Consider the following 116352-nt stretch of genomic DNA (forward strand, 5'->3'; position numbering starts at 1 on the left):
TCCGTAACCTGCAATATGGGTGGTCCAGTGTTTTAATACACCCTATGCGATCATTCATACAAAGTTTCATCCCCACAGGCCGTGTGGTTATGGAGGGGTGTATCTGGTTTCGTAACCCAAATGAATTCGTAACAGAGAAATGAGTAATGTAAATAATCGAGTCTGGACCAAACAATCCAGTGAGTGACAACATGAGCATCGATCCATGCAATTGGGATCATTACATGCATCAACCAAGTCAGCGAGACTGACCTCCCGATCCCGTTAGTCGCCTTTTACGACAAGCATAGTTGCCTTTTACAGCAAGCATGGGTTGCTAAAGATCTATTCTACCCCGGATCTTCACGGGTCCGTAGTAATGGTCAAACGTGGAATGTTTAATATGGCCGCCAAGTTCAAAGTCCGATCGGAATTCAGTTTGGAGTTTGTTTGTTGTTTATCACCGCACTCAGCAATATTCCAGCTATATGACGTTGGTCCAGTGTTTTGAGACACCATACAGTCATTCATACAAAGTTTTATCCCCACAGGCCTTGTGGTTGTGGAGGGGTGTATCTAATTTCGTAACCCAAATGAATTCGTACCCCTATGCAATAAGCAATAAATTACTTTATATAAAATAACCCTTGGCAATAAACAACAAATTATGTCATTTATTTATCTTGAAATTAAATGTAAAAATAAAACTCCTAACATGTTGATTGGTTGTTTAAGTAAAAATAATAATAGTTCACAAATTGTTTGTGATGTTTTGGGTAGGCTTTGGGATGGATTCACCCACCTTATAAAATTCTGGATCGTTCCATGCATGGACAACAGGATGGTTGTATGATATTTCTCAGTGTGGCTTGTGCAGCCTATGTATCTGTATGAGGGGTTTGTATGGCATAATGTATTGTAATACATTTTTATAACCCACCCCAAAATAAGAACAGAAACAAGAAAATATTTCTAAATAAATATATCTTTATTGCATAATTGAAAACAGTAACTGTAAAGTTTGTTACTACATGTGTCATGTAACATCATATTTGTTACCCTTCTCAGTGTTGTCTTCAGAATATGTTTAAAGACAATATTTACTGTCACTATGCCCTCACTTGTTTTAAAGACAAAACCTCTAAACCCATCTGTCATTGAATACTTAGGGTGTTCTGGTGCTTCTTCTGGTTGAAGATGAACACCACACACTTTAAATTTTAAAGTTTATCAAATTAAAATTTGTACAAATTCCAAATGCAATGCACTTTGAAATCTGTGTCTTTACACCCATTATGGTAAAACGTTAGTTTCATCTCCTTTAAAAAATGTGTGATTTTCTTTTTAACCTCAACAGGCAAACAAATCGTACCACACTGGTCTGTTTGGACAAGTGATTCGTTTTGTGCACAGTTAGAAGATTGATAAATCTGCAAAGCCATACAGTTAATGTCATCGTTACCAGTATACTTATCAATAAAATATTTATTTTTAATTTTTTAACATCGCATTCAAGATTATTGCACCGATACAGCGACATGCCTGTGACTATCCGGACTAATGCTGTTTTTATAGCGCAGGTCCATTGAGATACATTGCAAAAGTATAACATGGATACCCAACTTAGATAGATACAATATATATCTGAGCCAATCAGTCCTTGTTATATCCCCTTAATGCCAAGCTCCAGTCAGGGAAAAAACAAGTACCATATGTCTTTTGGTATGACAAGGATACAGATCGAACCCCGGACCTTCCGCTCTCCGGGCAGATGCTCTATCCACTACACCAGGAAAACAGTTTATTAATATTTAGGTATGTGATAGTTACTGTTGCCTTTGAGTATATAAGCTTTTATATTAAATAGACACGATCATCTAGAGTCAGGTAACGGTGCAATAGCTCTGCAATGAACTGATACAAGAAAAGCAAATAGCATAAATACATCAATATCAATTAAAAAATGCCCAATAAATTGTGATTTCTACAAATATAAAACTTGGCAAAAGGATAAAAAAACAAAGGTTACCACCTGAGGGTAACAATGGCAACAGAAGGGGTAACCATGGCAATAAAGAGACTTCAGGAGGTTACTATGGTGACAAATAACATCAGCATGTAACCATGGTAATACATGCACACAAGGGTTAACATCAGCCCTGAAAATAATGTGTGATTGTGCTTGAGAGACCTAGTCTTGCGCTGCTGGCCGTTATTATAAACTAATATTTTGGAACATGAAACAAAACAATTATGACTAAGGCTAAAAAAAATAATAGTCTTGGTTCTCAGGCACCACTCGTATCATAAAGTCTGCCGCACATTTCGTTTTTATTTCCATTTAATTTTTTTTATAAATCTTTAATTATTCTGCGTCTTGAACACACGACTCTGGCAGTGAGATGCTACATTACTTAAGTACAACATGGGTTCGCCAAAATTATTGTAAACAAAATTTGGTTACATACTGGCTTGAAGAACAAACAAAAACAACACAAAAAACACACCGCCCGTCCCCACTATATTTTCAAAAGTCATTGCCTGAGAACCAATTCTTATTTTTTAAAGCCTAAATTTACCCTTTTTCTCATGCGAAAGCTTTCTCATGTTAGGTCTTCTGAAAGACAGTTTTGTTTTGATTTGGACCCATGTATTTCAAAACATTGTACACAATCAAAAATGTTTTCTCAACACTTTCTCTGTATTGTTTCAGGAATGAAACAATTATTTCTTTAGCCAAATGACAAACCTGACACCAGAAGGCAAGGAGTTGCATCAAATGGTTATTATTGTTTTAACATAACAACACAGTAACAGAAAGTTACCATGGTAACAATATCAGGAGGTTCCTATAGTTGTACAGCTAACATCAGAAGTTAACCATGACAACACAGTAAAATCAGAAGGTTACTTATAGTGTACAGTTAACGTCAAATGGTAACCATGGTAACATCAGTAGGTTACTTTGACAATGCAGCTAACATCTGAGGTGTATCCATGGTAACTCAAAGAAGTGGGACTTCGACTGAATAGGTTGTTAAAACAAGCAGATGGGACTTCAACACTAAATGTGCATTTTCTCTGTTTACTCTGATAATTTTAAAGTAACCATGGTAACCCTGTACAGAAAGACATGAGATCAATACTGAAGAGTCATGACAAGACTTCATCTCCTCAATCTTAGCGCTAAGAATTCCTTAATCACTATTATTGCACACATACTCCACTGTTCAGTAGTACTAAGAGAGAATATAATTACTGGTAAATCGTGTTCCTTAACGAGCACTGGGCCCCGTTCCACAAAACGATCTGAGTGCTAAGACTGCCCTAAGTCTATATTAAAGTATGGGAGTTACGATCGTCTTAGCGCTACGAGGGGTCCTGGATTCTTTTTCAGAAGGTTTTTTATTGGTTTTTGATACACTGTCTGCATTAGTAAAACATTAATTGTTACAAACAATCTGTTAAAAACAATCTACCAAACACAATCTCCTAAACCAACTGTAGAACACAATCTGCTAACACAATCTACTAAACACAATCTGCTAACACAATCTACTAAACACAATCTGCTAAACCAACTGTAGAGTGAGAGAGGGAGGGAGAATGGTTTTACGCCGCTTTTAGAAATATTCCAGCATTTACGGCGGGGGACACCAGAAATGGGCTTCACACACTGTACCCATGTCGGGAATCGAACCTAGGTCTTCAGCATGACGAGCAAACACTTTAACCACTTGGCTACCCGACCGCCCCACCAACTGTAGAACACAATCTGCTAAACACAATGTGAAAAACACAATCAAAATACCATTGCAACACTTCTACCTGTATTTGCAACAGAACCACAATACACTGTACCAATGCGTTTGTAACACTGCCCTCAATAGCAGAGACCTTGGCCTCTGTCAGTAGTCATTCTGACAATTAAGCTGAAATCACTGTCTGAGAGGGGGGTCGGGTAGCCTAGTGGTTAAAGCATTCGCTCGTCACGCCGAAGACCCGGGTTCGATTCCTGACATGGGTACAATGTGTGAAGCCCATTTCTGGTGTCCCCCGCCGTGATATTGCTGGAATATTGCTAAAAGCGGCGTAAAACCATACTCACTCACTGTCTGAGAACCAGCCTTTTCATCTCAATATTACTTGGTCCAGCATCCAGGCAAGGGAGTTAATCTCGCAAAAACAGAATACCATTAGAAATAGTGAAATACACACAACAATGAGCATCCTCTATCATCCAGGGTATTATATCTCCATCATGTTAAGATTAACACCCTGGACCTAATTGCCACCATAACTTCGTTAAGAGTCTGGACCCCGTTCCACAAAGTGATCGTAGCACTACGTCTGTCGTAAGCCTGTGTTAAGGATAGGAGTTACGAATATCTTAGCACTATGATCGCTTTCTGGAACGGGACCCTGGTTCAAATGACATGATGCAAGAAATAGCTGTCCAATAAAAATACACAATTCTTTCAAGACTGAGACAAGCAGCTATGTAACCAGTACTCTTGTTGTTGTGCGCCTCTCAAATACAGGAATGTGAGCAGGTTTTCTAAAAAAAAAGAGGAAAACTCTAGGGGGGTCTTGGGGCATGGACCCCTCCCCGAATTTTTTTAAACATTTGATTGATAAACAATTTTGTGCATGTTGGATAACATTCACACCAAGAAATGGCAAAAGTCAAGTAAACAAAGATGATGGATGCAAATTTCAAAGTTAAATTATTACTTTTAAAAAATCGGGCATAGCGTCTTTGCACCCGGCTACCTGTGCAATGTCTAACCCTTTCCCTATGTTGAAGCATATTGAAAAAAAATTACCTTGTACTAATCACATGAACAACTATAAAACATCTAATTCACTTATAGGCTAAAAGAAAACTTTATCTTAAAAACAAGCCATCATATGAGTACTTACAATTTCTATGTGACGCCACACCCAACATTATAGTGCAAGAATTCATTATAGAAAACGTATGGTGTCCGAAAACCTATGATCCGACGATAATAGTCTTGTGTCATGAATAATAATAAAGGCATAAATGAGGCTAAAAGCTCTGATTGAAAAGAGGACAATCCGCGACTGTTATCCGGAATCACGACAATATTTTTTGGAGTAATTTAAAAAATATTTAATTATGTTTTTACGCGGAAGATGAGGACTACTGTTTTAAAAAACGTGATTTTCCGCATTTCCGCAGAGATTTCACATCCCCACAAATACTAAATAAAACATCTTCTCGCCTAAGAATCCCCTCTTCCTGTGTTAGTACTTGGGAAAATATCTTGTCTAGCTAATATACTACCGGTAATCAAAACTAGTTAAAGATCACCCACAATTGGAAGAGTCCGTGTTGCAATACCCACCAGACATGACAGATTAACTACAGTCATATGAACAAAATCAGATGTTCTTTAACTTCTTTTGAGTAGTATAGTTCATTTATAAGAGTCTTTGATCAAAATTGACCATACTACATCACTAATCCCTGTGTTATGTGTAATTCATGACAAATGACAGTCATCAGAGATCAGAGATTTTACTTATTTAGACTAGTTTATGCATCTATGTTTCAATTTTGGTAAATTTCTGGGACCAGGGTGCAGCCTGGTTTTGTCAGGTGCAACTAGATTTTCATGTCAACATGCACATGGTGCAAGCTAAATCATGTTCCTTAACGAGCACTGGGCCCCGTTCCACAAAATGATCTTAGTGCTAAGACTGCCGTAAGTCTATGTTAAAGTGTGGGAGTTACGATCGTCTTAGCGCTACGAGGGGTCCTGGATTCTTTTTCAGAAGGTTTTTTATTGGTTTTTGATACCCACACCAAGAGAGAAAGAAATCCTGTGCTAAGTGATAGAAAGAAGAAGATGGTGATGTCACTTCCAAAATGAGGCTTGATGGCGAATGCTTCCAGGTGTTTCTGCTCTAGTTCACAGCAGATGTAATTCAAAACAAGAGTTTGCCACTAACGTGGTTGCAGAATTTATGACATAATTATATCTAAACAAACCCTAACCTTTTTTAACCGAGGTGGAACTTGTCATGGAAATTGTAAAAAAAAGGAGAGTTTGGAACCTAAGTCCATCTTGTTGCCATGGAAACGTAAAAAATAAAAATGTCTAAATAGCAAAAGGCACCAGTTTAGCATGTACATGACAAACCTGCAAAGTTTCATGAAAAAATATTGAACGGTTTCTGAGTTATGCTCCGGAAACGAAACGTGACGGACGGACGGACAGAGTCCGTTTCTATATCCACCTCCAACTTTGTTGGGCGGGGGATAATAAACATATCGTTTTTAGTATCAACAAAAAGTACACCATGCCATAGTGTGACTGGATTTCTGGTCCTTCAACTGATTGTCTGGTTTATTTACAGGTCACCGTCAGGCAAAAACACTTACTATTTTATACAGATTGTGTGAGTGGCTACTGGTAGGGCAGGACATGCTTACTCTCTTCGTGAACACCTGGTGTCATCACTGATTTTCAGTGATTCATTCCTATAATTTTCACCTCTGTTTTGACTTTTCATCTTCCCGGGGCAAGAGAGTTAACTGACTATAAAAGTAAAGTTTCCACCCTTGCCGAACTTGGCTGGTATTATGGAGTTATATTTTGGCTGGACTAACGAGTCTTGGTGTAGTCCAATCAAAATTGCACACCAAAATCGAAATCCGGTTCGTAAACTGTCATGCAGATTTCGGTCGACTGCAGGATTTGCAAAGCATGTGCATCGCTAACTCGTTGTCAACAGATATTTTCTAAATCTTTTCATGTTTTTAATCAAGGTGCTCACATGATTTGATGCACTTCGCAATGTAAGACTCGTTTTATCTCAATATAGATCTTGATTATCAATCAGATCGTCTTGACTGGGCGCCACGGTTTTGTTTGAAGCAAATGCAAGTGATACGAGAGATGGAATCTGATTGGTCAATAGGAGAGGCATAGAAGGGACATAACTCGTAATAGCCACAGGTGGCGCTACCATCGAGCCCAGGAATTCTAGCCTAGTTCGGCAAGGGTGGAAACTGGACTTTTAAAGTCAGTTAACTCTCTTGCCTCAGGAAGATGTGACTTTTATGCCCAATTGAATCTGTTTCACTGGATAATCAAGACTGGTTATTCTTTGGTGTTGATGTTTTATACATATCCGTTGATGTTTTATACATATTCGTTAATGTTTTATACATATCCATTGATGTTTTATACATATCCGTTGATGTTTTATACATATCCGTTGATGTTTTATACATATTCGTTAATGTTTTATACATGATGTTTTATACATATCCGTTGAAGTTTTATACATATCCGTTGATGTTTTATACATATCCTAACAGAACATAGATAAATTACCCTGGATAATCGAGGATGAACAAATGGTGAGAAGAAAATAAATACCCATGTTCGCCATAAGCCCCATGATTTATGATAGACACAAAAATTGTGAACTATCTAAACAAAAAGTGAATAAATTGGGAAAGGGTGTGAGTGATACATATTCGTCATGAAATGTGTGGTGAAATGAAATATACTGTTGGCAATAAATAAAGGAACATAAGACTGAGATCACTTGTTTAACATGACATCCTGGAAGAGATTGTGGTTTTCAATATAGTGATACACTAGACCATGCTAGACTGTTCACCAAGTTTGAAAAGAATCAGTGTAGTAGTTTTGAAGTTATAGGTCACAAATGTTTAAGTAAAACAATTCTAAGTCAAAAAATGAAAAATAGCTGTATTTTTTTAGAAAATCCAAATATTGAAATCAAATTTCACACTGCACCCTTCCTATACTAGTATTGAAAGTGTGACCAAGTTTGCAAGGAATCTATGCAGTAGTTTTTAAGCTTACAGGTTGCACAAATAATGTCCTCTGGAAGGGCGGACAGGCAAACTTCATTTAATTATCAAGATAATAATAATCATAATAACAAAAATCTGTTTGTAACACGCTTTTCAATGCTTGATATCCTGCTCAAGGAGCATAGAGATATACCACAAAATAGCAAAATGCAATTTAAAGGTTGCAACTTAGCCTGAAAATTTTTCTAGCCCATCTTCCCAAGGCAAGGACCTTAACTGACATTGAAATCTGCACGTTGATATCCATGTTGTTTACAAACGGAATATCAAGTTCGTTGCACGATTTTGATTGGACTATGCATGAACTTGTTAGTCCAGCCAATTCAGCAAGGGTGGAAACTGGACTTTTATAGTCCATTAACGCCCTTGCCTTGGGAAGATGTTACTTGCCTGAATAGCAATAGCGTATAAGGACACCCCCTTAAATGCCTGAAATTCTACTAGCCCTTTGAATACCTTAAACTTGACACTTTTAACATTAGAAGAACTGGCTCGGGTCAGCAGGCTGGTGCCTCATTGAGATCCGAGTGCAACCAACAGAATAGTTTTAAAAATTGCTTCTTGTGATTCTGATGTATTTGGAACACACCAGTTATAAAAAAATTTAAAAAAATTTTAGTTAGAAAATTCAGTTTGGAAGCAGGCACTGGCTGTAGCCAAGCTGTCATTTATTTACAGACATGAGGAATTAATACTAAAGTACTCACGGATATGAAAAAAAAGAAGTTTTTTCGACCTCAGATCTTAAATAAATGCAGTTAATATACAAAATATGTAAATATTCAAACAACTAAATTAGTACTAATTGGTCCGTGGCACAAATACAGCGTATCAAATGTTTTTATGCCTTTTTACACGTTAAAGTGTGTAAAAATGCGAATAAAACAGACTATTGTGAAACAGGGCATAACCATGTGTAAGTAGATCAAGGTGACCTATGACACCTTGACAACAGGTGAGAACAGGTGCATAATGCCTAGAGTCTGTTTCTGCTATGTCAGTTTGGACTTAGTTTTATTTTTGAATGTTGAAAGTGCCAACAAATTACCTCCTGTAAAGTACATTTTGTATTGTTCACTGAGATCAAACTAGCAAATCCAGACTAGTACTTTTCGAGTTGTTTTGTTATTTCGTATTTACAGCTACGTAACACTTTGTGTCGATTTTTAAATTGAGAAAAACAGTTTTTTTTCATTTCCGTGAGTACTTTAGTCACGGCAGTAACCTTTAAGTTAAGTGTTCCTTTATTTTCTTCCATGAGTATGCATGTATAACAATAAAATCAACAACTGAAAAGTTCAGACCTTTCTCCCATAGTGATAGTTGTGCCACTCAAATCTACATAATCAATACATGAAAAAGTCATGAACAAAGTGAGTGAGTGAGTGAGTGAGTGAGTGAGTGAGTGAAAGACAGTGAGAGAGCGGAGTTTTACGCTGCTTTTAGAGTGAGTGAGTGAGTTGGGTTTAACGCCACTTTGAACAGTATTCCAGTTATATCATTAAAGAGTGCCCTCCACACTGCCTTAAATGATATGAACACCTTGTGCATGTTGTGGTTGGTTATATATATTTTCCTGACTCATCATACTTTCAGTGTCAGCGGAGTTCTTAAACTGATTTTGATAAAAGATGTCATGCCTATATTTTGGTGCATAAAAACCATAAATTGAATAACAAAAATGAATTACTACAGTGGAAATTCCCCAAAACACATGCTAAATGGAGAAATATTTGAAAAAAGAAAATTCTTCAATTGCTTTTGTTTACAGCTTCAGCAAATAATCAATATAACGTGCTTCTCACTTATACCATATCACATGGCACATTTCCATATAAGGGCATGCATCAGACAAATGTATCTACTTAAGTCTTTGGACCTTATAATTGATATCAAAAGAAAATTCTTCCAAATTTAAGATATTTTTACTTTTAGAACTAGGGCCGATGCCAGATAATGAAGTTTGACAATGGCTTTTCTGTAACTCGGAAATACTGATGTAAACAATAGTAATGATAATGATAATAATTAAAAGTACAAACATTCAATTTGAAATAACCAATCATTCACAATTCATTTTTTTTCTAAAAATATTGACAAAACACCCAACGCATTTTATAAAAATATTTTCATGTTTCCGTTATTATGCCTCCAAGATCTTCATTCCAATCAAGCTACAACTCATCTTTGGACTTGGGATTTCTGCCATGTTTTTCTTTGTGTGCTGTGATGTAGGTAGGGTGCGACTTCACATGCTGTGCTCCTTGAAATACTAGACGTAGAAACTCATTGACGTCAAAACCATAGTTCGTGAATTTAGCGTGCGCTCCTAGAGTTGGATGGTGGCCCTGGAAAAGAATAACACTATTTTAACATCATGTAAAACATCACTTGCATGCACTCAGCTTTAAACATCAGACCTTACATTGCTTGTGTTTGTTTATGGATCCGTCGACCTTAAAAATTGAAAATTCAGAAACTTCAAAGATAGTGAGTGAGTGAGTTGAGTTTAATGCCGCTTTTAACAGTATTCCAGTTATCTTGCGGCATGTCAGCTTAATGTGGGAGGACAGCCCAAAGTAATTGAGGTCTCAGACATTTACGGCTTTGGTTAAACCCACAAGCACAGGCATGGTCCTGGCAAACCTAGAAACATAATCCAGGCAAACCATAATTTGACCCACAATCATAGGTTTTTGGCGTGCCCAAGGGACGCAACCCTGCATAGCAAATCCAGCGCCTTAGACAACTGGGCCACCCGTGACCCCATCTTAAGATACAAAATAGTTTTTTTTAATACTGGTGACAGTAAAAATAATTTTGGCTATAAAAATAATGCATGGGATTTCTATATGACCAAAACAGTATTTTAACGATACTGATGGAATATTGCTGTGTGCGGTGTTACACAAACAAACAAACGAACAGACAAATAACCCCACTCAATTATCCACTAATTATTGTTGGATTTCTTCATTAAGTGGCACGTATCGTCACCTACTTGATAAAGGTGTTAGTATCTACACCGAAACACCGCATTTATTGTAATAAAGAAGTTGTATATCCATAGAACTTTCTCCTTTGGTCATTGTTCATTTCGAAGTAAGTTTAATTCCTACTACCGTTTTAGTCGTAGTACACTTGTTTGTTTCAATTTGGCTAAACTTCATGATAATCGCCAGCGGCTAAGGGATGGCGTAAATCCTGCTGGGGAACCGTGCAGGTAGCAGAAGTAAGTAAGTCCCCACTGTTCCTAGTATGGTGGCCTACCTTCAGTTGCTGGCGATCCCTAACCCCGTTTTTATAATGTATTTATCGTGATATCTTTTTATGGTTCCATACTAGTCTTAAAATATACATCTGTGATAATCTAGTTATTTTACTGTCCTTTGACGACAGGTTTTATAATCAAATTGTATGTATTATTACTGTCTAGCTTGATTTAGTCACGATATGGCTGAAATATTGCTGATGTGACGATAAATATTCACTCACTCACTCACTCACTGTTCATTTCATGATTAATGCCCTTCAAAATTTCAGTAGTTCAAATCCTGCTGATATTGTTCGACTTTGGGTTCTCTTGCCAAGTCAAGCTGACCCGCTATGTTATAAGTGACATACAGTTCCAGAGATGGCCGTGTGGATGACCAAGACTGACCACTGATCACTGACCACTGACCACTGACCTCATCCTCCTGGTCCAGCTTGTCTTGTCTCTCCCAGGTGATGTAGCTGATCCCGCGGAGGCGGGCTAGGTCGTAGTAGCAGCGGGGGTCCTCGCAGTTGTAGCTAAATGAAAAATAGCAGTATTCTTTCAGGAAATCCAAACATTGAAATAAACTTTCGCATTGCAACTCTCCTATTTGTACAGAAAGTGTTCACCAAGTTTGAAAAGAATCTATGTAGTAGTTATGAAGTAATAGGTCACACAAATGTTTAAGTCAAACAATTCTTAGTCAAAAAATGACAAATAGCTGTATTTTTTCAGAAAATCCAAATACTGAAATGAAATAAAATTTCACACTGCACCTCTCCTATTGGTATGAAAAGTGTTCAGCAAAGTTGGAAAGTTATCTACACAGTAGTTTTTAGGTTATAGGTTGCACAAAAAACTGTCCTTGGAAGGAAGGAAGGATGTGAGTACAGACGGAATTCCTTGGTATAACTATATACCCCTGCCTGTTTAGTCTGGGGGTATAACAATGGGATATACTCTATCCTGACTATACCAGCACTGATCTGACATACGCACATCTCAAAAACCACGGCCCAGTCAGGTTGAAACAGCAGGTGCGTGAGGCCAGCGCCGTGCATGCCGATGAAGATGTCACTGTTATGGGAGATCTGCATATATATAACAATACAATGATAAAGAACACGAAGATGATGATGATGATGATGATGATGATGATGACAACAACGATGATGTCTTATTCACAATGTTAAAATACAGCTGTGTACGTCAATCTAATTGATGACGAACTGACAGTTTACTGTCGTACTTTCTGTAATGTGATTTTTTAGCTTATGCATTAATTCTAAGCACGAGCATTACAAATGAACTGGCTGCAGCGGTCAAATTGCACAAAATGCAACGGCAGTAGTAATATATAGGCTAGTTCAAATTCAGCATGGATATCGAAGAACAAAGTTAAAGATACGCATGTATTTCCACTGAACTGTATACAAATTCCCAAGCAGCATATTTGTGTTGAATTTATTTTCATGTATTTATTGAATTCATACATTTAACTTTCAGGCCTACTTTAAATCTGATCACACAGTATTTTGATACTTTGATGCTATATTTAAGTCAGATAATGCACACATAACTGTACATTTGTTAAATATCAGGACTCTCGCCGGCTTCATTGGCTCGTACATTATTTGTACCGAAGGTCCAGCTACCTGACGTAATCCTCAACATGATACACACTTACATCCTTCTACACCTTATATTCATCACTGTAACCAAGGTAACACTCACCTTGAGTTGGTCTAAAAATGGCATGTCCCTGAAACAGATAGAGAAAATATATATTGATTGTTCTTGCCTGTAATCACAAAATCAGTAGTGAAGATCCGGGGTAGAATAGGTAGAATACGTCTTCAGCAACCCATGCTTGCTGTAAAAGGCGACTAACGGGATCGGGTGGTCAGGCTTGCTGACTTGGTTGATGCAGGTCATTGATCCCAATTGCGTGGACCGATGCTCATGATATCAATCACTGGATTGTTTGGTCCAGACTCGATTATTTACAGACCAACGTCATGTAGCTGGAATATGGCTGAGTGCGGCGTAAAACAACAAACAAACCAACCAACCCAACCTGAAAAAAACCTATTACTATTATGTATTAAGTGATTGGCAAAAGCAAAATAAATGTCTTAAAATTTGTAAATCAGTGTTTAACTGGAAGGAGCTTAACACATAATCTACTAAGTGATTTTCTTTTAAAGAAATTAAAGTGAAAAATTAAGCATAAATGGCATTCCAAAGAAAAAAACAACAAAAACTAGTTATTAAACTGTTTTCTCCTAACTCTATGTTCTAGAATTGAATACACTCAAGACACAGATTGGTAACCATAGGCAACAGACGATCAGTGTCACCAGCTGTTAGTATAGAACATGACAACAATGTGGGGCATGTCGCCAGCAACATGGTGTAGAGGTGAGCACTCACTTGTTAAACACAACCAGCTTCACTTCAAATTCTCCAACTGTTTTGAGAGCAGAAACCAGCTGAAACAGAAGATGGCAAAGTAATGGCGGCAAACATCAACATGTTCATGAAGTAGGTGAGTGAGTGAGTGAGTGAGTGGTTTTAAGCCGCTTTTAGCAATATTCCAGCAATATCACGGTGGGGGACACCAGAAATGGGCTTCACACATTGTACCCAAGTCGGGAATCGAGCCCGGGTCTTCGGCGTGAAGAGCGAACGCTTTAACCACTAGGCTACCCAACCACCCCCCATGAAGTAGGTAATCATTTCAGTGGCAACAAGAAGAACATCCGATTCTCTTAAAACAAAAACAAAATCTGTGTTCTCATCAATTAATTCCTTAAACCTGTTAAAGCACATGTTTGAGATGTTGGTCCTTGTTTTTCAGAAATTGGGAGAATCTTTCATCATATTTTATCAGGAAAAAAGTTTCAAAGACAATTTATCATCCTGATAACCTAGATGCTCGGGTGACCCTAACATCAATCAATGCATCCAGTGGCATGATAAACAATCTGACAAATTTCTTGTTTATTTTTTCAATCAAATTTAACCTTCGGTGGTACAATATTGATCTCAATAAATAAACCATTATGATGACGTCATGCTATTGTTATTGCTGTTGATTCTGAGAGAAGAATTCACTGGCCATTCTGAACATGCAACGTAACACGTAAAACTGACACTATGGGTCATTGTGCAAAATTATAGAGACATTATATATTAAAAATAACATGGTTTAAGTCAGAGAAATCCCTCAATCTGTTGATTTCTCCACGATTATGACAGCAGCTAAAAAAATATATGTTGCCATGAATGCAGGATCTAGGTGCACATGGACCAGGATTTTACCTCGTCTTGGTTCAAGATGTTCCGGTACTTTGTGTTCCGTGCCAGCACAGTCACTCGTACCTTGTTCCTCTGCAACACAACCAGACCACCATGGTCACAGAACACCTCAGTCCGAGATACACATGGAAGTTATATATAACATTTTATATTGTATAAGTGGGTTAATATTACGATGATAAAAATAAATATTTTTATGTTTAATTCATTTCTCAGACTGGCTGCTTTTCAGTAGGGGCCAGGCCCATTAAACCAAAAATAAAAAATGTGCGGCCTTAGATTTCAACATACCGTATTCGACGTAATAAGCGCCCCTCTCTAATAAGCGCCCAAAGCGATACTTTCTAATATATTGGCAAGTGAACAATCCCAATTAGCACCCCTTCCGATTGATCAATGTACACAAGACTTATTTATTCATGTATAATACACACTCGTGTGTTATATGCACCCTTAATTATGGGCAATTAAATTCTGGAAAAATATATCTGTCGTATATAAACAGTTCAGGCCATCAGCATAAACCACTAAATTTATCTTTCAACTCTGTTTTTTCCACCAAAATAATATTCTAATAAGAGCCCCCTATTTCTAATTTTGAGAGCGCCCTGGGCGCTTATTACATCGAATACGGTAATATATGTTGGGAGGCCTGTCTAATGTCTTCTATGACTACACTTAGTAACCATGCTGATATTGACTGACATGTATGCCCACTTGAACCGAAATAAAACAGTTCGAAAAAAATATCCTCACCACCCAATTCAATTTAGCTGTATTTTATAAAAGCAACATATTTTATATGAAGAACTTATATCATTATGAAGAGATTATTGTTTGATCAGCAATGTAGTACATAAAAGCCTTTCAATAGGTTGGGTAATCCATATGTGAAGATTTCATACTCACCAGTGGGCCCTCCTGAGGAATGTCCAGTCTGTGGATCGTGTGTTGTGAGAACGCTCGGATCAGTCCACTGCCTTCGCAGCCATTAACCTGCATCACAACACTGAGTGTTCAGATGTGCTGAATACGGCATACTTAGATTTTATTGAAAAATATATTGAAATTGGTAATCATTTCTAGATATTGTTTCATCCAAATGTCAGGTTTAACACTGACAGTACCTGTGCCCCTAAAATCTTCAAGGGCGCTACATTTATTTAAATAGGCTCTGAGAATTCATTTTATCGTGCAATCTCATTAAAATCAGATCTAAGTTCTCGCTGCTGCTAAACAAAGATCTGAGGACATCCCATTACGGGTCATGTCAGAACAACCTTGCGTGAACTTTGACCGACCAATCAGAATGACCAATCAGAAGGCAGCTTTCTCGTGCTTTACGGCACTAATTTCAAATTGGCAACTACGCTTCGAAACATATTTTGACAAATTCTCGATTAAAAATTTGAAACCTGAACAAAAGAACATTCTGGAATTGCTAATAGATGGTTTAGATTGTATGGATTCAGTCGTTAAATCTACGCAATTGGGATACGATGACATGCATCAACCAAGTCAGTGAAACTGTCCACCCGAACCCATTAGTCGCCACTTACGACAAGCATAGTCGCCTTTTAAGGCAAGCATGGGTTGCTGAAGGCCAATTCGTCACGAATCAGTTGACTCCCTTACCTCGGGAAGATGTGGACATGACAGACCTCGCAATTTCAAGAATGCTTAACAGCAAACGGTGGCATCAACTCACCAGTGGCATATTGTAATACAACCCCAGCCTTGTCCGAGCCAGAAAGGAGAATACCGCTTCCTTGAAACATACCTTTTAAAAGAGAATAAATATGTTCTAGAGTGAGTGAGTTGGGTTTCAGCATTATTCCAGCAATATTACAGCAGGGGACACCAGAAATGAGCTTCACACATTGTATCCATATGGGGAATTGAACCCGGGGCTTTGGTGTTACAAGCGAACACTTTTAACTACTGGCTACCCTGTGATAAAATATCAAACAAACTGAAAGTGATAGTCACTGCACACTATCCAACTACTCTCATTAGAACCGCTACAACAGATCCGAGAATTTACTGTCTCACACTCACAAATAGCCCCGACACGATTACTTGGATAACCGATTACTGCTTGATTTGAATTCCCAACCAGTTGACATGGTAAAAAAATGTGCAAACTGGAATTTGTTATCCTTGTTGAATATTATAAATAATCATTTCAGTTGTTCAGGAAACTATCAATTATAATATTCTGTAATAATATATTAAAATATTCCGATTGTGAATTGTACTATGAATAACATGTTTCTGAATATTCAATAACAATATCATATTAAAATATATAATAATATTCTAATTGTGATTTGTACTGTGAATAATATGTTTTTGAATATTCAATAACAATATCATATTAAAATATATAATAATATTCTAATTGTGATTTGTACTGTGAATAACATGTTTTTGAATGTTCACTAACAATATTATATTATAATATCTTATAATATTCTAATTGTGATTTGTACTGTGAATAATATGTTTTTGAATATTCAATAACAATATTATATTTAAACATATAATAATATTCTAATTGTGATTAGTACTGGGAATAACATGTTTTTGAATGTTCACTAACAATATTATATTATAATATCTTATAATATTCTAATTGTGATTTGTACTGTGAATAATATGTTTTTGAATATTCAATAACAATATTATATTTAAACATATAATAATATTCTAATTGTGATTAGTACTGGGAATAACATGTTTAGGAATGTTCAATAACACTTTTATATTAAAATTTATTATAATATTCCAATTGGGATTAGTACCGAGAATAACAAGTTTCGGAATGTTCTTCACCTACCCTTTTGCCATCATACTGCTGCAGGGGAATAATTGGATGATCTGAAAATACTTTCCAGGTGGCACTGAAGAAGTCCCCATAATGGAAGCCGCTCTGAAACACAGGAACATGTGAAATGAACAAATAATTGAAATACTGGACAATGATACAATGAACTTTATCACACCCACAGACTCAAACTTGCGGGAATTGACAGCAGGACTGCACTATAATACTGGTAATACTGTAAATTGTAATATGCTTTTCAAATGATATGTTTTGCAATATTTTTTCTGTGTTCTGGATTATCATGATTATTGGGTTAAAAATGAATAAGAAGTTTCGCTACTATTTGTATCGTTTACCCTAAAATCTACACAGAAATTCAATCATAAATGATGTCTCCCTTTGAAATTGATTGACAAAATGGTGGAAACGCGGAAGTGATTTGTCTTCCACATTGTTATCTCCCCTGTATCCATGACTACAAATGGCCCTCTGCTACTTGGTCGTGTATCTTTCTTTGTGTATACATGTATTTTTTAAATCAAAAACTTCTTTGAAAATATCAGTAAAGTATCGTATTGAATACATGTTTCATTTTTTTTCAAAATATCTCGAATCAATCACATATTTCCACAAGAATGGATAAGATGTCTTTCCTGTAACCATGGTAAATTGTCTTCAAACGTTAAAATGTAAAAGAAACAATGCATGTATTTTTCAGAAACTATGTCCGTTTGAAAACCATTCATTGAGGACAATTGATTTATTTCAAAGTCATTCAGATTTAACAAACAAGATAAAAATAAGCCATACATGTCTTTCCCGTAACAAAATATTGTCCATCCCATAACAAAATATCCATCCTGTAACAATTACCTTTTCGGTCACAAATATAATTCCCACTGAATATAGTTCAAATATTTAACATAGACATTTAATCATTGGAGATTCAAAATTATAATGATGGATATATACACAATGAGGGAATTGAGACAACAATTATGTTGGTTGAAACCCTTGTCATTTTGATGGTGTTACAATAACACATACACCTTATAATACAGGACTTGTATACAAGAAAAATGCTTATTGTACTGCTATAAATCATGTCAAATTGTAGTTATCATAAAACAACCTTCTAATGTATCAACGATCTGCATTCAAAGTTTGAATATTTAATAATTTCACACAAAATATGTTTGTGACAGAAAGGACATGTAACCATGGTAACCCCAGTGCAGACAGAAAAACTTATAAAAAATATTGTGGATGTTAATTATTTTTGTAGTATGTATTAAATCATCTTTCCAAACCAAGGAATTCATTGGCTCTACTCATTCATTTGTTTTGTCACACTTCACAATTTTAAACTTTGACCTATTTGATACTGACATGACGAACACTGCATAACTTGGCCTGACCTTTGACCTGTGACCTGTGGGCTGACACAGGACCACAGGCAGCCATGTTGTTTTTACTAACTTACTGCCGACATGACTACCCACCGTGTCCCACATGACGATGTTGACGTCGGTGGAGAAGGAGTTGTTGAAGTGTTGGCTGAGGTAAAGGTTGACATAGTCGCAGAAATGGTGGAACATGTTCACACCTGTAAACAATCAACTATCGTCAACAGCTGTTTGATTGGCATTCTGGAAGTTGGTGAGTAAGAAAACGTACAACTTTATGGATAACAACTTCTTGTTTATTGCATATAGCGATATTTTGATGTAGAATATCACACCGTTATCAAGCTAGAGTGACAACAACCAAGAGGTATATATACATGATATGTTGTGATAAACAGCAGATCAACGTTGACAACAACATGTACCGTATTCGATGTAATAAGCACCCTGCTCTAATAAGAACCCATGGCCTTATTTGCTAATAAATTGGCTAGTGAACAATGCCAATTTGCACCCCTTACGATTGATCAATGTAAACATGACCTATTTATTCTTCTATAATATGCACTCGTGTGTTATATGCACCCTTAATAATGGGCAATTAAAATTCTGGAAAAATATTTCTGTCGTATATAAACATTTCAGGCTGTCATCATAAACCACAAAATTTACGATCTTTCAACTCTGTTTTTTTCACCAAAACAATATTCTAATAAGCATGATAAGAGCCCCCTATTTCTAATTTTGAGAGCGACCTGGGCGCTTATTACGTTGAATATGCTAATCAGGGCTCCAGATAAAGGCCTTATCGGTGTATGTAGGATAAAAATATGCACGATACGGTAGGGGATAATTTAGAAAGCGTATCAGATACGTATCACAGCAAACATGTCCGGTCTAACGATCATTTCTAGACGTATTTCCCCAAAATAATATTCTGATTTCAAGCAGCGTAATTTATTAAGTAAAGTGCACACTTTTTCCCAAAAAAACACAGCTGTGTATAGGGGATGTGCATTATTCACGCCATAATGAGTTTTGATGTTTATTCCCCCCCAAAGCAAAAACATTACCATGACCACATAACATCGGAAATACCATGTCAACAAATCCATACTGAATCCCCTGAGATTAAGTATATGCTGGTATTACAGTGAGTGAGTGAGTTGGGTTTTAACGCCGCTTTTAACAGTATTACAGTTATATCGGAACGTGTCAGCTGAATGTGGTAGGAAAGCTCAAAGTGATGCAGATCTCAGACGTTTACCACTTCGGTGAAACCCACGAGCACGGGTATGGTGCTGACAAACCTAGAAACATAATCGGGGCGAACCAGAATTCGAACCCACAATCATAGGTTTCTGGCGTGCCCAAGGGACACAACTCTGCACAGCGAATCGCGGCGCCTTAGACTGCTTGTATTACAAGTCAATCTGACTGCTGATAGGTCATAATGACATTGAAAATAGTGTGACCCTCTGACATACTTTCAATTCATACAGTAGGAATGGCAGTTTAGAACCTTTCTTGAACAATCAAACACTTGACTATAGACCCACTGTCATTCTCAATGGCATAACAACATTATATTTATATGAAAAAAGAAACAGCTGGCCTTAGACAAACACTCCCCTCCTCCCTTCAATTTTTTTCAGGGCGGTCAGGTAGCCTAGTGGTTAAAGCATTTGCTCGTCACGCCAAAGACCCGGCTTCAATTTCCCACATGGTTACAAGGTGTGAAGCCCATTTCTTGTGTCCACCACCTTGATATTGGTGGAATATTGCTTAAGGCGCGTAAAACCAGACTCACTCACTCATTCAAAGTTTTACCATGACCCAGGAGGAAATTAGGAGTGCCATGTTTAATGGGCTGTTCAATCTGTGCAAAATGTTTTGGAGTGATAACTTTAAAAACATTATTGTTTTGCGTAAAAAAAATTATCCACAATCTGTATATTGATCCTAGCTTCCCATGATTTGACCCCAAGTTCAAGGCCGATGTGTGTTTGAGCCAAATTCTTCCGGTGATCATTGTTGACAGTGGTTAATGTGAAAGGTGGATCCGTGCTGATATTTTGCGTTTTAAGTGACAAGCGGCAGGTTGGTCAGCATGCAACAGGAGAACAGCCTGTGACTGATATTTATTATGTGGGCAGTCAGGTAAAGTAGGCTAGCTTTTCTGAACCAAGGGAGATAACTCACCAGCATCAAGCTTGATGAGGTAGGTTGGCTTCTCAATGATGATGTCACAAACACCAGAGGTCAGAGGTGGGGACTCTAACGATGTGAAGTGTTCAACTTCTGCATACCTGGAAGAAATAATTCAGCAAATGTCTCTTGTATCTATTCGGGTTTCTAAAAACCTGTTTCTCATTTGTTTAGCATGTTCAGGAGGCGGTGGAGTAGCCTAGTGGACAAAACATTTGCTCGTCACGTAAAGGTCCTGGTTCGATTCCCCACATTGGTACAATGTCTGAATCCCCTTTCTGGTGTCCCCAACCGTAATATTAATGGAATATTGTAATATTAATGGAATATTGTAATATTAATGGAATATTGCTACAACCAGTGTAATAGCATCATCTGGATGAACAAAAAACTGTACAAGCCTGTATTTGGTATTAACAAAACATTACATGTTCCATGTCATACTATGTTTACGACACACTATGTTTTTGACAAAGTTTTTGACAGACTTTAATGGAATAGAATCCTATCCTATTTCTTGTCAATTTTGATCAAATTTTGATGACGTTGATTTAATTTAGCCAATCAGAATGCAAGGAACATTTAGCCCTTTTCAACCAGAAGTGCATAGATTCAAGTCAAAATGAGCAAACTACTTTAGACTGACGAGATGTTGGAAGAATTAATTGCCTCCTTCTCAACATGGCAATACACAGAATACATATGACAACAGCAAAACATTCTTCATCAGTAGCATCCATCTTGGCAAGATAATTCCCACCAAAACTTTGATGAGCGTAAACAGCCCAATTTTGACTGAGAAAACTTGGTCAAAGACTTTGTATTCTGTGTATCGCCATGTTGAGAAAGTGGCATCAGTGTAGGCAAAGGCATAAATTTGGTCCCAAGAATGGCTGCTCGTTGTTGAACCAAATTGATTAATTCTTCCAACATCTCTTCAGTCCAAAATAGTGTGCTTGACTTGACTCTATGCACTTCCCATTGATAAGGGGTAAATGTCCCCTGCATTCTGATTGGCTAAATTAAATCAACGCATCAAACTTTAAACAAAGTTTGACAAGAAATAGGATTGGTTTCTTTTCTATAAAAGTTAGTCAAAAACTTGGTCAAAATGGACTTTGATCAAGTTTCTTATCAAAGGTTTTGATAGTGTAACAGGGGCTTAGAGTCAAATAACTTCCTATGAAGACATAGTAGAGTATGAAAATTTGGTTTGAAAATACAAGCAAAAATGAGGCAAATGTTTTGTTAATTTCAATCTGTTAAGGTACAGTAAAGATCTAACTTGGGTTAGGAATTGAAGTAAGCAAAAATGAACAAATGTTTTGTAAAAGGCATTTGAACCATGTTAATGGAATATTCATTTTGAATCAAGTCACATCAATTCAAACATTGCCCTGACTCACCAAGACTGCAGTGGGCTCTTGTGGTCACCCTGTCTGGCCAGCGAGGCTTTGTCCAGTTGACAGTGACCTCCAATCTTCCCATTGTCCAGGAGATCCTCACGGTATCTGAAAACACACGACAGTGTCATCACCTGCTACCAGGAACTCAAGGGCTGGGACCAGTCCAAATTTACCACCCAGGTAACCCGACCCCCTATCACCCGGCCCTATCACGGTACCTGCTGAAAGTCTCGACAGTTGGGTACACCATTTTTGAATGCAAACTGTTTAACCGGAACCCTTGCAAAAAAATAGCGGGTGGTCCTGCGGGTACCCGGGTCCTTTACAGGACCCACTCGACCCAGGTCTCAGGACTGGGCGCCCACTATAACTATGAAAAAAAAAACAACACACAACGGGAGGGGGGAAATTGTGATCAGCCAGATTGGCCATCTGCGTTACTTTGCAGCAAGACTTTCAAAATTCTAACTGGCCACGGGCCAAAAGGCCAGCAGATAAATCGACCCCTGCTGGGTGTAACAACATCTGTGACATGTTACAAATCTGGGGCACGTCAGGACCCTTAAACATGCATCAAAATAAAACATTCTCTTTGTCCAGCAACACAACACTTATTAACCCCTTGATGATGTTAAGTGTCATCTTGTCGCCTCCCAATACATCAAAATATGTTTCGAAGCGTAGTTTGAAACTAGTATCGTAAAGCTCGAGAAAGCTGCCTTCTGATTGGCTAATGTCCATTTCTTGTCAGTCATTTCATTGATCGGTCAAAGTTCATGAGGGGTCGTTCTGACGTGACCCGTAATGGGATGTCCTCAGATCTTTGTTTAGTGGCAGCGAAAACTAAGGTCTGATTTTAATGAGATTGGTCACCTCCTGATGGCTATTTGGTATAGCTGTTCTCAGTCCTTAGTTTACACAACTGCTGTCAAAACATAACACTGTTAACCTACCATTAACTAGTACCACCATGCCCATCAAAAGTGGGGCATGGGTGGCCCAGTCCTCTTAGGCGCCGTGATTCGCTGGGCAGAGTTGCGTCCCTTGGCCACGACAGAAACCTATGATTTTCGATTTGAATCCCGGTTTGCCCCGATTATGTTTCTAGGTTTGTCAGCACCATAACCGCGCTCGTGGGTTTCACCAAAGTAGTAAACGTCTGAGACCTGCATCACTTCGGGCTTTCCTCCCACATTAAGCTGACACGCCGTGATATAACTGGAAAACTGTTAAAAGCGGCGTTAAACCCAATTCAGTCACTCACTCACATCAAAATATAAAATAAGAGCATAAAAGTAAAGCAATTTTAATGGCCTAAAAAGTTAAAATATCATAAAATTGTGGGAGTTCAGGGGAGTTCAATGGTATGGAATTCCATTAAAACTCACTTAAACAGTACATAATTAATGGCCATGAAGTGAATTTAACCACTAAAAATTACAATTCACAGGGTTTTCCTGAGACATTTGTGTTGGAAAGACTAAACATGCTAAAGTGAAACCCCATTAAAGTGTCATTAAAAATAAAATATGTCAAGCTTTTCATAAAAAACTATTGCCTTGGATCAACCTCACTCATTATAATGTTATATTTAAGGTTTTGTCCCATGTCATCCTTGATTACCACTGGTTAATTCAGTTAAAACAAATGATGTGAATCAAATTAAACCTGGTCGTCAGAAATGTGGTAACCTCAGCTGCCTTAAGTTCATTCAAGTTTTCATAATCAAACACGTCTCACAACCATTAGTGAGTGAGTGAGGTTTTACGCCGCCTTTAGCAATATTCCAGCAATATCACGGCGGGGGACATCAGAAATGGGCTTCACACATTGTACCCATGTCGGGAATCGAAACGGGTCTAAGCTGAACATGCTGAAGGTCCAAAGGAGCCAGCAATCCAATCGATTTCCATAAACAAACACCTCTCCAAATTATTATCACACATTTATAAACCGCAGGTATCAATGTACTAGTATCTGCTCAAATGCAGTTTATTATTCCGCGACATTAGATCTGGTTGCATTCCGGTTATTATTCTCAACTCCCTGGGGAGTATACCATGTATACAACCAAAGCTGCCTATGGGTTCCAGAAGGGTATTACATCCACCTCACATAAAGTTCACAACAGTTTTAATAATTAAAACAAAGAATATAACAAAACCATGAGATACTTTTGTTTCCTGATATGGTGTATTCACCATTTACTACTTAGTGGTTGTATTAAAATGTGAGAAAGGCTGACCTTGAGGCGAGTGTCAATTTTAAAAAATAAACTGCTGAAGTAAGTATTTGTTTGTATTTGTTAGGTGTAGTTTTACATAATGATCTATCATTTAAGAATTGACTTTCACTTTGTGTGAGTTCATTGGAGTACGAACCTTCATAGAGTGAGGGCCAAACTGTATGAACGTCAGAGCTTGCAACCTCAAAGTGAGGCCCAGTCGTCTAAGGAGCCGCGATTCGCTGTTCAGAGTTGCGTCCCTTAGGCACGCCAGAAACCTATGATTGTGGGTTAAAAACCTGGTTCGCCCCGATTATGTTTCTAGGTTTGTCAGCACCATACCCGTGCTCATGGGTTTCACTGAAGTGGTAAACGTCTGAGACCTGCATCACTTCTGGCTTTCCTCCCACATTAAGCTGACACGCCGTGATATAACTGGAAGACTGTTAAAAGCGGCGTTAAACCAAACTCACTCACTCACTGCGACCTCAAAGGATATAGGCCAAGATTTATACACAATTTTATTTAGTATGTGTGTCTTCATGTTTAGCGAGGATATTCGTGACTTTTCTCAATGTATACTAAAATGCTGAGCTCAAGATTAAAGTGTCTGAATAATCAGAAAGAACGCTTCTGTAAGTATTCGTGCGGAAGTAGTCCGTTAGTGTTAACGTCATTTCAAGAACAAGGTCTCGTGAAAAACATACGAACGTCAAATTGCGGCGATCATATGCTTATGAACGTCAATTTCATGGTCAGATGACCGACCTCTCGTCCAATTGAAAAGCTGAATATCGCTTAAACTTCAAATTAAAAAATCATTTCCAAACCAATTCCCTCCCCTGAAACCAGCCTGATAGTGTAACGTGTTAGTCCCGAGAGTCTGTGATTAATGTCCTACCTGTTGTTGCTCTGCTTCATGTCGGCGCCGCGGAAGTCCAGGTAGAGGTTGGTGGCGTGGCAGTACCGTGTGTGGTCCACGCAGCGCAGCGAGGAGTCATCCTGTACAACATGGACAGTCATTACATCTCCGGGAGAGAAGCGTCATCTACGTCACCAACACTTAAATAACATGGTTGGAACCCTTTTATGTTCAAACGAGGTGCCCCAATTGGGATTCCGGGTTAGAATTGGTCCCCAGCATCTATGCCGGCTCTAAGAGGTGACCAAATGGATCGGGTGGTCAGGCTCCGTGACTTGGTTGATTGTGTGTTAACTGCCCTAAGGTGTCGATAATTGCTCACAACATCGATCACAGGATTGTCTGGTTAAGATTCAATTGTTTTAAGAATACCATCATTTGGTTGAAATATTGAGTGAGCCATTAAACAACAAACAAATCAATCTAGAGCAGTAGCTTAGCCTAATGATCAAAACGTTTGCATGTCATGTCGAAAGTCTGAGTTTTATATCCCCACATGGGTAAGTGTGAAACCCATTTCTGGTGTACCCAATCATATTACTGGCATAATGCTAAAAGCATTGTAAAACCATACACACTTACTCCTTATGTTCAACCAGACAAGAATGTTCACGGTGAGTGAGTATGGTCTTACACCGCTTTTAGCAATATTCCAGCAATCGGCTGAAATGGGCTTCACACATTGTACCCATGTGGAGAATCGAACCTGGGTCATGACGAGTGAACACTTTAACCACTAGGCCACCCTAACACCCCTGTTCAGGTTGAAGTGACTGCAGTAAGGTTCAGTACAGAGTTGTTCTAGGTTAGCTTCCCATAGGAAAGCAACAGTACAAAACACATGGAACATATTATTCACACCATGCAGAGAGCAATGGAGAGGGCAGGGATTACAGTATCTAGGCTAGCTCACAGGCCAATCTGCCGCAAATAACCGTAAAAATTCCAAAATTGGATTTACAAATTAACTAATTCATGTTATTAAAAAATTCAAAAAGTGCCTGCAAAGGGTGATTTGTTTAGAATTCTGGATAAATTCCTGTTGGGTTCAGAACAAGAAAGAGCCGTGAAGATCCGGGGTAGAATAGATCTTCAGCAACCCATGCTTGCCGTAAAAGGCGACTATGCTTGTCGTAAAAGGCGACTAACGGGATCGGGTGGTCGGGCTCGCTGACTTGGTTGATGCATGTCATCAATCCCAATTGCGTGGATCGATGCTCATGATATCAGTCACTGGATTGTCTGGTCCAAACTTGGTTATTTACAGACCGCTTTCGTAAAGCTGGAATATTGCTGAGTGTGGTGTTATACAACAATCCAACCAATCAAATCAGAACAAGAAAGGTTGAGAAAATTGTATATTAGCTTGATCATGCCTTACTTGGTGAGCAGGCTTGCAGTAGTACTTGTACTCCGCCTTCCTCTCCTTCACCAACCCGAAATCAGCCTGCTTCCAGAATATCTCCAGGTTACTCTCCTCCCTGCTCACCCGCCTGGAGTAGATCATGTATATCATAGAGACTTGAGAGGGGGCAGTATATACATGTATATCATTGAGACTTGAGACAGGGCAGTATATCATATAGAGACTTGAGCCAGGGCAGTATATCATGTATATCATGTAGAGACTTGAGCCAGGGCAGTATATCATGTATATCATATGGAGACTGGAGATTTTGTAGGAGACCAGATATTATTTCAGCTACAGCTGCAAAAAGCAGAACTTGTATTTTTATTTTAAAAAAAGAACCTAATTATTACTATTTTTTTAAACCTATGCAACAATATATTTTTGTGGCAGACAATTTCTTTGTTTTTCAACAATCTGAAGCATAATTATTATGTTCAAGTATTTTCTGCGGCCAGTATGTTTTGATAAACGTAAGGTATCTTGACACTCACCTCTCCTTGCTGCTGCAACGAGGGGTGCTCATCCTCTGGTTCTCCGGACATGACTTCTCATAACCCCAGCAACGCTTTGACTGTGTTGCAGCCTGAAATATAGTCAGCCTGCATGGAGAATGTCTTAAGTTTAAAGTTGCAGAGAGTATAGAAAGTTATCTCAAATGCTGACACTTCTGAACACCGTTAACGCCGAGTAGCAATGGATGCAGTGACTGGATGACTGACTGGCTATATAATTATCACATGAAGCATGTTAAGTTCAACCATCTTCCCGAGGCAAAGGTGTTAACTGACTATGTAAGTCTAGCTCCCACGCTTTCCGAAATCGGCTGGAATTTTCAGACTCGATCGTAGCGCCACCAGTGGCTATTATTAGTTATGTCCCTTCCATGTACCTCCTATTGACCAATCAGATTCCACCTATCATATTACTTGCATTTGCTTCAAACAAGGCGATCTGATCAATAATCAAGATCTACATTGCAATAAAAAGGGTCTTACACTGCGAAGTGCATCAGACCACTTGCAATTTATCTACATCTACTCAGAGGCAGGAATTCGGCCCCAAGCCCGCAGCAAATGTCAATAAAATTCCCAAATAGCAGGAGCAATATAGAGGTAGAGGCTTTGATGCTTCCATAGTTTGGAATCGTAGACAAATCCCTGCATGGTTGTGTGTCATATATATATACATATTATCATTGCATTTATTCCCCATACCTTATAAGGACAAGCATCATCATCCTGGCAGCGTTGTTTGATGTGAGGATTATTCCTGAAGAAGTAGGGCACATGTTCCGGGGGGAGTCTCAGATCCCCCCAGTCAGCGGCGCCCCCTACTGTCACCAACACCGATGAGAACACCACCAGGGGAAGTAACTGAGTATGCATGCATTTACCCAGCATTCTGTGGACAAGATAGACACAATATTTTTATGGATAACAACTTCTTTAATACTGTGAAAAGCGACGTTTCGGTATAGATCCTTATTGTGTCTATCTTGTCATCCGTCAACTTCTAAGTAATGCCTATCAAACAAGTTTTCTGTGGACAAGGTAGAAATAATCAAGTCACACTGCATGTTAATAACAACTTCAAAAAATTATTTTACAGATATTTTATCATGATGATGTTTATCAGAATGTAGTACACTGTAATACCATGTACAGTCAGGTCTCGTTAATCCGACACTCGATAATCCGACAATCGGCTTTATCTGACACAAATGATGGAAGCCAATTAAATCAGTGCTATTTAGACCTGTTAATCCGACAGCCTCGCTCTCTGATTCTAAGGCATCTAATTTGCAACGAATTACCGAAATCACTCATTAATCAGTCTCGTTAATCCGACAGTGATCAGCATACTCCGTAGTCATCTGCCCGCATGTTTTGATGCAAGACGAGTCAGCTGGTAGCTGCATATTACAACTGCTGCAGTGATAAACAATTAATGAACACTTAGTGTTTGTATCGTTATCTATCGTGTAGTTGTCCGATTTTTTATCACGAAAGCTGATACAACTTAATTTCGTTTATCCGACATACTCGTTAATCCGACATAATCATATGCAACCAACCATGTCGGATTAACAGGACTTGACTGTTTTCTGGTTGTGAGGTCACCCTCAGGTTCATTGAGCATGTTAAGTGAGTGAGTGTCGTTTAATGGCACAGTGAGCATATGCTGAGGCAATATTTCAACCATATTACGGCAGCCATTAATAATGCACAAGCCAGGGTCATGTAAGCCATCGGTTGGCTGCATTAGCATGACTGCATCTGAAACAATCACTAGTGTAATATGTAATTGTCACTATGCTGCTGATATATGGATGAAACTTTCAACTTGGAAACTATACAGAAAGGAGAGTTCATTTTAGTAATGAACACATATTGTTTAGATTAGAAAAGAAGAATAACAATTCACTCAATGCAGTAATTAGGGCAACAAAATCTATGCTTTAAAAATTTAATATAAAAAAGTAAAACCAATTATTTTACTAATTCAAACAGAAATACTTTGATAATATGAAATTACAAAATTAATTGCATATTCAAATTGTAATTATGCAAGTTTCCATGTCTTCTTTGCATTTATTATTAAGAAATCCTGTATAAAATAAGATATATGATCTGTCCATGCTACAAATATGCACATAATGTTTTTTAGTTGTTATTTTTTTAATTTAGTCCTTGGCCTATATGAAATAAACTATATCTTACTATAGTTATTATGCTAAGTGTAACAACTAATCCATGCACATTATGTATGACAATGAAATGTAAAACAAGATGGGCAATGTATATCAGCATGGTAAGGTCAGACATAATAACCAACCAATCCTCATTACCGTATTCAATGTAATTAACGCCTAGGGCGCTCTCAAAATTAGAAATAGGGGGCTCTTATTAGAATATAATTTTTGTGAAAGAGTTGAAAGATCATAAATTTTGTGGTTAATGCTGACAGCCTGAAATGATACAAAAGAAAAGTCTGTGTATTATACACGACAGATATATTTTTCCTGAATTTAATTGCCTGTAATTAAGAGTACATATAACAAACGGGTGCGTATTATACACGAATAAATAAGTTATGTGTACATTTATCAATCGGAAGGCTGCTAAATGGGATTGTTCACTAGCCAATATATTAGCAAATATCAAAATGGGTGCTTATTAGAGCGGGGCGCTTATTACGTCGACTACGGTACTTGCCTCTTACAACAGGTCTGCCCTACACACACATTGATTGGCCATCCTATATGAGATAATATTTACATTGTACATGTTGTATGACCCTCATATAAATCCTTAAGCTTCACAAGCTAGCAATGTTTGAAAAGACTTGTGATATTTTACTAAAACCATGCACTATCCATTGGCAAAAGATATTTTTTTGACATACAGTATGATTTTTAGCTGGTTTACACATAGCATCATCTTTTATTGTTTTCTACATTCAACACCATCATCATTACAGATCAATAACGTTTTTGCAAAAATTAATAATACATTTCACTTTGTAACATATTGTCAGTTTTTGGGGTAGCATATTGTAATCATATTGTAATGGTTTCACTAAGTCATGAGGCTCATGATCATAATGATGCTTGGCATATCTGCCAGCACAGATTTTGGATTTATTGTTAACTTTATACACTAAACAAAGTTTTACTGTATTCTTTCACTAACGTCTCATCTAAGGTTGAAAATTAAGTTTTAATATCACTATTATCACATCTATTCAGAACAATAAAGACATTATTAAAAGCAAGATGCCTGAATCATGTGCATTAGGAACATGCATTAATTATGTCACCTGTTCATGCACTCAAACTGTTAATATGCTCAATCATGTTCAGTAGAGGACGTAACATGTACGCGATGTTAATGACAATGCAGAAAAATAAATTATTTATTTTTATTACTTGTTCTAACGTTTGATGTTTAAACCACAAATCAACAAAAAATTATACCTTATCATTGTAATCACCTGTAATTTTCATGTTTATCATACAGAATTTAAAGCACTTATAGAACCAAGGTTTTTGCAGTTTGTTAAATTTAGTTAATTTAATACGGTTCAGTGCCTTCCATTTAGTGTAGAACATTTTTAAAGTGTGTTTGTAATTTCTTTTTCAAAATGATATTATACCAAACGATCAAGTCAATTTCACTCTGCAAGAGAGTTACGTACATGTACCAAAAACATCAGTAAAAAACTAAATTGGAGGTGCCTTAGAGCCAGACAACAAACACACTCAACGTGTTACAAGTAGCATTTAAGTGTTATCCGCAAGTGACATTTAAACAACTTAAAGAACAAATAAAACCGATTTCTAAGTGTGGACAGGAGAAGTGACGTGCGATAGCTACGTTGTGACACGGATCTATATAAGTCTGTGGTCGTGGCTTCGTTGATTTGACTTTGATTTGAGTATCGATCACGGATCACTACAAGAACAGATCACTTGCACAAAACAACGTGACAACATGAACAAAATACGTATAAGTGCATAAAAAACAAATGCAAAGAGACCGAGTAGGGATATAGCGCAGAGATCATGAACACTGTGACATGTAAACACCTTTGTTGTCAGGCCCCTCATGCCTCGTCGTCTATCCACGTTACTTCCTGATATGCGCAGATACTTATGCGCAGTAAACGCCCAAGCTCGTCACAACAGATTTTAGTATTAATAAAGTGTGGGTTCGATCCCGTGTCTCACTAAACTTTATTAAACAATTTCTTTCTTTCCACTCTTACTTATTGTAGTTGGAAGGGAAAGCCATAATATGACGTGTGTGTTTTCTGACTGACGTTAATATATATCATGTCCAGATATCACAACTGATATATATATTAGTTCCTGATGTCAAACTCAAATCCAATCTTAACAAATCGACCCGTTAAGATCCGGGGTAGACTAGGTCTTCAGCAACCCATTCTTGCCTAAACGGGCGACTATGCTTGTCGTAAGAGGCGACTAACGGGATCAGGTGGTCAGGCTCGCTGACTTGGTTTGATGCATGTCATCGTATCCCAATTGCATGGATCGATGCTCATGATGTCAATCACTGGATTTTCTGGTCCAGAATCGATAATTTGCAGACCGCTGTCATATGAGTGCGGCTTTAAACAACAAACAAACTTAACAAATCCCACCCTATACATCCCTCTAGCATCCTCGATTATCCAGGGGATTACATATACAAGCCATTATGGCTGGAGATATAATACACTGGATAACCAGAAAAGACTTTGTTTGTTTAAATACAGATTAGACTGTGTTCGTTATAGCTAGCAGAGTCCATAACATATTTATTGCCTGTGCATTGTTATAGAGAGTAGAGCGTGTTCGTTATAACCGGAGTTGACTGTGTTCGCTATAGCTAGCAGAGTCCATAACATATCTATTGCCTGTGCATTGTTATAGAGAGTAGACTGTGTTCGTTATATATAGAGAAGATCTCGACCGTGTTCGTTATTTAGAGATTAGACTTTGTTCTTTATATACACAGTAGACCGTGTTCGTTATTTAGAGATTAGACTGTATCCGTTATATACAGAGTAGACTGCGTTAGTTATATAGGCCGTGTTCGTTATAACCGGAGTGGACTGTCTTCGTTATATACAGGGTAGACTGTGCTAGTCATATTGCAACTAGACTGTGTTCGTGATAACTACAGTAGACTGTGTTAGTTATATATAGAGAGGAGACCGTGTTCGTTATAACCGGAGTTGACTGTGTTCGTTATATACGAAGTAGTCTGTCTTCGTTATATACAGGGTAGACTGTGCTAGTCATATTGCAACTAGACTGTGTTCGTGATAACTAGAGTAGACTGTGTTAGTTATATATAGAGAGGAGACCGTGTTCGTTATAACCGGAGTTGACTGTGTTCGTTATATACGAAGTAGTCTGTCTTCGTTATATACAGGGTAGATTGCGTTAGTCATATAGCGACTAGGCTGTGTTCTTAATAACTAGAGTAGACTGTGTTAGTTATATATAGAGAGGAGACCGTGTTCGTTATAACCGAAGTGGACTGTGTTCGTTACATACAGAGTAGACTTTTCGTTATATACTTAGTAGAATGAGTTCGTTATATAGAGAGTAGATCTCGTCGACAGTGTTCGCTGTACACAGAGTAGACTGCATTCGTTATATACAGAGTAGGCTGTGTTCGTTATATCCAGAGAAGGCTGTGTTCGTTATATCCAGAGTAGGCTGTGTGTAGACCTCAGTGAAACAGGTGTGCTTAACACCAACAATTAACTGCCCCGCGGATTCCCAGTTAGAAATGTTCGCTTCAGCAATATATGTCGTGTAGGCTATCTGAAAGGGCACTACAATCAAACAAGGTAAAATGAATACCCCGGTACAGTCTCTACGTGTTTAAACATGTGGGATGTTGACAGACCGACTGCTCCCCGGGAACTTCCTCAGGGGGCCCACGTGGCACAGCAGGGGTAGCACAGCCGTCGACATCAGCTGGGTAGGGACGGAGGGGTCTGAGATGGGAGTGGGGGAGTGGGCATGCCGGCTGTGTCATTTGATTGAATTTAATTTACATGAGATCCAAAACGACAGTTGGGTGAGTCAGTTCGTGAAATGTATTTTATGCCGCTTTTAGCAATATTCTAGCTATATCACGTCGGGGAACATGAGAAATGGGCTTCACACAGTGTACCTTTTTGGGAATCGAACCCGGTTCTTCAGCGTGACGAGCAAACGCTTAATGCTTGCCAACCGCTCCTCAAAACCGGCATATGAGTGAGTATGGTTTTACGCCACTTTTGGCAATATTCCAGCAATATCACGGCAAGGGACATCAGAAATGGGCTTCACACGACGTACCGTTTTTAGAATCAAACCCGGGTCTTCAGCGTGACGAGCTAACGCTTAAACTACCCACCTATCCCTCTAAACCGGCATGTGCCAACATAGCATTAAGTGAGTCGGTCAAAAGTTAGGGGGGCACGGGTGGCCCAGTCGTCTAAGGCGCCGCGATTCGCTGTGCAGAATTTGCGTCCCTTGGACACGGCAGAAACCTATGATTGTGGGTTCGAATCCCGGTTCGCCCCGATTATGTTTCTAGGTTTGTCAGCACCATACCCGTGCTCGTGGGTTTCACATCACTTCGGGCTTTCCTCCCACATTAAGCTGACACGCCGTGATATAACTGGAATACTGTTAAAAGCGGCGTTAAACCCAGCTCACTCACTCACTCAAAAGTTAGACTATGTACAAGGACAGGTCCAATAAGTTTGAGCGGAGTCATGACACCTAAAAAACAGTAAAACATACGCATTGAGTTGGGGCACATTAATGCTCCTCGTGGGGAACAGAGGCGTGTGTGAAGAGAATGTGTTTGGCACATATGACAGTTGGGCACATTTGACAAAGGAATACAACAGGTTATCTCACCTCTGGCAATAAACATAACGGTATACACAAGAAGACGGTCGCTAGGGTAGCCCAGCAGTCCATGCCTTTGTTTGGCAAGACTTCCTGGGTTCTATTCTCTCGAAGGACATGCCATATAAACCATCACTGCAATACTATGCAGCGTTATCTATATCCAATCAAAAACAACATGCACCGCGTGTCGATATAAATATATAAGCATATATATTTACTTACGTAGTTGTTATAGTTTATTAATGCATTCATTGTTTTTTTAAGCTGTTTGTACTGTTTACATTATATTGATAAGTAGCGGACAACAACAAGAGACCCTTACTCGATACAGCTAAACCTCTTTATACCAAACTGTGGCGTTAAACAGTTCCGACATGCGCCAGTGTTTTTTTCACGCGTACTGAAAAAGCCGGGTTATCAAAACAATGCATCAAACACAGGTAAAAAACCTGTTACACGTAACCTCAATATCTACCTGTGTCCAAATAGTTCGCCACGCGACAATGAAATGCATCTTCTAAGAAGAACAGGTGAACGACAAACTTACCTGGTGTACATTTCAACATGCAGCTCTCTCACGCATCGGATTTACCGGAGTATGTTACCTGCGCGTTTGCGGTGCTTCTGGCATTTCAACAAACCGGCCCGGGAGCCGTCACTCTCACTTTACTCAAGCCTATTATGCCCTCTGTTTGCCAACAGTAACGGTATGGTATGGACCCGCTTCTTTCAACAAGTCGAGTCCCAATTATACGATGATGTTGAGGCCCTGATGCACACGTTAAATGTTAGAACTGCCCTGGGCGAGCTTCAGTGTGTTGACACATTAGACCAAGTCAAAGGGTCTAATTTGTCCATTTGAACACGCCTGTTTCCCGACCCGAATATGCCTGTCGTTGCTGTACGCTAGCCACCCTTGACAGATAACGGGATATTGGCAGCCCTTAGACTATGCTAGGCATTGTTTGGAAACTATGATACACGAAGGTGATAAATCATTTATGGTTAGTTTATTCTCCTTATTTGGTAAGGTGGCTTTGTATTTTGAAGCTGATCGATCAGTATTGCTCATAGTATATTGATTAGTATTGGGAAAAGCGGCGCGTTTATTTTAACGTGTGTATGCTTTATATAGTAACTTACCTAAACCGGCCCTATGTTCATTCATATCACATAAATCCCGGCTGTCTTTCCACAAGGCGGGGCGGTCGGGTAGCCTAGTGGTTAAAGCGTTCGCTCGTCACGCAGAAGACCCGGGTTCGATTCCCGACATGGGTACAATGTGTGAAGCCCATTTCTGGTGTCCCCCGCCGTGATATTGCTGGAATATTGCTAAAAGCGGCGTAAAACCATACCCAGTCAGTCATTCCACAAGGCAGGGTTTTATCGTCACCGGCAATAGTTCATCGAGTGCAGTGCGTAATATATGATGACAGATTTGAAACCCCCCACAAATGATTGTCAACACCTAGTACATAAACTCCATTCGATAAACGTTCCGAAAAAAACCACGAGAATGCGTGACAAAAGAAGCCACTAAAGTCAGGTATTCAACATTTTCAGAATTTGGGGATTGGGGGTTTGTCTCAAAACTTAAGGAATTAAGTTTTTATCCAGTATCGACATTTTGAACCGGTCCCTCAGTATAGTGTTCCACAGCTCTTAGCACTATGCTAGCAACATGACGACGGAGACACCAACACTGGTCTTTACATATTGTCCCCTCGTGATCTAACTATAACAATTCGGGGTCTAACTATCATCTAATGCAGCCCTGGCGATCTAACTATAACAATTCGGGATCTAACTATCATTTAATACAGCACTCGCGATCTAACTATAACGATTCGGGGTCTAACTATCATCTAATACAACACTCGCGATCTAACTGTAACAATTCGGGGTCTAACTATCACCTAATACAGCACTCGCGATCTAACTACAACAATTCGGGGTCTAACTATCACCTATTACAGCCCTGGCGATCTAACTATAACAATTCGGGGTCTAACTATCATCTAATACAGCCCTGGCGATCTAACTACAACAATTCGGGGTCTAACTATCACCTAATACAGCCCTGGCGATCTAACTACAACAATTCGGGGTCTAACTATCACCTAATACAGCCCTGGCGATCTAACTATAACAATTCGGGGTCTTACTATCATCTAATACAGCCCTGGCGATCTAACGACAAAAATTCGGGGTCTAACTATCACCTAATACAGCCCTGGCGATCTAACTATAACAATTCGGGGTCTAACTATCATCTAATACAGCACTCGCGATCTAACTGTAACAATTCGGGGTCTAACTACCATCTAATACAGCACTCGCGATCTAACTACAACAATTTGTGGTCTAACTATCATTTAATACAGCACTCGCGATCTAACTACAACAATTCGGGGTCTAACTATCATCTAATACAGCACTCGCGATCTAACTATAACATTTGGGGGTCTAACTATCATCTAATACAGCACTCGCGATCTAACTATAACAATTCGGGGTCTAACTATCATCTAATACAGCACTCGCGATCTAACTATAACATTTGGGGGTCTAACTATCATCTAATACAGCACTCGCGATCTAACTATAACATTTGGGGGTCTAACTATCATCTAATACAGCACTCGCGATCTAACTATAACAACGGGGGTCTAACTATCACCGTATACAGTACTCGCGATCTAACTATAACAGTTCGGGGTCTTACTATCATCTAATACAGCACTCGCGATCTAACTATAACAATTGTGGGTCTAACTATCATCTAATACAGCACTCGCGATCTAACTATAACAACTGGGGGTCTAACTATCACCGTATACAGTACTCGCGATCTAACTATAACAGTTCGGGGTCTTACTATCATCTAATACAGCACTCGCGATCTAACTATAACAATTGTGGGTCTAACTATCATCTAATACAGCACTCGCGATCTAACTATAACAACTGGGGGTCTAACTATCACCGTATACAGTACTCGCGATCTAACTATAACAATTCGGGGTCTAACTATCATCTAATACAGCACTCGCGATCTAACTACAACAACTGGGGGTCTAACTATCATCTAATACAGCACTCGCGATCTAACTATAACAATTCGGGGTCTAACTATCATCTAATACAGCCCTGGCGATCTAACTATAACAATTTGAAGCCTAGCTGCGGTAACCGTACCTCTCTACTGCTCCTACAAACGATTTTGATATTGACGTGTCGCTACACACAGCTGCAAGCTGTCACTTTGTGCCTTCCAAATAGATCTCCGATCCAAATCCGCAGCACAGTTTATATGCTTCATCAAAGTACATGCGCCACGATCTAACGACAAAATGCAACCTTCACTTCCTAAGACACTTGCCTTCAAATACGGTACCTATATTTCAGATCGTGCAGCTATGTATATTGTATATTTACTTATCGAATTGGAAACCGGACCGGTAAAAACATTTTATCTGTCATCGCGCACAGCTATGGCGACCCAAACCAGTACGCGCTTGATGATGCCAACACGATAAGTACACAGATAGTTGCATGATCGAAAATATAAGTACATATATATTTGAAGGCAGGTGTTTTAGGAAGTGCATCGCGTTGAAGTTTTTGTGGGATAACGTTCATGTACATTTTATGACAGGGTTAGTGCGGTAGGTTTTGAATCGAGAATATATTCGGAAACACTATGAAACAGCCCCTTAGCTCTGTGTAGCGACAAGTCAACATCTAGCATTGTTTAAATAGAGAGCAGCAAAGAGATACGGTTACCGGAGTCGAGCCACCATCTAACAGCGACCTCGCGATCTCACTAGAGCTCTTCTGGTGAAACGATCATCTGATAGAGGCCTCGTGATCTAATTATGACAGATGATACCTGTAAATATAATATTTCTTGCGGCAGTGTAATGTGCCGTAGACAGTATTTACTCACCTTTAATTTGAAATGGCACCACCACCACGTCTGATGCTGATGGCGAATGTGTAGGTGCTATCTTCAATTTATTGTATTAAACTGATCAATGGCTTCACCTAGACTCGCCGCGTTTAGAGGATATTGAGAATATGATACACCATACACTATTTCCACACCAACATGCTGTTGCATTGATAGACATAAACAATCAAAGAGTCATCAGGAGATGACATATCCCCTGATCTGGTGCAATTCGTAACTGGCCTTCAGTGAAAAAAATAAAATAATGCTGTTCAGTATTTTTAAAAATCCCGATTCATCAAAAGTGTCAGTGGACCACTAGACGGATCTTTATAGCAAGTTTCATCACGAAATGTTCAGCGGTTTTGGAGTTCTGTTCCGGAAACGAGCACTAGCCTCGTTTTCAGGATAAATCCAACTTGTCATGAAAACATAAAAAATTAAAGACAAATAAATAACAAATTCATCAAAAGCGTCAAGTCACCACTAGACGGATCTGTATAGCAAGACTTAGTTTCATCACGAAATGTTCAGCTGTTTTGGAGTTCTGTTCCGGAAACGAGCACTGGCCTCGTTTTCAGGATAAATCCAACTTGTCCTAAAAACATTAAAAAGATAAAAGACAAATGAATATAAAAAATCATAAAAAGTGTCAGTTCACTACTAGACGGATCTGTATAGCAAACTTTAACAAAAAGGTATTCGACGGTCTGGAGTTCTGCTCCGGAAACGGAAAACGGTGGGAGGACAGACGAACAGACAGACACACATGCTGATCTCTATATCCCCCGTTTTCAAAAAGTTGGTTAGTTGGCTTGTTGTTTTACGCCGCACTCTGCAATATTCCAGCTATATGACGGCGGTCTGTAAATAATCGAACCTGGACGAGACAATCCAGTGATTGATGTCATGGGCATCGATCCACGCATTTGGGATCGATGACATGATTAAACCAAGTCAGCGAGCCTGAAAACCCGATCCCGTTAGTCGCCTCTTACAACAAGCATAGTCGCCTTTTACGGCAAACATGGGTTGCTGAGGACCTATTCCACATCGAATCTTCATGGGCCCGGTTTTCAAAAAGAGGGGATAAAAAGGGCATTGGTGGCACAATAATCCAAGGGGCAGCGATTGTTTCCATTTCAAACCGTATTGTCCGGATTATAAAGTTACTGTGTTTGAAATGGGTAAGGCAAATATGAATGAATTAACTACAGTGTCTCACCAAGCAATTTAAATTAATCAACTCACTACGATTACATGGTAAACATGAAGCTCACCTTCAGAGAATAGTCAGTGTCGACCATCTGCCGAATCAGATTCCAATTGGAGTAATTGGCAAAATAGTGGAGAAAATCATATCAATGGATCACTGAAAATGCAAGCCTTTTTAAAAGTATCAAAGTTATATCAGTTAATGCTGTCAACAGATGTATACTTATCAACAACAGTTACTGTGATCATATCAATTTACACTCTCCTACCCAGAACTCCATGCGTCAGCCCAGTATCTCTGCGACAGGCCAGCAGCATGTGACGATTCGTCACATCTTACACTGTCCATTCATGATATTGTATATGTTTTTCATTTCTTTGGACGGGTCTACATATTGAGATAAACATGTGCCATAAAATGGTTTTACTTTCATTGAGAAAATATCCTAAATAGTCAAAAACTATTTTCATGTGCGTATTTATCCTTTGTTTACACTTGTACGGCTTCACGTGCGGTCACCAAAGTCCTGTTTAGAGCTTGCGTTACGGTCACTTTGATGTATACAGATATATTGTCATGCTCCTAACTGTTGCTTAACACATCCTTATAATTCAAATTTAAACAAACCTTAAAGCGCACTGAAAGTTTTCATTGGGCTGAACTACACTGATTTCAGAATTAGTGCTTTGTTTATATACAAAAAAAAGTCCGATCACGTGATATGCAAATTAGCTTGTGGCAGGGGTATATTGTTGCGCCGGAGTGTGATTAATTTATCGATAGCTGAATCATGATGTGGATATTTATTCTGACTGATCCATCTTCCATCTGTGTACAGTAGACACGTCAGACCAGGGTAGGGTTATTCCGTTTCATAGTATTTTGGTTCAACAATATACTCCTTACTTTACACTGTCCCGCCTTTTCAAACAGCGGAAATCTCTAATGAATCTGAAGATATTTGCACTCTACCTTTTGTAAAGAACACTCACATTGCTACAGGGATGGACTGTGTTGAGGGAGTGGGTTGTTCATTGTGTTTCAGCCTCATCCGGTCCTCTCCGGGGTTCACACACCTCAGGGCGGTCGGGTAGCCTAGTGGTTAAAGTGTTTGCTCGTCACGCCGAAGGGCCGGATTCGATTCCCGATATTGGTACAATGTGTGAAGCCCATTTTTGGTATCCACCGTCGTGATATTGCTGGATTATTGCTAAAGGCGGCGTAAAACCATGCTCACTCACCACTCAAGATCTATATTGTAATAGAAATGGTCTCCCCCCCCCCCCACACACACACACACACACACACCCACCCCCACACACACACCCCGAAGTGCATCAAATCACGTGAGTGCCTTGCTTGAACCCATGAAAAGAATATCTGTCAATGCCCCGTTGACAGTATTAATCCTTTGCAAAATCCTGCAGTTGACCGAAATCGGCACGTTAACATCCATGTTGTTTACGAACCGGATGTCGATTTCGTAACGCGATTTTGATTGGACTATGCATAGACTCCTCAGTCCAGCCAAAATATAACTCCACAACTCCAGCCTAGTTCGACTTTCACTGTCAGTTAACTCATTTGCCTCGGGAAGATGGGAGGTAGTCCACAGTAGGATCCCTATGGTTTCCAGAAAACTGAAGCCATAACTTTGCCAGCTGATGGAACAAACTTTGGTTTCTTCGGAGGAGGAGACGTTAGATGTTTGCGCTGCATTTGCACCAAATATGCTGCCTGGTTGTGTACTAGTATTTGGTTGAAATGCAGTCTGTAAATGTGGAAATTATAATACATGAAAACTGTTAAGCGTGTACTACACATCCCTCTCAGTTTGACTCACAGAATGGTGAATTATAACATGATTCAGTTGATTGTGTCTATGAGAACTAAATATCGACCAAAGACACGTATCACAAATGTACATGTGCAAACATGTTAAAAGATATTTGCCACAAACGGAACTGAATCTAATACAATCATTTTGGTTGATTTTTTATCAAGCTTTAGATGGATGGATGGATGGATAGGTAGATAGAATGCCGAGCACCAGACAGGGTAACAACAAGTATCATCTTTTGACGTCTCTTGTAATGACGCGGCCGGGGATCAAACCCCGGACCTTCCGCTCTCCGGGCGGAAGCCTCGCCACTAGACCACGGAGGCGGTCTCGGCATTAAGGGGCTAAAACAATGTGTCGGCTCGGAGTCAGTATACTGTGCCCGAGTGGCGTAACGTTAAACGTTAAACCCCTTTTCACCTATCCTAATTATTAATCTTCATATTTGTATTCGTAAAGTTTTACAGGGAGCGGCAAGGTATATCTTTTATACAGATAGTACGACAATCAAATACGTTTCAGCTCGGTCAAGAAATGCGCAATCATGTCTATCCCGTTTTCGCATAGAGTTAAAAAACAAACAAGGACTACGCGCTGTTTGCTTATGACTTAAACTGGTGTTATCTCCGGAGAGCGCAGATGAAATGTTCTATACGCCGGAGTCGTATAACGACAAGAGAGTGCACACCTTCACTCAACTGCTACATACCTGTGCACCTGGAGTACACCTGCCCCCCTCCCGGAGGTCACTGCCGCGATCTGACGCCCCACACACAGGCTTGTATGCCTATTTCAAAATTAATTCGAAGATCTCACTGCAGATGATAATATGAGTCCAATTGTATGGCACCCAGTTGCAGCTATGCTGCTCGCAGGAGTGAGGGAGTATGGATTCCCGCCACTTTTAGCAATATTCCAGCAATATAACGGCGGGGGACACCAGAAACGGGCTTCAGTCATTGTTCCCACGTGGGAACCGAAACCGGGTCTTCGGCGTGACTACCCAACCGCCCCTCACGACAAAAGAACAACATTTACAGATACAGTTAACTACGGTTAAAACGAACACGCTTATAACGAACTGACGGATATAACGAACTTTATATTTTGCCCCCCCCCCCCCCCCCCCTCATTTGTGGAATATCCGCTGTATATATGCTTATAACGAACTTCGGTTATTACGAACTAAAATAGGTGGTCCCTTTGAGTTCGTTATAACCGTAGTTTACTGTACGTAAAACTACTAGTGACGTTCCACAGTGACCCAGAACAGTGTCTCCACAAACGGATCTGCCCCATGCTGTCGCTACATTTTCGTGTAATAATAATAGGCCATTTATAGTGCGCATATTTCCACACCACACAAAGAGCTTTTATTACCCAGGTCACTGGATCAGTGTGCACTCAACGATCATTCTCAGCTTCCTGGGGAGCATACAACCCAAGCTGCCTCTTAACAACCACATTGCCATCCATCCTACCGGGTACCCATTCACTACTGGGTGAATCATGAAAATACAAGTTGGGGACAAGTGATACGTGTACAAATATTTGCCCCCGACGTCAACTACGGCCTTGGTAGTTGTCTATTCACATGGGTATATGTGTATTTTCTGTCTGTGAACGGCCTTAAGAGTTGGTGCTTACTTCATTGAGATGGGGAGTTTGTTCCAGGGTACAGACATTGCACATTGAAAGGAACGGGCACCGTGTTTTGTTCCCGCTCTGATGTTAACTAACAGGTCCTTGTTTTGTGATCTCAGAGATCGTGATGGAACGTGGCGGCTGAAGAGCGTTGAGAGATATTCTGGTGCAATTTGAGTCAGCAGTTTGAATGTGATTCAGTTTGCAACATCCAGCCAGCCAGCGAAGCTCTCTGAGGCCTGGCGTTATGTGCTGTCGTCATGGACACCTAGTTTAGATTCAGGCTGCTGGATTCTGAACTTCTGATGACGATGCTGCAGTGATGACGGGATGCCACACAGTAGGGCCTTGGCATAACCCAGACTCTACGTATTGTCCCTGAAATAAAATTACGTATAAGGTTATGTTAAAATAATTCCATGAAGGAACCTTCGCTTATAAAGCAATCCACGGCTTTGAACTCTACCACAACCACTTTATTCTCCTGATCAGGCTTAGGCTTCCATCTGTTACCAAACATGAATAAAACTCCAGCCGGAACCCTTTTCCGCTCGAATAATGAAGTCATAACAGCTGTCGAGAACGTTTTGGACAGCCAAAAGAAGGCCTATACGAAAATGGGAGAACATCCCTTCAACATCGTTGACAAAAGTGTATCAGTGTAGAAGGGGATTATATTGAATTACCATATGAAATGAAATCGGGGTGAAATGAAATATGTCGCACAAGTACAACCAGATGTATTCGTCAGAGAGAGAGAGAGAGAGAGAGAGAGAGAGAGAGAGAGAGAGAGAGAGAGAGAGAGAGAGAGAGAGAGAGAGAGAGAGAGAGAGAGAGAGAGAGAGAGAGAGAACATCTCCGAAACAGTTTCATCCCGGCGACAGCAACGGCATCGACGGCACTCGGACATCGTGTCAGTCAACAGACAGTGTTACGGCGATAGAGAGGACATGGTATCCGAGTATGTCGACCCTGCTGTGGAATGACGTTGACGCCACAACATCGACATACAGGTTGCTATGGGCCAGGCGGGTTCGGCGTTGGCAGGTTCGGGACAGGGAAAATGTTCTGTTCTCTGATATCGCCTCTCGCCAAACTGTCAAGGAAGTTCAGCCTTTCGTAGGTGGTAGTGTCATGGCCTTGGGAGGAATCTGTGGAGACTTGAAGACGAGGCTGGTTATTATTCAAGGCAACATTACTGTACAGTGGAATCGGGATGAAGTTTCACGACCCGTGCTGCCATGTATCCAACAACAGCCACCCGGTATAGTCTTCCAGCATGATAACGCTAGTGCCCGTACTACAAGACTGACACGGGACATGAACGGTAATGTTTTGCCATGGTCTGCATGTCCTCCTGGCCCTTTCCAACATTTGTGGGATCAACTTGATTATAGGCGACCAGTACCGCCAGCAGGACCTAGAACAATGTCTCACCGACATGGCATCGGATTCCTGCTTATATTACGTCATCAGACGGTGACGTCATCGTTGCGGCGACGTGTTGTGGCCTGCATGGATGCACGAGGCGATTTATAAATGTGCAGTGGGTTCCAAGGCTGTTGTTACACGTATGTTTCGACAATGATAATGTCTCATTTTGACCCCCTGTATCTTTGTATGATTGGTACTGGTAAAGTTTCTGTTTTTATGGAGAGAAATTTTGTTCACATGCCACTAAAACGCCACTCTCGTTATATTAAATGCACATGTATATGTTTTAACTTCCAACATGCTTTAGCTTTTCTTCAATCGTCTCTCAAAGTCCTGGTGCATCTTCTTAGGCCATCTATGATTTTTTATGTTTCTCATCTCCAACCTCAACCAGCGGGTGAAATTTAAATTCTTTTTTAAAAACAACCTGTTTTTATCACAACTTGTGTTACTTATTGTATGACAATTTAAAGAAAAGAACACCTCGTAACAACCCTTAATTATTCTCTTATCAAGTCGCTTTTCTTTGGAAGCGAATTTCTAATAAATATAGCTAGCTTAAGAACTGACCTGTTTTTTTAGTGTGTATTTGTAGGAGTATTTTCTTATCACCTTGGGTTAGAAATTTCAACAGCGGAGGGGTTAATTGAAAGAGGATTTTTTTATTATTTCACGCCGGAACGAAGATTTAGGGCGGGCGGGAGAGGGGAAACACAGAAAAAAATAACAACAGGCCTATGAACGTCTAATTTGGCTTTCAAGTTAAAAAGCTTCATTATTCTCATCGTATTGTACCCCGTATTTGTCCCAAGCGGGCTTTAAAGTATATGTACACACAGAGGGAAGGTGTTCCTTTACATGTTTGTATGTCGTTGGCAATGTCTATGTCTGTACCCTCTTCGCGGATACTCCACATCCATGTGATGGAGATGTTTTCAAACCCATTTACCCCGTGTCAACACCCACCACGGCTGTGATAATAACACGTTACGAGGACAAATATATGTTTGTTTGTTGTTTAACGCCGCACTCGGCATTATTCTTGCTATATGCAGCGATCTCTATATAGTCGAGTCTGGACCAGACAATTCGGTGATTGACATCATGAGCATCAATCCAAGCAATTGGGTTACGATGACATGCATCAACTTGGTTCACGAGTCTGACCACCCGATCCCGTTAGTCGCCTCTAACGACAAGCATAGTCGCCTTTTACAGCAAGCATGGGTTACTGAAGACCTATTCCAACTGGGATCTTCAGGACAAATATTGCAACTGTAGACACTTGAGCGTGCCGTTTATCCAAAAAGTATTCAGGTCACTTTGTTCATAAAGTATTTATTCAAGCATTTTTAACATACATATTCAAAAAATAAGCACACATATTTATCCTTATTTTTAATTGTCCCTTGTGTCAAAGAAACTGTAAACGGTTTTTGAACGCATTGCTTTAAACTTGAAATGAAAGTAGATTCTGTTAACGCTATGAACGGCGGGGCAAATTACATTATGCACCCATGTTTGATGCAGGCTAAAAATAAAATAAACAAGTGAGTGAGTATGGTTTTACGCCGCTTTTAGCAATATTCCAGCAATATCACGGCGGGGGACACCAGAAATGGGCTTCACACATTGTACCCATGTCGGGAATCGAACCCGGGTGTTCTGCGTGACGAGCGAACGCTTTAACCACTAGGCTACCCGACCGCCCCTAAATAAACAAGAGATGGTTATTCGATGGTGATGTATTTGATAGGGGTATATCATAGGCGATATTACATGTTTCATATAAATGAGTGTCTCACAGCAGGAGGGGCGGTGGTGTAGCCTAGTCTAGTGGTTAAAGCGTTCGCTCGTCACGCTGAAGACCCGGGTTTGATTCCCAACATGGGCACAATGTGTGAAGCCAATTTCTGGTGTCCCCCGTCGTGATATTGCTGGAATATTGCTAAAAGCGGCGTAAAACTCACTCACTTACAGCAGGTGACGTGCGCGTGGCGTCTTAAGGAGCATGGGGGTCGTAATTTCACCGTACACCTTGATGAGCAGAGTGAGGTTAGTGTATACTCTCTTTTGTCCGGCAGTTTGTGTTTTGGATCCAATTTTTTCAGTGTTTTGGCGACTAGTTTCAGCCTAATAACGTTTGTTATGTCTTGGTCAAGCGTATACTAGTACTTTCGTTAACCCGGCAGTGTATCAATAAAAGAGACATTGGTAGGCTCCCTTCATCTTTCAACGATGAGTGTGTGAATTCTGTTTTTCTCGGCTGTCGGTTATATTCCACCTTCATCGAAAGCCTGTTAGTAATCGAATCTGGGCCAGGCAAACCAGTGGTTGATAGCATGAGCACGGATCCATGCAGTCCGGGGATACTAAAGCACTATTAGCCAAGTCACATATTGTGGTCACCTGGTCCATTGGATTCGAAACAGGGGCATACAATGTATCTCAATGACGGTAATCGAACTAAATGGACTCTCAAGAAGCTATTGATGCAGAATATCAAAATCTAGCGGATCTTGGCATCAGTATAATGATGATCTTAAAAACAGTTTGGAACAACGTAGGAACAATACCTCAATCTGGAATACAAAGTAGATTAGTTCTTCAGTAGATTAGGGGCACGGTTGGCCAAAGGTCTCAGGCGCCGCATTTAGATGTGCAGAGCTGCCTCCCTTGGTCGTGCCAAAATCTATGATCTTGGGTTCGAATCCTGGTTCGCCCCGATTATGTTTCTAGGTTTATCAGCACCATACCCGTGCTCGTGGGTTTCACCGAAGTGGTAAACGTCTGAGACCTGCATCACTTCGGGCTGACACGCCGTGATATAACTGGAGACTTTTCAACCCGGCTTTAAACCCGACTCACTCACTCACTCTCATTTAAAGTTCGCCCTTCTCCCTATATTTATGATGTCTTGCTTTGATGAGGTCAGGGTGCGAAGTCACTTGATCTGCTGCAACACGAACCAGTCTCACAAACTCTTCTACGTCGAAGCTGTAGTTAGTGTAGTTAGGCAACACAGTCTGCAATGTACAGAGTTGACACACGATGGTGATTTGAGACATAGGAAATAACAAAGGACTTGGTATCTCGATTCGATAAATATGCAAAGGAGGCCATCTTGCAGGAACTGATTAAGTAATTTCTATACATCGCCTCAATGCCCACTTGCCCTTTAAATGTTCCCAAAATGTTCAGACCCTCCCTAACATGTAAGGTACATTTCCAACGCCCTCCGCTCGAATTGCCGAACTGTTAATTGGTATTGCATTTGCAACATACCGACCGCAATTTCGTATCTCGAATTTATCATGTAAGACCATTCGTCACCACTCGCCCCTTTCCGTAACCTGCAAGAAGACTCGTCCCCCTATTGATGAATGTTATGTGCGAAAATATTTCAAGTTCTTCGTTAAAGAATCCCTCAGAAATAATTTTTGATTTTACATATGTCTTGCATCTAAAAATATACCCAAGACACAGTTAAATGTGTTCAATCATACTGTATAATTCCGCATGTCCAGCACTGCTTTAAATTGCATCTGAAATATGTATAATATATGGGGAAATATATGTGAACCATTACGCAACGAGTCGACAATTGTTTTAGCTACGCCCGTTTGCGCTAAGACGGAACCCGGTCGCAAAAATTGCCATGAGAGGGGCACGAGTTGCTATTCGGCTTGTACCGGAATAACACGAGTTGGTCACAAATGATGTAAGACGCCATTCTCCGAATGTTTCCGATATTTTCCGAATCAAATAGATCTAGGGGGAATAACTCTAAGTTTGTTTTCTGTCGTCTGCTAAGTAGATAAATGCCTCACTGTGGTATTCATTCTGCAATATAATTAAGTGTCCGGTAGGATGAATATGTTGTCCACTGGTCTCACGGATGACGTTATATGTTGTCGACCGATTTCAAGTGGGATGAGCCTATTGGCTCACACACAGGGTACATCACGCCATGTGTCCCGGTGGATCTGTTGACAACAAATGTATCTCACCGACATTCATTCATATAGACCCGAAATATATGTCCGAAGTTTCACTGAGTAAAACGCTTAGATTCAGCCATTTTTGACAGTCGGCAGACGACGCAAACGAACCGAGTTACTTCCCTTTACGCAAAGCATTCAGATAACCATCGGCACATTTAAGCTCAGCGATAATCACGCAAGATAAGCAAGTTACCTGAGGTAACCAACCAGAAGCTTGTATTTGAATGTAAGGTGATATTAGGGTAGATGTACCCATTATGTTAGTTATTTCAAACCCTAAAACACACATATCCAATACAGCCCATGAAAGTCTAAAATATTTGGCAAGTCTAGAATACTGCATTGTTTTTTATATACAAATGCTTGTTTTATCTGATTGTTTTTTATATGTGATTCTTCGTTTTATCTGATTGTTTTTTATATGTGATTCTTCGTTTTATCTGATTGTCCGTTACATACGTTTGTTCGTTTTATCTTGTTGTTCGTTACAACCGATATTGACCCCATTCAGCATAAATTCAATAACGATAGATGTTGACAATAGATTACAAAGGTAGGTGACTTTCGGATGGTATTCGCGCGTGTCTTTTTTTATGACAAGAATCCATTTCTGAATCGTGCTACTATTTCCTTACCCAAGAGACAAAATGGAGAGAGACATGTTACCTTATTTTCTGGGATGAGGGTCTCAATGTTCTCCCAGGTGATGTAGTTGATGCCTCTCATCCTGGCCAGGTCAGGGTACATGTCGTCGATGCCGCACCTGTAACTGAACACGACACACAGTCATGCTTGTCCCACCACTGTGACAACAGGGCCCACTTGCACAAAGCGATCTTAGCGCTAAGATGATCGTAACTCCCATACTTTAACATAGGCTTACGATAGTCTTAGCGCTAACGTTTTTTAACGTTTTTTACATTGTTTTCAAAATGGGTGCTTTTTTTAACATTGTTGTAAATTCATTATTCCCCTGTTGCTGGAAAGTAGTATTTTCAGTAATTCTATGTCCAAAAACTCATAAACTCATAAGTTCCTTAAAACCAGAATGTTCTATGTCCATGTCAATGCCCATGTCCAATCAAAATCTTGACACAGATCATGTGACAAGGAGGCAGGAGCGCTTGGTTCCAAATCATTTGGAGATAGAACCATTTAGTTATCTTATCAACTGTACAATGTGAACATTAAAAACATATAAACTAATTTGTATTTGTTTGTTTCATGTAAAATAAATGCATATTGTTTTTAAGTTAATATTATACATCAAATATCATTTACCCAAAACTTGTAAAAGTGGAGACAGGACATCACGGTTTTTAGGCGACCCGGCGGGCGGATACAGGCCCGTTTGTCAGTGTGTGTCTGTGTGTGTTTGGGGGTCGGGGAGGACCCATTGTCTCACGTCATCAAAGGTACTGATTCAGGATGTTGTTCCATCACGTGTCTCAAAATAGCCTATTGTTGAGTTCCAAATCATTTGGAGATAGAACCATTTAGTTATCTTATCAACTGTACAATGTGAACATTAAAAACATATAAACTAATTTGTATTTGTTTGTTTCATGTAAAATAAATGCATATTATTTTTAAGTTAATATTATACATCAAATATCATTTACTCAAAACTTGTAAAAGTGGAGACAGGACATCACGGTTTTTAGGCGACCCGGCGGGCGGATACAGGCCCGTTTGTCAGTGTGTGTCTGTGTGTGTTTGGGGGTCGGGGAGGACCCATTGTCTCACGTCATCAAAGGTACTGATTCAGGATGTTGTTCCATCACGTGTCTCAAAATAGCCTATTGTTGAGTCTAAACATATCCATATACAATAATGCGGATTCTAAAGTCGATTTCCCAGCAAATACTGCTACGTATGTATGTATGTAGATCTTGACTTTTGGGTGAACGGGTTGAACAAAATTCTGTGTGAAACTTTGTTGATGAAAAGAAAAACATTGCTTTCAGTAGTAAGTTTGCATGGGTACTTTCTGACCAGGAGATGGTTGCCAGTTACAGTCCTTTGTTATTAATAATGGTGAAACTGTTACTGTTGTATAGCTTTAGGTAGAAAACAGAATAATAATATTCGTTGACCCAAGTACTTATATTCTTACGCGCATTCTGACTGGTTGTCGTTTTTGCGCACGTAACATTGGCCGATAGGAGGACGAGTATTCCTGCAGATTACAGAAAAGGGCGACTGGTGAGGAATGAGTTGCAAGCATTGGGTGTTGGCGGTGGTTTTGAACTTCAAATTCTGCCCTCGAGTACCAGAATCGTGCTTGTTGGTTTGACGAAGGTGTGTTGCGTATATAAGGTGAGGTGAGGTGAGGTGAGGTGAGGTGAGGTGAGGCGAGTTTAGGCGAGGTGAGTGGAGTTTAACGTCGCATTCAAGATTATTGCATTTATGTAGAAAGGTGAGGTGAAATGGGGTTTAACGTCGCGTTCAAGATTATTGCACTTATATAGCGACGTGCATGCACGCGTATGTGTGTGTTTGTGTGGCTGCTTGTACTAGTCCGGACTGATGCCGATTTACAGTGCTAGCACACTGAGATACCCTGCCGCAGTTTTAACATGAATACCCCACTCAGACACAGTATACTGACTCCGAGCCGACCAGTCCTTGTTTTAGCCCCATAATGCCGAGCGCCAGACAGGGTAACAACAAGTACCATCTTTTAACGTCTTTTGGTATGACGCGGCTGGGGATCGAACCCCGGACCTTCCGCTCTCCGGGCGGACGCTCTACCATTAGACCACGGAGGCGGTCTTATGTAGAAACGAGCATGAACGTGTTTGTATGGCTGCTTGTATTAGTCCAGACTAAGCCGATTTTAGCCCATTTAGATACCACGCCACAGTGTAACACGAATACCCCATTCAGACACAGTACTCCAGTCCGTGTTTTATCCCTTAATGCAGAGCGCCAGACAGGATAACAACAAGTGCCGCCCTTTAACGTCTTTTAGTATGAATCGACCGGATCACGAACCCCCGACTTTCCGCTATCCAGGTAGACGCTCTATCCACTAGACCACGGAGGCGGTCCTTTGCGTATATGAATTGAGGCTCTTCGAGCTTTCATCCCATGTTAAGTTGATTGACCTTGGAATAACTGTAATGCCATTTAAATCATTTCCACAATCATTAGAAATGTAAAACTAGAGTCACTTGAACGATTCCGACTATAGTATAAGCATGTGTCTATGAATCATTCCTACATAGCGATGACACGAAACGTGAGCGTATCCTGCCCCAAAGGTGGCACCGTCACAAACAGATGCAACTTATCAGCCTCAGTGAGTGAGTGAGTGAGTGAGTATGGTTTTACGCCGCTTTTAGCAATATTCCAGCAATATCACGGCGGGGGACACCAGAAATAGGCTTCACACAATGTACCCATGTCGGGAATCGAACCCGGGTCTTCGGCGTGATGAGCGAACGCTTTAACCACTAGGCTACCCGACTCAACATGCTTACATTTCAAAGACGGTCGCCCAGTCTGGTAGGTAGAGCATGTACGTCAGCCCTGCGCCGTGGAGGCCGATGAACAGGTCAGTGTTGTGGATAATCTGTGAGAAATAAGGCAATAATGACGCTCGAGTACTATTACTCGTATATGACCTTGACCTTTATAGGGTGACCTATAAGTCACGTTAAGTATGGGTTGCTGAAGACCTATTCTACCCCGGATCTTCACGGGTCAACTGCAATAACAAGCCAAATTACTCTAAATACATTGTTTATTGCTTCTCCATGCTTCTTTATGGTATGACAAATATGGCGTCAACCATCACCAAGGGACACAACTCAGTCACACAATTGCGTGAAAACATATTTCATGAGCCCAGGGCAAATAGTAACACAGAAACGAGTTCCTTGAATGACCTTCAAGTGACCTTGACCTTTATGATTAGCACTCCTAACCTTATTAGATTCAACCCCGAGGGTGACATTTACCCACTTACATCTAAATACAGAAACTATTTCAGGATGTACATGAAGACTCAAGGAACATGGGGTCGCAATTTCAAAGTACACAGCAATGAGCAGAGTGAAGCTGGTGTATACTCTCTTTTACCCGGCAGTTTATAATCCGCATCAATATAATCAGCATCCTTAGTGACCATCCGATCAGCATCCCCACCCCTCCTATGCCCACCCGATCCAAATAAGCCGGCTTGTCTGTGGCTGACCTACCTGTAGCTGGTCTATGAACGGTATTGACCTGCAACACACAACATTCAACACTTCAATACGTTCGTCTCGTACATCGTCAAAATTTAATGATGTTATTGAATACATTGTAATTTCACGGTCTGATTCACTTCAGTTATATGCCCTCACTCTGAATATTTTATACAAAACACTCTCTGTGTGTCATGTACCAATGTGTCGAGGGAATTCGTTGTTAAACTGGTCTTTTTTCTAAACGGTGTGTAAATTCTAAATCTATGAATTATCGTTTTAATTCCGGAGTGTTCAAATGTTAAACATTGAAGACTTGCAACACAAGTTATCAACCTAACAACAACGATTCTGTGCATACTTATTGAAATCCACCATCTGTACCTCCAAGTCAGAGAGTCGTTGTAAGCCAGCAAGCATCTAAACGAATGGAAATCAACTAATTTGAAATATAATATCATATGAAACTAAACGCCATCAAAATGCTATCAACTACACAAATGGTGATGTAATATTTCTAATGAGATCAACATTTTCATATACGTTTAGTCCAGTCTATTGTATTTTTAAACCAAAGAGTAGATTCTTTTAAGAAATAATTCTGCGCAAAATACTGCTTCATGTGACCTTTGGTTTGTATCTGTGCGTGTTGCCCCAGTTGTGTCACGTGTCATAAACTCACAACAGCGATACATGTATAAGTTAACACAAGCATGACGTAGCGCCTTATTAACACTGCTGTAGAGTTCATGTACGAACGATGCCTGCATTTGATCAGTAAGTAAAGCTCTGTAAAAACATATAGGTACGAAGCTGAAAGGGCTACATTGGGTAATTGTGAACGGTGTTGGTATACCATTTGGGATTGTGCTAATTTTCATGTGTATTTGTAAGCAACTAAAAATATATCGGGTTATGGTGAACCGTATTTCACACAAATACGAAGCTTATCTAGAGCTCTGCACAGTGTGATGGAAGTAGTTTTAAGGAGATGAACATACTTCCTCCTGGTTTAGGATTCGCCGGATTTTGGTACTTCTGACGAGAAATGTCACCCTGAGCTTGTCCACCTGAACAGGTAAAAGATGAATTGTAAGATAAACATGAGGATAAAAGCGAGAATACCGTATTGCCTATTGTAAATAGGGAGGTGAACTTGGGTTATTATTATTTTACTCTTAAGGCGACGTTCATGCACGTGTGTGTGGCTGCTTGGACTCGTCCGGATTAACACCGGGTCTATAGTGCTAGCCAACTGAGATACCATGCCGCAGTTTATCACGATTACCTCACTCAGACACAGTTTGTGAGGGATCGGTCCTTGTTTTATCCCCTGGAACACCAGATTCTTTGATATTACTACAGGTAATCAGCCATGTCGACGTTCATGCACGTGTGTGTGGCTGCTTGGACTCGTCCGGATTAATACCGGTTTTATAGTGCTAGCCCACTGAGATACCATGCCGCAGTTTATCACGATTACCTCACTCAGACACAGTTTGTGAGGGATCGGTCCTTGTTTTATTCCCTGGAACACCAGATTCTTTGAAATTTCTACAGGTAATCGGCCATGTCGTGTATTATTAACTATCGTCATATAAGTGAGTGAGTATTGTTTTACGCCGCTTTTCGCTACATTCCAGCAATATCACTGCAGGGGACACCAGAAATGGGCTTCACACATTGTACCCATGTGGGATTCGAACCCTGTACTTCGCTTTAACCACTTGGCTACCCCACCGCCCCCTATAGTAATATGAAAGAATCGGGTGTTCTTCAACTTCTTTGGAGTACTATACTAAGCATCAATGGACACACACACGCACGCACGCACGCACGCAGGCACGCACACAAACACACACAGACGCACATACACACACACGCACGCACGCACGCACACGCACACAAACACACGCAAACACATACACGCACGCACGCACACAAACACACGCACGCAGGCACGCACACAAACACACACAGACGCACATACACACGCACGCACGCACACAAACGCACATACACACACGCACGCACACAAACGCACGCACGCACGCACGCACGCACGCACACATCGTCTGTACTGTTGTTTAACGACTCACCAAGGGGCCTGTTTGTTGAATATTTAGATTGTGCAGTACATGCTCCGAGAACGCATTCACCAAGCCGCTTGTCTTGCACCCCTTGACCTGAAATATAAATCGTTATCGTTTACCCTGAGCGTCGATACTTAATCATATTAACAGGGCTCCAGATAATGTATTGAGCCATTGCCTTACTCACAAGTTATCACTCACAATGGGTAATCATAGCGCTCTTTGGGAAGTCAATATATTTCCCTTGGGTCCAGTCTAATGGCTACTTTTACACCGACGAGTAGAAATTTGATTAAAGATAATTTTGCTTAAAATGCTGTGACTTGTATCAGTTCGATGGCTACCCCAAGCGTGTAACATGTCACATAAACTCACAACAGCGATATAAATGTCTAAATAACAATAAGAGAGACATGGCGCCATTTATGCATTATTTACTGCAGTCGAGTTCATGAATGTGTGATGTTAGTAAAATCAGATAAAGAAATACTTGTATACACGTTGAAAAGGATACATTGGGTAATTATGCACAGTATTTTTTTATTTAAAAAAAATACTGCGTATTTGTACCCAATTAACTTAAAAGTAATTGGGTAATGGTAGTTATTCTTGTAGTTTACCATATACGCAGCCCATCTTGAGGTCAGGTTATATTAACTGACTCGTATACGACAAGGAATAAGTATCTCACAACAGGTGACGTCTCCAGGATCAGAGGGGTCGCAATTTCACAGTACAGAATAATGAGCAGGTATTTTCAAGTGTATACTATCTTTTGCCGAGCAGTGAACAAATCCACATCTAAACAAAAACACGTAGTCTATTTGGAGTTTAGAATTATATTAATTGACTCGTAATTTGACAAGCAAACAAAAGGAAACAATGAACGGGGGGGCCTAGTCGTCTAAGACGCCGCGATTCGCTGTGCAGAGTTGCGTCCCTTGGGCACGCCAGAAACCTATATTTGTGGGTTCGAGTCCCGGTTTGCCCCGATTATGTTTCTAGGTTTGTCAGCACCATACCCGTGCTCGTGGGTTTCACCGAAGTGGTAAACGTCTGAGACCTGCATCACTTCGGGCTTTCCTCCCACATTAAGCTGACACGCTGTAACTGGAAGACTGTTAAAAGCGGCGTTACACTCACTAATTCAGAATGATGCCTGTTTTGCTACTGATGCAGCTGTTACTGAATGTCTTACCGGTGCTAAGTTATAATAAATTCCGAGCATCATCCGAGCAGGAAGCGAGAAGATGGCGTCCTGAAAACAAACCTAAAACAGAATACACTGAAATATAATATATATAGTCTTAAAGTGTAAAAAAACACTATTTGAGTAGCACAAATGTTGGTAGTCCGGTTTATAAGCTTCTGAAAGGGGTGGCCTAGTGGTTACAGTGTTCGCTCGTGACACCGAAGACTTGTGTTCGATTCCCATTACGCACGCCCACACACCAATCCACGCACTCACTCACCAACCCACCTACCCATTCACTCTCCCAAACACGCCCATCGACACACCCACTCATACCCAACAGCCACACTCACTCACTCACTCACCCACCTACCCATCAACTCACTCACTCACTAACTCATACCCAACAGCCGCACTCACTCACTCACTCACTCACTCACCAACCCACCCACCTACCCATCCACTCTCTCACACACGCCCATCGACATACTCACTCATACCCAACAGCCACACTCACTTACTCACTCACTCACTCACTCACCAACTCACTCACCCACTCACTCACTCACCCACCCACTCACTCACTCACTCACTCACTCACTCTCTCACTAACTCACTCACTCACTCACTCAATCTCACTCACTTAACCCACCCACTCACTCACTCACTCACTCACTCACCCACCCACACGCCCGCCCGCCCACCCACTCACTTACTTACTCACTCACCCACCCACTCACTCACTCACTCACTCACTGAAATATCAAAACAACGTCACCCTCTTCCCGTCCAAGTGTTTCAGCAGCATGACGTCATGTCGGGTGAACGCGTCACGTATCTCCGTCATGTACCCCCGGAGCTCAAAAAGACTCTGAAAACACAAAAACGTATTTTTACAGTGCAATGCCCGGTGAAAACATCGCGTCGAGTGAGTGAGTGAATGTTGTTTTAATACCCAGTCAGCAATATCACTGCTGTCACAGCGGTATGCTGATAATCGATTCCGGGACAAATAAATGAGTAACTGATAACATCAGAAACGAGCTACGAGATCTGGTACGAAAACACACGGTCGAACATGCAAAATACCGTTTTCTGATGAGGTCAATGGCGAGAGCACCAACGAAGGTAAAAGGTTCATTCAGAAACGCTTGTGAGCAACAGTTCCATAATTTTGAAAAGTTTGTAGAACAGTGCCCCATTCCACAAATTTTAGCGCTGAGACGATCCTAACTCCTGTACTTTAAGACAGACAGAAGACAATCGTAGCGCTAAGATCGCTTTGTGGAACGGGGCCATCTTAGCGCTAAGGTAATTGTAACCCCCATACTTTAACACTGGCTTACGATAGTTGTAGTGCTAAGATTGCTTTGTGGAACGGTGTCCAGGGGTCTAGGTTTTCGAAACCATCTTATCCCTATGAGTATCTTAAAGCTATCTTAAGGAAATCGTACACTGTTCACTAGGTGGCCTAGTGCTACGGAAAGTTGCGTCCCTTGGTCGAGTCTTGATCCGCTGGTCGTGGCTTCGAAACCAGATAATGATCCTTGGTCTGTCAGCTCCGCATTCGGGTTCATGGATTTCAAAATATTACAATGGTTTTAGACCTTGACCTTATCTTAGGCTAACACCCAATTCTGCTGCTGAAACGCGTAAAACCAAACACACTATACAAGAAGACGTACATATTAATGACGGCTGGAACTGTGTATTACCGTGTCCCACACAAGGATGTTGACGTCGTTGGAGAAGGAGTTGTTGACGTGTAGGCTGATGTAGAGGTTCATGAAAACGCAGGTATGATGAAATATGTTGTATTCTGAAATTTCGTAATTGGTAAAATCATGAACATCTGGGGGAGATAAGCCTACTTCCGGAATCTACAGATTCTAGTAATTTCTCTAACTTAAACCACGTTATGGTTGATATATTATTTCTCTTCTATACTTTTGAATAATGACAAATAGTTCTGTCAGTTTTATTTGTTTACGATGCACGTTCAGAATATTGCCAGTGCATTCCCGGCTCAGAGTGAGTGAGTTGGGTTTAACGCCGCTTTTAACAGTATTCCTGTTATATCACGGCGTGTCAGCTTAATGTGGGAGGAAAGCCCGAAGTGATGCAGGTCTTAGACGGTTACCAATTCGGTGAAACCAACGAGCACGGGTATGGTGCTGACAAACCTAGAAACATAATCGGGTCGAACAGGGATTCGAACCCACAATCATAGGTTTCTGGCGTGCCCAAGGGACGCAACTCTGCACATTAAGTTGACATGCTGTGATATAACTGGAATAATGTTAAAAGCGGCGTTAAACCCAACTCACCCACTCTTTCAAGGTACACAATCAAGGAAGCCAAGGGGCATACTACGCCATACGTACCTTCGTCCATTTTGATAATGATGGTTGGTCGTTCGATGATGACGTCACATTCACCAGTAGCCAATGGCTGCGTGGGAAGAGATGTGAAATGTTCCATCTCTCTCATCCTGGGGATCACGTGGAAGAGTTAAAGGATAGCAATGACGGAATCAACAGTTTAACACCACTCATCCGTTTGGGTTATGTCAGTGATCTTACCGACGACATGCGAATCATCAAGTCAACATGGGCATGAAGCATGGACATAACTATTGTAGCCGAGAGGGGACATCGCTTTATCGGACGCGAGATTGCGACAAAGCGATAATACGAGACGAGAAAGAAATAGTTTCTCGCGCAAAATTTTTTTTCTCGTCGCGTGTTATTGCCCTTTTGTCTCGCTTATCGCAATCTCGCGACCATAATTGAAGTCGATAAAGCGATGTCCACTCTCGGCCTCCATACAAACCATGAAACAAACTGGGACTGTCAACTAAGAAGATATTTCCTTTAAAAAACATAGCGAGTTTGTTTTAACGCCGCTTGAGCAGTACTTGAGATACATCAGGGCGTGTCAGCTTGATGGGGTGGAGGTGGGGGCTGCTCTGGTGAAACCCAAGAACACCGATATGTAGCTGATAAACCATGAACCATTACCATGAGGCCAGTGGCCGCTTGTTTATTTGTGGTGACGTCATTGCTGCGTCCAGTCCAACCTTGTCCAGATCACAGTGACCCCCAAAAGTGTTATTAAGTAGAATATCGTTCCTGTACCTGCAACAGATGGGACGAGAATCAAGGTCATAGATCAGGGTCATGGTGTAACGTTCTTCAACCAGTTCTTAAGCCTGACTCTAATAAAATGTAGACTTTAAAAGGTAATGCCATAGTATTTTCGTTAAAGATATTGATGCGTTGCACCAACAAAAACATACCATATATGAAGGTTAATATATGAATAATTACATATATTCAAGGTATATTTGATTGGTTTGATGCACAAACGATCATACTGGTGTGTTGCGTGAACCGACGCTCTTGAACGCGTCACATGTGACGTCATAGATCCAAGATCAAGATGCATCACTTTTCTCGTGTAGGATTAGCGTGTAAAGTTTGGAAATTACGTGTAGCATATCATGATGGAAGTAAATACACTCCGTGATATCGCTTGACTGTTTGTTATTTTTGTCATTAGGTGGTGCACATAAGAAACATCTTATTAACGTACATACTTCTCTATATGTTTCTATGATGTGTGTTTCTTTTGGCGGTGAGTATATACAGTAAGCTACGGTTATAACGAACTCAAAGGGACCACTGATTCTAGTTCGTAATAACCGTAATTCGTTATAAGCATATATACAGCATATATACAACAAATGGCCGGGACTAAACAATAAGTTCGTTATATCAGTCAGTTCGTTATAAGCGTGTTCGTTATAAACGTAGTTTACTGTATTGATTACCGTGTTCAGGTCGAAACAAGGCCATGCTTTAGGCTTTTTATGAAAGGGGTGAGTGGGTTGGGCCTTATGACGCTTTAAACACTATTTATTATGTTCTGTCACAGATTTATGTGGGAGTGAAACGGAGGCTCGTAGTTTGTGTTTGTTTGTTGTTTAACGCCGCACTCAGCAATAGTCCAGCTATATGACGGCGGTCTGTAAATAATCGAGTCACGACTCCGGTGATTGACATCATGAGCATCAATCCACGCAATTGGGACATGACATGACATGCATCAATCAAGTCAGCGAGTCTGACCACCCGATCCCGTTAGTAGCCTCTTACGACAAGCATAGTCGCCTTCTACGGCAAGCATGGGTTGCTGAAGACCTATTCTATACCGAATCTCCATTCATAGCGGAACATAATCACGTTCAGCGAAATCCTACAGGTCCAATAAAGACAAAGTACATCTCACAGCTAGGGTTTTATAACTGCGTAACGAAGATCCGTAACGTTCAACGCATAGAATATTAAGAGATATTGAAATGAAATTGGTATTAATCATTTGATGTATACAAACAAATAAGTTATGCTGATATTATCTGTAGATGTAATTCGTGTTAAAACATACCAAATGAAAGAACCGCCGATACAGCGTCTGCCCGGAGACCTGAAGGTCGGTGATTTGATCCCCGGCCGCATCATACCAAAAAGACGTTAAAAGATGGTACTTTTTGTTACCCTGCCTGGCGCTCGGCATTAAGGGGCTCAAACAAGGACTGGTCGGCTAGGAGTCAGTTAAATGTGTCTGAGTGGGGTGTCCTTGTTAAACTGCGGCATTGTATCTCAGTGTGCTAGCACTGTAAATCGGCATCAGTCCGGACTAGTACAAGCAGCCACACAAACACACACATACACATGCATGCACGTCGCTATATAAGTGCAATAATCTTGGACGCGACGTTAAACCCCATTTCACCTCACCTTTCTACATAAATGCAATAATCTTGAATGCGACGTTAAACCCAATCTCACTTAATGATGACCTAAAGTAACTAGTCCGACATTAGTCCGGACTGGTCACAAGCAGCAACACACACACCGTTATGGACGTCGCTATAAGAGTACAATCATCCTGAAAGCGACGTTAAACCCCATCTCACCTCATGATGACCTAAAGTAACACGTAATACAGGGGTGATATCTACAATTACAAACATCTTGAAGAACGTATCTCGCAGAACAAGGACCTCTGAGTAGAAAACACCCATGCCGCTAAAAATTGTTCAATAATTTAGGCCTCGTTTGGGAATGGGTGATCGATGACTACCTTCAAAATATTCACAAACAGAATATACTTCATGCGTTTTCAGTTACAATTGCAAGGATCAAAGCTGCTACCTCAATCTTGCCCGACTCCGGGGGATTAAATACATGACATGGGAAAACGCGGACAACTCAAGACCTATTCTACCCCGGATCTTCACGGGTCTCTAGCCTACTGAATACCCTCAGTCCGACACAGTATACTGACTCCCAGTCGACCAGTCCTAGTTTAATTCCCTCCAGGCAGGGTAACTATACGAGTGTCACATTTTAACGTCTTTCGGTATGACGTGGGGATCGAACTACCGACCTCCCGCCCGTGACGAAACCGTGCTGCCCTTCGAGATTGTTAGTCTGCCGACTACGAAACATTGTAAAAAATATCTTAGCTGTCTCACTCTTTAAAGGATCGTACGTGAATTGCGTCAAAGAACCGCACCTGTCTCTTGTTGCCATTTTGGCGTTACGTAGATCCAGGTACACGTTTTTCCCCCGGCAGAACCTGAGTGCATCCGTACATTCCAGGGACGAGTCAGACTGCGGAAAAATGAGTGAGTGAGGGATGGAGTGAATGAGTGAGTTGGATTAAACGCCGTTTTGAGCAATTTTTTGTTTGTTTGTTAGTTGTTTAACGCCGTACTCGGCAATAGTCCATCTATATGACGGCGGTCTGTACATAATCGAATCTGGACCAGACAATCCAGTGATTGATATCATGAACATCGGTCCACGAAATTGACATGCATCAAATAGGTCAGGTCAAATAGGTCGTATTTGCAGGAAGCCGAGGTGACATATCCACTCTTGTGAAACCCATGAGCATGGGAACGGTGATAACAAACAAAGGACTAAAACCAGGGCGAATCAGGGATTCAAACCACTAGACTATCCTGTTACAACAAAGGGACATAACTGTATACAGATAATAACGGCGGTATAGTTCATTGGGCCTACTTGGTTTAATGAGATAACCATTATCAGTTGTCCCAATTCATTACACATTAACATTAAAATATAATGAATTTAGGAATTCGACCCAGATATCATTATTTTATCGTTTTAAGTTTCCAACGCCCAACTTATATATGTGTGAGATTGTGTGGTTTGAAGTGTGGTATTTCAAGACATCTTAGACCGCCTTTAGAATAGGATGCGACATATAGGGCCATCGCGAACCAACGACGCGCACATGATACCATTCACTGGTTTGTCTGGTCCAAACTCGATTATTGACAGACCACCGCCATAAAGACGGAATCATCCCGAGTAAGGAGTTAACCAACGAAAGGTAGTTCTGGGAGCTTTTCCCATAGCTCTGGTGCGACGGTTAAACATTTCGGTCAGTGCTTCAAGACAAATAATTATTGTTTTAGTCGTATATTTTTTCAGGATGTGCAGAGAATAAATGTCTTTGTGACATCTTTTGTAAAGCGTTGAATCAATCATACTTTGTCGTTGGAATATTTCTTTTTGTGAATATGCAAAATTGATATTTTAAAGAAAAGGATTCTCAGTTTGCACCTTTATAATCTCAGGCCAACGTAGAGCATGCTCATAACATATAGCAATTGTCTCAGAAGAATGTACAGTTAACAAAGAGCGGTAGTTTATGTTTACTTGATCAAATATGCATTATATTCCAGTATGTGTATGGTACGTTGATAGAAAAATACAATTTTCCAGCAATATATTCACACTTTCTATATTGTGTTGAAATGGATATCCTTAATAGCGATTGAATGGCATGGTGTCTGGTACTAACCTTGCGAGAACCTCTACAGAATGTCCTCATGTTGTCCATCCTATCTTTCACATACCCAAAGTCGGCCTGACGCCAGAACAGATTTCTCCTACGATCAGTAACTGATTGTCTGTAAAGAGAATGGCCACATGCTATTTCCTACATGTACATGTTCTTGACTCTACACGTATATGTTCATGGGCACTGCATGTATATGTTCCTGAGTATACATGTACTTCTTCCTGAATATACATGTATATGTTCCTGAGTATATAGGTATATGTTCCCGAGTATACATGTATATGTTCCTGAATATACATGTATATCTTCCTGAGTATATGTGTATATGTTCCTGAGTATACATGTATAAGTTCCTGAATATACATGTATATGTTCCTGAGTAGACATGTATATGTTCCTGAGTAGACATGTATATGTCTCTGAGTATATATGTATATGTTCCTGAGTATATGTGTATATGTTCCTGAGTATACATGTATATGTTCCTGAGTAGACATGTATATGTTCCTGAGTATACATGTATATGTTCCTGAGTATATATATATATATGTTCCTGAATATACATGTATATGTTCCTGAGTAGACATGTATATGTTCCTGAGTAGACATGTACATGTTCCTGAGTATATATGTATATGTTCCTGAGTATTCATCTATATGTTCGTGAGTATATATGTATATGTTCCTGAGTATATATGTATATGTTCCTGAGTATATATGTATAAGTTCCTGAATATACATGTATATGTTCCTGAGTAGACATGTATATGTCCATGGGTATACATCTACATGTTCCTGAGTATTCATCTATATGTTCGTGAGTATACATGTTCCTGAGTATACATGTCTGTCTCTGAATATACATGTATATGTTCCTGAGTCTACATGTATATGTTCCTGAGTCTTAATGTATATGTTCCTGAGTCTACATGTATATGTTCCTGAGTATACATATACATGTTCCTGAGTATACATATACATGTTCCTGAGTATACATATACATGTTCCTGGGCACAGCAAGTACATGATCGTGTTAACTGAACTCTGTCTCTTTTCTGGACTATGCTACACGTAAGTGAGTAAGGATTTGTTCGTTGTTGAACGTCGTAAGAAGTAATACCCCAGCTTTTGCCCAGATGTAAATGAACATCCACAAACTCAATTAGGACACGTTGACATTCAGTCAACCAAGCCACCGAGCCTGACCATCCGATTTATTTGGTCACCTTTCACGACAAGCCTGGGTTGCTGGGACCCAATACTCTTACCCGAAATCCCGACGGTTGTCAAGTGAGTGAGTAGGTTGGTCTTAACCCAGCCATGAACAGTGTTGCATAACTCTGTTTCTTTGAACTACGACCATTGGATCCCGTACGACTAAAGGGCCGTAACTCCGCACAGTAGTATGGCGTGATGCCATTTGACATGGAAGCCTTACGCACAATGTCATTCTTGGACAAGGGCGTGTTATTAAATATTCAAACTTATTCCTACCTCCTTGTCGGTTCGACATCATCCGGGCACAGAGGCAGGCTCTTTCTCTGCGACTCCGGGCATTCCTCCTCGTATCCCCAGCACCTCGTCTCTCTCAACAAGGCCTTGGATGACACACAAAATCTGTCATTAGTTTGACGTGAGCCGTACAACAATACTGGTATTACTCTGTTGTTACTCTGGCGGTCGGGTAGCCTAGTGGTTGAAGCGTTCGCTTGTCACGCCGAAGACCCGGGTTCGACTCCCGACATGGGTACAATGTGTGAAGCCCATTTATGGTGTTCCCCGCCGTGATATTGCTGGAATATTGCTAAAAGCGGCGCGAGTGAGTATTGTTTTACGCCGCTTTTAGCAATAATTCAGCAATATCACGGCGGATGGCAACAGAAATGGACTTCACACATTGTACCCATATAGAGAATCGAACCCGGGTCTTCGGTGTAACGAACGAACGCTTTAACCACTTTGCTATATGCTAGAGAAGTCTGTTCGGCAGAATGTTCACATGTTATAAAATCGAGGTACTATTAAAGACAGTCTAGTCAGCTGTAATTATCAAATTTTAAACATATGAAAAGTGGTGTGACAATAATCAGACATGTCAACTATACCTTCTTCGTGTTTGCTCTTCTGGTTAACTATATAAAAATGACTAAATGTTCTTTATAATGTTCATCAAACTTCAAGGTAAATTTACGAGCAAAAGAAACGATACAAAAACTTAGCATATCCAAACTTTCAATACAACTGCATAATATAAAACTACGGTTTAATGTTTCAACCAAAGGCATCAAACATGACCTTTCGTAAAAAAAGGTCATGCGCAGAATGATCTCCAATTGGTATACGGATAAAAAAGCTTTGTCATACGACATCGGAATTTACCCCCCAAATGACCACAACAATCATTCCAAGAGTGAGTGAGTGAGTTTGGTTTAACGCTCCAGTTATATCACGGCCTGTCAGCTTGATGAGGGAGGAAAGCCCGAAGTGATGCAGGTCTCAGACGTTTACCACTTCGGTGAAACCCACGAGCTGACAATGGTGCTGTCAAACCTAGACACATAATCGGGGCGAACCGGGATTCGAACCCACGAGCATAGGTTTCTGTTCTGTATTAAATCACAAGATTATTAACCTTCTCACCTTATAAGGGCAGGTATCTTCATCCTGACAACGTTGTTTCATGTGAGGATTATTCCTGAAGAAGTAGGGCACGTGCTTCGGGGGGAGTCTCAGGTCCCCCCAGTCAGTGGCGCCCCCTACCGTCATAAACATCGCTGACGTCACAATCAGGGGGAGTAACCGAAACCACGTGCATATGGTCCGCATTCTGTGAATTGAATATTTGTTTGTAATTCATGAAAAGAAAAAATCCTTCCCGAATCATCCCGTATATCGATGCTCATGGTGTCAATCACTGGATTTACTCATTTATTTACAGAGCGCTTTTATATAGCCGGACTATTGCAGAGTGCTGATAATTATACCATTCACAGAATACCACACAATCAAACCTCGTTTGTCACACGAGTTTCATTTCACCAATGTGAGTGAGTGAGTGAGCGAGTATGGTTTTATGCCGCTTTTAGCAATAGTCCAACGATGTCACGGCGGGGGACACCAGAAATGGGCTTTTCACATTGTCCCCATGTCGGGAATCGAACCCGGGTCTTCGGCGTGACGAGCAAACGCTTGAACCACTAGGCTACCCCACCCCCCTTCAACGCAGTGAGTAACTGAGACTATACACACTTTCCTAGCATCCTGCAAGAGAAACTACAATGAGACGTCTCGTTCTGGCGTTACCATACAGTTTAAAGGATATGAATGATTGAGTATGGTTTTACGCCGCTTTTAGCAATATTCCAACGATATCACGACGAGGGACACCAGAAATGGGCTTCACGCATTGTCCCCATGTCGGGAATCGAACCCGGGTCTTCGGCGTGACGAGCGAAGACTTGGCTAACCGACCGCGCCTTGAAGGATATGATGGTTAAGTAAAATCTAAAAGGATATGTCAATGAATTTTCATTGTACTTGTTTAGTCAAATCAAGCCTCTCAGCCAAAAGACCGTATCAGAATTGGCAAATTACCTGCAGTGTGTTCAACAGATGTGTCGTTTTTGGAAAGACTGACCATTAGTATGTCTTGGTCATTTCCAAATTTGACGCATCAGTGATAAATTGATGTGAGATGTATTTTGACTTGGACTATATGTTCATGTCAAAACAATTGCCGTGCCTTTGCATGCGTTAGAGACGGGTGCAACCTGAATAGCAGGATACGCTCACCTTTTCGAAAACACCTGGTGTCATCACTATTTGATATAGTTGGACTCGTTGGGTGGTGGCTTGCAACGCATAAACGCAAATCGTAAACATTCATAATTACTAATTATTTAACACGAGCCCTTAATAATTTGCGCTTGACTGTTTTTTCACGGTGTCATTGTCCTATGAACAACATCAATATAATCAATACCATCCTGGATGACACAGGACACGCCTATTGTTGTCGTGAACGAACCGAGACGAGAAACAGACACAAATAGGCCGTGCCACCGTCCTGTTTCCGTACTCTCGGTCAGTGACCTTTCACTGCCTATCCAGATCAATGACCGAGTTCACGGTCAACATGGAGTCTGTCGCCGAAGTAGTAGTAGTAGTTGTAGTAGTAGAGGTAGTAGTAGTAGTAGTAGTAGCAGCAGCAGCAGCAGCAGCAGTAGTAGTTGGTTGGTTTGTTGTTCAACGCCGCACTCTGCAATATTCCAGCTATGTGACGGCGGTCTGTAAATACTCGAGTCTGGACCAGACAATCCAGTGATTAATATCATGAGCATCGATCCACGCAATTGGGATTGATGACATGCATCAACCAAGTCAGCGAGCCTGACCACCCGATCCCGTTAGTCGCCTTTTACGACAAGCATAGTCACCTTTTACGGCAAGCATGGGTTGCTGAAGACCTATTCTACCCCGGAATCTTCACGGGTCTAGTAGTAGTAGTAGTAGTAGTAGTAGTAGTAGTAGTAGTAAATAATAACAGTAGTAATACATTTATTTGTCTGATGATCGATCCTCTTGTGAACTAGGTTAACACTCATGATGAAAACAAGGCATTCCACTGTTGGACCAAGCGAAGTGTCATATGAAATCGGCCCAGGTTCAATGTCTCAAAGAGGGGCTATCTGAACGACCGCTGCATCGATTAGCATCCCTACAGAGTCCTTCGCTTGAGTGAAGTCGGCTGGCCTGAAAAGTGAAACAGAAGGCTTTCTGTTTGCTGCTCAGGACCAGTCACTTCCCACTGGAAACCTTCAATGTGTGATTTTGCATCAAAATGTAAATACGAAATGAAGATCATGCAATGAATTTAATGAGACTATCCAACACATTGTCATTGGATGCCTAGCTTTGGCTCAAACACAGTATCTTAAGCGAGATGATGGCGTCGCTCGATAATTTTATTCCCGTCCTCGCCATGCTTGTGGTTTTGACACAGAGGTCCATCCATGGTACCAAGAGGAAAATGATTAGAACAAAAGTCTTTGGAATCCAGGCCAACAAACCTGATCTTGTCCTTTTTGATAAATCCAAAATTATCATTTACATCATTGAACTTTCTGTACCTTCTGACACTAATGTGATTGACAAGGTTCAGGGAAAACATGGCAAATATGCGGACCTCGCTTTCGAAATGTCACCCTTGCATCCCAAGTACCAACTTTTCTGACTGCCCATTGTTCTCGGTGCCTTAGGTTTGGTACCTCCCAATCCGTTGACTGACATGGGAAGAGTACCCGTGTTTGCTGTCAGGGAAAGCCCGAAGTGATGCAGGTCTAACAAGAGCACTGTTGGCTTGGTTGATGTATGTAACCGTGTCCCATTTGCGTAGATCGATGCTCACAATGGACAAGACTCGATTATTTACATAAGCTGGAATACTGCTGAGAGCGGCGTTAAACAAACAAAACGTGTGTATATTTGTAGTGTTTTATGTCGTCGGCACCATACATCAATGAGAAGTACAGTGTTCTTCTCGTCATATACATATGCCAGGACTTCTTGGACGGACATCGAACCCTGGAACCATTACCCTTGGACTTCTAGAACCCGGAGCCAGCAGTGTACAAAATAAGACTAGGCTATAAAATCCGGACAGGGTTATCAAACACTGGTTTCACTGTCGGTATGCGCCTGTGCCTATATATGTAGACAGGTGTCCAGTTTTACGTCATATTATTTAACGCCAGAAATGTGACTTCGAAGATGTTGTGCAGTCTCAACTTATAAACAGCAACCATTTGAATCTGGTGAACTTACCTGTCTCCGGCTTCATCCACTAGCTGCTGGTACAGAGACACGCATCCCGCCTACATATCTTCTGGGGGTAAGTATTGATCCTACGTTTTTATATGTGTTCGTACTTGTGTGTGTGTTTCCACTTTCCTCATCGATCCAAAATTACCGTTAACGTGTGCGCCTTTAGTTTGTGCGTTAGATAAGCTATGTAGACATCTATGTACAAGGGGCGTTCAGTACGTTTTGCAACTTCAATATAAGACCAAGTCGCAGAATATTTTTTGCACTTTTATTTTTCAATATAATCTCCATTCACCTCAATACATTTATTCCATTTGCCCTTCAAGCTTTTAATACCACTTTTATAGAAATCCGCAGATTGGCCCTCTAACCACGCCTCTGTGGCAGCCTTTATGTCCTCGTCATCCTGGAAGCGTCTTCCACGTAGGGCAGATTTCATTTGCCGGAACAGGAAATAGTCACTGGGGGCTAAGTCTGGGAGGTAAGTTGGGGGATTTAACTGTTCGAATCCACATTCACGTATGGTGGTCTGTGCAATTCTCGACTTGTGAACCGGAGCGTTGTCATGCAAAAGTAGAATACCACGTGTTAACATCCCACGGCGTTTCTGGCGAATAGATTTTCGCAATTCTTTCAATACATTAGCGTAATACTGTCCATTGATTGGAGTTTTTGGTGGCATGTAATCAATCAATAATATGCCTCTTGCAAATATGGTGGCCATTACCTTGCCAGCCGATGGTTGAGTGCGAAACTTTCTCGGAGGCGTAGAATTGGGGTGCTTCCATTGCATGGATTCTAATTTAGTTTCTGGGTCCCAGTGGTGGATCCATGTTTCATCACCTGTCACTAGAGGATAAAAAAATCCGGCTTCATCAGCAGTATAGAGATCCAGGAGGTCTTGACAACTTTCAGTTCTCTGATGGCGATCTTGAGCTCCGAGGTTTCTAGGTACCCGTCTTGCAGATACCTTGGACGTACCAAGATGCTCATGAATAATGGCTCCAACAGTTCCAACTGATATTTGGAAATCCCTAGAAAGTTCAGATACTCGTCGGTCAGACAAAATTCTTTTTTCTATAGCCTGCCTGACCTTGGGTCATCGTTTACGGACTCTCTACCCCTTTTCAACTGTAGAGACCAACGGCAAACTGTGGAATAGTCAGGAGCATCCTTACCCATCACTTTACACATGCGATCATGGATTTCCTTTTGCTTTGCATCCCTCCTTGGTAAGGAACTTTATTACAGCGCGCTGTTCTTGTTTGAGAGAATTCATGATTGTGGCCACCCTTACAAAAAGTAGGTGAACTAATTGTTGTGTCTGGAGCTAGTTATGACACGTGTCAACCTGATGTTATGACTAGTATCACACCTGCCACAAGTTGACACTGTTTGTTTAAACACAAAGTTGCAAAATCGCCCCTCGTATATCTCGTTGTTTTGGGTTTTCTGATCTTGGTATGTCTGCCTGCTGACATATCTACTTACGGGTATGTGTGCCTACTTTTATGCCTACTTACATGCATGTCTGCCTGTTGCTGTCTCTGCCTACTATCATGTCTACTTACGGGTGTCTTTTTTGTTGCTATGTATGCCTACTGACAGTTCTACTTACGGGTATGTCTGCCTGTTGCTTTGTGTGCCTACTGGCATGTCTACTTACGGGTATGTCTGCCTGTTGCTATGTGTGCCTACTGGAATGTCTACTAACGGGTAGGTCTTCCTTCTGCTATGTGTGCCTACTGGCATGTCTTCTTACGGGTATGTCTGCCTGCTTCTGCCTACTGGCATGTCTTCCCATTATTATGTCTGCCTACTGCCATGTCTTCCCACTGGTATCTGTGCCTACTGGTATGTCTACTTATGGGAATGTCTGCCTATTGTTAGTACTGCCTACTGGCATGACAACATACGGTTATGTCTGTTTATTGGTTTGTCTGCCTCCTGGCATGACTACTTACACGTATATCTGCCAATTGTTATGTCGGGATGTGTGAAAGGCCTTGGATTATATAAACGAATGATTACCCGCCCAGAGTCGGGTGCATATTTATTATACCAATAGTTTCTTAGGTGTATCGACCAGTATCGACCAATATACTAACAGTTTCATTTGTACGCCTTGAACAGTATGGATATAACACATACAGACAGCAGACCCGTGAAGATCTTCAGGAACCCATGCTTGTCGTAAAAGGCGACTAACGGGATCGGGCGGTCAGGCTCGCTGACTTGGTTGATGCATGTCATCGATCCCAATTGCGCGGATCGATGCTCATGATGTCAATCACTGGATTGTCTGGTCCAGACTCGATTATTTTACAGACCGCCGTCATATAGCTGGAATATTGCTGAGTGCGGCGTTAAACAACAAAAACAACAACATACAGACAGCTGCGGACAGTAGTGAAAGGCAAGACTTAGTATACTACAGATGATGCATCTTGGAGAGGGGACAAACAGTGGCGTTTCAACAGCCTTGATTATCTAGTGCATTGTATTTTCATTGTGTTATGGTAAGTACCATGGACCTACTCCAGACCATCGTTTCGTTTTGAACCAGAATCCAATGACACGACACCCATGAAGATACCGGTTGGAATCGGTCATCAGGAGCCCATGATGTCGTAAGAGGCTACTAACGGGATCGGTTGGTCAACCTCGCTGACTTGGTTGGTGCATGCATGTTGATGCATGCTTGTCCCGGAATGACACGAGTGGCCACGTACGTAGAGTTTGTGTATTGGCCGTTACATTGAGAAAAGGTGTGGGTGTAACTAACTTCTAATCCCACTCCCGGCGACTGAAAATTCTGTAACCTTTTCTATTTCTGTTGTTAACCCATAGCAAAGCTGACACCATGTGAAGATCCGGTTTAGAATTGCTCTTGAATAACCCACGCTTCTCAGGCGACTAACGGGGTCGGGTGGCCAGGCTCGCTCACTTGGTCGATGTGCAATTGCATTGAATATTTTGGCAATTGAGACTCTAATGCCGGTGTTGGACTATTCTAGGACCTTGGTTTTGCTTCTTTCGCTGTCATTCTGTTGGCCCTTTTGTATTTACCAGGGTCACAGGTGGCCCAGTTATCTGAGGCGCCAAAATTCTCTGTGTCGAGTTGTGTCCCTTAGGTGTGCCATAAACTTATGATCGTGGTTCGACTCCCTGGCAATGTTTCTACTTTTGTCATCACCATAGTCGTGCTCGCAGGGTTATCTCCCAAAACCCCTACATCCCATTTCCCCTACAACCCAGTTCCCCTACAATTAGTTAAAACAACACACGGCATTTACCTGTCTGGCATTATGAACTCACCTAAAGGAGAGATTAAGGTCTGGAGTAGAGGTAGTAGAAATGAACAGGGTAGAGCTTTAGGGGATTAGGGGACTTAAAGGAAAGTTTTAAAAAAAAGAATTAATGTAAGTGTAATGAAAGATGACTGTATGATGAGAAGATAATTTTTAGAAATTACAAAAATAACAATAGGAAGAAACAATTATTACACTGAGAAACTGAGATTTTACAGCTCGACTTTGGAGCAGCTCAAAGAGGCAGGAAGACAGTGTATAGAGAGGTGGAGAACCGTCTCTGCCGCCTGAAGGACGAGTTGAATAGAGAGGTGAAGTCCCCAATGCAGTTTTTAGATGCGGTTGGCCATCTCCTCAGGCTGGGATAAAGAGTGCACTGAACATTTGAGATGAAATTTCGTATCGTAATCGTAATTAAATATTTATCTCAATCTATTCGTGTTTCTTGGGTTGTTCCATTGTATGAAATAGGTAACAGACTAGGGATTAGCAGTGCCATGGACCGTGAACTTTGTTGTCTTAAGCTGTAGGGGAAATGGGATGTAGGGGTTTTGGGAGGTTACCGCTCGCAGTAATACCTGCGACATTTCTGGCTTTTATCCCACACTTAGCTGACGATTTTCAAGGCGGACCAAAGGACAACTCACTCACTCAATGTACCACTGGTCCACTCCCTTAATGTACCACTGGTCTACTCCCTCAATGTACCGCTGGTCTACTCCCTCAATGTACCGCTGGTCTACTCACTCAATGTACCGCTGGTCTACTCCCTCAATGTACCGCTGGTCTACTCACTCAATGTACCACTTGTCCACTCACTCAATGTACCACTGGTCCACTCACTCAATGTACAACTGGTCCACTCACTCAATATACAACTCGTCCACTCACTCAATGTACCACTGGTCCACTCACTCAATGTACCACTGGTCCACTCACTCAATGTACCAATGGTCCACTCCCTCAATGTACCACTGGTCCACTCCCTCAATGTACCGCTGGTCTACTCCCTCAATGTACCGCTGGTCCACTCACTCAATGTACCGCTGGTCGGCTCACTCAATGTACCACTGGTCCACTCACTCAATGTACCACTGGTCTACTCCCTCAATGTACCACTGGTCCACTCACTCAATGTACCGCTGGTCGGCTCACTCAATGTACCGCTGGTCTACTCCCTCAATATACCACTGGTCTACTCCCTTAATGTACCACTGGTCCACTCCCTCAATGTACCACTTGTCCACTCACTCAATGTACCACTGGTCCAGTCCCTCAATGTACCGCTGGTCTACTCCCTCCATGTACCGCTGGTCCACTCCCTCAATGTACCACTGGTCCACTCACTCAATGTACCACTGGTCCACTCACTCAATGTACCACTTGTCCACTCACTCAATGTACCACTGGTCCACTCACTCAATGTACCACTGGTCCACTCCCTCAATGTACCGCTGTTCTACTCCCTCAATGTACCGCTGGTCCACTCCCTCAATGTACCACTGGTCCACTCCCTCCATGTACCGCTGGTCTACTCCCTCAATGTACCACTGGTCCACTCCCTCAATGTACCACTGGTCTACTCCCTCAATGTACCACTTGTCTACTCCCTCAATGTACCACTTGTCTACTCCCTCAATATACCGCTGGTCTACTCCCTCAATGTGGATTTCTGCCAGTGTGATCTTGTGACGTCAGCAAACAATCGTTCCAAGAACAGTCTCACGTTAGGTCTGAATTGAACACGATTATCGACGATTGAATTGGTTGTATATTTTCTTACAAAAGCTAAAATATTGCGGTAATGTAATACAATCATAGTTCGTTCTTATGAATATGTTTAGAGTTCAGTTCCCCGTCTTTAACGAATGCATGATGGGAAGTCACGTGATCCGCAGCCTTTCGAACAAGTCTAAGAGTTTCATATGGGTCAAACTCATAGTCGACAAACTTCGCCTTGGCACCTCCTTTGTAGGCGTCGTCCTGTTACAGAAGAAAAGAAACATCGGTGATCGCATCCTGATAAAGATAAATATGGCAACATGTAGTTATTACAGGATAATGTTTACTTATGAGTTGAATAAGTTCGCTTCATATAAATAAATTGCAGTGTTAAACAATAATACCTGAGCGCCAATATACCACTTTCCAAACAAAACTGTTAATTTTGACAATAATATTATTATTCAATTTAACCAGAAACCGATTTCAAAGGCGCCGAAATTTTCTGTGCAGAGTTGCGTCCCTTTGTTGTGCCAGGAACCTAAGATCGCGTGTTCGAATTATGTTATAGCACCATACAACAATGCCGCTGTATTTCATTAACACTGCAAACACGAAAACGTCGTTTTTGTCCGTTTCATGGGCATAGATAGGGCTCTTCAATGAATCAACTCACCACATTAATCGTCTTGAGCTTGTCCGCGTGTTCCCATGTCATGTATTTAATCCCCCGGAGTCGGGCAAGATTGGGGTAGCAGCTTGGATCCTCGCAATTGTAACTGAAAACGCATGAAGTATATTCTGTTTGTGAATATTTTGAAGGTAGTCATCGATCACCCATTCCCAGACAAGGCCTAAATTTTGGACAATTTTAAGCGGCATGGGTGTTTTCTACTCAGAGGTCCTTGTTCTGCGAGATACGTTCTTCAAGATGTTTGTAATTGTAGATATCACCCCTGTATTACGTGTTACTTTAGGTCATCATTAGGTGAGATGGGGTTAAACGTCGCGTTCAGAATGATTGTGCTCTTATAGCGACGCCCATAACGGTGTGTGTGTTGCTGCTTGTGACTAGTCCGGACTAATGTTGGACTAGTGCTAGCCCACTGAGATACCATGCCGCAGTTTAACAAGGACACCCAGCACAGACACAGTATACTGACTCTGAGCCGACCAGTCCTTGTTTTAGCCCCTTAGTGCCGACCGCCAGGCAGGGTACCAAAAAGTACCATCTTTCAACGTCTTTTGGTATGACGCGGCCGGGAATCAAACCACCGACCTTCAGGTCTCCGGGCAGACGCTTTATCCACTGAACCACCATGGCGGTTCTTTCATTTAGTATATTTTAATACGAATTACATCTACAGATAATATCAGCATAACTTATTTGTTTCAATATCTCTAAATATTCTATGCGTTGAACGTTACGGATCTTTGTTATGCAGTTATAAAACCCTGGCTGTAAAATGTACTTTGTCTTTATTGGACCTGTAGGATTTCGCTGAACGTGCTTCTGTTCCGCTATGAATGGAGATCCGGGTTAGAATAGGTCTTCAGCAACCCGTGCTTGCCGTAAAAGGCGACAATGCTTGTAAGAGGCTACTAACGGGATCGGATGGTCAGGCTCGCTGACTTGGTTGATGCATGTCAGCGTATCCCAATCGCGTAGATCGATGCTCACTGGACTGTCTGGTCCAGACTCGATTATTTACAGACCGCCGTCATATAGCTGGAATATTGCTGAGTGCGGCATTAAACAACAAACCAGGCAAACAAACAAACAAACAAATATGAATAGAAGGGAAATATTCATCATCGCAAGCTCCTTGCCGTAACTGCCATTCGGCTTGTCCCGGAGTTGGGACTGCCCTTTAATTTGACGTCCGAAATGATTACTCAGGACTGGGTCCGAAAAATATTGTTTGAAAAACTTAAATTTAGATATTCGATCATGTGCATGGAAAGAGGCGAGTGGTGTGAGGAATTGCATCTGTTTTAACCCTTTTGTTAAACTGGACCACTTACATTTCAAACACCACTGCCCAGTCAGGTAGAAACAGCAGGTGCGTCAGCCCGGCGCCGTGGATGCCAATCAAGATGTCGGTGTTGTAAGAAATCTGTAAATATATATTTGCCTCATGTTCAGCAAATGTACTGATTTTACACCGCTTTCAGCAACATCACTGCAGCATCACGGCTGTGAACACAGAAAATTGGGCGTCCACACTTTGTTTTGTTTGTTGTTTAACGCCGCACTCAGCAATATTCCAGCTATAAGACGGCGGTCTGCAAATAATGGAGTCTGGACCAGACAATCCAGTGAATGACATTTTGAGCATCGATCCACGCAATTGGGATGAGATGACATGCATAAAGTCAACGATCCTGGCCAACCGATCCCGTTCGTCGCCTCTTACGTCAAGCATAGTCGCCTTTTACGGCAAGCATGGGTTGCTGAAGACCTATTCTATCCCGGATCTTCACGGGCCACACTTTGCACCCATATGGGGAATCAAACAATGGAATTCGGTGTGACGACCTGACGTTTTAAACATTTACCAGAATGTTTCCCTGCTTAGTGATAATGAACATTAATCTTCAGAATGTACAAACAGAGGTTTCTGTCACGCCTAAGGGACGCAACTCTGTGCAGCGAATTGTGGCACCTTAGATGACTCATAAGGACGTTTCAGCTCTATGTGGTGGAAAGACCAAAGTGATTAGGGGCGGTCGGGTAGCCTAGTGGTTAAAGCGTTCGCTCGTCACGACGAAGACCCGGGTTCGATTCCCGACGTGGGGACAATGTGTGAAGCCCATTTCTGGTGTCCCCCGCCGTGATATGGCTGGAATATTGCTAAAAGCGGCGTAAAACTATACTCACTCACACTCCAAAGTGATGATGCAGAGTGTAGACCTTTATAACTTGAGTGAGGCCACGCGCACGGGTATGGTGCAAACAGACCAAGGATCATAATCGGTGCAAATGCAGGATACGAAGCCACACTACAGGCAAAGTTGTGTGGTCTCGGGGCGTCGGGTACTGTTGTAGAAGTGTTGTTATTCATAGCGGGGAGAAAGTTCATTGAAAACTCAAATACAAATAAGCTCTAAATATCAGAGGTTAAGTTAAAATTCCTAAAGTTTCATTACCTTTAATTGATCTGGAAACGGTATATTTCTGAAATTACAATATAGAAGATATGTTACAATTATAAGATTGTCGTGTGCGTGTCTTGTACATCAAAGCCTGCGTCTGTTTCTGGGGCCTAAATTTAGACATATCGCCAATGTAAACTTGACATAACGTATGTGACGAAGTTCAAGTATTGTTTGGAAAATACCCTACCGGGTCAAAGAAAGTTACACCCATGTTTGATGGTAGCTGAACATGAAGCCAACAAGAAAGAGTTATTCGATGTATAGTTGACACGGGTTTCATAGTTGTGTTTTGGACCATACGTTTGCAGTGTTTTTGCGACTGTTTTTAGCCTAGTCACGTTTTGATAACGTTTTGTATTTTTGGGTCACATCCAATTTCCAGGAGTATACTCTCTTTTGCTCGGCAGTGTATATGCGCGTGTCACAACACATTGATTCTTAGTTTGGAACGTAGTTCATGAGATGCATGTACACTGATGCATTACACCATTTGCGCACAATAAATTCATAAATTTGATCGTTGGTGGTCTCGAAACATTCATGGTTGTATGTAGCTCATGTTGATTTTAGAAATAAATAAATATAGAATATTTTCGGACAACAATGTATTCACCTGAGAAATCAAATTGTGTCGCCTAAAGTAAAATCTCACCTGTTGTAGTCTACTACTTTCACATCAAGGTCGGCGTTATTCTTAAGGGCGGATTCCAACTTGAACGAATTTTAAAAAATAAATTGTTAACAGTTCATATGGATGAAACAACATGGGAATTAATTTGCAGAGGCATTACTGATTACTCATTGGCGCCAGTCCCGTGAAGATCCGGGGTAGAATAGGTCTTCAACAACCCATGCTTGCCGTAAAAGACGACAATGCTTGTCGTCAGAGGCGACTAACGGGATCGGGTGGTCAGGCTCGGTGACTGGGTTGATGCATGTCATCGTATCCGAATTGCGTAGATCGATGCTCATGATATCAGTCACTGGATTGTCTGGTCAAAAATCGATTACCGTATTCGACGTAATAAGCGCCCAGGACGCTCTCACAATTAGAAATAGTGGGCTCTTTTTAGAATATTATTTTGGTGAAAAACAAACAGAGTTGAAAGATAAATATCGTTATTTATGCTCAAATATGTATGTACGACAGATATATTTTTCCATAATTTAATTGCCCATAATTAAGGGTGCATATAACACATGAGTGCGTATTATACGCGAATAAATACGTCTTGTGTACATTGATCAATAGGAAGGGGTGCTAATTGGGATTGTTCAGTAGCCAATATCTTAGCAAATGTAAAGTGGGTGAATACTGTTTACAACCGTTGTCAACTCTATTTGAGCTATAAATCACGGCGACCTGTAAATAGTCGAATCTGGATCAGGCAAACCAGTGCACATGACATGCACTTTGTCCATTTAGTCAGCCCTTACGACAAGCGTGTGGTTCAGAAGAGGGCATAGGGAACCACACTGCATCAACGGAATCCTCACCATCGTCACATCCATAAATCATTATCATCGCATCATTATTATTATCATAATCATCATCATATGATCATCGACGTAAGAAGATGGTCCCTCTGCATATCATCATCATCATCATCAACAACAACAACGTAGTCATCATTATCAACAACGTCATCAGTATTATCACCATCATCACCACCACCACCACATCATCATCATCATCATCATCATCATATAGTCACTGTCGAAACATCATTGTCAGCACCATTGTCATATTCATCGCATCATTCTGAATATCATGATCGCTGCATCATCATCATCATCATCATCATCATCATCAAATCACCATAGCATCAGCAGCAGCAGCAGCAGCAACCTACCTTGGCTATATTTCGTATCTTCCTGTACCTGGTGTTTCTGGACATGAAGGTCACACGTAATTTCCTCGCCTGTTGACGAAGCAGAGATTGTGTGTTACGGCTGTGGTAAGGTTACAAATCGATTCTGAACAGTCGTTAGATATTATATATTTAGATTTTACGTTTTAAGAAATGTGTTTTTGTGTCATTATGTAGAAGGTGCAGTGCAATATTTTGTAAGAATTTATTTCCGCGCTACACGGTACACATTCATAGGAGTACGAGTAGGAAGTGATTGAGTGACTTGGATTTGACGCCGCTTTGAATAGTGTTCTAGTTATCTCACGGCGTGTCAGGTTAATGTGGGAGGAAAGCCCGAAGTGATGCAGGTCTTAGACGTTTACCACTTTGGTGAAACCCACGAGCACGGGTATGGTGCTGACAAACACAGACACAGACTGAGGGTGATCCGAAATTCGAACCCAAGCTCATATGTTCATGGCGTGCCCAAGGGACATAACCCTCCACAGCGAATTGCAGCGCCTTCATGGCTGGGCTACCTGCGCCCCCACGAGTAAGAGTATATATAATAGGCGTCGGTGTACATGCATAAAAATAAAGCCGAGCCATAAACAGCTTGTGACACACGATAAAACCGTAATAATAAAGTAAACTATAATGTAATGTACATATTTGTACCGTACATAATAGTTGATTTCAGATGATTACGTGATGAGAGGCGATCTGCTGCCTGAAAGATGGTGTGTTCCTGTTTCACGAAGAGAAATGGTGACCAAACGATCCAGCCTGAGTCGTACCAGGATCGCGGGTTCGAATCCAAAATTCGCCCCGATTATGAACCTTGGTCGGCAACATATGCATGCTAGTGGTTTCGTTTATTATTTTCACGACGCTGAATACAAAGTAATCGATCATTTCAGGTCAGTAATTAACCAATCGTTGACTGATCATTAGAACATACCTTTTTTGTTTTTGTTTGTTTTGGGTGTTTTTTTTACGCCGCACTGTTAGCTATATCGGCGGCGGTCTGTTAATAATCGAGTCTCGATCAGAAAATCCAGTGATTGACATTATAAGCATAGGTCTACGGAAATGGGATACGATTACATGCATCAACCAATTTAGCGAGCCTGACCACCTGATCCCGTTAGTCGCCTCTTACAAGCATAGTCGCCTTACGACAAGCATTGGATGCTGAAGACCTATTCTACCCCGGAACTTTACTGGGCGGTATATATCTTGTGTCATGAAACCAAACTTTTTATTAAAAGGAAGAATGAGGATCATCTTTAAGGGTTCAAACCGTTTTATGACTATTGGATTTGAAATTGGTGTATGACACTAGTGTATTTGAAATTAGAACGAAATATATAGACATGCATATTTAGGCAAAACGCTCCTTTCAGATAAACTATTATATTTTGTTTGATTTGGATGATATGTTAAGGATTCAAACAGATTTATGACGTGTGGATATAACTTGGAGAAATGTTTGTGTACACAGAAATTATCTGGAAGTAAATTGACATAAGGTTCATTCCTGAATCATTTCTGGCTGCAAATAACGTAAATATCAGAGTGTGTAATATGGTGGTGCGTTGTCAGAGCCACCTTGAACCTTCAAGGTCAGGCTAAAAAAACACTGTATGGCACATGTTGTTCGCGTTGCCTGCTTTCACAACTGTCACATGCTTGAATTCGTGTAGTAACGAGCCGTACCGTCAGAATGTGTGTGTGTGCAAAATTATAACGGGAAATGTTTCTGATGTTGATCGCGATGGAGACTGCTGGTGTATGGGGTGATGTACTGTACTACAGTGTCGGCGTGTTCTCGTGTCGCCGTGTCTCCATACGTTCCTATTACAATGTGTGAAGCCCATTTCTGGTGTTCCCTGCCATGATATTACTGGAATATTGCTTAAAGCGGCGTAAAACCATACTCGCTCACTCACTTATGTTGAAAGGACTATTCATTTTAGTAAATGGTCTTAATGAGTTTTATACAAAATGGGCAATGAATCATGGCTTATTTGAATCAGAACCACAGACTAGATGACATTTTATTAAAGAAGTTGTTACAACAGTTACATTATAATGTTATCATGGTTATGATATGAATTAGCGTGATCTAATATGTATGAACGGTGAGTGAATGCTGTCTTTGTGATGTCTTGTAAAAAAACTACCCCCCCAAAAAACCTGTATCTTGATTTAAAGTGCTACATGTTTTTTATTTTACACATGGGGGAGGCTAACCTGGACCTGGGGCGGTCGGGTAGCCTAGTGGTGAAAGCGTTCGCTCGTCACGCCGAAGACCCGGGTTTGATTCCCGACATGGGTACAATGTGTGAAGCCCATTTCTGGTGTCCCCCGCCGTGATATTGCTGGAATATTGCTTAAAGCGGCGTAAAACCATACTCACTCACACTCACTACAGCTGGGGCCTACTACAGTTGGAGCCTGCTACAGTTGGGGCCGACTACAGCTGGATCCGCCTCCGTAGTGTTGTGGGCAGAGCGTCTGCCCGGAGAGCGGAAGGTTGGGGTTCGATCTCCGGTCGCGTCATACCAAAAGACGTTAAAAGGTGGTGCTTGTTGTTACCCTGCCTGGCGTTTGGCATTAAGGGGATAAAACAAGGACTGTGTCTGAGTAGGGTATTCATGTTATACTGCCGCTTGGTATCTCAGTGGGCTAGTGCAATAAAACCGGCATTAATCTGGTCAAGTATAAGCAACCGCATAGACGTGGTGTTGCTGATTCGGCGTAAAGCAACATTCAGTCACTCAAATATATCGTGAGGGGCATAAGGTCTACATAAATCACCCACCCATGAAAATCCGGGGTAGAACAGGTCTTCAGTAACCCATGCTTGCCGTAAAAGGCGACTATGCTTGCCGTAAGAGGCGACTAATGGGATCGGGTGGTCAGGCTCGCTTGGTTGATGCATGTCATTGTATCCCAGTTGCGTGGATCGATACTCATGATATCAATCACTGGATTGTCTGGTCCAGACTCGATTATTTACAGACCGCCGTCATATAGCTGGAATATTGATGAGTGGGGCGTTAAACAACAAACAAACAAAATACATCACCTTTCAGACAAACAAGTTGTTGACAACATGAACACGTTTTCGTTTTATTATAACCACGTCCCAATCTTAGTCATTCTTGAGATAAGAGGGGCGGTCGGGTAGCCTAGTGGTTAAAGCGTTCGCTCGTCACGCCGAAGACCCGGGTTCGATTCCCGACATGGGTACAATGTGTGAAGCCCATTGCTGGTGTCCCCCGCGTGATATTGCTGGAATATTGCTAAAAGCGGCGTAAAACCATACTCACTCACTCACTCACTCACTCTTGAGGTAAGGAGGTGGTTGGACGAACCAAGAAACGTAACGCCCACCGCTTCGCATCAACCCATAATAGGCTGTAATCTCATAATCTCCAGTGGGAAGAGTCTGATTTGCTATGGTTTTGCGGATGTGTATGCGCATGTGCGTGTATAGGTGAACGCGCACGTGCGTATATGTGCGTATGGGAAATAGCGTGACGTACCAGAGGGCCGTGTTGGTGAATCCCCAGTCTATGGAGAATGTGCTGCGAGAACGCCCTCATCAGGCCACTGTTGTAGCAGTTCTCCACCTGGCAAACAATGGAACCACAGAGTATATTTGTTTATTGTTTTGTCGCATAAACCTAATTTGAAGTATACAATCATTTGCCGTAAAAATCCCCAATAGAATCATATTCACAATCACATAAATATTTATACTGATTTTTTTTTATCATATAATGGCAAGGTTTCTCGGAAGAATTGAAACCAACAGATATCCGTTGGGGTCATGTGCGGATGCAAATATGAAAGGTCAAGTGGGTACTACTTTCAGAATTACAAACAAACATGGAGTCGCCCTTGCCAATCGAGTTAACCATCATGAATCTGGAGAAACTAATGGGATGAGTGCTATCATTATCAAAAGAATAGTCTGAGATACTGAAGATAAGTGTCTAACTGGGACGTAGCAGGCATTTCAGAAGTTTTGGCAACTTTGGAGATATATACAGTAAACTACGGTTATAACGAACACGCTTATAACGAACTGACCGATATAACGAACTTATTTTTTAGTCCCGGCCATTTGATATATATATGCTGTATATATGCTTATAACGAACTACGGTTATAACGAACTAAAATTAGTGGTCTCTTTGAGTTCGTTATAACCGTAGTTTACTGTATTGCGAAACATTTTAGCCTGCGGATTAATTTCCATAGGCTCGCAAAATGTAATATTTATTCCTAATACATGATATTTACCATCCCAAAACTTACTCGCGTGATAATCTTTATTGATGCATATGATGTATGGCCGCACTCAGCAATATTCCATCTATATGACGGCGGCCCGTATATTATCATTCGATCACATAAAGTCGCATCTTAAGTAGCAAGTCAATCGAGTTTTGCGATTGGGAGGGTGGTTTACAGTTCTGCTGGCTTTCCAGCCAACAAAATCAACTTTCAACGGATTTACATTTCAAATCAATAAATAACTAATCATACATTTCTTATTCCACCTGATGTTTCCAAACGGGTTGTTAAAAAGCAGTATACTATCTGCACTGGGCGAATTGAGACTGGTAGATATATTAAAGAGCCGAAAACAGACAGATTGTGTTTAATCTGCAAACGTCAATATATCGAGGATGAATATTTTTTATTCTAATATGCAATGTATAACAAATAATCTGAGATATAAGTACACACCCCAGAAATTCTATGTAAATCCATCCCAACATAAGTTTAACATGTTAATGTCTTCAGTAAATGTACCTACACTGAAACACTTAGCCACTAAAGTCTTATGTCTACAAAGCTCTGAGCCTTAGATCTTCGTGTATATGAACAACTTTCTTGTTACATTGTTCTTGTCCTCTCTCTCTCTCATTTCTAGACCGCCTCCGTGGTCTTCTGGTAGAGCGTCCGCCCGGAGAACGGAAGGTCCGGGGTTCGATCCCCGGCAGCGTCGTACCAAAAGACGTTAAAATATGGTACTTGTTGTTACCCTGTCTGGCGCTCGGCATTAAAGGGCTAAAACAAGGACTGGTCGACTCGGAGTCAGTATACTGTGTCTGAGTGGGGTATTCATGTTAAACGGCGGCATAATATCTCAGTGTGCTAGCACTATAAATCGGCATCAGTCCGGACTAGTACAAGCAGCCACACACACACACACACACACACACGTGCATGCACGTCGCTATATAAGTGCAATAGTCTTGGACGCGACGTTAAACCCAATTCCACCTCACCTCACCATCTCTCATTTCTGTATACACTTTGATGTAGCATGGGCCTATGGCCTAAACTATTTACTGAATAAAGACTATAAAGAATTCAATTTGTAGGTTCAGAGGCGCTGATAATCCCATAATCCCTGGATGTACTCACTGGACGAATTGCGTAAAAGAGACCATGCGACATCCGGGCCAGGAAGGAGAAGATGGCTTCTTTGAAACAAACCTGAAGAAAGTGATGTAATTGTTTTAAATACGAAGAGAATGATTTTGGATTTTCCACCGCTTTTGGCAATATTCCACCAATATCACGGCGGGAGACACCAGAAATAGGCATCACGCATTGTGCCCATGTGGAGAATCGAACTTAGGTATTCGGCGTGATGAGAGAACACTTTATCCACTCGGCTATCCCACCGCTCCTTTAACTTCGAAGTGCGGTTATGCTAAAGACCCAAATAGTTCGAACCACATGATGCAATAGTTAGTTGCCCAAAAAGTATCTAAATCAATGCGTTACTTTTGTCATTGTATTTCAAAACAAGTCATTCTTTCTCCTTAAAAAAAGGACCACCCTACTCTTTTATATACTACTCACAAGAAGTTAAGGACCAGCCGATTCTTTCGTATTACTATAGCTAACCAAACCATGCCAGATTAACTACATTAATATGTAAGAATCAATCCTTAACTTCTTTTGAGTAGTATATAACATGAGGCCACACCGTCTTCTACGACCTGTGAAGATTCCGTGGTACAATAGGTCTTCAGCAACCCATGCTTGCCGTAAAAGGTGACTGCTTGTCGTAAAAGGCGACTAACGGCATCGGGTGGTCAGGCTCGCTGACTTGGTTGATGCATGTCATCGATCCCAATTGCGTGGATCGATGCTCATGATATCAATCACTGGATTGTCTGGTCCAGACTCGATTATTTACAGACCGCCGTCATATAGCTGGAATATTGCTGATTGCGGCGTAAAACAACAAACCAACCAACCATCCAACCGATAATCGGGTACATGTACTGACTCTTTTCCCTTCCAAGTCCACCAGCATGAGGCGCGGGTGGTCAGTGAAGGCGTTCCATGTCTCCCCAAAGAGTTCCATATACGCGCGAGCCTGCAACGAGAAGGCGGATTACATGCTGCGGTTAAAACCTACAACTACATAATATAAGTATAGGATATAAACCGCCTCCGCGGGCTATCCGTGAAAATAATGCAGTCCGGCAAAGGAAAAGCCCGCGGGCCGTAGGCCCAAGGGCTTTTCCTGCGCTGTAGTGCATTATTTTCACGGATAGCCCGCGGAGGCGGTTTATATCTGACTTATAAACAGACAGATATGAAGATGCTTTTTTGTTTACATGACATAACTTTAATTCTGAAATTTCAGTTGTAGCATTCCAAAGTTCCTCAGTCAAAAGCGCACAGCTCGAGAATCCCGTGGGCAGAGGGATTTTCGGAGAAAAGAACAACCTGTCGTAACAATGGTAAAGCATCACTGGAGTTTATAAGGCGTATGACTGGGCGACATTGAAGGTTGAAGGCACTCATTATCAATGGCACTGTTGTCCAATTGCCAATGGAGCTGTGCAGAGTTGCGTCCCTCGGATGTGCTAGGATCCGATGAACATTCGTTGGTTTGTTGACACTGTATCCGTGATCGTGATAAACGTATAAGTGAGTGAGTATAGTTTTACGCCACTTTTGACAATATATCAGCAATATCACGGCTCCACATATTGTACCCATATGGGAAATTGAACCCGAGTCTTCGGCGTGACGAGCGAACCCTTTAACCACTAGGCTACCGCACCGCCCGTAAACGTACGTATACGACCAGCGGCATTCAAACTGATTCACGATACAGACCAGTGGTCCAGGGTAGTCACTAAAGGGGATGAAATAGATCGGGAGTTATATTTTAGTAAAGAATAAAAATAGACAAGATGGGATTACAGATGTATCACAAAATAATTCGATTTTTTATTATGTCATAAAATAAATAATTCCTGATTTAACGAATTCGATTTTTAGCAATGAATTTATTATTTATTATTATGTTGAAAAATGCCTTTGAAATATGTGAAAATGCATTTTATATCTTAAGGGGTATTTTAAGGGATAAAAAAATCGAATTGGTGATATCATTGTTTTTTTACAATAACTGCTCCCCTGACAGTGCTCAGTAGAGAATAGAACGAGATGTTATGACGTTGAGATATTGTATAGCAGTGTCAAGGTCAACTCACTGTATCCCAGATGAAGACGTTCACGTCCGTGGTGAAGGAGTTGTTGAGATGCTGGCTGATGTAGAGGTTGACGAAGTCACAGAAGTGGTGAAACATGTTCCCACCTGAAGCATGATCACGTTGTTACCGTAGTCGAATCAACAGTATATACTGTGCCACTTAAACACTGAGGCTGAATGAGTCTCATCGGGTACTATATCGTACATACATCACTACTAAGGCGACTATGCTTGTCGTAAGAGGCGACTAACGGGATCGGGTGGTCAGGCTCGCTGGCTTAGTTGATCCATGTCATCGTCTCCCAATTGCGTGGATCGATGCTCATGATGTAAATCATTGGATTGTCTGGTCCAGACTCGATTATTTACAGACCGCCGTCGTATAGTAGGAGTGAGTGAGTTGGGTTAAACGCCGCTTTTAAAATTATTCCAGTTATATCACGGCGTGTCAGCTCAATGTGGGAGGAAAGCCCGAAGTGATTCAGGTCTCAGACGTTTACCACTTCGGTGAAACCCACGAGCACGGGTATGGTGCTGACAAACCTAGAAACATAATCGGGGCGAACCGGGATTCGAACCCACAATCATAGGTTTCTTGCGTGCCCAAGGGACGCAACTCTGCACAGCGAATGTGCCACCCGTGCCCCCTCGTATAGTAGGAATAATGCTGAGTGCGGCGTGAACAAACAAACAAACAAACAAACAAAAAGCTTATAATAAATGACCAGTCTCTTAGCGTTATCTTGAAACTAGTCCATTCCTTCGAAGAAAGAAGGTGTATGACATACATTTGTACACTCACCTGCATCTAGTTTTATAATGAACGTTGGTTTGTCGATGATGACGTCACATTTGCCGGATTCGAGTGGGCGTGAAGTCAGTGAGGTGAAAGGCTCCATTTCAAAATACCTAAATTGAGAAGATAAGGAACTTGAACGGAATCTGGTGATTGTGGGTAATTGAGATTAAAAGTCGCTTTGAATTCAGTCCTATCACAGCGTGTCAGTTGTAGGTGAGGTGAGGTGAAATGGGGTTTAACGTCGCGTCCAAGATTATTGCACTTATATAGCGACGTGCATGTGCGTGTGTGTGTTTGTGTGGCTGCTTGTACTAGTCCGGACTGATGCCGATTTATAGTGCTAGCTCACTGAGATACCATGCCGCAGTTTAACATGAATACCCCACTCAGACACAGTATATTGACTCCGAGCCGACCAGTCCTTGTTTTAGCCCTTTAATGCCGAGCGCCAGACAGGGTAACAACAAGGACCATCTTCTAACGTCTTTTGGTATGACGCGGCCGGGGATCGAACCCCGGACCTTCCGTTCTCCGGGCGGACGCTCTACCACTAGACCACGGAGGCGGTCTGTGTCAGTTGTATGTGGGAAGAAAGCCCGAATGGATTCACTCTAAGACGTTTACCACTTTGGTGAAACCCTCGAGCTCAGCTGTGGTGCTGACAAACCTAGAAACATTACATAATTCTAACCCGTGATCATAGGTTCCTGGCACGCCAAAGGAACGCAACTCTGCTCAGAGAATTGCATCGCTGTAAAACTTCATACCCAGATAATGCCCAAACAATGACTACGGAATACGTCCACTTAATTAATAAAACACAGTCTCCTTGAATAGAAATATGCAAATCTAAAACAGAATTGGAAAACTTTTTAAAGCAGAATATGTGAGTGAGTACGGTTTTTACGCCGCTTTAATCTGTTCCAGCAATATCACGATAGGGGACACCAGACAACTTCACACTTTAAAATAGAAATGCTTTATGATCTAAACGATTTCAAAGACTATATCTCTGTCTTGGATAGGCCTCGCCCTGACACCCTTTGGAATACAACCAGGATTTACTTACCACTATCCTAGCATTTCTACATGCTCTTTTATTATTTATAAAGAGGTTGTGCATGGGTGAGTGAGGTAGTTGGATATAGAGCCACATTCAACAATATTTCAGTTGATGATAATTTTCGCGAACACCTGGTATCATCACTGTTTGATATTGATTCATAAACACATGCTTATGATATAGTCAGAATCGTACATTGGACTCTGCTATTATCAGCGATTTCTTATGACTATGGAAAAGGTTGCATCGGTTTAACCTAAAGTATGTGCTCATTCAATCAATGACTGGTTTGTCTGTCCAAGATTTGATTCAAAATGTCGTAGAGCTGGAATAGTACTGTCTGCGGCGTAAAACAACATGCACCCATACACATTGTGTGTCTCCTCTTGAATATAGATATTGTGTGTCACACGATGGCGACTGCGTTACGCCATGACCCGTCATCTTCCCGAGGCAAGGGAGGTAACTGACTATAAAAGTCCAGTTTACACCCTTGCCGAACTGAGCTGGAATTTCGAGACTTGATCGGAGTGCCGCCAGTGGCTATTACAAGTTATGTGAATTCTATGTCCTTCCTTTTTACCAATCAGATTCCACATCTCATAATCACTCATAATAAACAAAATGGCGGCGACCAGTTAAGACGATCTGATCGTTAATAAAGATCTATATTGTTATAAAACAGGTCTTACCTCGCGAAGTGCATCAGATGATGTGGACACCCGGTTAAGGGTACACATGCATTGCAAATACCGCAGTCGACCGAAATCTACACGGCAGTCGCCATGTTGTTTACGATCCGGATGTGGAATCCGTTACACGATTTTGATTGGACTTTGCAAGGACTCGTTAGTCCAGCCAGAATGTAACTTATCAATTCCAGCCTAGTTCGGCAAGGATGGAAAACTGGACGTTTTTAGTCGGTGAACTTTAGTCGGAAGATGCGGCCAGTGCACTAAAATGACAAGTTTGAAAGACTCACCAAGACGACAGGAATCCAGTGTTGTCCCTTTGGGCGAGGAGACTCGCCCTGTCCAGCCGGCAGTGGCCACCAATCTGACCACTCTTCAGTACATCCTTGCGGTAGCTGATCATGAAGAAGGCGTTTCAGACTCGCGGCATAAATATGCTGTCTTGTGATTTAGTATCAATGAATATATGTGTTCATAATTATTACCAGATTTGACACATAAATGTTCTTATGTGATAATGCCAAATTGTTTATGTGAAAATCCAACGAACTCAATCTTAAAATAGTTGACCTCGGCGTCAAAACGTGAAGAATACTGCGCTGTGAGGTATGATATACTTTTCTTGTAATCTTGAACTCTCTTTGTAATGTTAGGTTATATAGTTAAGAAGGAGCGTTCCTTCACATCAAGATGTCTAAATCTGTTTGTGCCTTAATCCTAAATCGCCTCTGTGTGTTTCTTTGTACACTCATCCTAAGGTAAATCCATATTTCAGTGCCTTCGGATTAACATAGGATTGTTGGAGTCGAGGCATCGGGGAATATAGGCGTTTTTGAATGTAGGCATCAGCAATATAGGCACCATGGAACATGGGAATCGTGGAGTAAAGGCAACGTGGAATATAGGAATCATGGAGTGTAGGCATCTGGGAATATAGGAATCATGGAGTGTAGGCATCTGGGAATATAGGAATCATGGAGTGTAGGCAACGTGGAATATAGAAATCATGGAGTGTAGGCAACGTGGAATATAGAAATCATGGAGTGTAGGCAACGTGGAATATAGGAATCATGGAGTGTAGGCAACGTGGAATATAGAAATCATGGAGTGTAGGCAACGTGGAATATAGGAATCATGGAGTGTAGGCATGAGGGAATATAGGAATCATGGAGTGGAGGCTTAAGGGAATATAGGAATCATCGAGTGTAGGCATGAGGGAATATAGGAATCATGGAGTGGAGGCTTAAGGGAATATAGGAATCATGGAGTGTAGGCATAAGGAAATATAGGAATCATGGAGTGTAGGCATGAGGGAATATAGGAATCATGGAGTGGAGGCTTAAGGGCATATAGGAATCATGGAGTGTAGGCATGAGGGAATATAGGAATCATGGAGTGTAGGCATGAGGGAATATAGAATCATGGAGTGTAGGCATAAGGGAATATAGGAATCATGGAGTGTAGGCATGAGGGAATATAGGAATCATGGAGTGTAGGCATAAGGGAATATAGGGATCATGGAGTGTAGGCAACGTGGAATATAGGAATCATGGAGTGTAAGCATAAGGGAATATAGGAATCATGGAGTGTAGGCAACGTGGAATATAGGAATCATGGAGTGTAGGCATGAGGGAATATAGGAATCATGGAGTGTAGGCATAAGGGAATATAGGAATCATGGAGTGTAGGCATAAGGGAATATAGGAATCATGGAGTAAAGGCAACGCTGAATATAGGAATCATGGAGTGTAGGCATCTGGGAATATAGGAATCATAGAGTGTAGGCATAAGGGAATATAGGAATCATGGAGAGTAGGCATAAGGGAATATAGGAATCATGGAGTGTAGACATAAGGGAATACTGGAATCATGGAGTGTAGGCATGAGGGAATATAGGAATCATGGAGTGTAGGCATCGGGGGATATAGGGATCATGGAGTGGAGGCTTAAGGGAATATATGAATCGTGGAGTGTAGGCATAATGAAATATTGGAATTATGGAGAGTAGGCATGAGGGAATATAAGAATCATGGAGTGTAGGCATAAGGGAATATAGGGATCATGGAGTGGAGGCAACGTGGAATATAGGAATCATGCAGTGTAGGCATAAGGGAGCATAGGAATCAGGGAGTGTAGACATAAAGGAATATAGGAATCATGGAGCGTAGACATGAAGGAATATAGGAATCGTGGAATGTAGACATAAAGGAATATAGGAATCATGGAGTGTAGGCATAAGGGGATGTAGGAATCATGGAGTGTAGGCATCTTGGAATATAATAATCATGGAGTCTATGCATCAGGGAGCATAGGAATCAGGGAGTGTAGACATAAAGGAATATAGGAATCATGGAGTGTAGACATAAAGGAATATAGGAATCATGGAGTGTAGACAGATGGGAATATAGGAATCATGGAGCGTAGGCATAAGGGAATATAGGAATCATGGAGTGTAGACATAAAGGAATATAGGAATCATGGAGTGTAGACAGATGGGAATATAGGAATCATGGAGTGTAGACATAAAGGAATATAGGAATCATGGAGTGTAGACAGATGGGAATATAGGAATCATGGAGTGTAGACATAAGGGAATATAGGAATCAGGGAGTGTAGACATAAAGGAATATATGAATCAGGGAGTTTGGACATAAAGGAATATAGGAATCATGGAGTGTAGACCTAAGAGAACATAGGAATCATGGAGTGTAGACAAAAGGGAATATAGGAATCACGGAGAGTAGGCATCTTGGCTAATGTCACCTTGGTATTAAGAGCGAATAAATCTTGATTCCCAGATACGCCCATTCCCACGTTCACACACCCTCATTTGTGCTGACTCAAGTTAAAAACCTTTTCCAAAACATCACTGTCGTGACTTTTATCAACGTTCCCCCTCTGCGTGTATACGCTTGCACATGTCGTTGAGTCGTGTAGGTTCTACTACACCAAATCAGAACCAGTTGGGACAGTGCGGTTTTCAGTGCAGATCAAGAGATATCTGCAGGCTGTGATTGGAGGATATTCTGTACGATTTTTATGTCTTTCAAATGTACATCCATCCAGTTATTAAAACTGACCATGTTTTTCTATATTTAGTACTGTCTTTTTCAACATGATGACTTATGCTGAATGTGACCATAGCTATTTTCAAGTAGGTGACATTTGGTGCGAAACTGGGGGTGGTGTGTACTCGGAAAAGGAGCTGGCTGAGCTAGTCATTTTTTATGATTTTATTGCTGCTCTAAGGCCAAACTGTTCACACACGTACAGGTAATAGCTGTTGAATGCTTAGTTATTTTAAAAAAAAATATAACGTTACTATAGAAGTCTATGGGAAAACATTTGGTTGTGTGTAACCTGTAGCAGTCCTCACTGGTGTTCCCAGTTACATCACAACAAAGCTGATGCCAACTGCTTGCCTTAAACCCGCACGACGACCATCAGAAAGCCAGGCCTCATCACCCACAATACATGCAGTACAGCAAAATACAAGGATGTGCACAGGACCAGTGTGTAGCTAGACCAGGAAATAGACATGTATGTCAACATTACACAACGTTGCGTATGGGAACTTCAAATAATTCTATAGCGTATTGAAACGTGCGCAAATAGACTTGCTGGGTTGTGTGTTCAATTAGGGAAAGTACCGATGCACATCGAGTGTATACCTGTGTGAAGTGAGTGGCGTGTAGTGTTGGTTCACACAATACTTAATGTGTATGACATGTACCTCTTTCCCTGTTGCTTCACGTGGGCTGTACGGAGGTCGATGTAGAGGTTTGTGGCGTGGCAGTACCGCAAGCCGTCCACGCACTCCAGTGACGAGTCACCCTGCAGGGAGGAATATTCATATGGATGAATAATGCTAAAAGAGGAGTAAAACCAATCACAGTCACTCAATGCGGCCTGAAAAGCCTGACGAGACATCGTGTGTTGGTGGTTATTGTCACCATAGCGTATGCCGCATTCGTACAAGGAGGGGAAGGGTAGACTAACATCTAGTCTCTGAAATGAATATCTTACAGAAAAAACATTGCTAATGATACTGTAGTAATCTAGACGTCGCGGTAAAGACTATTGCACTTATATAGCGACGTGCATCAATGTTTGGGGTGGCGGGGGGGGGGGGGGGGGGGGGGGGGGGTGCGTGCTTGCGTGCGTGTGTCTGTCTTTCTGTCTGTCTGTACTGTAGTCTATAGTATTGCAGATTTCATAGTACCAGCCTACCGAGACACCATGCCGCAGTTTAACATGGATACTTCACTCATACACAGCATACAGACTCCGAGCCGTTTTGGTTTCATCCCATCCCCTTAATGTCGGTCGCCAGGCAAGGAAACAACAAGTACCTTCTGATGCGGCTCCCGCTCCCGTTCACATTAAAATTGTCCAGATTAACACAGTACTGCTTTAAGAAGAAAGTATACACCCATGTTTGATGGTGGCTATAAAATATAAAAAAACCGTTATTCGATGGTGATGTATTTGACACGTGTATCATATATTAGTTGTGTCTTGGACCAAAACTGTTTCGGCGACTGTTTTCAGCGTTTTGATAACGTTTGTAATTTAAGGGTCAAATCCAATTTTCAAGTGTACACCACACTAAGGTGTAAGATCATGCAAAGTTAACCAGCAGAAATCGCCGGAATATGCATCTACCACCTCAATGGCAGACTAAGGTCTTTGTGACACTGAAATTGATCACCGTCAATCCATGTAAATTTCAAGCCCATGTACTAGACATATTGTGGTTGCATCTCCTGTGTAGTTCAGTCTTCCCCAGGCAAGGGGACTGTAAACGTCCAGTTTCCACCCTTGCTGAACTAGGCTGGAATTTGGGAGTTGCTAACGGTCCTATACATAGTCCAATCATAATCGAGTTACGAACTTGACATCCGGTTCGTAACAACATGGATTCCAACGTGCAGATTTCGGAAGACTGCAGGATTTGCAAAATATGTATACAGCCAACTGGTCGTCGAGAGATGTTTTGCAAATCTTTTCATGTTTTTAATTAAGGTGACCAATTGATTTGATGCACTTCGCGGGGTACGACCCGTTATAATACAATATAGATCTTGATTATTGATCTGATCGTCTTAACTGGTCGCCGCCATTTTATATGAAACAAATGCAAGTGATATGATGGAATCTGATTGGTCAATAGGAGGAACATAGAAGGGACATAACTCGTAATAGCCACTGGTGGTGCTACGATTGAGCCTGGAAATTCCAGCTTGGTTCGGCAAGGGTGGAAACTGGACTTTTGTAGTCAGTTAAGATGGTGTTGTGTACACAGGTAAAAGGTCTGGTAAAGCAACATTCCCCGCGGTGACAGTGATGGGTTTCGGGGGCATCGGTCTTGCCCCACACTGAAGCAAAAAAAGTTGAAAGAATGATGTTGGATGATAAATAAAATCTCACCCTCGTGTCTTTTGATATCAAATAAACTGACGTCCAAAAGAAACTTTACCAACTGAAAATATAAATTTCAGACAAAGTATATATTTTTTCTCGATGAAGTCTATCTAAAACACATAACCTAAATACAACAATAGTGTATGCAGAAAATGTTAATCGTCTGTTACATGTTTGCGAGATAACACGCGAAAAAGTGAAAAACACGTGCACCACGGACAACTGCAAATGCACGTGCGGGTAAGGGTATAAAACGATTGCAACGGCAAGTCAGACATCCACATTGATAAAAAAAACACAAAAGAAATGCCACGACTCACAGTCGAACAACGTGAACGAGCCTTGGGTATGGTACAGATGGGAGCCACCCACGCCCATAGTGCACGAACCTTCGGTTGCTCCTGTGTTGCCGTTACCAACTTGATGCAACGTTACAGACATCATCATCATCAATCATCATCAATCATCATCATTCAAAACAAATGTCACCACCATCCGGGAGTAGATCCATACTGGACTCGTGGAATGATTGATATCGATCTGTCGCATCATGTGCGTGTAGCATGTCACATAGATATGAGGCATGTGCTGTTTCAAGGACGGTTGAGATGTCTGATATGGAGTAATTGTCTCCACAGGTGTTATGTACTTTAGGAGGACAGACGTTCAGCGAGTTTGTTGTATCAGTTCTAGAGGCATCAATCATCAACTGGCTTTGATCAGGTAGACGTGGCAGACCTGTGAGGACACTTCCCAATATCAAGCCTCAGTGACCAAAATAATGTCCGATGCAATTTACTATTTTGAATCTACTAATTTTTCACGTGTTTGTTCAGGTGAACATTTGAGTTGCCTTTGCATGTGTTTGTGACGACCAAGGGTACGCTCACTTTTACGAGAACACCTTGTATCATCACAGCTTGGTAGCGATTTATAAACACATGCTTGTGATATAGTCGGAACCCTTGTGTGGGGGTGTTATACAGTGGTTGTAGCTGTGGCTGTGGCTGTGGATGTGGCTGTGGATGTCGTCATCTACACACAAAGAGTCAAAAGATGTGACCACTCGATCCTCATTAAGCGGCTCTAACAAAACCATGAGATGCAGCTTCACAATATTTTAATAATAAATCATGTAGCGGGTGAGTGAGTTTGACATTACGCCGCTTTTAGCAACATTCCAGTAATATCACGGCAGGGGACACCAGACATGGGCTTCACACATTGTACCCATGACGGGAATCGAACCAAGACCTTCGGCGTGACGAGCAGACGCTTCAACCACTTGGCCACCCCGCATGCATAATTCATGCATGGTGCTTCAATTGATATCATAAGGACAGTTAATACCAATATCTATCAATAGACAGTCTGTCTACTCAGTAGAAATCAAGAAAAACAATAAGAGTGAGTGAGTAAGTCTCAGACGTTAACCACTTCGGTGAAACCCACAAGCACGGGTATGGTGCTGACAAACCTAGAAACATAATCGGGGCGAACCGGGATTCGAACCCACAATCATAGGTTTCTGGCGTGCCCAAGGGATGCAACTCTGCACAGCGAATCGCGGCGCCTTTTTAGTGCCCCAAAAAACAATAAGAAATCACCTGTGCTTGTGGCGTGCAATAGATCCTCAGGTTGGTTTTCCTCTCCTTAACGTAGCCAAAATCAGCCTGCCTCCAGAATGTCTCTGTGTTTTTCTCCTCTGCTGAATGCTCTCCCCGTCTGTTAGACAACAAACAATTTCACATTTTATTTTACATTTCAAAAAAGTATATGCCGCAATTTTATTAGTTCGAAGACGGTGTCAAATGGGATTAGAAACCCAGAACTCTGGACGTTTTACTTCGCATACGTGCAGTATGAAACTTACAGGTATCAAATGCTCAATAACATCCGCAAAGCAGGAACATGTAATGTCCTGTGTATTATGTATTATATGTATTCGTATTATATACATTAAGTTCGAACCTTCAATTATCTGTTCAAAGTTGTTAAGTTGTTTGCAGTTCCATTTTCCTGCACATGTATGGGGGAAAATCATCTTGATAGTTTCTAATTGGCACTGTACTGCACTAATCGCCACGCAACGCCACGCCACTGCGCCGCACTGCACCGCACCGCACCGCACCGCACCGCATCGCATCGCATCGCATCGCATCGCATCGCATCGCACCGCACCGCACCGCATCGCACCGCATCGCATCGCATCGCATCGCATCGCATCGCATCGCATCGCATCGCATCGCATCGCACCGCACCGCATCGCACCGCACCGCACCACATTACTTTTGTTGTAACATTGGTGATATGAATACCATTGCGTCACCTCGTGTGTGCGATTACCATGTTTGGTTCTACAAAGCCTGTTCTCTTTCGGCAAACGAAATCCTGGCGTTTTGCACTTTCATTATAGTGCTAGTACTTGTGCTTACCTTGGTTTCTGTGACCCATCCTCGGTGCACCGGGGCGTACTCATCCTCTCCCCGACTGGGCACCTGTCTTCATACCCCCAGCATCTCCTAACCTCCAGGGAAGACTGTCAACACAGATGGAGTAATAAATATATGTAAACTTCACATCTTGAATTGTTTACGGGGTGGGGGTGGGGGTGGGGGTGGGGTGGGGGGTGGGGGTGTCAGCAAACGCTTTAACCACTGCCCTAACGCTACCCCACTGCCTAACGGGTGATGGGACAACGTAAAGATATGCATAGCTGTGAAGTGTTGACAGCGCACGTTCAACGACCAACACGATATGTTGTGTATGAAAATCGAAAATCTCGAGTGTACACAATTCGTTAGGACCCGGTTTTTTCAATGCTTCGCTGTGGCACGGGTGGCCCAGTCGACTAAGGCGCCGCGATTCGCTGTGAAGAGTTGCGTCCCTTGTTCACACCAGAAACCTATGATTGTGATCGAATCCCGGTTCGCCCCGATTATGTTTCTTGGTATGTCAGCACCATACCCGTGCTCGTGGGTTTCACCGAAGTGGTAAACGTCTGAGACCTGCATCACTTCGGGCGTTAAACCCAACTCACTCACTCACCCACTCACTCACTCAATGCTTCGCGAACTATCTGCTTTTATCCAGATGCAACCCTCTTTGACCAGAAAGTCGCATCCACCTTTGTTGTTTACGACGATTCTGTTTGCAATATTGCATTCATTCTACGGCAGAGACCACAACAATTGGGAACAAACCGGGTCTTCGGTGTCACAACCTAACGATTTAATCACAAGGTTATTTCTCTCTCACCTTATAAGGGCAGGTATCTTCATCCTGACAACGTTGTTTCATGTGAGGATTATTCCTGAAGAAGTAGGGCACGTGTTCCGGGGGGAGCCTCAGGTCCCCCCAGTCAGTGGCGCCCCCTACCGTCATAAACATCGCTGACGTCACAATAAGGGGGAGTTGCCACATGCATTTGCTCCGCATTCTGTGAACTGAATATTTGAAGAGATACATTTACACCTGAAATCATCCCGTAGATCGATGCTCATGATGTCACTCACTGGATTGACTCGATTATTTACAGAGAGCTGTCATGTAGCTGGAACATAGCGACGTTAATCAACAAACAAACAGAATCAAATCATCCACAGTTGACCACACAACCAAAACCCGGTTCAACGAATGTCACACGAGTTTGTTTGCTTAACGTTGCACTCACCAATGTACGTGCTCTACGCCGACACAGATATTATGAAAATAAACCCTTTCGGATTCTGAGGAATAATTGGTCGCCCAGTATGTCCAGTATGTCCAGTATGTCTCAGTATGTCCCAGTATGTTCCAGTGTGTCCCAATTTGTCCCAGTGTGTCCCAATATGTCCCAGTGTGTCCCAGTGTGTCCAAGTGTGTCCCGTTGTGTCCCAGTGTGTCCCAGTGTGTCCCAGTGTGTCCAGTACGTACCAGCATGTTCCAGTGTGTCCCAATATGTCCCAGTGTGTCCCAATTTGTCCCAGTGTGTCCCAATATGTCCCAGTGTGTCCCGGTATGTCCCAGTATGTCCCAGTGTGTGTCAGTGTGTCCAAATATGTCCCAGTGTGTCCAGTATGTCCCAGCATGTCCCAACAGGTCCCAGTGTGTCCCAATATGCCTCAGTGTGTCCAGTACGTCCAGCATGTCCCAGTGTGTCCCAATATGTCCCAGTGTGTCCCAGTATGTCCCAGTGTGTCCCAGTGTGTCCCAATATGCCCCAGTGTGTCCAGTACGTACCAGCATGTCCCAGTGTTCCAATATGTCCCAGTGTGGCCCAGTATGTCCCAGTGTGTGCCAGTGTGTCCCAATATGTCCCAGTGTGTCCAGTATGTCCCAGCATGTCCCAAGGTGTCCCAATATGCCTCAGTGTGTCCAGTACGTCCAGTACGTACCAGCATGTCCCAGTGTGTCCCAGTATGTTCCAGTATGTCCAGTATGTCCAGTATGTCAAAGTATTTCCCAGTATGTCCCAGTATGTCCAGTATGTCCCAGTATGTCCAGTATGTCCAGTATGTCCAGTATGTCCCAGTATGTCGAGTATGTCCCAGTATTTCCCAGTATGTCACATTATGTCTAGTATGTCCCATTATGTCCAGTATGTCCAGTATGTCCCAGTATGTCTCAGTATGTCCAGTATGTCAACTATGTCCCAGTATGTCCAGTATGTCCAGTATGTCCCAGTATGTCCAGTATGTCCACTATGTCCCAGTATGTCCAGTATGTCCAGTATGTCCCAGTATGTCCAGTATGTCTCAGTATGTCCAGTATGTCCAGTATGTCCCAGTATGTCCATTATGTCCCAGTATGTCCAGTATGTCCCAGTATGTCCAGTATGTCTCAGTATGTCCAGTATGTCCCAGTTTGTCCAGTATGTCCCAGTATGTCCAGTATGTCCAGTATGTCCCAGTATGTCCAGCATGTCCAGTATGTCCCAGTATGTCCAGTATGTCCCAGTATGTCCAGTATGTCCCAGTATGTCCAGTATGTCCCAGTATGTCTAGTATGTCCCAGGAGGTCCAGTATGTCCAGTATGTCCCAGTATGTCCAGTATGTCTCAGTATGTCCAGTATGTCTCAGTATGTCGAGTATGTCCCAGGAGGTCCAGTATGTCCAGTATGTCCCAGTATGTCCAGTATGTCTCAGTATGTCCAGTACGTCCCAGTATGTCTAGTATGTCCCAGGAGGTCCAGTATGTCCAGTATGTCCCAGTATGTCCAGTATGTCTCAGTATGTCCAGTATGTCTCAGTATGTCCAGTATGTCCAGTATGTCTCAGTATGTCCAGTATGTCTCAGTATGTCTCAGTATTTCCAGTATGTCTCAGTATGTCCAGTATGTCTCAGTATGTCCCAGTATGTCCAGTATGTCTCAGTATGTCCAGTACGTCCCAGTATGTCTAGTATGTCCCAGGAGGTCCAGTATGTCCAGTATGTCCCAGTATGTCCAGTATGTCTCAGTATGTCCAGTATGTCCCAGTATGTCTAGTATGTCCCAGGAGGTCCAGTATGTCCAGTATGTCCCAGTATGTCCAGTATGTCTCAGTATGTCCAGTATGTCCCAGTATGTCTAGTATGTCCCAGGAGGTCCAGTATGTCCAGTATGTCCCAGTATGTCCAGTATGTCTCAGTATGTCCAGTATGTCCAGTATGTCCCAGTATGTCCAGCATGTCCAGTATGTCCCAGTATGTCCAGTATGTCCCAGTATGTCCAGTATGTCCCAGTATGTCCAGTATGTCCCAGTATTTCCAGTATGTCCCAGTACGTCCCAGTATGTCTAGTATGTCCCAGGAGGTCCAGTATGTCCAGTATGTCCCAGTATGTCCAGTATGTCCCAGTATGCCTGCCATATGGGCTAATGAAAATGGTGATGCGTTGGTCGAGATCTGTTACATACGCTGTCTGAGCATGATTCATCACACTCTAATGACATTTATCGTTTCGCGTGCTTCCGGTTCCTGGTTTGTCGGGTCCAGACTCAAGTATTACCAGGATGCTGTGATATCACTGCGGCGTTACATAGCATTCACTCAATCGTTCATCCGACGCTATTTTTCAGATATTTATTTTAAAATTTGACTGTCGCACCGGATTACAAATGCAAGTATTATCAATCAAAAACACCTAGCATTACATATATCTATAGCCATAGCAAATGTTCACACAAAAAAGCACATAAAAAAATCAACACTTTTACCTTGAAACGTCGTCCGAGAACCTATACTCCGTTTTGGGTTATGGATACTGTATTAAATATAATCTTGGGCTCCCATAGTACACCAATCTTGTTCTCCTGTCACAGAATCATCTCGCGGTATAAAATTGTCGTAGAATATTCACACTTTACATATCCTAACATCCTTTAAAGACGATGCTAAAATCCAGCGAGTATTATGAACCTACGGAAGCCTTTTAGAGCCATTTGTTTTTTAATTTCCTTCTTGAAATTTTAACACAGCATCTTGAAATGTTGAAAAGACGAAATATCAAGATGCTATGTTGCAATTTCAAGTTATAATTTTAAAATTCCAATTTATTTTCTTGAAATTTCACGATCATTATTTTGAAATGTCAACATAGTATCTTGAACTTTGAACATAGAGACTTTACATTTCAAATACAAATGGCCCTAAAAGGCTTCCGTACGAACCTAATAACTGTGCACTGTTTTCGTAACACGCCCATGCCTTTAGTATGTGCAAATATTGTCGGCAAGCAGGTTGTATGGATCAAGTAATGCTGGCCAGCTGGATCGTATATTTCATACAGTCTGGAAAGGCTGGTATTTAATAGTGGTTGACATAAGGTGAATTGTAACATTGTGTTATTTTTGTGCACCGGTGTCTGAATATCCTGCGAGAGGAGAGTGGGTCAGTTGCCATGGGTTACCACCGCTTCAGCATATAGTGGGGCGGTGGGATAGCCTACTGGTTAAAGTGTTTGCTTCTATTCCCGGGTTCTGTTCCCCACATGGTTACAATAGGTGAAGCATTACATTGTGCCCCTCGCCGTGATATTGTTGAAAATATTAATGTTGCTAAAAGCGGCGTTAAACCATACTCACTTACTCATTAACCCAAACCGATATACCCACCCACCCTCGCTCGCTCGCACGCACGCACGCACTCTCTCACTCACGCACGCACGCACGCACGCACGCACGCACTCTCTCACTCACGCACGGACGCACGCACTCACTCACGCACTCACGCACTCACTCACCCACTCACTCACTCACTCACTCACTCACTCACTCACTCACTATCAAATAACATCTAAACAATGCTTTGTCCATTTCGTCGATAAATAGATTAGCAAGTCTATAGGTGACGAAGAGAGAGAGCTCAAATTCACATTCTAATCAATACAAGAATTGTATGCATTCGTTTGAAAGTTGGCTTGACGTCCGGCTAGCTATTGTTCTCTGACTGACCTAGAACTGAAGACGTGTTAAACCATCAAATGTATCTAATATTGACAGTTTCATTGCTTGGACTTCCAATACATATTCTAAACATATTTCCATCGATCAATAAACCACTCTTGGCCTCGAACGTTTACATGAAAGGAACTAACTTATTGTTGAGATAAAGATTAATAACTCAACAGTTCTTTAGTTTAGGGAATTAATCGATTAATCGGAATGCGTATTTCCACTATTACCGTCATCAAATCGTTGGGGGCTTAGGGATAAGTCTAATAGTAAAAGCTTGTTTGTTTATTTGTTGTTTAACGCCGCACTCAGCAATATTCTAGCTATATGACGGCGGTCTGTAAATAATCGAGCCTGGACCAGACAATCCAATGATTGATATCATGAGCATCGATCCACGCAATTGGGATACGATGACATGCATCAACCAAGAAAGCGAGACTGGCCTCCCGATCCCGTTACACGCCTTTTACGACATGCATGGTCACCTTTTACGGCAAGCATGGGTTGCTGAAGACCTATTCTACCCCGGATCTTAACGGGTGTAGTAAAAGCGATCGTTCGTCAAGGTCCGGGTTCTATTCCCTACATTCCCCGTTTCCGGTTTCTCCGAATATTGCTAAAAGCGATGGTAGACCCAACTCACTCTCTCAAATGGTTGGCCTATTATAAGAAAATAAATATTTATATTAACTGACAAACGATTACTGCAAACACTGAACAGAAACAAGAAAGGGTGATATTAACATATTTATGAAAGATTATTCTACGTTTGTGCGTAAGGAAGGCCACTATTTATTTAATCAATAAACGGAATAAGAATATTAGAGCCTATCGATCTTTATTCATTCTGCATGTATACGTGAAATCAGGCAGATAGGCGAAACAACGTGTTACTTTAAAGTTTCGTGAGTTGGGATTTACGCGTTTGGAACAGTATTCCAGTTATATCACGACGTGTCAGCTTAATGGGGGAGGAAAGCCCGAAATGATGCAGGTCTCAGACGTTTACCAATTCGGTGAAACCCACGAGCACGGGTATGGTGCTGACAAACCTAGAAACATAATCGGGGCGAACCTGGATTCGAACCCACAATCATAGGGTTCTGGTGTGCCCGAGGGACGCAACTCTGCACAGCGAATCGCGGCGCCTTAAACGACTGGGCCACGGCTGATCCCCTACACAGTACTTGAACTGCACATACGTCATGTCACGTTTCAATAAAACATTTCATTTAATTCACGATTCAGATAAGAATGTTGAAGCACATTCTACAGCATGCATAGAAGTATATACGATATTCTTACCTTTTGTAGGCTTTAAGACCAACTGAGCGAGGTGTGTATTCCCTCAATGTGTCTAAAAGATGGCTATTGTTTCGTTGCTTCCAATAAAAGATCACATATTGTGATCTTGGGTCAAATAAATGATCATAAAATGTGATCTTTACTACAAATGTATATTTGGGCTTTCCTGTGGGTACCTCTGTGTCAGCTTGTCAAGAATCCCCGAGCGTTAAACAAAATACCAGAATGGATTGTTTAATATACAATCCTCGGTAGGGGCTTGTCAATCTTACAATGTGGCCCCTGCTGTGTTTAGCATAACAACGCTGCTTATAAGACATAGATCAATATACACGTTGTGAGGTTTATTTTCTGCTCGATATGGGCTTGCATTAAATATTTTTTTGCCCTGAACGTGGATTTCATGATTTGACCAAAGGGAAAATATGTATGCAGGTACATGATCTGAAGATAGATTGATGGATATACATGTTGTATGTCACACGTGTACACACAGGATATGCGGGACACGTTCCCTTTGAACGCATGCGTGCACTTGTTTCTTTAAAACAGAAATTGAAAAGAACACATTGAAAATCAATTTTCATTACGAATGTATGAAATTGCTACAGGCCAACGTATTTTAAATATTGTAGTAACCGCAGTCATTTTGTAACCATCCAGTGTACATCATTTCAAGATCCGTGAAGATGCGGGGTACAATAGGTCTTCAGCAACCCATGTTTGCCGTAAAAAGGTGACTATGCTTATCATAAGAAGCGACTAATGGGATCGGATGGTCAGGCTCGCTGACTTGGTTGATGCATTTCATCGATACCAATTGCCCGGATCGATGCTCATGATATGAATCACTAGATTGTCTGGTCCAGACTCGATTATTTACAGACCGCCGTCATATAGCTTTAATATTACTGATTGCGGCGTTAAACAACAAACCAAACCACACCAAAAACATTATTTCAAAATGCCTACCGATAATGAAGTTGTATCTATAAATATTAGCTTCAGTGGTGATTCTACCGAGTTTCAATCTGAGGTGGTAATTGTGATTTGAAACCACTAATTGACAAAACATAATCAAATATTTCCAAATTCAACGGGTTATTAACGGGTGATGAAGTGAGGGACTGAGTATGGTTTTACGCCGCTTTTAGTATTTTTCCAGCAACACCACGACGGGGGACACCAGAAATGGGCTTCACACATTGTTCCCATGTTCCCATGTTCGACGAGCGAAAGCTTTAACCACTTGGCCACCCACTGTCCCTGTCTGTTATCAGAGCCGAGGGTGGACCGTTGCTCATGCTATCAATCACCCGTTTTTCTAAGTTACCTGCAGGCAGTCGCTTTAATATTACTGAGTGTGGTATAAATTTATATTCACTCACTCAGCGCAAACTTCAAAGCCACTCAGAATAATCACGTCAGTCTATCAGACCAATAAACCAGGCGACTGTTCAAGGAAACTCATGAAATCTGAACAAACGCAATCTTCCAGCAATGAGTGAAATCGATACTCATTAACCCACATTACATTTGCTTGATTCCGTTTTCTAAACGGGGAAGCCAATCGCAGTTTTGGCGTACGGGAAAAAGAATCCAGTCAACTTTAAGTGGCATGCTGTGTGCACTGTTAGTCATGAAACTGTAATTAGGGCAACGCGTGGAACTGAGACATTATTTTCTGTGTCGTTTCGGTAATCGTTGACTGTTGTTGACTAATATCATCATCATCATCATCATCATCATCATTATTATTAAAGGACGCGGGGTGAACTAGTTGTGGCAGCCATTTGTGTGCCCTCTGCTGTGTAAAGCCATACTCACTCACTTATTCACTCATTTAAACAAGCACAGTTATTATCCTGCCAGCCGCCGAACAAGAACTGAAATTTGTCTCTATTTACAAAATAGTCATACCGGTCGTGTTATACCAAAAGACGCTAAATCATGGTTCCCTGCCTCGGCATTACGGGACTAAAACAAAGACGGAGACGGTATAGTGTGGTATCTATGTTAAACTGCGGCATGGTATCTCAGTGTGTTCTCACAAACACACACACACACACGCACGCACGCACGCACGCACACACAGAGCGCAAGAATCTCGCGTAAATCGCCCGTAACCCCATTTCATCTCATTTCTGATACTGCTTCATTTTGCTATTGATCTGGCCATGTTTATTTTATTTATAAACGTTTTGGTATAAAGGTTATAACTGATGGGTCGTGAGTAAACATTAGGATGAATCATATGGATATGAAACACTCACATGTCAGCTATATATCCTCAGGTCATTCGGAAGCTGCATCAAGAACCATTGCATCATACGGGATCTCGGGCAGTGCGCGGGACAGGTGAGTGGCTTCTGTTCATCACAGACATTCATCCGCAACATCATACCCTACAAGGATGGCGGGATGCTGCTGCACGTGTCGGTGCACTCAGGTGGCAATAGCCATCTCCACATCCTGATGTAAAGAACCACTGAAGAGAATCGCCTCTCTTCGATCTGTTCCGCTGTTGTTTTCCTTGACAACGGGCCGCATCGTTGACAACGGGCAGTTCATTGTGGCATCTGTATCATAGAATAACAAGCTGCATGGAGGCGCTGAAACAACGCGTAGGGATGTAGTTTGTGGAGAGTCACGATGCCGACGTCATCATCATCATCATCATCGTCGTCTTCGTCGTCATCATCATAAAAAGTTGCATGGAGGCGCTGAAACAACACGTAGGTATCTTGTTTGTGGAGAGTCACGATGCCGACGTCATTATTATCATCATCATCGTCCTCGTCATCATCATCATAAAAAGTTGCATGGAGGCGCTGAAACAACACGTAGGTCTGCAGTTTGTGGACAGTCACGATGCCTATATCATCATCATCATCATCATCATCATCATTATCATCATCATCATCAATGTCTTCACCAAGACACTTCCTGAAAAGCGTCACGGTTGAATTAGGAAGATATGCTTCAATGCACTGCTTTGGTAACCCCTTCATACCTTAACTGGTTTTGTGGTCCGCATCAATCGATTGAAACTGTATCATCATGCATCGCATCTCACCTGTACAAAAGTACCCAGATCGACTCTTCGTCGACCCCATTGTTTTTTTAATATCTTTTTAACTATTTTTATCCCCCCGCCACGAAGTGGGATGGTGGTTATAGGAACGGAGGTCGTCTTTGTAAAAACTATTTAAGTCAGAGACATGAAATTTTACATAAGAAAAAGAGAATTTATGTGTATCACTTCTAAATGCTATTCAAAGACTTGATGAAATTGTACACATTGATTTTTACTGGTCATGACCTCAAATGAGTACAACAATTGGTCCCGTCAATTAGTATGGCCCTTGTTCCGTGCTTTTCAACTTTTGTGCAATGGGGACAGGTTTTCTAAGAAACTAGTGAAGTTGCATGATTGAAAGTTTACAAGCTTATCAAAGAGATACTTGTCAAGGCTGAGTTCGATAATTGGTCCCGTCAATTATTTCTTTACAGAGTTATGGCCCTTGAGGTGTGCATTTCAACTTAGTGTATACTTTGTGAAATGGGGACAAGTTTTCTCAGGAACTACTGAAGTTGCATGAATGAAAGTTTGCATGATTATCTAAGAAATACTGAGTTCGAAATTAGTCCCGTAAATTATCTTTTGACAGAGTTACGGCCCTTGATCCATGTTATTTTACTAGTGCATTGTGTCGGCAATGGGGACAAGTTTCCCAGACACTACTGAAGTTAGCTTATCTAAGAGATAATTATTATTTTCCAGAGAAAAGGCCTTATTTGTGTATTAATTTCACTTTTAATCACTTTTACTGATGACATTCAGCGACCCAAGTGCCTATCTCTTCTTAAGACTTTATTGAACTCCATGTAATAGTTTATATTCATTTTACTATATGAACAAACAAATTCTAATGTGAACCATGGCGAGGGATAGTTATAACACTGTTTTCTTGTTACAAATAGTTTTTATTGCTAATAAAATTGTCTGGTTCTCGATTATTTACAGACCGCCGTCATATAGCCAATTTCATTAAAGGCAGATCTTAGGTATCGCTGCGTGACCCGTAATGGGATGTCCTCAGATCTTTGTTCAGCGGTAGCGAGAACTAAGATCTGATTTTAATGAGATTGTCATATAGCTTGAATATTGCTCAGTGCGGCGTTAAACAACAAACAAATCATTTATCCGACCGTTTCGGTTTGAACATGTATTGAATTTGACCGGCTTTACGAGGTCCGAACAATGCGATTCCGCTAAGAGAATATGCTCGCAGGTATATGCATATACTCAACAACAAAAGTTCCTGTGACACCAATATTTTAGTGTATTTTTCAAACAAGTAAAGTTTGGTTTTCAATATTGTAGTACATGTATGGAATCAAGTCACAAAAACGCAACTGCTACAGAAAAGCATGCATTCCATGCAAAAGTTGACTTTTATGCAAGCCCCATGCATTTCACTACCCAAGAATGGGTATAAAAACATGTGCGTTAACGGGATTCCATATGCATTGTTTAGCATCTTGCTGACAACAACCACTCAGAAAAGAAACAAATTTACGCAATTATTCAACATTACGAAATGCCACGCCTGTCCGAAAATGAGCGTCTGCGAGCCATTGGTATGCTTGAAGCAGGATCCAGTCAACGTGATGATGCAAGACAATATAACGTCCACAGAAACACCATTTGGTGTTTGTGGCATCGTTGGCAACATACGAATGCAGTCAGAGACCATCCTCGGAGTGGCAGGCCACGTGTAACCAATACTCGACAAGACAACTGGATTCGAACAACACACCTACGAAATCGATTCCTGCCAGCAACAGTGACTGCAAGAAGCATCCCTGGCCTTTGACGAATATCCTCACAAACCGTACGGCGTCGCCTCAGATGTGCAGGGATTGTCGCCAGAAGACCCGCCAGACGTCCCATTTTGACAGGAAACCACCGTCAAGCACGTCTACAGTAGTGCAGACAGCGTCTACGCTGGGCGGCCATGCAGTGGGGACAAGTTCTATTCACTGACGAGTCTCGTTTTCACCTCAGCCACAGCGATGGACGGATTCGAGTGTACCGACGTCGAGGTGAACGTTACGTCAATCACTGTGTCATATGGAAGAAGATCGGTTCGGGGGCGGCAGCGTTATAGTATGGGATGGGATTCGGCAAGACAGAGGACCCGTTTGGTAGTGGTAGAGGGAAATCTCAATGGACAGCGCTACCGTGACGAGATCATCGGCCCTGTTGTTCAACCGTTTTTGCATCGTCATGGCCCAGGCATTACCTTTCAACATGACAACGCCCGGCCTCATATTGCTCGACTTGTTCAGGATTCTCTTCAACAAAACAACGTGAATGTCATCCCCTGGCCGGCTCGCTCCCCTGATCTCTCACCAATCGAGCACATGTGGGATGAGATGGATCGGCGCCTTCGACGTCAACCACGTGTTCCACAGACACTCCAGGAACTTCGAAACATGCTCCAGCAGATATGGACAGATATCCCACAGGACTTTGTGCGCCGCCTGGTCCATTCCATGAGACGAAGATGTGTTGCTTGCATCGCAACCAGAGGTGGACACACACGCTATTGATTTGTAAATTGACATTTTGGCATGTTCATGTTTTTTTTTTATGAAATCACGCATTTTCTGAAGTCAGTATGGCAAATTAAACCATTTAAACCAGTCTTTTATCTGTTACAAACCGAAATTATTTCAGATTTGGTAAAAAAAACCATAAAATGGCATTAAATCTTATTCAGTGTCACAGGAACGATTGTTGTTCAGTATATATGACAGACATACACTGATGCTATTTTCAAACAAACAACGTGCGCCATAAAACCTGATTCAGCTGCTCTATATGCTCTTAAAATGACAGTTGAAGAGTCAGTATATCAGACTATTTGAAACCGTCGTGCCTTCCTCAATGATGGGGACGAACATTGTGTATGTTACTTGCATGTTGCCAATAACATCTGTAACATCTGTGTTTCCCTTAAAAGGGAATCAATATGCATAACTGTTGTCCACCACAAAATAGGGGCGGTCGGGTAGCCTAGTGGTTAAAGCGTTCGCTCGTCACGCCGAAGACCCGGGTTCGATTCCCGACATTGGTACAATGTGTGAAGCCCATTTCTGGTGTCCCCCGCCGTGATATTGCTGGAATAATGCTAAAAGCGGCGTAAAATCAAACTCACTCACTCCACCACAAAATATGACGTTCAACTTTTGATATTTACATTGATATCGCCATTTTGCAAGCACATTTCAATGACCGTCATATGAGGTGAATTAAGCGTACCAGTTGGATGTTATACATTGAGAAGGAGCCAGGATGTCGAAGGCGCCGAAATTCGCTGTTACAGAGTTGCGTCCCTTAGGCTTGCAAGAAACCTATATATGAGTTCGAATCCTAGTCCTTCAGTTTGTCAGCATCATATCCGTGCACGATGGTTTCACCAAAGTGGTAAACATCTAAGACCTGCATCACTTCGGGCTTTCCTAACACAGCAAGTTGGCATGCCGTGATATAACTGTAGTATTGTTCAATGCGGCATTAAACACGAACGCTCGCTCAATATATATACATGTATACATTCGACATGAGTATTAAGGCCAGATGGGTGAAATGACCGAAGGAAACAATTTAGTTGATTTATTTGAGGTTGATTGTTCCTTTAAAAACTCTTATAACTCGAGTTTTAATGACATAAACACGTATATTAAATCATATTTTCACTCAAGTCAAATGTCAAAAGGGTTTTATTTTACATTTCGCCTCCGGCCTATGTACAATGGTTAAGGTCATGTCACATTTAATGGACAACATTCTCTTTTCCTGAAAGCCGCCTCCGTGGTCTTGTGGTAGAGCGTCCGCCCGGAGAGCGGAAGGTACGGGGTTCGATCCCCGGCCGCGTCGTACCAAAAGACGTTAAAAGATGGTTCTTGTTGTTACCCTGTCTGGCGCTCGGCATTAAGGGGATGAAACAAGGACTGGTCGGCTCGGAGTCAGTATACTGTGTCTGAGTGGGGTATTCGTGGCATGGTATCTCAGTGAGCTAGCACTATAAATCGGCATCAGTCCGGACTAGTACAAGCAGCAACAAACACACACACACGTGCATGCACGTCTCTATATAAGTGCAATAATATCGGACGCGACGTTAAACCTAATTTCACCTCACCTCACCTCTATTCCTGAACGACATGTCGTGATGTAAACTGGCGGGCAAAAGAAAGTATACACTGTTCACCGATTAAAACAGTTGTAACGCATGCTTGAAAACAAATTCGAACATACTTTCCATGAACCTTAGGAAACGCGCGTAAAATATCTGTTGCTGGCGTACGGATCTTGAAAAAGACATTCTAAAAACCAGTATGACTTATCAACACCTCTGTAGCCTCGGGGCACACTCACTGGGCTACAGATATGAAGGTTGCGAGTTCGATCCTCGGGGATATGAAGAAAACTTTTGTCTTTTGATTTTACATTTCACTACATGTTACAATCTGAACGGAAGTTATATTAATAAAATACCCAGGACATTATATAAAATCCCTGGGTTATTATATAAAATCCAAGGGACATTACAACGTCCCTGTTTATGAGATTTAACCCGACTGGAAAGTAAAACCTCTCAATAGGTTTTAATGCCTATAGAAAGAAGTCTCTTACTTAATAGCGATCCCAATGAATAGGTTTATAATTTGGGGAGGTATTTGATCTACTCTCCAAGGCGTATTAACAACAAGGAACCATGTGTATGCCGATATGTCATATCACATTATGCATCACCACAGCTGTCAGGGACCGTTATCCAAATAATCAATCTTGTTTTATTCCTGGAGGGTGGTCCAGTCTATTGGGAAGGGGGTTTGATCAACTATATCAGTTTATGAAATATATCTCTACCTTAGTTGTGTTTGATATACATCGCAACGGACACGTGTACATACATAGCTTCCTGAATACATTAATCGAGATTACGCTATCCGCATGGGTGACCTATTCTGGCATAGATATATCTAGATCGGCGACCCGTACCCAGATCCGGACATACCAGTAGAACAGGCACTCACTCACTCACTCACTCACTCACTCACTCACTCACTCAATAAAACAACCAATAAAACAACCAATAAAACAATCAATCAACTTCATAAAACAATACAATGAAGTAAATCAATCAATCAAACAACCCAATCAAACAATTAAATAAAACAACTCAACAAACAATTTAATAAAAGAACTCAATCAGCTAACTCAATCAATCAACCAATCAATTAACTCAAACAATCTATCAATCAAACAATTAATCGTGCTTTCTAAATGCAAGAAAATGGAAATCGAGTGACGGATGCTTGTACGCCACTGTATCGTTGCTAGTGGTACCAGTTACCAGTTTGGGCTAGACGAAGCATTGACGAAGCAAAGAGTTTAATCAGACGTCTCCTTGAGGGAGACTGGTTTCGTAAATGTCTGTGATATTATTACCCATCCATAGCCGAATATACATTTATTGTGCTTTCTTGACAACAAATGTTATAATTGGGTTAACACTTTCTTAGTAAAGTACAGATGCCCTTCCGGGATTTGAACCTACACTGTGAGTGAGGCATCCAATCACCAGCACACAAAGTCAGCGATCTAACCCAGCCACCGATGCTTCCACCAAAAATAAAAGTCAGACAATTGTTAGTGAAGATCACGTACCCCTCTGACAAGTGAAAAATGGCACGGCTCCCATGGCCGAAAGCTTCGAACACACAATGCCATTAGGAACGTGGTCAAATTTAACAAATGTTATATTTGGATAACACTTTCTCAGTAAAGTACAGATTCTCGTACTTTTTAGGGTTGAGATAATAGACGTTGATTATCAGTGGACAAATTAAGGCCCAAACCTTACTTATGAATGATTGGTAATGGGCAATGGACAATGGGCAAACGGGAGACCGGGGTAATTAGCGCCAATTATATGTTGGCTTCCTTTGTTACGTTTCCTCCTTTGCTATCGTTTTACTTTTGTTGTTCTTACAGGTACATGTAAATGTTCTCTGTCTCAAAGCATTTATTCGCCTGATGAAGGTGTGAGTATATACTCCGAAACGTTGTGTTCCTCACAATAAAGACGTTGGCATCCATATTGTTTTCCCCTATGGGCATCACTTCTTAATGCCCTTCAAAGACTCAATCTAGCTTTGTTTTTAAATGTGGAGATATTTGCGTAGAATATAATATCGTCATGTCTATAAACATTTGGGTCTACATGAGCATTTAGACATAAATTTTATAGCTCAGGAAATTGCTAAATCTGCAGGGATGAAATACACTTTATAGCAAGCTGTGATCTTTATTCACGATTTAGATATTCGTAATGGAGATCTGTAACTGAAGTTTATCGCATTTTTCCGCAACTCTCACCTCCTGACCAGCTGAACGTCTTAGTGCATTCTGATGCCATTGTACAATTCCAGGCTGCCCTTCTTTCTGTGATGTTTTGACGGATGAAATCTATTGCGTTATAATACTCTCTGTTTGCTGATATTTAATATGTACATATTGTAAAATATTTACGATATTTTAAACGTGTTATTCGATGCAATGTGAACATGAGTGCGGATGCATGAAGGCGGTTACAGCTATAGTGCGATGGATGTAGGGGAATGGTAGGAGGGTGTATGTATGTAAGCACGAATACCGATACATGAAGGCGGATTTAGTTATAGTTCGATGGATGTTGGGGAATTTATCCATGATGGCTTACGTAGACATAATGAGATGGTTGTAGGAATAAAGGGGAAAGATGAATGCGACGTGTGTGCGCGTGCGTGCGTGCGTGCGTGCGTGCGTACGTGCGTTGTGATACGAGGGTTGGCGAACATGCAGTGAGATGATTGTGTTAGTAAGTTAAGTGGTTGAGGATGTGGCAGGTATGAGTATTGATACATGCAGATTTGGGGTTTGGGGACTGGGTGTGCCTGTGCTGATGTCTTTTGTTTCACTCATTTATAATGTTTTCCGTTACTCAATAAATGTTTTACGCATTTTAATGACTGAAAATGTGGTGTCTCAAAGGTCATACTGGCCGGGCAATTCCACACACAAACACACACACACACACACACACACACACACACACACACACACACACACACACACACACACACACACACACACACACACACACACACACACTTCACGTTCATTTGAAATACGGTATATGGGAGTGGTGCCTCAAATTTATGCGAGCGTTAGGCGAAATTTGAAGAGATTGATTGCATTGCTAACCTTCTGTTGATATATGGAGATGGGGGATGCTTGATTGTGGAATACCAAACGATTTTATTATCATAATCAGAAGTTCCTGTGGTTTCTTTTTATTAAAGATATTGTGCGCATCACAAGACTGACTGCTGTTTTGTGTTTTTCAGTTTGTTATTTCGTTTGTTTGGTTTGTTTCGTTTTTTTAATGTCGCACTCCGCAATATTCCAGCTATTTGTCGGCGGACTGTAAATAATCGAGTCTGGACCAGACCCTCCAATGATTGACGTCATGAGCACCGATATACGCAGTTGGGATAGGATGACATACAATCGACCAAGTCACCGATCCCTTTTGTCGCGTCTCTTACAAGCATAGGATGCTAAAGGAATATTCTATCCCAGAATCCTCTAGGGTTTTGTCATGAAACACCAGCATATTGTGGTGAGGGGAGGTGAAATTGGGGATAACGTCGCGTGCTAGATTATTGCACTTACATAGCGACGTACGTGAATGCACATGTCGTGTGTGCTTGTACTTGGTCGGACTAATGCTGGTTGTCTAGTGCTAGTCCACTGAGATACCATGACGCAGTTTAACATGAATATCCCACTCAAGACACAGAATACTGACTCCGTGCCGACCAGTCCTTGTTTTAGCCCCTTAATGCCGAGCGCCAGGCAGGGTAACAAAAAGTACCATCTTTTAACGTCTTTTGATTTGATGCGGCCGGGTATCGAGACACCCGTATATGTCTTCGCGTGTTATAGAAAAAACAGCATATGTCTTCACATGTTTTAAAGACAACAGTATATGTCTCCACGTGTTACAGAAACACCAGCATATGTGGTCACGTGTTTTAGAGACAACAGCATATGTGTTCGCGTGTTTTAGAAACATCAACATATGTGTTCGCCTGTTTTAAAGACATCAGTATATGTCTTCACGTGTTTTGGAGACAACAGCATATGTCATCACGTGTTTTAGAAACACCAGCATATGTGTTCGTGTGTTTTAGAAACATCAACATATGTGTTCGCGTGTTTTAGAAACATCAACATATGTGTTCGCATGTTTTAAAGACATCAGCATATGTCTTCACGTGTTTTGGAGACAACAGCATATGTCATCACGTGTTTTAGAAACGCCAGCATATGTCATCACGTGTTTTAGAAACGCCAGCATATGTCATCACGTGTTTTAGAAACGCCAGCATAGCTATTCACGTGTTTTAGAGACAACAGCATATGTGTTCACGTGTCATAGGAACACCTGCATACGTGTTCACGTGTTTTAGAGACAACAGCATATGTCTTCACGTGTTTTAGAAACACCAGCATATCTGTTCACGTGTTTTAGAGACAACAGCATTTGTGTTCACGTGTTTTAGAAAACCCAGCATGTGTGTTCACGTGTTTTAGAGACAACAGCATATGTCTCCAAATGTTTTAGAGACAACAGAAAGTGTTTACATGTTTTAGGGACAACAGTATATGTCTTCCTCCCCCCCCCCCCCCCCCCCCCCCCCCCTTTTGAAAAAAAACCCACAATGTAGCATATTGGCATGTTGTAGAAAGTCAACGTATCTTAGGGAGGATTTTGAAATTTTGGACCCCTCGCTTTTAAAAAATGCATGATCCGCTCTTGTAGATTATACATTCCAGTAGTGTCGGCGTACTTATGCCTGAGTGAGTGAGTGAGTGACGCTATTTAGCAATATTCAAGTAGCATCACAACCGTGATCACCATTGAAGGACTAAATACTAAACCTTCACAAATAATCGAACCCTGGCCTTCAGCGTGACAGCGAATACAGGGCTAGCAATCGTCCTCAGAGCTACCATAGTAACACTCTAGTGAGGAGTGGTTCGCCCCGATTATGTTTCTAGGTTTGTCAGCACCATACCCGTGCTCGTGGGTTTCACCGAAGTGGTAAACGTCTGAGACCTGCATCACTTTGGGCTTTCCTCCCGCATTAAGCTGACACGCCCTGATATAACTGGAATACTGTTAAAAGCGGCGTAAAACCCAACTCACTCACTCTAGTGAGGAGTGAGTGAGTGAGTTGGGTTAAACGTCGCTTTGAAGAGTATTTCAGTTTTTGCACGGCGTGTCAACTTGGTGTGGGAATTTATTTAAGCCCCATGTGACGCAGGTCTTTGGTGAAACCAAAGAACACGGATATGGTTCTGACAGACATAGAAACATTTTCAGGGCAAACAGTGATTCGAATCCACGATCAAAGGTGTCTTTGGGACGTGTCTTAGGGACGTAACTTTGCACAGCGACTTCCGGAGGCCTTAGAAGAACGTAGAGCCTTCTTATACAGTGGCAAATTATTAACTTTGCGCAATTTATAAAATACTGTTCTTATCAGTTGTAAAATTATTAAATTATTAAAAACAATAAGCACACTGGATGACAAAAAGTCAGGCAAAGTGAATTTGGGACAATGTTTATTTCAATAGCATAAAAACGTTGGATATACATACTATTTGAACAAAAGAAAGAGAAAAATCATATTGCATGAACTGTAAGATCGTTAACCATTAATGTTGAGGATCTTCTAAAGTCAAATATCTCTCAATCTCATTAAAATCAGATCTTAGAACTAAGATTGAGGTGAGGTGAAATTGGGTTTAACGTCGCGTCCAAGATTATTGCACTTATATAGCGACGTGCATGCACGTGTGTGACTGTGGCTGCTTGTACTAGTCCGGACTCATGCCGATTTATAGTGCTAGCACCACTCAGACACAGTATACTGACTCCGAGCCGACCAGTCCTTGTTTTAGCCCCTTAATGTCGAGCGCCAGACAGGGTAACAACAAGCACCATCTTTTAACGTCTTTTGGTACGACGCGGCCGGGGATCGAACCCCGGACTTTCCGCTCTCCGGGCGGACGCTCTACCACAAGACCACGGAGGCGGCTTAATGAGATTGAATATCTCTTGACTTTAATAGACATGAAAGAAGGCGCAAGGGCCCCGTTCCACTAAACGATCTTAACACTATGACAACTGCCAGACCCATACTACAACATACTATTAGATCAGTGATAGTCTTTGTGCTAAGATCACTTTGTGCAACACGGGCTTTGTCATGAAGGAAAGATAAGACTTTCGTCTTTACGCTCAAACCTCTCGGTCACACATATACAATACTCAACTTCTGCAAGTGTCGCAGCAGGTGCCCGTA

General features: G+C 41.5%; 4 protein-coding genes across 6 annotated transcripts; all 4 read right to left on the minus strand.

Moving 5' to 3' along the window:
• Positions 1-8961: 8961 nt before the first annotated feature.
• On the minus strand, positions 8962-31470 carry LOC124146583 (EGF domain-specific O-linked N-acetylglucosamine transferase-like). The gene is made up of 17 exons (XM_046516934.2): positions 31431-31470; positions 28057-28243; positions 27334-27425; positions 26813-26924; positions 25411-25511; positions 22286-22390; positions 20874-20980; positions 18768-18871; positions 17278-17370; positions 16147-16218; positions 15348-15434; positions 14442-14510; positions 13551-13609; positions 12852-12879; positions 12117-12208; positions 11551-11653; positions 8962-10209 (listed from the first exon to the last, which is right to left on the minus strand). Exons 2-17 carry the CDS (start codon positions 28240-28242, stop codon positions 10036-10038), a joined length of 1584 nt encoding a protein of 527 aa, XP_046372890.2. The 5' UTR covers position 28243; positions 31431-31470; the 3' UTR covers positions 8962-10035.
• A 14896-nt stretch (positions 31471-46366) lies between these two features.
• LOC124146523 (EGF domain-specific O-linked N-acetylglucosamine transferase-like) lies at positions 46367-60819 on the minus strand. The gene is made up of 13 exons (XM_048401815.1): positions 60815-60819; positions 58857-58973; positions 58221-58327; positions 57552-57655; positions 56615-56707; positions 55843-55914; positions 54651-54737; positions 53553-53621; positions 52913-52971; positions 52564-52591; positions 51844-51935; positions 49025-49127; positions 46367-47380 (listed from the first exon to the last, which is right to left on the minus strand). The coding sequence occupies exons 1-13, from the start codon at positions 60817-60819 to the stop codon at positions 47237-47239; spliced, it is 1080 nt and encodes a 359-aa protein (XP_048257772.1). The 3' UTR covers positions 46367-47236.
• On the minus strand, positions 60816-65511 carry LOC125383495 (EGF domain-specific O-linked N-acetylglucosamine transferase-like). The gene is made up of 5 exons (XM_048401816.1): positions 65380-65511; positions 64234-64337; positions 62740-62848; positions 61417-61514; positions 60816-60825 (listed from the first exon to the last, which is right to left on the minus strand). Exons 1-5 carry the CDS (start codon positions 65509-65511, stop codon positions 60816-60818), a joined length of 453 nt encoding a protein of 150 aa, XP_048257773.1.
• An 8123-nt stretch (positions 65512-73634) lies between these two features.
• Positions 73635-105318, minus strand: LOC124146581 (EGF domain-specific O-linked N-acetylglucosamine transferase-like). 3 transcript variants are annotated; one of them, XM_046516932.2, is made up of 17 exons: positions 105129-105318; positions 97393-97580; positions 96570-96673; positions 95742-95859; positions 92444-92544; positions 89001-89105; positions 86959-87065; positions 86158-86261; positions 84936-85025; positions 84059-84130; positions 82162-82248; positions 78608-78676; positions 77407-77465; positions 76746-76773; positions 75621-75712; positions 74272-74374; positions 73635-73856 (listed from the first exon to the last, which is right to left on the minus strand). In XM_046516932.2, exons 2-17 carry the CDS (start codon positions 97570-97572, stop codon positions 73689-73691), a joined length of 1587 nt encoding a protein of 528 aa, XP_046372888.2. In that variant the 5' UTR covers positions 97573-97580; positions 105129-105318; the 3' UTR covers positions 73635-73688. The 3 variants fall into 3 exon arrangements, with proteins under 3 accessions (XP_046372888.2, XP_046372887.2, XP_046372889.2); XM_046516931.2 differs by lacking the exon at positions 105129-105318 and adding an exon at positions 100312-100694; XM_046516933.2 differs by lacking the exons at positions 76746-76773; positions 77407-77465; positions 105129-105318 and adding an exon at positions 100312-100695.
• Between the last annotated feature and the right edge of the window lie 11034 nt (positions 105319-116352).

The sequence above is a fragment of the Haliotis rufescens genome, unplaced genomic scaffold (genome assembly GCF_023055435.1).
Source record: "Haliotis rufescens isolate VD_foot unplaced genomic scaffold, xgHalRufe1.0.p SCAF_23, whole genome shotgun sequence".
NCBI lineage: Eukaryota > Metazoa > Mollusca > Gastropoda > Lepetellida > Haliotidae > Haliotis > Haliotis rufescens.

Bases quoted from the DNA above. Each gene is read 5' to 3' on its own strand.
- LOC124146523 (XM_048401815.1), bottom strand. The intron at 57,656-58,220 runs GTACGTATGGCG...ACGAAATTTCAG, and splicing joins CATTATCAAAATGGACGAAG to AATACAACATATTTCATCAT. The intron at 52,972-53,552 runs GTATGTTCATCT...CCATTCGTTTAG, and splicing joins GAATCCTAAACCAGGAGGAA to ATGCTTGCTGGCTTACAACG.
- LOC124146583 (XM_046516934.2), bottom strand. From the start codon at position 28,242: ATGCTGGGTAAATGCATGCATACTCAGTTACTTCCCCTGGTGGTGTTC. The intron at 22,391-25,410 runs GTAGGACATTAA...GTGTGTTTTCAG, and splicing joins ATGAAGCAGAGCAACAACAG to ATACCGTGAGGATCTCCTGG. The intron at 15,435-16,146 runs GTGAGTTGATGC...GTTGTGATGCAG, and splicing joins TGTATTACAATATGCCACTG to GTTAATGGCTGCGAAGGCAG.
- LOC124146581 (XM_046516932.2), bottom strand. From the start codon at position 97,572: ATGCGGAGCAAATGCATGTGGCAACTCCCCCTTATTGTGACGTCAGCG. The intron at 92,545-95,741 runs GTGATTTCTTAT...TCCTCCCTGCAG, and splicing joins ATTGCACGCCACAAGCACAG to GGTGACTCGTCACTGGAGTG. The intron at 82,249-84,058 runs GTGAGTACATCC...ATTGTTTGCCAG, and splicing joins TCTTTTACGCAATTCGTCCA to GTGGAGAACTGCTACAACAG.
- LOC125383495 (XM_048401816.1), bottom strand. From the start codon at position 65,511: ATGTTTATGACGGTAGGGGGCGCCACTGACTGGGGGGACCTGAGACTC. The intron at 64,338-65,379 runs GTGAGAAGGTTA...GTGTCATCCAAG, and splicing joins AAGATACCTGCCCTTATAAG to GCCTTGTTGAGAGAGACGAG. The intron at 61,515-62,739 runs GTTAGTACCAGA...ATTTTTCCGCAG, and splicing joins TCTGTAGAGGTTCTCGCAAG to TCTGACTCGTCCCTGGAATG.